This window comes from Aedes albopictus, chromosome 1, assembly GCF_035046485.1.
Source record: "Aedes albopictus strain Foshan chromosome 1, AalbF5, whole genome shotgun sequence".
Lineage (NCBI taxonomy): Eukaryota > Metazoa > Arthropoda > Insecta > Diptera > Culicidae > Aedes > Aedes albopictus.
The window spans coordinates 23,492,070-23,636,248 of NC_085136.1; the positions used below are offsets into that span (position 1 = coordinate 23,492,070).

At 42.2% G+C, this 144,179-nt stretch overlaps 4 protein-coding genes across 9 annotated transcripts in view; 1 reads left to right on the forward strand and 3 right to left on the reverse strand.

Annotated features, from left to right (window-relative positions):
* Positions 1-6,537: 6,537 nt before the first annotated feature.
* Positions 6,538-65,462, forward strand: LOC109424754 (nose resistant to fluoxetine protein 6). The gene is made up of 6 exons (XM_029855000.2): positions 6,538-7,240; positions 36,323-36,975; positions 63,695-64,224; positions 64,284-64,409; positions 64,477-64,825; positions 65,028-65,462. Exons 1-6 carry the CDS (start codon positions 6,832-6,834, stop codon positions 65,280-65,282), a joined length of 2,322 nt encoding a protein of 773 aa, XP_029710860.1. The 5' UTR covers positions 6,538-6,831; the 3' UTR covers positions 65,283-65,462.
* Positions 36,931-37,652, reverse strand: LOC109424775 (uncharacterized). Its single transcript, XM_019699960.3, has 2 exons — positions 37,321-37,652; positions 36,931-37,252 (listed from the first exon to the last, which is right to left on the reverse strand). Exons 1-2 carry the CDS (start codon positions 37,553-37,555, stop codon positions 36,999-37,001), a joined length of 489 nt encoding a protein of 162 aa, XP_019555505.2. The 5' UTR covers positions 37,556-37,652; the 3' UTR covers positions 36,931-36,998.
* A 24,836-nt stretch (positions 65,463-90,298) lies between the features above and the next one.
* On the reverse strand, positions 90,299-95,070 carry LOC109424755 (uncharacterized). The gene is made up of 6 exons (XM_029854808.2): positions 93,089-95,070; positions 92,805-93,028; positions 92,224-92,742; positions 91,994-92,162; positions 90,875-91,932; positions 90,299-90,813 (listed from the first exon to the last, which is right to left on the reverse strand). Exons 1-6 carry the CDS (start codon positions 94,637-94,639, stop codon positions 90,474-90,476), a joined length of 3,861 nt encoding a protein of 1,286 aa, XP_029710668.1. The 5' UTR covers positions 94,640-95,070; the 3' UTR covers positions 90,299-90,473.
* A 32,396-nt stretch (positions 95,071-127,466) lies between these two features.
* Positions 127,467-144,179, reverse strand: part of LOC109424776 (eye-specific diacylglycerol kinase) — a 596,032-nt gene continuing 579,319 nt past the window's right edge. For all 6 annotated transcript variants that reach the window (XM_062844213.1, XM_062844212.1, XM_062844211.1 and 3 more), the window contains 3 exons: positions 135,899-136,056; positions 127,685-127,848; positions 127,467-127,626 (listed from right to left, as the gene is read on the reverse strand). In XM_062844213.1, the coding sequence (XP_062700197.1) occupies positions 127,583-127,626; positions 127,685-127,848; positions 135,899-136,056 (366 nt within the window). In that variant the 3' untranslated portion in view covers positions 127,467-127,582. The remainder of the gene's footprint in view (positions 127,627-127,684; positions 127,849-135,898; positions 136,057-144,179) is intronic.

Below are 144,179 nucleotides of genomic sequence, written 5' to 3' on the forward strand. Positions count from 1 at the left end.
CAAGCAACTTCTCTTAGAATTTCCCCGGCATGCTTGATGGGGTTTCTCAAATAATTCCTGTAAAGATTACTACAGCAATTCTTACTAGGATGTCTCCAGAGATTCCTTCAATAGCTCTTGGTGGGACCATTTAAGACATTCTGATTCCTCCAAAAGGTTTTATCCAAAGATTCCTCCAGTGACTTTTCGTAGAATTCCTGCGGGAGCTCCTAGTGAGCTTCCTTGAGAGATTCCAGCTGGGATTCCTCAAGTAAATCTTCCTGTGGTTCTTCCAACTATTCTTGCATAGACTCCTCCAGAAGTTCTAATTGTGATACTTTACAAATTCTAGGGATTCTTGCAGAGCATTCTTTTTTGCTTTTTTGCTAGGATCCTTCCTGGCCATCTTCCTGTAATTCTTGCAGAGGTTCTTTCGGTTTTCTTTCTGGGATTTCTCCAAGGACTCATCCAGGAATTCCTCCAGAGAATTTCAAAGATTCCTCCAAGAAAACCTCAAACAACTCCTCCTGTGTTCTTCCAGTGATTCCTTCTTCAGAAATTCTAACTATGGTACCTCCAGAAATTCTTCTAGTGATTCTAAAAGGAATTTATCCTGGCATTCTTACTAAATTCTTCCAAGAACTCTCCCTGAGATTCTTTCAGAAACTTCTTCAGAGCCTCCAGAATACCTCGAACGGTTCTTCCAGGGACTTCTCTAGGGGTTCCTCCAGGTATTTCTTCAAGCAATTTTTCTTTGAATTTCTCCAGGCATTCCTGGTGGTGGAGCACGTGGTGGAGTTTCTCTAGAAAGTCCTGTATAAATTCCTCCAGCAATCCCTCCTAGCACAGACAAACAGACGTAACTCTTAAAGGAAATTCATCAAAAGCTTTTGCCTGGTGTCTTTTTCATGAGCACACTACCACCTCTTGGTTGAACCGCGCGCGACACTGTCGGCCATGATGGATTTGGATTTGACGTTTTGCTGACACGCACACTACTACACAAATTGCCTGTAATTTTTGTTTGCATCATTCAGCAACGTGTACACTGCAAACGTCAAAGCGATCGAACACTAGCGCATCTGGTGGAACGATCGCGCAAATCAAATGAAATTTGAATTGTTCATTAAATGCATGTGCCAAGCCGTTTTGAAGAGAGTTACGTCTGTTTGTCTGTGCTCCTAGGATTTTTGCTGAAATTTCTACAATACATCCCAGAATCCTTCCAAGAATTCCTCCAGAAATTCTTCCAGAAGTTCCTCCGGTGGATGCTCCGGGAATTTTTATTCAAGAGATTATATCTAAGAATTTTGTCATAAATTCCTCATGGGATTCCTCCATGTACTCCTCTTTGTCTTCCTCCAGGATTTCCAGCTGGTTTCGTCAATCCAGCATTTCTGCTGTGGTTCTTCCAGCAGTTCCTCCTAGAACTCTTTCAAAAAATCTTTCTGGGATACCCGCAGGCATCCCTCCAAGGATTTCTCCTGGCATTCTTGCTGAGATTCTTCCGGAAAGTCTTCCAGAAATGCCTCTGGTGATTCTTCCAGTGGTTTTTCTAAAGGCTTATTCAGGATTTCCTTCAGAGATTTTATCCATGGATTACTCAAAAAAAAATCGTATAAAATTCCTCTTGGAATCCCAACTAACATTTTTACTGGATAAGAGCTTAACAGAGCTTTCTTCTGGACGCGTTTATTCCTTAAGCTCTTACCCAACTAACAATCACTCATTTGACAAGCACCTTCATGACGAATTAATTCTACATGATGCTGAATAACATTTGGACAATTTTCAGCTATAACCTTTGTTCGGGCTTTGTTCACACAAATTTGGAGAAACTATAAAGCATAGTGTTGTGTACCAACTGAACTGTTTGTTATTAAAAGTATTTTAGAAATATATAGTGAAGCTGTTATTCAGCTTTAGCAAAAATAATTGAAAATATTTTTTTTTTCATTTTTACGAGAGTCTATGATTGACACTTATGCTATGAACACATATTATGAAATAATAATTACACTTAAATTTATCTTAATCAAGGTTCGAACTAGAAGTGATTAATTGAAGCACTCAAATCAAAACATAAACTTCCCGTGGTTTAATAATGACTCATATTCAGCTGTGGTGAATTAGTACAGAGCCACAGAACATTAGGGTTGACAACTGAATAAGATATTAGTTCAGCTGCTGTTCAGTAAAAAACATGTATTTTTCATCCTGTACTCGGAGTCGAAGTAAGATGAAACAAAGGCGCTTATTCGACTTGTGCAAGACACATTATACAGAGACATGTGCTTATTTGTACATTGACTTAACAATAAGCTGAAAAAGATCTTGTGAAACTATTTTGTAATGGAATAACTGCAAGTCGAATAGAGAACTTATTAAACTCTTGAAAAGTGTTTTTCAATTATCATTGTTAATACCGATACAAAAGGTTGAACATTGGCTACTTTTTCAATTGGATTTTGTACAGTAATGCGTAAAGCATAATTTTAGTTCAACTATCATTGCTATTATAAAGCAACAAGTCAGCATGCATGCTTGTTTGTGGCATGCGATTGTTAGTTGGGTATGCAGCTAGTTTTGTTAGTAGGGATTTCAGTTGTCTTTCCTCCAGAAATATCAGCTAAAGCAATCCCAATATCTCTAGAGTAAATTCCTTAGCTTGATCGGGATTATTCACCGTGGAATTTTACTAATTTCTGTGGGATGGCTCTCAACCTTTGCTGTACTAACACACTTTTTGGCACACAATTTTTACATTCAATTTACTCGAACTTAAACAAATCTTAACCGATTTTAATTCTCTTGGCACGGTCGGGATATTTCTCTAGTTTTGATGATCCAAAGATGGATTGGATTGGCCAAGTGGTTCCGGAGATATTCCGGATTCCGTTGCACAGTGGTTGAAATCACGATATACACGATCGTAGGCATTTTGAATATGAAAATGTGAAAATGTGAAAATAATATGATGTTCTGCAAAGTTGTTACATATTTTTAGAAGTAACTTTTAATACGTTTTCTCAAAAGTTCGATAAAAAATCTATTTTCTACATAAGTCACCATAACTAAATGGAGTCTTCGGCAAAGTTGTAGATAACATGCAGAAAAATGTTGTCGAAGACACTTTTGCTCTATCATTTGAAATAAGCGATATATAATAAATTTAGTATAAACAACCCCTTCAAACCTTGAAAAACCACTAAATCTTTTATATCTTTCTTGGATGAGGTTTTCATGCCTTCCGATACTCTGAATACTTGTTCAGTATGTTACTATGTATCTTTTTTTTTTTTGAAAGCAGTGTTGCCATGTTGTTATTGTTTCTACGTGATTGTTTTTATTTTTATGAAAACTAACACAATTTTTTATATTGAAATATCTCGCAAAGTTGCACAAAGTTGCAAAAAAAATTAAAGCATAATTAAAAGTTGAACGAAAATGCTATCCTCTACAGGTCAACTGATTAGTATCTCTTTGTCTCTTCGATGCTTAAATTGGGTTTAAAAATTGCCATTTTCTCACTTTTTATGGTTGAAATAAACACTAAGTCGATTAAATCTCTTTTAAAATAGTTTTTGTTGCTTGTGATGTTCATGTGGTTGCGGTAGCATCTATTGAAATAACTATTTTCTACCTTTTAAATGAGTTTTTACTTTTTCGAAACGTTTTGAGCAAAATTAAAAATAAAATATGGGATCACTGTCAAAAGATGTATTTTGAGATACTAAAAAAAATCACATATCCCCCTTTAAAAAAATATTTAACAAATTTAGTGTTTATTTCAACCTTAGAAAGTGACCAACCTCAGTCCATTGGTTTCTAGAGACGAACCAGCCAAGGGCTGAAAGTCTCTTTAATAAAGACAAATCAATCAAAAATCAGTCCATTGGTTAATACGAACTGGAAGGATGCAATTATCATAACAGCGGTCTGGTACTGTAACATCTGAAAACTACTTTTCATAAGTTATCCTTATGACATGACATAAGAAAATCTTATGAAAATGAGTTTTCATAAGATTTTCCTCATGGCGTTCATATAGTTCAATTATGGCAAAAATCTTATGAATTTCCTAAGGTTTTTTAGTAGCGTGTAGAACGTTGACCCATCCTACTGGTATATCTACACCTCAGAAATCTAAAATGGTGTGGTTTGATGAAATCGCTTTAGTTTTTTTAGGTTTGATGCTCCCTTACACATATTTATTACTTGCATTAATTTTGTTCACTATAGTAATTCCACCGAAGCACCAAACGCTGATTCTGCTACACACCGGTAGGCTTCTATGTAGTCTGAGACTATTTTCTTGTTAATCGTTCATCAGGTTATCAAAATGTTACGGTTTGATGTGTCCTATGCATGGTTTTGGTTTACTTTATATTTGACCACTTTCCTCGGGACACCCGGGAGCGATTCCGCAACACTACTGCTGGTAGTTTTAAATATGGTCTGAGCCTAGGTCATGCTAACTGTTTATAAGATTACTTAAAGCGCCGCGATTTTTAGTGTCGCATGTATGAGTTTGCTTCACTTTTACATTTGGCCACTTCTGGCGGGACATCCGGAACTAGTAACACTACCGGTAGCAACTTATGTGGACTGTGCCTATTTTCATGTTATCCGCGCATCAGGTTACTGACAAAAAAGCGATTTGATGTACTGCAAGCATGGGTTTGGTTCATTTTTACATTTGACCAATTTCAGCGGGATACCCGGAACCAGTTGTGAAAAACTACCGGTGGTCTGTAACGTAATCTGAGGCTATTTTCTTGAAAACTGTTCATCAGGTTATCGAAAAAGCCGCGATTCGATGTGTCGCATGTATGGGTTTGGTTTGATTCAAATTTGACTACTTCTGGAGGGACACCCGGAACCTTTCTTGTTGACGGTTCATCAGGTTACCTAAAAAGTCACTTGATGTGTCACAAATATTGGTTTGGTTCTCTTTTACATTCGATCAGTTTCGGTGAGACACCCGGAACCGGTTGCAGAACGCTACTGGTTGTCCCAAATATGGTCTGATGCTATTTTTTTATCCAACCATGGTCAGGTTCTCTAAACAGCCGCAATTTAACGTTTTGCATGCATGGATTTGGTTCACTTTTATATTTGAACACTTTCAGCGGGACACCTGGAACCGATTTCGGAACAATACCGGTTAAGAAGTGGTCTGAATTATTTCCAGACGTACCGTTCATCAGATCATCGGAAAAGCAGCGATTTGATGTGTCGCATGCATGATTTTGGTCCATTTTGTATTTGGCTACTTCCGGCGGGACACCCGGAAACGGTTCCAGAACACTACCTGTTCAGATATGGTCTAAGACTATTTTCCTGCTCACTGTTTATCAGGTTATGGATAAAGCAGCGATGTGATGTGTCGCATGCATGGGTTCGATCGACTTTTACATTTGACCACTTCCGGAGGGTCTACGCTTCATACAAATTTCAAAAATTTTGTATGGGCAAAAGTCTACAAGGGGGGGTAGGTCTGAGATGGCCTAAACTGAGTCTTCGTAGTTCATGGACAGCGCCTGTGAAGTTTTAAGGGTCTTGCCTGTCTTGAAGGGTGTCCTGAAGTCTTGCGGTGCACTTGGCAATGCACCTCGGTGCACGATCAGAAAACCCTTGTATATAGCAATCCCCACCTGTCTATTCCACACGGGTCTACTACACAAAGGGTTTTCGATTTTATCATATTTGAAATAGTCTGTTTGAAATCTCCGGCCAATACCTTCGTGGTCTACGCTTGTCAGGTCTGTGAACCTCATGGCTATTTTTAAATATCAAGTTAACTCAAATGAGATTTACAGACCGAAGCCGACGTAAAATATGTGAACATATATTGAATTTGTGGCAAGTTCAAATATAAAACCAGTTGAGAAAAATGCCTTAATGGAGAGGAAAGTTAGATATGCATCGAAAACAATGTGAGACAGATTTGCTAAGAACGCTTTATTAGAGCATCAGATTAGCCATCTCTGCTTATGGGGCCTAAAACTTCCAAGCTAAGTAACTATTTTCGTCGAGTTGCTAAACTACATTGTTGTTTCTCGAACGAACGAACCGATTCTAATCTGCAGTCCACTGCTGAACACCGGTAGACTTCTTGTACGTTCCTACATCGCCCACTCTCATGCGCATGCCACACATCATCTCTTGTGCAAAATGATCACGTTTTCGCGCGCAATCTATCGATATCATCTGCGCGCGCAGCTGGAATCATATGTTGTTCTTGTTATGCCGATCAGGTCAACCGGTAGCGCTCTAGCGAACAGTTCATCAACAATAACCGCACCGGCGCGCGGCGCAGTAGGCTATGAACTGAGTTCCTGCCCACCGACCGCTGCCGAACAACGACTAAGATGATTGCTTGAACCTTAACAAAGTGCGCCGGTTGGATATGATATGGAACACCACCAGATCGCGAGCGATCGCGGCGCGGCGCGCCTTGTAACTTTTCTAGATCCCCTTCAATGTCGCGGCGCTGCCTGCCTGGTGGTGTGCGAGATTGTCGCGCGCAAATTGACCGCAGCTTGCGGGATCGATCTCTGTCAGTGCGCGGCAGTACAGTCTCAGCCCGATCGCGACCCGGACCGCACGCTCGAAACCGGACATCTCCCAACATTGATCATCGATATCGATCGCTAGCCGTGCGCGATCATCCCGTGCGAATGCCCTTTGGAAGATTCTTGTTTTTGCGGAAGATATGATGACGGCGATAAGCAAATAGTAGATAGAGCCGGCGAGTGACGATCAATATTGGTTGTTTTCCGTGAGAAATCAATTCTCCTGAAAGTGCATTTGCAGTAGTAAGTGATCATCAACAACGCAAAGTGAGCTATGAAACTGAAAGTGCGGTGCTGGTGGCCGGCGATCCTGGGGGTGATCGCGGTAGGCTTGGTAACGACGACCACGACGGTGACTGCCGATCGAAGTGAGCTCTATGATGGGGACTATGATCAGAAGACTGGCGGTGGTCAGTTGCATGTGCCCGGTGAGCGGAAGAAGATCCTGACGGCAGTGGGGACAAAAGATCAGGGACTGTCCGCGGGGCGGGCGTTGAAATTGGAGGTGAAACGAGTGCCAAATTTTGCGGAGAATGGTGAAAATAGCATTTTTGGGGGGATGGATCGCGAGTTTTTGAAAGTGCTGCAGCAAGTGATGAGTGATGTGAAGGGGGTGGACTGCATGCGTGATTTGAATGCTACGCTGGAGGCGATCGAGCGGAGAGAAGCTTGGGCTGTGGCAAGTAAGTGTCGTTGATTGTTATTCAATGAATTGTAGGTTTTGGTCTTAAATTAATGATCATATGTAAAATAAGCTTTGCCCCTAATTTAGGGGCAAATGTTATGCAGTTTTTCAACGTCATAGATTTCTGGGTGCTTTATTGAACTATTTGAAGATTTCTAATTTGTAAAAGAAAATCAAATGATTTACTTCTAAAACTCATTTCTTTTTCATGGTATGTTTACAGTCTTCTTAACCCTTTGGGGCCGGCTGTATAAAAATCACCCACTGACTTCTGTCTTCAGCAAAGTTAATGCAAACCTACCTACTCCTATATCAGAGAAAAATATGAGTACAGTGAGTACCCGATTTTTCAGCTTTTTTTTAAAGCACAGACATAAAAGTGTTATTCACCCAGAATTGCCTTTTTATAGCCAATATTTATTCAGTTGTGGCTTTTGGGTGTCATATAAAAATACGGAATGAGTAAATCTCATGTTACTTTTGAAAATGGCAAAACTATATTTTTTTTTTGGAAAATAATACATTTATGCCGTTTTTGTGCCACAAACCAGTCCATCCATTATTAAAATTGCCGAATGCCGTTTGGTCGAATTCTGTTTGGCCGAACGCCATATGGCCGAATGCCATATGGCCGAAAGGGTCGTTTGGCCGAATCATGATCAAAATAATTCAGAGGAAGTTTTTGACATTCTAACTGCCAATATGATTATCAGAAGTATTTCCTTCTTTTAATCATAGGCTATTCTTTCTAGTTTTAATATCCAGGGATTAGTTATCGTTAAAACTGTCAATATATTATCAAAGATTTTTCCTTCTTTGAATCATAGGCTGTTCTTTCGAATACTTTAGATAATTTACTTTAGAAATTCTTATTGGAAATTCTCCTGGAGTTCATCAATCCATTTCTGCTGTGATTCCTCCTGGAACTTCTTCAAATGTTTCCCTAGTACTTTTTTCAGGAACCTATATATATATATATATATATATATATATATATATATATATATATATATATAAATACAGTGACATACGTGGGACCGCGCATAACTTGCGAATGGAAGGTCCGATTTTGGTCGTCTTAGTTTTGTTCTGTTAGTTTTCACCCAAGGAAGGTTTATGAGGCCTAAAACATGAACAAGTTGAGAGTTTTCGAAAACTGATTTTCTATACCTCTTTCACCGGGGACTTGGGTTTGGCTATAAACTTGAAACGTCAAAAAACGCAGTAGGCAAGACAAAGTTTGCCGGGTACAGCTAGTTTTCCATAAATTTTTAAAGAAATTTCATCTGACATCTTAACAGAGACTTCTTCAACGATTGCAATATGAATTTCTTCAATGATTTTTCTTCGGACTACTAACGAGATTCCTTCAGGAATGCCTTGAGCGTTGCGTCCTCGGGTAATTTCTCAATTATTAATGGTTGCAGTGCATCAGAGATGCATTACAAGCATTAAAGCGGCCTGGCTTACTGTGTAGCGTTGTTATTGTTATTGAAATCAGAAAACGGGGACATCTCGTACCAATTGTTCCTTGAAAAGTGAGAATAATGTGCCGCATTGTTGGGAGTGACTATGCTAAGAATGTAATTGCCACTCTATATCCACTGGAGTCCTAGGATGAGACAACGGTATTTACCCCGTATGCCCTGGCTCTCAAGCCTAGGCTTAAGCGCCTCTATGCCGCTCTCTGAACGAGATCAAAAGTTATGGTATCCAACCCTCCCCAAATAAACATTTAGCTGTAATATTTGGATGTTATAAATATGAGTATAAATAGAAAAAAATACAGAAAGATCTCACCATACTAATTCTAATTGGAGTCTTAAGCATTATTCTTCCATTCTTCTATCCACGACAATCGGTGATTCTATCTCAGGAGCTCAATTTTTGACACTGAACTACTGATATGCTGAATTTTACTTATACACAGTACCAAATGGTTTCGTTCACATGCCTAGGCGTGACAAGGCGTTCAAAATGTGCAAAAATGATCGGACAGCGGTACCCCTTTGATTTACAGTTTTCATTAGATTATTGATTATTTTTATAAAAATGATTTCCCTTAGACTGGGCAAAACCGGTGCCCGCACCTTATATATATATAAATTTTATGGAACATGCACATGTTGATGTTACAAAACTTCAGAGTACGTTCTTTTTACAGTTGGGACTGACTTGTTATTCACGGCAGCAGTTAAGCTCTGGAAAATAAAGCGGAAAGGCAGTGAAAACGTAGCCATTTGTGGGCTTCGTGGCAGTGCGGCTAGAGGCGTCAGTCATCTAGACGTTTCGTAAGCCACGGAGTGTGGGTTCGATTCCCGCTCCAGTCGGGGAAAACTTTTCGTCAAACGGAAAATTCTCCACTGGGCCACTGGGAGTTATGTGTGATGTCCGTTGTCATATGTTAGTGCTTGTTCAGTCTGTACAACCTCTGGTTGAAGACGGTGTAGTGTCTTTTTTTTTTAATTCGGGCAGTATGAGATATGACATACTTTTCAATCAGATGTTGGTTTATTTTCATTCGTTGATAACTAAAGCTAGAAGTTGTGATTTAAGCTGCACTAACCAGTTTCGCTTCCGCTATCGTCAACTGTCTTCTGTAGACTACAATTGCTATAAAGCTGGGAGAAGGCTGTGTTCCTGTAGAGATGTTATAATACAAGGGTTCCCAACCGGTGGTCCGCGACCGGTATAGAAGGTCTTCTGAAGAAAAAAATTTTGGCTGCGCCGCTAATTTTCTGCCACGACTCACATTGAATGTACATGACATCATTGTTTACGAAATGTGAGTGTCGAATAAAAAAAAACGTATCATTGATCGTCGAAAATCCCTCCCACAGTAAATTTCTGGCTACGTCACTGCACCCAAAAAAACTCGGTTTCGTAAATTTAACCGTTATGTGGCTGGCAATTTTTTTGCTTTTTTCTACACCGTGTCTTTTAAATGGGGGCTGGGTACCCGGGTACCCTGCCGGCCACATAAGGGTTAATTAATATTTTTTTCTAAAAATTTTCTTTGGGCCGCAGATGTTTTGATAATTCTTTAAGGGGGTCGCCACTTAAAAAAGGTTGGGAACCCCTGTTATAACACGAAGAAGAAGTAATAGTTGTTTATGTAACGAGTTGCAAAAAGTTGATTTTTACAGCATGAGCACATTATCCAATGAGGCTTGTCGAGTTGGATAAACACGAAGAGTGCTGAAAAAAAAAATCCAGTTTCGCAACGAGTTCCATACAAAGTTTTATACGATGATTTTTTCATTATACAACTTATTTGATTTGCATCATCAACCGGTACGGAAAGTAGGTCATTGTGATACTGAAATGATTAGTAAAAATATAAATTATGATACTGAATTGCATAAAAGCTTTTTTGCAATTTCTCATCGTAATAAGCTGTTTTACCTCACGCAAATCTGACAGGAAAAGGCCTACTTTCCCACACCAAATTAACAGTGCTGTAATGGTTCATTACAGCACTGATTTGCGTTGCGTAATGAACCATTACAGCACTGTTTTCAGTTTTGATCAACTTCTTGATGCTTTCTGGACGCAGTTTTGAAAATTAGTGACAACTGCACAGTAAGACCTGCTATGATCAGATTTTCTTAAACATGGCTATGAGCATCGGTATGCAGTTTGATGAAAAAGTTTTGTAAAAACTATCCTCAAGCGGTAATTTATGAACTTGCAAAAAACGTTGTACGCAACTCGGTGCAGAACTCGATTTTTACAGCACTCGTCGTAATTATCCAACTCGGCAAGCCTCGTTTGATAAATGTACGACTCGTGCTGTAAAAATCGTCATTCTACACCTTGTTGCGTAAACTACTATTATGCAATTCAGGGTCATAACATCTATTTTATACTACTCATTTCAGTAGCATAATGACCAACTTTTCCGTACCAGGTTCATAATGCAACTGAAATGAGTTGTATGGAACTCGTTGCATCGCTGTTTTCAGCACTCTTCGTATTTAAATGTACGACTCGTGCTGAAAAAATCAACTTTTTGCAACTCGTCACATAAATAACTATACGTACATTATTTACGATTTAAAAATATTATACATTCGCATATCATACATAAAAAATCAACAACAGTGTACTAAATCCTATTTATAATTCAATCGTAATGCAAAATGCAGGACGTAACCAATCGTACCCAAATTTTGCACAGCAGCTGTTTTATGCGCTTAACCTTTAAGTCCGGACGTATTTTGCGCACTCAAATTCTGTAAGTGTTGGTAAGTTTGTGTCGTGAGTGTTACCGAGAATTTCGTGATTTGTGTTGCGTGAAATGTTAAATGGCAGGTAATACTCGTGTTTAGTGTAGATTCCATCCAGCTTATAGCTCCCGATAGGCTAGATAGGACAACGTCAGGCTCCACCACCCTAAACAGCAACCATCAATACTACACACTGTAGTTGAAACCCCCACCACCAGAGGGACTGGTTACCACTCATTGAGCGGCCATGAGGGGTGGCGTAACGGGGCCATTGAGAAATGGGATGGCTAGAGAGGGCAATGACCGAGGAACGAGGTCATGAACCTCAAGGCAGTCAACGACTCGGTATGCTATCACTTGCCCAGAGTTCGTCGACTAAGACAGTTTGACGGCTTAAAGTTAAAACTGAAGAATTCGAAGTAAAAGTTTGGAAAGTTCTATGCAGAGTTATTGGAGAAAGTTGAAAAGTGGAAGAAGTGTCAGAGAATTGGACTACAGGTAATACCAGTAACCGTAACATTTAAAACCTGTGAGTAATGCCCTCTCTGTGCTACAGAACCCCGCCGTTTTGACTTGAAAGTGCCCGACCAATTTCCCTACGTCGTCTCCGTGACCATCTGGGCGAATTCCGGCACAGAACTTGCCGAAGGCCGATCCGTCGTCGTATCGGCAGGACTGAGACGCGTAGGAGGTTCAGGAACCCGTGTAGTGCCACCCAAACCACCCGAACCCGAAGGACGTTGTCGTTGCTCATAGCGGTATAGAGTACCGTGCGCCGCCATCGCGCACAGTATCCAGGACGCAGTGGAGACTAGGAGTGGTGGAGTGCTGCAGGAGAGGGCCCCTCAACGATAAGGTCAGGTTAGCTTTAAGGAAGTGAGAGATAAAAGGGAGAAGGAAGTGTCAGAAATATACAATATAAAACCTGAATAAAGTGTAGTTGTCCGTGAAGTGCTGTTGTGATTATCTATTTCTAAGTGTGAGAGTTCCCTGCCCGCGAGTTACGGGACGTGAGCGTACCGACCCTGAGGCTATTGAGTCGGGGAGTTTCAGTACTGCTCATGACCGACTTACCCGATAATTACAATTCTGATGTTCATTCGACTCTATTTTCTTTAGCTGACGTACTCCACTGGGTTTCCGTATAAATTCGGAACCGGTCATCCAACTTTACCTACCCGTGCATTCTATCAAACGGTGGTAGTTTCCGGTTGTTCTGTCAAATTTTCATCAAAGTCGGGTAAAAATTGTAGAAAATGGAGCTATAAGAATATCAAAATTTGAGTACGAAAAATACGTCAGGAACGCAAAGGTTAAGAATTTAAAAGTGATCTAAAGAGCTTGATTCCAAAAAATATCGACCATGTTTGCCCGTTTCAAGAGACGAGCCCTGCCTTCGCTACGTTTATTTGCAGATTTCGTTCACCCCAAGGTAGAGTGAATTCAGCCGGTTTCTACTTTTGTGTAACGTAATACTAATTATCACTGTATTATGAAAAACAAAAATGTTGCACGATCCAAATTCGACTCGCGTGCTGCCCCAATGGCACATAGTTTTCAATCATCATGACAGTGAATTTGCGTTTTTTTTGCATTTCTAAAAACTGTTAATCAATCGTTTTGAAAATGCGTAGGGGGGTGGGGGTAAGACGGACCGGGTGGGTAAGACGGACCACTGACTAGTTCTGTCACTTAAGAGCAGAAATTTGACTTTCTTTAACGATTATCTATGTCTTCTTATCAGTTGATGATTATTAAACCACTCCACGAGAGAATACATATGTCAAAAGTGCAAAAAATAATCAATCATTTACCAGGCTACACGCTTTTTTGCTGGGATCTAATTTTGAGGCAGCAATAAATAAGCTTTTTAACATTAAATTGCTGAGTTTTTGCATTTTATTTTGAGTTCCCCAGTAGTTTTAAACTGTTCCGTCCTATACACAACGAAATTCACGTAAATTTCATGGATTATGAATAACGGTGATGGAATGAATATTTTGCGTTGTGTGGGGGTAAGACGGTCCGCCTTGAGGGTGGGTAAGACGGACAGTGTTGGGGTTACTTTGATAGTGCCGTAAGAAATACATTCAGACCCACACATTGTTCACAGATTGAAATCTATGGAATACAAAAATGATTGTGGAAGCCGTAAAAAGCATTTCATATTGATCTTTTGTTCAAAAATTAATCATATTAGAATTTTTGTTGTTGGAACAGTTTGAACTTTGTAAAATCACCAGAACATTGCATACTGTTAGGCGTTTATCAGTCTATGGAGGTTTCCAATTTAAAAAATAGATTTTAATTTGCAAAAACTCGTTTCGCTAAGAGATTCAAGGCCAAATTTAGATTCTACTATGATTGATCTACCGAATACAAACGGCCACAAACATTATTTAACACAATTAGAGGCGTATTAGCTAAATTTCCAAACGTGTCCATTTTACCCACCCTACCGGTCCGTCTTACCCACACTGTTCAAAAACATACATTTGGAGATCACTTTTTAATTATCTCAAAAGTAATGGAAAATCAAATTTCATTGCAAAATCGGCTTGCAGACTGTAAAGTACCTTAGTTGAAGTATATAGTATGGAGATAAAATTTTAATTATCGCATTGTTTACCCTGTCAAAATAGAGTGTTTTCTAAACATGTCCGTCTTACCCCCACCCCCCCTAAATTACGTAAAAGACGGCGAAAAGCCACGCTTTATACATGTTTTAAAATATTATTGCGACATGTGCACCCATTTAGACTCGGCCGAAATTCATTATCATCACAGTCAAATTTCGCACACGACTTCGCAGCGGCTGGCATACACAAGTTCCGTTGAGTTCATCACAGGGGCATCGGATGCACAACAGGTAAACAAAATCAATTTAATTAGTGTGAAATGTCGCTGGGAAATGATGATTCAGTGGATTCTCAAATTATCACAGTAGTCTAAACATCAACAAGAAACCCAGTATATGGACAAAAGCCTACGAAGTCCAGACAGTAGAGGATATCGTAGGACATTTTTATGAGAATATTAATATCGTACCTATGACACGGTACACAAATGGAAAATGATCAACTGACAAAGAAAGCTCTCAGTAACTCTGAACTGGAAAGCAGATACCTTTGTAGTTGGTCGCGTGAGAAGTAGAAGATGAGAAAAAATGAGAGAAATTCAATAGAAGAATAAGAAGATGAAAGAAACAAGACGGAGAAAAAAAGAAGCTTAGTAAAGCTAAGAAGCTTGGGTTTATAAAGGTACGAAATCATCGCCGGACATTGACATTGATGATAAGGCGCTACCCATAGACTATGGTTTTGTACCATTTGGGCAGCTGTACCTATTTTAGGCACTTGCCTATATAACTAATTCAAATTTTATACCTAACTAGCTGTCCCGGCAAACTTTGTCTTGCCGTTTTGCAGAAGTTTGACAACTGTTGAGCTCAAAACAGCACCGCACTCTAAATTTGTTTTATTTCGATCGTGTTGATTTCCTTCCCAGCTCATGAAAAATCAGTATTTTATCGATTTTCTTACTTTTCTAGTTGGTTTTCTTTACTTTTTGTACATATAAACACAGCCACTATGAATACGAACCGAACCGTGCAAGAATCACGCTGATCAGTTCATCCATTCTTGAGTTTTGTTGCCTCAAAGGAACTTCAAACTCATTTTTATATATATAGATAACTTCAGTTTTGTCACATGGTGAGATACGTACAGTATCTAACCCTATACAATTGGTCCGTGTAGCTGCCGGCTTAGAATAGCACTACGGACCACCTGTTCCGGGGGTAAAAGTCCACCATACAGGTAATCCCCCAGACAACCAGGAATCGCATAAGGATACACGCTGTACATCGTATAAAGTATTATTTTGAGTCACTATCGCATATATGTACAGCTGTGGGACAATTTTCATCGCATATGATGTTAGTTTTTGAACTTACTGCGATGTATCTGGTAAAACCATATAAGAGTGCAAATTAACTTTTATAATGTATGACTACATCGTGGTAGACGATATTCCGATGTTTTGTTCCGACGAACTTTGCTTATTCGCAAAAGCGTTCGAGTGAACTCGCAAAGTGTCAATTGAATTCGCATAATTGCGTACTGCGATGATTATACGACTTCGCTTGGTACTCTTCTTATTATGTCAGTTTAACCCGCATTGGTGTACAAACTAAATCGCATAAAAGTGAAAATAAACTCGTTTAAATGTACATACAAACTCGCATAAGCTAGAATCGTTAACGTTGGCATATTGCGATGTGATATCTGATAACAATGAATAAGGTGCTGTTGGAGTGCCAAAAAGCTACAAAAAAGTGAAAAGTCATCATTATGGTTACAAAATAAGTTACAAAATCATCATTTTTGTTTTGTTGACCTGATAATTAACAATGGGTGGTGCTAGCAAGAGAGGAGTAGTGGTAACTGTGAGGGAAAACATGCTACATCATTTTGATCTCCAGATAGCCTGCCGAAGACGTACAGGGCACGGAAAACCAAAAGCATTCCAACAAGCACTGAGGTGAGTTAGAATGTCATGACAATTAATCAGTGTGTTTCATAAGTAGTGTTTGGTGTTAAGTGTGAAGTGCGGCTCGATAATCCAAAGGTTATTAGTTCGATACTTAGGGGACAAGATTTTTTTATTTCGGATATTTTTAAGTTGCATAAGATGCTATATTACGTCGCAATAGGGCATACCGTGCATCGCATAAGATATCTGTTCAAGTCATATAGCGGAATTATTTTTCCATTAGCACCTCCACTTTTGTACGCATAAGGCACTTTTACTGCATCTTATGTAATGTAGCTTTACCGCATAAAAGTACGTATAACATGACCATGAACTTCATTATACGTGCAAATTGGTTGTCTGGGCCCAATCCAAGGTGTCAGGCGACACGTGCTGATGGATAAATGATTGAGGGAGTTTAAAACATGCTCGATCTTCAACGGAGCCCGTAGCGTGGGTAGATCACCTTTTGCGATGCGGTGAAAGATCTACCAAACCAAACCCTAGTCCTAACTGCTTCCAACTATGGAACAGCCTGTTTTAGTAATTAAAGGAAAAACTTTGGTCCTTATTACATTTGAGGGGGTCAGAAGCCAAGGGGTGTAAACCTACTTTCGAGTAAATGAAATTTAAAGTTTTTGACCAATTTTTCATCCCATACAAAATGTCTTCTTCTTCTTCTTGGCGTAACGTCCTCACTGGGACAAAGCCTGCTTCTCAGCTTAGTGTTCTATGAGCACTTCCACAGTTATTAACTGAGAGCTTCCTCTGCCAATGACCATTTTGCATGCGTATATCGTGTGGCAGGCACGAAGATACTCTATGCCCAAGGAAGTCAAGGAAATTTCCTTTACGAAAAGACCCTGGACCGACCGGGAATCGAACCCATCACCCTCAGCATGGTCATGCTGAATACCCGTGCGTTTACCGCCTCGGCTATATGGGCCTCTACAAAATGTATGGAGCTTCAAAACCAACCCAATTTTCTCTGATTTATTGTAATTTTTTCAATCTTAATTAAATTAAATTAATCTTAATTAAACAATCTTAAAAAAGTTCCTGAAAGCTTGAAATCTGAAGAATTTTATGATATGCTCAGCTCAAAATCGACAAAATGGTCACTCACACCCCTTTGATTCTGGGCCCCTCATTTCATACCTTGGTAAAAGTGATACGTCTCGGCTTGGTTCTGGCCGAGATGAATCTTGAAATCTAATCTAATCAATGTTAAACGCAGCCAGTACGAGAAAGCATCCTGGAAAATTTTTGGGTTAGATTACGCCGCAACATTTTTCTTGTCAATATTGATGCTTGCAGCATATGTAAAATGTGATACAAGCATCAAAGCGGCCAGGCCTACTGCGTCGTGTTTACCACAAAGATGATTCTACAACTGTCCAGATTTTAGTGAGAAATCTTCAAAATCGAGGCAATTCTAGAATCTACAGGGGAGGAAGGATGCGTGGACATACCGTACCAAACGCTCCGATTTATTTAGTTTTATATGGTTGAGCAATATGTGGAAATATAGTTAATTATGTATGTCAGTATTAATTAATTTACCGGTATTGATCCTGGAAAGCAAAGTGGTGATTATTTTGTGCTTGTACAAAAATCTTACTGCTGGATACGAGCTTATATTTTGGGTATTTTTCTGGCATTACTCAATCAATCATGAATCAATTGACATAAGTTTCCAAAGTTCCCAAATGGCTCGACATCCTTCAATTATCCTACAAAAATACATCTACTTATCAAGTAGGTCTAATAATTGAATTTAATTTTGTTTTCAAGAAAAAAAAAACACGTCATGTAACATAGATGAAAATGAAATATTGAATAATGTTATCGGAACTACCTCACCGGTTTCTGATGTTTTGTTTCTGCGCAATCCAATATCAGTAAAGAAAGCCCTTTTGTGCATGAAGTTCAGATTGATGAGTATCGATCTGTAATTGCCCTCCTTGCGATTCAGCAAATGTTGTAGAAATTTTTGACGATACTAGCCCAAACTTGCCGCGAGCCTTGAAGTACTTATGAAGTCAGCAAACCAATCCTAGGGTTGTCTCCCGAGCGCTGCATCTTGTTGTGCTACAAATAATCAGCTACCACAGCAACTCCAAAATTGTCTTGATGAGGGGCTCCGCTTCAGCCAATTTCAAAACGTTTACAAAAATATTAGAAAAAATCAGACTTTTTGCAGAAAATGACAAAGCTGCAAAAGTCCACGTCTTCACTTTCTGGATCTTGAAATAAGGAAAAAATGGATTAAGAATCCTAATCTTTTATTCGGTGTTCACTGATTTGGGGCAGTAAGGACTAGGGTTCCGCACAGAAAAAAAATACTCATGTAAAATTTAGCGACAAATCATGCACATAAAGGGAATGCTAGAGTTAGTGCATATTTACATGAGATATCATGTAAAATTACGTTACAATCGTGAAAATTTCCGCTAATAGTCACGTAACCAGTTGGAGTCCATGATGATTTACGCGATGGTTGGCGGAAATTTACACTATGGTAATGTAAGTTTACATTATATCTCATGTAAAAATGCACTAACTCTGGCATTCCCTTTATGTGCATGATTTCTCGCTGAATTTTAATTACATATTTTTTTCTGTGCGATGCATGGTCAATATCGGTATCATTTCTTGACTTTTTCGTTAAGGGATCCGATTTTGACTGAAAAAGGAGCGTGTTAAAAGCGGAACCTATCAATCCTTTCTTGCGATTAAGTTGAAAATGACTACTGTAACAGAATCGAATACTTTATAACTTCTCAATGGTGATAAAGTAATACGACATGCACTATACAAAGGACGCGGGGTATACCACAATAGATCAAATATTGGCCGCAGTGGTTATGTCCCGAACAGAGAAAAATACCCTATTCAAAAATCCGAATCAATTGGTATGAAATTGACTTAGTTATAGCGGCAAGTGCCCAAAATAGGTACACCTGCCCAAATGGTACAAAACCCCACATAGTTTTTTTTTTGTGGAGAAGTAGGCGTTCCTTTCTATTTTTTTTTTTTCTAAACAGAGAAGATGCCGGGCCCTTGGGTTGCCAAGAGTGGAATAATTATAGTAATTTCATCTCACATTAACAAGCTCACTGTAATATAACTTTTGCTGCACCTAGTTGAAACTTCATGTTGCGCCCAATTTATTTTTTGCATAAATTAAACGCAAAAACCGCAAGGTCTGATGAATTACACGACAATCTAATAAGCCTAGATTTGTGGGGCGCTAATGCCTGCGGACAAATCCATCAATAGGTACACACTGAACCACTACTGTATGAGCGGATTAGCCACCCGCCTTCTATGATGTACCTAGCTCGCACTTGATTTACTTGGTCAATGCAACAGCAGCGCAGCGATTATTATCGCGCGGTCAATCTGTACCTCCCCATATCGTTGGCACGCGTTCGTTCATATTGTCGTTCGGCGGCAGTTATCCTTCGAATTGATTACGTGCACTGCTGCTCTGTCCGGAGTGTGGTGGTGCGGGGGGGCTATTTTTTAATTACTTTTTCCCACGTAAACTAGGAGCGCATTACAGGGCAATAATGTGGCGGTTTGCAATGACGCTAAAATGGTTTGTCATCGGATGAGGTATAAGTTGAAATGTAATGTGTGGAGGCACGACTAAAATGCGGTTGATTTTATTGTGATATTTATGATCATTTCATACTGTTCAACGTAAAGTCAAGACTGAAGAAAAAACAAACATGCATGAGTAATTTATGTCGGCTCTACGTCTTTACGCGTGTCACGGGAAAAGGACAATGCATAATAGTCCCAGAGTCGTATCCGGCTGGACAAAATTGGTGGTCTGATTGTCTGAAAGTATCATTCCATCGATCATGTGACCACTTTCGACACCTCTCACTCAATCGCTCTCAAAACGCACTTATCCGCTCCGATTCATCATGGGTTCTCGAGTTCAAGTGGTACATGGTCCAGACTGCTTGGTTTCTGCATGATGATCAGTCAATTCTTCTGAGTAAGCACCATTGAAAATTCGCAATGAAAAAAGTTGAAACACTTGATCTCAACATGGACGTGAAAACAACTTGATAACATCCTGTTAGACTGATGCTTGATCGTTGTTTTGAAAGATAACACGGAACGGAATGGTTCTTCAAAACTCTCGGAATTTCCAGTGTCCATTCAGACCATGTCAAGAATACGACTTGCATTCACATTCGGCCGTTGGGCTTACTCGTGGAATTTCGCTTTCTCAACAAACAAACAAACAAACAAACAAGATGTAAAGGAATACAGGTTAGGAGATTATCGTTCATCAGTTATTCGAATGAGTGTAATCAGTTTCGTACCTTTTAATTCCGCCCTATTTTGCTTATCCCTTGACAGATACGCGTATTTCGACTACCACTTGTAATCTTTCTCAGTGTCAGTTACTTTCAAGCATACCATCTACCTCCGTTGGTTTGAACGACACCTCATACAAACCAAAGCACAGTGGGTAGAAACGGGCCCGTAATCGGACTTATTTAGAAGCCGCTAGTTTTGAAACTTGAACTGATGCATTTTCCATGGAAAATGGGCCGATAAATCGAATGGTAATGGTTTCATCCTGCGCAGACCTCGGGAGGGGTTCATTTTGCCCCATTTTACCCTAAATCAGCCGTTTTCAAAAGGTATACTTCCATAACTCAACAAGCCGCTATTTTTTCCGTACATAAATTGACGAATATGCTACTATTATGTTTACAGAATAGAGTGATGAAGAGTTCATGCAGTGCTGAGCTTAATAAGTGACCCATTTTGCCCTATTTCATCCTAAATTTATAGTTTTAATGAATGTATGCCTGTAATTTCAATTGATTCAGATTTTTTGTACACGAATGAACAAATTTCATGCTATCATATCTACAAAATTGAATGACGATAACATCATGCTATCCTTATTCCAAGAAGTGGCGTATTTTACCCCACTTCCCCCTATATTAGTAGTATTGGTGAATATAACGTCTATAGCTTCAAATGCTGCAATAATTTAAGCTTATGATTGGACAAGTAATATGTTATCAGCTCTACAGCACTAAATGATGATGGGGTCATGCTGTCTATGTAATGACCCATTTAACCCCATATCACCCTATATAAGTTATTTTGCAAACAGATCTCTATAAATTAGTTTTATAAAACTTTTTACAAAGTAATCAACCAATTTCATGTTATCTGAATTGGATAGCAGTGATGAGATGGGGTGCTGAGTTCAAGAAATGGTCCATTTTACCCTATTTTACCCTATATTAATAATTTTAATGAAAATAACCCCCTAAATTCCATGCTGATGATTTTTTTGTATAGTGAATGTACAAACTTGACGTTTTATCTTTACAGAATTGGAAGGTAGTGATGGTATGCGGTGCTGAGTTCATTTTAACCTATTCCACCCTATATGTATTTGTTATGTAAACATATCTCTCTAAATCCGATACTGATATTTTTGTATAGTAATGTTCAAATTTGGCGTTATAAGCTTTACAGAATGGGAAGGTGGTGATGGTAGGGTATTGTATCATTTGGGCAGGATTACCTATTTTGGGCACTTGCCGCTATAACTAAGTCAATTTCAAACCGATTGATTTGAATTTTTGTATAGAGCAGGGATGGCAAAAATACTTTTTTCTCTTTTCCGTTCATCGATACTGGCAGTAAAATAAAAACAAAACAACGGCAGCACCAATACCATCAGACGCCGCGCCGACGGCAGTCAAGCAGACGCCTGATGGTTTTCGCTTCCCCACGAAAATATTTATGAGCAGTCATGCTGAGGCGGGTGATTGCGAAAAATGTCAAATATTTTCAACTGCTAATAACTCACTTGTTTTAATAAATAATTTAAATCGATTTGCACAAATAGCTAAAGCACACTCCTAGCTTTGTGATGCATGTAAAGAAGTTTGTCCAGAAGCGGTTTGAAACGCAGAAAAAGGCGAAAACGGGAGAGACAGAAATTTTTGTCGTCGTTGTGCTCGAGTACTGGCGCTCTCGCGCTTGAAAACCGTTTCGAGGAAGAAGGCTGCAGGAAAAAAAAATGTTATGACATTTATTTTTCGAACAGTTTAAGTTTGGCTGGGCCTATGATATTCGTGTAGAAAAATATCAAATGTACAGCCGGTAACCGTTTTTTCCAGTACATTTCTCATCCCTGGTATAGAGTTAGATACTTTTGGAGAAATTACTCGAGGAATAACGGGATGTAACGCTCAAGGCGTTTCTGAAGGAATTCCGTAAGTAGTTTCTGCAAAAACCTCTACAGAAGCTCCGGAAAAGCCGCCTAAGTAATTTCTTAAAGAATCCTTACTACAATCTCCGTAGAAAACCCTAGAAGTATCCCTGGAGGAGTTCCTAGAGCGTTTCCTGAAAATTATTGAAAGAATCCTTATTTCAATCTTCGAAGAAATCCCTGTGTGGCTATCAGATGAAATTATTTTAGAAATCCATGGAGGAATTCCTGGAAAAAGGAGTAAGGAGATATCTGGAGCAGTTCAAGGAGGAATCACACCAGGATGGAAATGGATTGATAAATTCTAGCATGAATTCCAGGAGAATTTCTAACAATAACTTCTAAAGGAATTTCAGAAGCAATACCACGAGATTTTCATATGGGAACACCAAGAGATAACCCTGCAAAAATCCTAAGAGGAACCCCCGGGAAATCCATAGAGGATGCCCAATTAGGAAATCTGATAGAGGAATCGTATTGAAATCTCTAAAGGAATTTCTGTATGACTAATAACTGAAGGCATTATTAGAGGAACATTTTAAGAAATTCCCAGAAAAATTTCTGAAGGAATTCTAAGAAAAAATCTTGAAAAAATCCCTAGGAAATCAGTAGGTCGGCTCCAGGGGGACGTTCTTCTCTACTTGGAAAACTTGTGCCATCATATAGGAATTATTGCAGAAATATCTACAGAAATCTCTGAACACATCGTTGTAGGAGTTCATGTAGAAATTAATGAAAAAAGTCGGAAATACCAGCAAGAGCTTATGAAGGAATTCTAGCAGGAGTTCCTGCATGAATCTAAAAACAAAAGAATCACAGGAGAAATGCCTGGAAAAATCTTAAAGAGAAACATCTGAATCCTCGGAAGAATTCCTGGAACAACTTTCGGCGGAATTCAACAGCAAAAATACAAGAAGCGGAGCAAACATTCTTGAAGGAATCGCAGCTAGAATTTCTGGAGGAATCCCACTTCAAATTCCTTCAGGGTTTCTAATGGATAAACCCCTGCAAGAATTCCGACAGCAATTTTTGAAGCAATCCAAGCAGGAAATCTGAAACAAAATCTCATAATAAATTTCTGGAGCAATCCAAACAAGTAAACCTGGAGGAATCCCGGAGATGCCGGAAAGAAGAAGTTAATTGGTAGACTGGAAATCACAAGCATTTATTGTTTGTTCTGTTCAAGAGGAAATTCAAAAAGAAAGTCTTTAAGCTCATATAGCCAACGTGGTAAGCGCACGTGCAATCAGCAAAACTAAGCTGAGGGTGGCGGGTTCCATTCCAGGTTGGCCCAGAAACGTTTCGTAATTAAATTTTCTTAACTACCTTATAGATAAAATATCTTCAAAAATATCACACGATATGCAATACGCAAAATATCCTTTGGCAGCGGGGGATCTCTGTAATTAATTGTGATAGTTCTCTTAAAACACCAAGCTGAGGATCAAGCTTTGTTCCAGTTGGAACGTAACGCCAAGAAGAAAGAGAGCGAGAATCTTCCAGCAATTTAAAACAACATTGGTTTATAACATTGGCTAGGGTTGCGCACTACCCAGGTAACAATTTGATGCTGTACAAACGTTTCTGCAACTATTCTAAAACAGCCTTCATTTGAACAAAAGCTGAGCACAAGGTACAATCCTTTATTCAGCTCCTGAACATCTAATTTTGGTGATTTTATTCAACCTTATCCCGATTGAGATTCTTTGAAAGGTTGCTTTAAGGCTTAATATGCGCTTAATCAGAAATCAATTAAATTTATCAATTATATATAAAAATAAAAAAAAACATTTGCGTGAGCCTATTTTACCATTTGCTGCTTCTATTTCCAAGTACAGATGTTTTGGAATGTATAAATTAATTTGTGGGAAAACTGGGAATTGAACTCGGACCTCTTGGTTTATAGTAACTCACCTTGACACCTACACCACACATAATTGTAGACTTATCCTTGAAAACAAGAGCATTACTTGTTGTATCTGAATAGTCAAGGACATAAGTTGAACTAAGCCTGTATTAAGGCTGAACTAGCAATGTGGACTTCACGAAAACATGTTCGGGTCAGCTGTCAAGAATTATTTGATTAAAGGCTGAACAACAGATGATTAATTATGCATGTTGGTGTATGCTTTAAAGCTGGTTACATAGATGAAGAATATTCTATTCAAGTATTTAACTTGTTATTCCGCCTTCTAGGGTAGTGGACGTATTTTGGTCCGGACACGACACATAAATAGCGAACACTAAAAAAAAATGGTTGAAATCGGTTCAAAACTGTTTCCGCAATCGTAGTCACCACATCGACGTTTTTGGCAAAAACATAATTCCGAGATAATCGTGTTTAAAGTTTCAAGTTTGCACTACGCGCCCATAAGGGAGCAAGGCGTAAAACGCTATATCTTTGCTTGTACTGCTTGGATCTTTATGAAAATTTTACACAGCATTCTTAAGAACCCATACTTTAAAATAAAAGAATAAAATAAAAACAATTTTGTGCTCGACCTAAACATATACAACCCCTTAAAAAAGTGGAATAAGCCATACTTCAGACCAATATACAACAGTAATTGTGTTCAGCTACTGCCATTATTAACCAGCCACTGTTCAGCTAATCCTCTCACTGTTCAGCATTCATTGTTACTTGGGTAGTCACCCTGTATATGTCTATTAAGATTATTGTTATCTTTTTTATTAATTTCTCAAAGAAGCAGCTCAAACATTTAGTGCTTATATGTATTTATAATAGAAAGAGAACATGAAATAAAGTGCTGATGGTTTATTGACTCGTAATGCATTGAAAGAGCCAACTTACAGGAACAATCAACAAACAACTGAAGCGTAAATATCAAATATCTACATTGGTAAATACCCGTTTTGATCCCTGTCACGCTAGGCTCTATCCAATGGACGTCATCACATGCCAAACAGTTATACCTACGTGGCTCAGATGAACCAACCGCGCGTTGCACAATCTTATTAAGCTCCTGCATCGATCATCATCACATTCACAGGAACGCCCTTCCTTTACAAATTACATATGCAAGAAATAGGTATTTAAAGCTATCAGCCTCGGGGACTCGTTGTGCAACAAAATTAGCAATTGATGCGCCAACTCTAGTAGGCAAGGTATTTTCCTAATTAAAGATCCTCGCGTTTCGAATAACTTAAGGTAGGGGCAAAGGCACTACAGATGAGTACCGATTTTTGTCGACTTAGATTACACACTGTCAAACTTTTTCCTAAATGATTCCACGAAAACAGATTTGTTGTTGGTTCACTACGGGTGGTAGATGAAATAACTGAAGAATTCCTCAGGGTAGACAAAAAACGAGACGCTCCTGTAACACGTGGCCAATTGTAATTGATCAAACGATCTTTGACGTGATCGCACTCAATCATGGGCCGATGGATACAACTGGATAAAGATGTACCTCACGAAGCTCAGCATCATTGTATGGAAATGGAATAATTAATTTATTCGTCCAATTAAGGTTCGACTATCAAACAGATGGTAGATTGCTAATTGTCCCAGCGTTGCGTTGTTATGGCAACGTTGATAACAAGCACGATTTTAGCAACTAGGAGCAAAACTGACGTAAAACTCTTAAACGATACTAATTGTTGACAAGTTGGGAACTCATTATGATCTGAGATCGCTATTGCTAAGCTTTGCTAAGTATTCGAATTAATTACTCTCTTCAGCGTAGTGACAGCACTGCTACTTGGAAGCAACCGCGAATGTCACATAACGTTCGCATGAATCGCATCAATGGCGCTTGAGCAGGTTCTTTTGATCTCGCATCAGCGAATCGATGATGACCGGAGGAATGTGCAAGATGACGAGTAAAATGGAAACCCGTTGTCGTCAAGGTTACCGATAAACACCGGTGGGCCGGTGGGCAACTTGACTTACTTTCCAGTTTACTGAACGATGAAAGTAGTTGGCCTTTGTATTAACCGGCTGATACACTTGATGTTGTTGTTGCTGTAAATCGCTATGTCGTAGGATGTTCTGGACTGGAGTGCGTTAGTACGCATGCGAGTGTAATTTCCCGCATGGTGTTCCAGAGTCCCACGATTACAAGGGGTGATCTACTGGAAAGTTTGTTAATGTAAGCGCGTGCGTGCGAACAATAGCTTGTATCTGGGAATTTATCTAGATGAAATGTGACCAGCTGAAGTTTGCACTTCCCACGATTTACATCAATTTGCTATTCAAATATCATTTGGAGTGTTACTTTGTTCAATTGACAGAAAGCCAGAGACACCTTTTGATTGATGATAAGCTTGCTGTAAGTGACAGAAAATTTCATATAATTCTTCACTTGTTCTTCAAGAAGAGAGATTAGTTCGATTTTTTTTGTTGCTGAAAACGTTGATTTTCTATCAATTTGTACACCTAAAGTATTATTTTGTGCATTATTGTGAATTTATCATACAATACCATACAATATTCCGAAAAAAGAGGCAGTTTTCATAAATGTGATTCAAGGGTTGCATGAACATGATGACTTCCGTTAGCAGTGACCTAGTAGGCAGCCTTTAGACGCCTTTACATAGTTGACCAGTTTAACACACCCTCCCTTCTCTTAAACGGGTTTTGTCCAGCCGGCAAATTGAAGTTCAACTGCTGATCGCTTACAGCATATATGACCCACAACCAGCAGCCATCTAGATGTAGGTAATTTATCGGCTGTGTATAAATTTACACTTGCCAAGTGCATTTGGTGCATTCAATGGGTGAATTAATCAGAATTTGATGTTTTCGCCAGATCATATTTTATTTGATCCTGCATTTATTTCAATCCGAATAAAAAATACAGTAGAAAAACCGAACGTTGTATTGTAACAGTACTATTTAGAACCATATTTTTACAATAGACACCACTGTAAAAATATAAATTTAAAAACAACAAGATGTAATGTAGACACCATACAGTGAATTGTAAATAATATTTTTATAATAAGTATCGTAACAATATAAAAAAAAATTACTCTATATATATATATATATATATATATATATATTTGCAAAACCATACATTTTATTGTAAATGAACTGTTCTAAATACTGATACGTGGGTTTAAATATACCGTACATGGTATGGTACATGTATGGTTTCAAACAATAAAATGTACCGTAAATATATTGTTTTAATTGTAATTTCACTACTGATAATACATTTAATCAAATGGTTCTCTTATGTTATGTTGTATTCTTTTATCTTACATAAACCATATAAATGTTATATTATCTTGTCATTTTCCTCCTGTTAATGGCATTTTAGACTTACTAGATTTATTAGAATGCGCTTTGGGAATTCTCCAGAGCGTTTTGGATAACCCTTCATATATAGGATCGCCCACGTCTAAGTCTGAGTAGGGTAACCAATATAATTTGGACCCCCATATATTTTGGACCCCCTGTGTCCTATTATCACAACTTACACAGGTTTAATGATGAGATGACGGAAATTTTTAGAATCATTCGCTAAATAGGATCGCTCTGCACGAGTAGCAATCATTTCCTCACTGGAAATATCCTTATTTGCCTTGAAATTATTTTTTGCCAATCTCGTCAGCCGTGCGAGTGCCGCCTCATGTTTACAAAAAGAGATTGCAGTGCTGAGGAAACTTGCAGTTGTAAACAAAAACGTTTATCATTCTAGCGCATTAATTTCGCAAAGTTCGTCTAATCAGCCTTTGTTAATCAAGTAATTAGGATGTGTTCCAGCATATTCAAGCGGCAAACTCTTCCAAAATAGTTTCAAACGAGTTTAAACACCGGGTGTCCAAAATATATACTGAAGAGGGTCCAAAATATATTGGGGTGTCCAAAACAGTGAAAAGTGATGCTTCAAAAATCAGTTATTTTCATCAAATTTTCAACCAGAAATGACCTTGTGGGTATTTTTAACGAACAGTGGAGGCTTTTACGAACATACTAACATCATCATTATGTGTAAATACCCTCTGAATCTGTTTGATTTTGAATTAAATTCAAACCAATGTCCTCTAGGGGTCCAAAATTCAACCGTTACCCTAGTCTCTGATTGCATTAACAGTTGAAGCTTAGGCTCCCATGCCCCACCAGCCAGATAACTGGGTTTTGCAAACTAAGCATTATTTGTGGCAACACTTTGAGCGGCATGATGGAACTATGCCGAGCGTGCTAAGTGTTATTATACCACTAATGTAGTTGCATGAATTGGGTGACGAGGTACATAGCGTGCTAAACCGTTATTGCAATATTGAGGCTCCAGTTTGACAAAAGTTTGAAATACATAACAACTCATGAGAAAACTGTCAAGTTCGATTCAAATATAAGTTAGGTTAAAAAGCGAACCCGCAGACGAACCTATATTAGAAGTCGCTTCAGTGTCCAGTCCATTCTATATGTTAAAGATGGCTCTACTTAAAACATAAATTTCGTCAATCGCATTTAATTCGGTTGTGGTCGAAGGCAAGTTCATATAAGAGTAGGGGAGAGAACTCCCCTAAATGAAAATACAGAAAGAATAGTGTTGAACTCATTCACTGATTTATGGAACTCTGACCTGTCTTTCCGGGTTAACCTATATTTGTATTCCTCTCATCGCGCATCGAACATCAACAAAACAAAGCTCGGAAAAAAAACTAAAACTGAATAAATAATACAAAAATTCCCGGAAAAATAATATTTCGGAAAAGTGAATGGTTCAAACGTAAAAAAAAGTATAATATATTGTTACATAAAGATCGGATGTAACTGTATAGTAGCTACAATGTGCGAAGCTTTTAGCGAACCATTCCATTACAATACACTTTATTGTAGCTGGTACACTATATGGTGCAGGAATAGTTTTCACCAAACACCCTATGGTTAGTTTTTATCCGGGAAGTGTTCGATTTGTATAGGTCCTATATTTGCTGTGATTGCTATGTAGATTCGACCTATTCAAATCGAACGCCAGAATTGTGTCCGCTGCACACTTTGCTTGTTTAACCATCCGGATCTGTTGGAAACACCAATTTTGCAGGGTTGTTGTAATTTTTGTAACATGCTCCAAGCATCGTATGCTTTCTGCTTTGGCCACTTTCTGGTGTTTGTATATTAGCGTGGCTCAAAATACCACATGTCAAAAAGTTCAATGGGACCCTTCTTATTTCATTCTATATGACGCCTCGATGCTCCGGTCAAATTTTCAGCTCAATCCGTTAACATTTAGGTGATGCTAAACTCATTTGAAGTATGTAAGCAAATTTATATGGGAAAACATAGTTTTTTTTGCATTTTTCTCGTGTGCAGCACTATTTTTCTTAAATCACATAACCGATTATATATAACAATAGCCTTCTTCTTCTTCTTTATGGCTCTACGTCCCCACCGGGATTTATGGATTGGCCTCCTAAAGTAAGGTTAAATTTTGTGAAATCCCATTTCGTATTTTAGTGATTAAGTCATTCCAGATAAAATTTAATGTGGGATCGGGGTAGAAAAAATCATTTTATCGATAAATATACCAAAAAATTGATAATTAAACTGATGGGGAACTGGTATTTCCCTTTCAAACTTCCAAATTTTCACGACATAACCTCTACTTTTAATTACTGCACGAATTTATACTGGCCTGCTTACTCTCACACGAAATTTGATGTTTGAGCGGTGTCGGCACCGGAGGAAGTCCTCCGGCATTTTTTTAAGAAATGCCTCTAGAATTTCTCAAAAGATTCTTCAAGAAGTTCCTCCATTAGTTCCTTTAGGTATTCCTCCAAGCGTTGCTTTGGATATAATTAGGATTCATTTTTTAAATTTCTTTTGTGGTTCTTTAGAAATCTTCCACGATATCCCTTCAGAAATTGCTTAAGATTTTTCTGAGAATTTCTTTTGATGTATCTCCAGCACTTCCAAGGATTCCTGCAGAAAGCCCTCCAGAGATCCCTCAAAAATATGTGAAGGAATTTCTTCAAAAAATCCACCAGATTTTTTGTCTGCGATTTCTGAAGACAATTGTCTGTAAGAGATCCCTTCAGAAATTACTCGAATTTTCTAGGAATCCCACTAGAAATTTCTTTAGTATATTTCCTTGAAATTACTTTCACATTCACCCCAGAAGTCTCTCAAGATTTTTTTATTTTCTTCTCTTCAGGTATTCTCCTAGGCATTATCCTAGGCATTTATCCTAGGCTTTTATGCAGGAATTGATCAAGAGATAACTACAGAAACTGCTTCAGGAAATTTGGCCAAGAAAAAAAAAATCAAGAATTAAATCTCGAAGCCTTCAAAGGTATCTCCAGAAGGATTTCAACAATCCTCCAGGAATTTCTTAGAAAACCCTTAATGAATTATTCAGTAATGTTTGTGCAATTTCTGGAAGAACTTCTGCAAAATGCCAGGAAGATTATCTGAACAAATTCTGCAGGAATCTCTAAAGAGGATATATGGATATATTTCTGATGGAACTGCAAGAGAAATTTCTACAAAATAAAAATGTTGTAGAAATTTCTGCAACAATCACTGAAGGAACTTCTCAAAGAATTTTTGGAAAAAGCCTGAGAAGAATCTCCAAAGCATTTCCTGTAGTATTTGTAAAGAAATTTTTGGAACAATTTCTGAGAAACTCAATGGAAGAACTAGAAAAGAAACGGCTAAAGAAATCCTTAAAATTTTGATGAAATCTCTAAAACATATCTTCTCAAACGGATTTCATAAGGAATCCCAGCAGGAAATCCTGATTAAATTTCTGAAGAAATTTTCAGTAGAATCCCTGTAGAAATCCTAGAAAGCCCTTCTGGCTGAATATCTATTAAGACCTCAGAAGAAATATCAGGGAAATTCTTGAAGGAATCCTAGAAGGAATTTCTTAAGAATTTCCTGGAAAAACTTCTCGGGAAACCCTTCGTGGAATTACTAGAAAAATATTTTTTAAAGGATATGCAAGAAAATTCCTAGAGAAATTCCTGAAAATAAAAGTCTTGGGGGATTTTCTGAAAGTATTCCTTGAGAAATCTGATGACGAATTTCTGAAAAAAAATCTTGCCGGAATACCTGGAGAAACGCATAGATAAACGCCTGCAAAGATCCCTGAAAACATTTGTTTGAGATATTTCTAAAAGATTTCCGTAGATATTCTTTAGAAATATACAAAAAAATCTTAAAATATCCGTGGAGAAATTATTGGAGTTATCCTTAGAGGAAATACCGGATAAATTTCTGGGGTAATACATAGAGGAATATTCGGAGAAAATCTTAAAGGAATCTCTGTATGAACTCTTGCAGGAATTTCTGGAGTAACTCCTACCTAAATTACTGAACGTAGTAATGCAACAACCTCTGGAAAAAACTCTGAAGGATTCTCTGAGTGAATCTTTGAAGAAATTTATGGACACATTCATATGAGAACTCGCAATGGAATCCCTATAGAGAAATTGCTACTCAAAGCTCTGGTGGACTGCAGAAATACCTGAACGAATTCTGAAGGAATATCTGAAAAAAATTCTCAAGAAACCTCCAATAAATACAATTTATTGAAGAATCTTTAAATCGCTTGTTTAAAGAAATCCCCGTAGAAAATTCTTATGGATCCCTGGAGAAATTTGAGATGAATTTTATAAACGAATCTTGAGAAGAATTTCTAACGTAATTCCTGACGGAGTTTCGCAAGGAACATAAAGAAATCTACCTTAACCCTCTGGAGCCGGAGGGGTCATATATGACCCCAACATAGAAACGGCTGTATAAATTCACACATTCAATAAAACAGAATACTGTCTTTGGCAAAGACAAGCGATGAACGCACAGTTGCAAATTGTATGCAGTTGAAGATTTTTGATGGCAGCCATCTCAACCTTAAGTTCATTGCACAGGAACTTTTCAACGATTCCTGCATTTGGCCGTACTGGAAGCATACTGAAGTCTATAACTATTGTTTTTTTTTCGTATAGTAGCCATTGCAGATAATAGCGACACCGAAAGATTGCTCTGCAGCAACAAGCTGACCGAACCAGTCGAGTGCTAGCTGACAACTGAAATGGGACTATTTGTATTTGAGACTTTACTGACACCTAGAATATCCTGAACACCATGGAGTTTGAAGAAACGAAGTAATTGACATATCAGTTGTTCTAATAGCTGAATTTGTATATGAGTTACGTTCATATGTATTCATTTATTCTTCGTCAATGATATCAAAAGCTGTTCTATATTCTGAGATGTTCTAGGTGTTAAAAACTGTCCTGTAGTAATGTCCTTCAAATCTACAAGAGTAATTTTATGTGCTTTCCACATAAATATCAACATTACATAATCTACTGGGATCTGTGAAGCTCTTGAAATCTACAATGTCATTTATAGACACTATAGGGATATTCCAGGTCAGCCAAACTACCTTGGAGTTCAGAACTTCAGGTCTACACTCGTAACAGTAGTCATATCTGTTGTACCGATTAACGTTGCATAATCAACCGCGGGTAGTGGACCAATTCGAAGTATACTTCATATTATTATGAACCTTTGAAACATTCAGAGTCGTCCAAACTGTCCTATAATGAAGTCCTTCAAATCTACAAAAACAACTTTACGTGTTTTTGACATAAATAATAGCATTTTATAATCTGCTGGGATCCGTGAAGCTCTTGAAATCTCAAATGTCATTTAGAGTCTCTATAGGAATATTCCAAGTCAGCTAAACTATCTTGGAGTTTAGAACTTCAGGTCTACAACGGCCATATCTGATTTACTGAGTAACATTGTATAATCTATCGCGGATACTGAACCAACCTAAAGTCTACCATATATTATTACGAACCTCCAGGACATTGAGAGTCGTCCAAACTGTCCTGAAGTTTAGTTCTTGACAGTAACAGTAGTAATTCTCGCAATGAACTCTCTGGCATTTAATGAGTCATTTCAAGATAGTTTCGAACTATTCCAGATCAACCAAACCACTTCGGGAACCTAGTTTTGGTCAGTACGTTCAGTAGTGTTACATTCATTTTTAAGGTTGCCCAAACTTTTTGAATCTCATTTTTATTAAATCTGCTTTCTAGTCATTATCTGCATTGTCATCAGTATATGTGCTATGTCAAGTTACGTTACCTACTCTAATAGACCCAGATTCGTGAACTACTGTGAGATTCAGAGCAATTCCAAAATACCTTTGAAATATTACTTAACTTCTCTACAACTAAGAACTTCTAGCTAAGGTGAAGATATGACGAAGCCAAATCGTAGCTTTGTGTAATGAAATAAGTTACCGTTACATCCGTACACTTGAGGATCTAATCTCAAGAACAATGTGGAGGGCCTAGGATATCCGGACTGTTCTGATACTGTTTTTTGAACTTTCAGAAGACGTGATAGATTACAAATCGAAACTTTGTATAATGAAAGAATTTTCCGTTACACCCGTAGACTTTTAGGATCTGAGCCTAAGAACAGTTTGGATGACCTAGGATATCTCGACTGTTCTGATACTGTCTTTTGAACTTTCAGAAGGCTTTCAAGACATGATGAATTACAAATCGTAGCCTTTTATAATGAACAAAGTTACCGTTACATCAGTAGACTTCAGGATTTGAACTCAAGAACAGTTTGGATGACCAAAGATATTCCGACTGTTCTGATACTGTCTTTTAAACTGTCAGAAGACTTACTGGACGTGATAGATTGCAAATCGTAGCTTTGTATAATGGAAGAAGTAACCGTTAAACCCTTAGACTACAGGATCTAAACTCATGAACAATTTGGATGACCTAGGATTCTGTACTTTCAGAATACTTACTGGACCTGATAGGTTATAAATCGTAGCTTTGTATAATGAAAGAAGTAACCGTTATACCGTAGACTTTAGGATCTTATCTCAAGAACAGTTTGGATGACTCACTGATACTGTCTATTGAATTTTCAGAAGGCTTACTGGACGTGATAGATTACCAATCGTAGCTTTGTATAATGAAAGAAGTTACCATTGAACCCGGAGTACAGGATCTAAACTCAAGAACAATTTGGATGATTTAGGATATCCCGACTGATCTGATACTATCTTTTGATTTTTCAGAAGACTTACTGGACATTATAGATTACAAATCGTAGCTTTGTATAGTAAAAGAAGTTACCGTTACACCCGTAGACTTCAGGATCAGAACTCAAGAACAGTTTGAATGACCTAGGATATCCCGACTGATCTGATACTGTCTTTTGAACTTTCAGAAGACTTACTGGACGTGACAGATTACAAATCGTAGCTTTGTATAATGAAAGAAGTTACCGTTATACCGTAGACTTTAGGATCTTATCTCAAGAACAGTTTGGATGACTCACTGATACTGTCTATTGAATTTTCAGAAGGCTTACTGGACGTGATAGATTACCAATCGTAGCTTTGTATAATGAAAGAAGTTACCATTGAACCCGGAGTACAGGATCTAAACTCAAGAACAATTTGGATGATTTAGGATATCCCGACTGATCTGATACTATCTTTTGATTTTTCAGAAGACTTACTGGACATTATAGATTACAAATCGTAGCTTTGTATAGTAAAAGAAGTTACCGTTACACCCGTAGACTTCAGGATCAGAACTCAAGAACAGTTTGAATGACCTAGGATATCCCGACTGATCTGATACTGTCTTTTGAACTTTCAGAAGACTTACTGGACGTGACAGATTACAAATCGTAGCATTGTATAATGAAAGAAGTTACCGCTACACCCGTAGACTTTGGGATCTGAACTTAAGAACAATTTGGATGACCTAGGATATCCCGACTGTTCTGATACTGTCTTTTGAACTTTCATAAGACTTACTGGACGTGGTAGATTACACATCGTAGCTTTGTATAATGAAAGAAGTTACCGTTACACCCGTAGACTTTTAGGATTTGAGCTCAAGAACAGTTTGGATGACCTAGTATATTCCGAGTGATCTGATACTGTCTTTTGAACTTTCAGTAGACTTACTGGGCATGATGGATTACAAATCGTAGCTTTGTATAATTAAAGAAGTTACCGTTACATCCGTAGAGTTTAGGACCTGAACTCAAGAACAATTTGGATGAACTAGGATATCTAGACTGTTCTGATATTGTTTTTTGAACTTTCAGAAAACTTACTAGACGTGATAGATCACAAATCGTAGCTTTATAAAATGAAAGAAGCTACCGTTACACCCTTAGACTTTTAGGATCTGAACTCAAGTACAATTTGGATGGCCTACTGTCTTTTGAACTTTCAGAAGACTTATTCGTAGCTTTGTAAAATGAATGAAGTTACTATTACACCCGTAGACTTCTAGGATCTGAGCTCAAGAACAGTTTGGATGACCTTGGATATCCAGAAAAATTCCAACTTCAAAGGGTTCAAAGGATTCTTGGAAAAAAAAATCATGAGAAATTCATCAGGAAATATCTGAAGGAAGCTCTAGAATTGTTTTTAAAAGAATCTCTGGAAGAATTTCAGGGAAAAAAGTTCATAGATTTAATTATGGGGTAATCTTTAGAAAATTTTGGAGAAAACTCTGAAGGAAACTAATAAAAAATAGACCTCTCAATGTGCCAATACAGTTGATAAAGCCAAAACTTCAAAAGAAACTAACTCACACAGTTGACCTTGATCTTTCTATTGTCACCATAAAAGCGACATCTCTTCCTCCGTAGAATATTAAAACAAATTTCCTCAATTTGAACAACGATTCCTGTTATTTCCTACGCCATTCGCAATGAAAGCTAGAACATATTGCCTTTTCCGGGTTCCGAGATTATCATAACGGGCAAATCTAGACCATTGTTTACACGCATCAGAACCACCGAAACCGATCTTCCATCGCACATATTTAATTAACCTTGCCATGCGCCATATTTACCTACTAAAATAGAGATAATCAATATGCCCGTCTGGCGTCGTCTAGTTGACCAGCGAGCAACGCGACGGTGCATAGTGGCTGAATCGAGGCAAGCTTTGAATGCTAATCATAATCGTGGTATGACTTCCCATACAAATTCCTACACTGATCCAGCACGTGCCTACAAACGATTGTTTCTTATCTACCTTCTTCTTTCTCTATCCGACAGTGCTGGACGCATCGGCCAAGTCCACGGCGGGCATCGAGTACGGTCAAATGTACCACTTTGGCCACTTTGACCAGTGCATGGCGATCAACCGGGATCGGGACTCCGGCCTGCAGAAAGGAATTCTCTCGCAGTACTGCCTGGCCGATGTCCGCCTGGACGCATACCAGGAGCGAATGCAGGTGTCCCGAAGGGTACGATCGAATGAGAGTTCCGTGGTGCACTGGGGCGTTTGCGTGCCGGTCAGTTGCAAGGACGGGGATGTCGCTCGAGTGGTGGAAGCGATCAGTGGATCGCGAGACGTTACGATACCGAAGGATGCCTGTCACAGGGAAGTGAACGCGGAACCTTCCACGCTGGATATCGTATATGTGTCGATCATAATGTTCTTTGTACTGATGGTGGCGCTGAGTACGCTGTACCACGTGCAGTCGATCTGCAGCCGAAGGAACGAGAAGAAAACGACGATGGTGTACATTCTGCGATCGTTCTCGATCATTGAGAATTTGAAGAAGCTCGGACAGGACAGCAAAGACGATCACGGATTAGGGTGCATCAATGGGATCAAGGCGGTTGCCATGTTCACCATACTGAGTGGTCACGCATTGCTGTTTCTGTTCGGAGGCGCTAGCTATAATCCGGGATTTTATTACGAGGTAAGTACTTATCGCTAACTAGATTACAAACCAAAGATTTGAACACTGTAGTTGAAGTAGGTGGTACTGTAGGCCTCGATCATCAGGTGAATGAAACGCTGACCGATTCCACCGGAAACGACGTAACCCTTGCCGAGGTTGCTACTCTGCTTTACGATCACCTGCACGTACGTCACAACCGCCCCTACACCGGACTGTGGATAGGCCAAGCTCAGCGTTACGTCCTGTAGCGTAGGCCATTGTTTGCTATCCGTCTTGGTCGACACAAGGCGATCACCTGTAACCAACCAGAAACGATCACTGATCCTTGTTTTGACTTCGTTCGGTACCACTCATATCAATCACCTGCAACCCGTTGTCCAAGGGTGTAGATTAGCTGTTGACCCACTTTGCCATCCTGACCGGGAAGGCGATTCGGCGCCGCATTCTGAGACCCGGCTTGAAAAACTCCCACGTTCTTGACCGCTTCGATCGAGGCCGAGATTTGGTCGGATATGTCGATGTCGACGTCTACTGGGATCGCCACTACCGAGGCCAAAATGGCCACCATTAAAACTGAAATTACACGCGTGCTCTGCATTTTGCGCTTGCTGCGATTGAACTGAAACTGGTCAGCGAGCGGTCAGACTGCCTAGCGGCGATCGAGACATCGGTCAGTCAATTTGCTGATATGCACACAGAGGAAATGATTGTATGGTCAACACATCAGAAAGCACCCTGTTCCATGGCAGAGTGGGATCGGTGAAATTCTAATGCTTTCGAATGTAATTGAAGCGATCGCTGATTTGACTCTGGCCTCGGTAATCGCTTACGAACTGGATGGTGAACCCCAGAAAAATAATCTTTGGCGTATGGCGACGGGGATGTTTCGCTGAATTTGCATAATAATCAAAGAACTGTTGATATGGTTACTGTGTTTGTTGACATTGATACGTTCTGTTGGTTGTGAGTAGTGTGCGGTAGTTCTAGTTCGGCAGCAGCAAAGCATCGCGCGCTGGCTTTGAAAAGTGTACAGGCCGCGTTTTCATTCGGTCGTCGTCGTCGTCGTCGTCTATTTGACTGCTCATCTTCGTACGGGGCGATTTATGATACGATAAATGCAACATCAACATTTTTTGCGATTTTAGTCAACAGACATTGAAATGTTCGTCACGTCAAGTGTCGGCCCAAGTTCCAAAGCCACGTTGGTTCAAATCACTTTATTTTCTCTTTCGTTAATTTTCGCACTTCGAAAACAATCTGAATGGTTCGTCATTTTCGATGTCGGCATGTGTTTTGTTTTAGTCCAAATGAAAATAAGTGGTTTGATATTAATAGGGTTGCATGAATCACTCCACTTACCAAAGTGAACTCATATCATGCGCCCTTTCCCCTCCCCACTAACAAAAAGTCCTTCCCATGACAGACGTGGAGACGCAGAGGTGATCTCGGTCTTTAGTAAGCAACGCACGTCATAATAACATTCCTTTCCTTCCTCGATGACCGTAAGGACGTGGCCGGCGCCGTTATTGACCTAATAAAGTTTGGAATTCTCGAAGATGCACATTGAGGACGGTAAGCTACTCCCAAGCTCCGTCTGTTGGTTCCTTGTGCAACTTCGATTGTTCTGGTCAATCACGGAGTAGCAACTACGAATAGTACGGTCATCTATGCTCATGCTATGCTATGCTCATGCTCATTGATACGTTCTGTTGGTTGCATCATTGTATGTACTTGAATTATGATTCATAAATTGTTAGTAGAATTTCACGGCACAACTTTTTGACCTATTTTGACAGTTTTTAACTGGAAATAACTAGGGTATTGGTTCCCTTATTAAGCATGTGGCTCTCATTTTCATCTTCTTCTTTTTTCTAGCCAACTAGCACCGTTCGGCGCCAGTTGTGTTTTACGTCGGCTGGGTCTAGGAGCTAAGCCTTAAATTCCAACGCCCCAGGGAGACAGCCACCACACCTGAGGACCCTACATATCGAACCCATCAACACATGGGCCGGGACCTACGGCTTAACTTCCTATCCGAGGGAAGACGTGATCACGGATTTTATGTCTCAGAAAATCCCATTGGCGTCGACGGGAATTGAACCCCGACCGACTGGGGTGAGAGGCAACCACGCTTACCACTACACCACCGACGCCGACGGCTCCCATTTTCATCCTACGAAAAACAAGGGATTGGAGCGCTGTTTGTTTTGTTTCTTATTTTTGTATTTTTTGTTAGAAGTGAGCACCCATGTAAACACAAAGAACGGAATCAATCGGTGCCGTAATCGCTTGTTTTCGAATAGGATGAATATGGGAGCGTGAGATTACTGATGGCACACATACCCTAGAAATAATTAAGATCACTGACGCTTTTTCGTCGATGCCAAGAAATGCAAAAATAGCCATCTACTCTACTCTACTCTACTCTACTCTACTCTACTCTACTCTACTCTACTCTACTCTACTCTACTCTACTCTACTCTACTCTACTCTACTCTACTCTACTCTACTCTACTCTACTCTACTCTACTCTACTCTACTCTACTCTACTCTACTCTACTCTACTCTACTCTACTCTACTCTACTCTACTCTACTCTACTCTACTCTACTCTACTCTACTCTACTCTACTCTACTCTACTCTACTCTACTCTACTCTACTCTACTCTACTCTACTCTACTCTACTCTACTCTACTCTACTCTACTCTACTCTACTCTACTCTACTCTACTCTACTCTACTCTACTCTACTCTACTCTACTCTACTCTACTCTACTCTACTCTACTCTACTCTACTCTACTCTACTCTACTCTACTCTACTCTACTCTACTCTACTCTACTCTACTCTACTCTACTCTACTCTACTCTACTCTACTCTACTCTACTCTACTCTACTCTACTCTACTCTACTCTACTCTACTCTACTCTACTCTACTCTACTCTACTCTACTCTACTCTACTCTACTCTACTCTACTCTACTCTACTCTACTCTACTCTACTCTACTCTACTCTACTCTACTCTACTCTACTCTACTCTACTCTACTCTACTCTACTCTACTCTACTCTACTCTACTCTACTCTACTCTACTCTACTCTACTCTACTCTACTCTACTCTACTCTACTCTACTCTACTCTACTCTACTCTACTCTACTCTACTCTACTCTACTCTACTCTACTCTACTCTACTCTACTCTACTCTACTCTACTCTACTCTACTCTACTCTACTCTACTCTACTCTACTCTACTCTACTCTACTCTACTCTACTCTACTCTACTCTACTCTACTCTACTCTACTCTACTCTACTCTACTCTACTCTACTCTACTCTACTCTACTCTACTCTACTCTACTCTACTCTACTCTACTCTACTCTACTCTACTCTACTCTACTCTACTCTACTCTACTCTACTCTACTCTACTCTACTCTACTCTACTCTACTCTACTCTACTCTACTCTACTCTACTCTACTCTACTCTACTCTACTCTACTCTACTCTACTCTACTCTACTCTACTCTACTCTACTCTACTCTACTCTACTCTACTCTACTCTACTCTACTCTACTCTACTCTACTCTACTCTACTCTACTCTACTCTACTCTACTCTACTCTACTCTACTCTACTCTACTCTACTCTACTCTACTCTACTCTACTCTACTCTACTCTACTCTACTCTACTCTACTCTACTCTACTCTACTCTACTCTACTCTACTCTACTCTACTCTACTCTACTCTACTCTACTCTACTCTACTCTACTCTACTCTACTCTACTCTACTCTACTCTACTCTACTCTACTCTACTCTACTCTACTCTACTCTACTCTACTCTACTCTACTCTACTCTACTCTACTCTACTCTACTCTACTCTACTCTACTCTACTCTACTCTACTCTACTCTACTCTACTCTACTCTACTCTACTCTACTCTAGACCTGTGCGCCGCCGCGCCACGCCGCCGCCGCCGACACTGTTTGTCCCACGCCGACGCCGACCAAGGTATCGGCGGCGCGCCGTACGCCGCTGTCACGCCGCCGGTTTTCATTTTTCGCGCCGGTGATCAGTGCACAAACAAAATTAAGTTTACATATAGTCGAGGTAAAAAAAATCTCACGATCACTATCATAAATGATTGACTACAATAATTGATTTCTCAACTCTTGGATCTTTTGTTTTCATTTTTGATAAGATTGTATTAGTTATTCCTCATTCACATCTCTCCAGAAAAAATCTTCAGGGACGCTTCCAGGAGTTTTATCATCCATTTTTTCAGTAGATCTCTCAGAAAGATCTCAACAGGGAAAAGGTCAGGAGTTCCTTCAGAAATTCTTTCGGGAGAGTTCAGGAATGCCTCCTAGAGATACATCAGAGATTCATCCAAAAAAATCCTTCAGGGATTCTTATAGGAGGTCCTTCAGAGATTAATCTGAGAGTTTCTTTATGGATTAAGTTCCTCCAAAAATTCATACAGGAGTTTCTTCAGGAACTAGTCTAGGAGTAACCTCAGAGATTTCTCCAGGGTATCTTTCAAAAATTCCTCTAGAATTCAGGGTATTTCTCTTGACGTTCTGTAGGTATTGCTCAAGAAGATCCTTCAGAGATCACTCCGGGAGTTTCATCAAGGGTTGCAGGAATTCCTTCTAGTATCCCTTCTAGAATATGTTCAAGAATCCCTCCTGAAATTCTTTCGGGGATTCCTCTTGGAATTACTTCGGGATCCCTAATAATTTTTTTTTCAGAGATTCTTTCAGGAGTTCTTTCAAGGGTTGCTCCAGAAATTTCTTTGGTGATCTCTTCAGGAGTTCGCTAAGGGATTTTCCCAATAGCTCCACTAAGATTCAGGGATGCCTCCGGGTGTTCATTAGGAGTTCCTTCAGAAGTTCCCTAAGCTATTTTAACAGGAGGTTTTTTCAGGAATCCTTTCAGAAGCCCTTTTAAAGAATCTTCCGGAGGATTCATAAATGCCCCGAGCAGAGGAAAAAAGCTCAATAATAGCATATTTTGATATGGAGAACAAAAAGTGATATTTGTTTGTTTGAGATAAGAGGTAAAAGTACTGAAAATAATATTTCAATTTTACTCCTGGAACATCATCATCATAGCACATTTAGCTCTTGGTAAGATCTACCCAATAGCAGTGAGCTATTTGATTGATATTCAAATATCATATTTTGCTATTGGTTAGATGGTTCAAGAACAAATTTTTGCTATTATTTTAGGAACTTTTACCTCTTATCTCAAACAAACCAATATCACATTTTGATCGTCAGTACTTGAACTCTGCCCGGGGCTGCCTGGAGATCCGTCAAGAATCCCATGAGAAGTTTTTTTTTTTCAGGAGTTCCTGCAGGAGGTCTATAGATATTCCTACAGGAGTTCTTACACAGAAATTAGTCCAGGAGTTCCATCAGAGATTTCTCCAGGAGTTGCAGGGATTCTTGCAGATGTTTCTTCAGAGATTTTTCCTGAATTTCTTCAGGGATTCCTACATAAAGTTCCTTCAGAAACCTGTACAGAAGTTCCTTCAGATAATCTTATTAGAAGCTCCAAGGATACCTCCAGGAGAATTTAGGGATTCCCCCCAGAAGTTTATTCAAGGATTTTTATAGAGTAAAAGCTCTCGACTTTGTTTACCCCCAAAAGTCTGCTCTAATCTTCGCCACTTTATACATTAAATATGAAGTTTGTATGGAAGGGGCGAAGACTAGAGCAGAGGCGAAGTCTAGTACTTTTACCCAATAAGAGTTCCTTCCAAGATTCCTTCAGGATATCCTTAGGTGAGGATTCCTCGAGAAGTTCCTTTAGGGATTCTTCCAGAAGTTAATCCAGAGATAGCTCCTGGGGTTCTCTCAGATTGTAGATGGAGATCGAGATGTTTCCAGGAAAACTCACGGATGCCTTCAGGAGTTATATCAGAAATTTCTCCAGAAGCTCATTCAGGAATTCCTTCAGGGAATCTTGAAGGAGTTCCTTCAATATTTTTTTAGGATTATAATCAGCCATATCTCCAGGATATACTTGAGGGATCTTTCTTATTGTTATTGTTTATTTTAACTTAAAATTTTGAAAGAAGAATTCATCAAGGATTTCCTTCTGGAATTCTTCCATGATTTTTTTTAGAGAATACCTCCTGCAAATCCTTCCCCCTATCCGGAAATATCCGCTGAAAATTCTTCGAGGATTCCGCCTGAAAATCCTTTGGATTTTCCTACCGGAATATATTTTTTTAAATTTTTATTGCTGTTTATTTTAACTTATGCTAATTCTACACTACCTACCGGAATACCTTCGTGCATTTCCCTGCAATCCCTGCAGGGATATCTCTTGTAATTTCTTCAGGGATTCCTCCTAGACTTTCTTCAGGGGTTCCCTTGGACTTCCTTCGAAGATTCCTCCTGGAATTTCTTCGGGAATTCCTCCTGGAATTTCTTCGTAGATTCCTTCTAAAATTCCTTCGTGAATTTTTCCTGGAATTTCTTTGGTCAGAGGTTCCCAAACTTTTTGCTATCGCGGCGCCCTTTGAAATTTCCAAAAATGTCGTGGCGCACCAAAGATTTTAAAAAGGTTTTTTTTTTTTAAATTACAAACAGCTTTCGCTTTAAAATGTCGAAGGCAAAATCGAGAAACACTTCTTATATCATGTTTTCTCAAAATTCAGAGAAAATTTGTAAAACTATTTTTTTTAAATAATTTTCTCAAAGATAATTTCAATATGTTTATAAAATTTCAAATATCATGTTGATTTCATCATAGAAGCTTTATAAAAGAGCAAAAAACTCAGATGTACAAACTGCAGCTTTTTAAAAATTCAGCCAAACATTCTAAAGCTGAATTTTATTTCAATTGGAATTCTTTAATGTTTGCAATAATTAAAGAATTCCAATTGAAATAAAATGACTTCACAGAACTTGACCAATTGATTTTTTTTTTACGAAAATTGCAAAGCAACACTTTTAAACACTTTTATTTGTTTTGGAAAATTTCGGCACATGAAGAGATTGTAAAGAACCTGTCAGGTGGGCTTTGATTGAACATTTTATTTTCATAAATTTCGACTTAAATTTCGGCTGGAGTGGCCATATATAACCCCAGTGATGAAACCGAGCATGGCAAACTTATTCAAAGTTCAGTGAGGTTGCGGCAGTACTGATGCAACAGTCCGGTTCAAAAAGGTTGAAGCTAGCTCTTCACAATGTCACAACGGCAAACCTGCATGCCGCTAGCTGTCCCGAAGACCTTGTAATTATTCTTAAAAGAACGCAAATAAGGTTCTAGAAATAAAAACTATGGTCTAGTTATAGTTAAATCAAATGCTAAGCTGAAGCTTATAAGGTCCAAAAACAATTTTAATAACTTAAAATTGAAACATTTTAAAATTTGGTGGCAAATGACATGTTTAAAAAGGATACCACAAATCCTATGGAACAATTGAAGACTCAGGGAAAGATTTAAAAAAATATGAAGCGACACTAGTTTTTTTAAACAAAACAAAATTAAAGGTGTTCCGCAATACAAATAAAGAGTTTGTTTTTGTTTGTTTCGTCACAACTCAAAAACCTGCGGCGCACCTGGGAAAGGTTCGCGGCGCACCAGGGCGCCGCGGCGCACAGTTTGGGAAGCACTGTCTTTGGTGATTTCTCTTGGAAACCCTTCGGAGATTACTACTGGAATTACTTCGAGGATTTATTATATAATTCCTCCAGGCATTTCTCTTGGGCTTTATTTAAGGATTCCTCCTGGACTTCCTTTCGGAGATTCCTCCTGCAATTTTTCGGGGATTCCTTCTGGATTTTTTTCGGAAATTCCGCCTAGAATTAATTCTGAAATTTCGCATGGAATTCCTGCGGGTATTCCTCCTGGACATCCTTCATGGATTCCTCCTAAAATTCTTTCGGGGATTTCTTCTAATATTCTCACATGGATTTCTCCTGAAATCTCTTCGGGGTTTCCACCTGGAATTTCTTTGATGATTTCTCTTAGAATTCCTTAGGAAATTCCTCCTGAATTTGCTTCGGGGGTTCCTCATGGACTTTCCATGGGGATTTCTCTCGAAAATCCTTCGTATTTACCGCTTGGAAATCCTTCGGAGACTCCTCCTAGAATTCCTTCCTAAGTTCCACGTGGGATTCCTGCAGGGATTTCTTCTGTATTTTTTTTGGGGGATTTATCCAGGAATTCCTTCAGGAATTCTCCCATTTATTTCGTCGGGTATTCCTTCTGGAGTTCCTCAGGGATTCCTCCTGGATTTCTTTTGGGGATTCCTCCTGGAATTAATTCGAAGATTCCTCCTAGAATTCCTCCAAGGAATCCATCTAGAGTTCATTTGGAGAATTCTTTCGGGGATCCCTCCTGGACTTCCTTCGATGATTCCTCCTGAAATTTCTTCGGTGATTTCTCCTGCCATTCCATATGGGATTCCTCCTGAAATTTCAACGGAAATTCCTCTTCGAATTTATTCGGATATTTCTTCCGCAATTTATTCGGGGATCCCTCATGGAATTCCTCCGCGGATTTCCCCTAGAATTTCTCAAGAAATTTCATCAGGAATTCTTTCGGGGATTCCTCTTGGAATTCCTTCTGTGATACCTACTAGAATTTCCTCAGAAATTTCTCCTGGAAATCAGTCAGAGATTTCTTCTGGATATTTTTCGTTGATATCTCCTAGAAACCCTTCGGAGATTCTTTCTCGAACTCGCCTGGAAATTCCCTCTGGGTGTTTTTGGGGATTCCTGCTTTTTTTTTTTTTTGAGATTCGTGCTGGAATTCTTTCGGGGTTTCCTCTTGAAATTCCTGCGGGAACTCCTCTTGGAATTATTTCAGGGGTTCCTCATGGAACTCCTACGAGGATTCCTCCTGGATTTTTCGATGGTTCTTACTAGAAATACTTTGAAGATTTCTACTTGAATTTCTTTAAAAATTCTTTCTGGAATTCCGTTGGGGATTCCTCTTGGACTTCCTATAGGGTTTCATCTTGAAAAACCTTTGATGTTCTGCTTGGAATTCCTTCGGAGATTCCTCCCGGAATCTCTTCGGTAGTGCCCCCTGGGATTCCTGCAGGGATTTCTGTTGTCGTTTCTTCGGGGATTCTTTCTAGACTTTCTTCGAGGATTCCTACTCCTATTCCTACGGGGATTTCTCCTGATGTTTCGCCGAGGATTCCTTCTGGACTTTCTTCGGGATTCCCTCTTGGTGGTTTATCTTCAAATTTCTTCGGAGATTCCTGCTGGAATTCCTTTAGGAGTCCTCCTAGAATTCCTGCGGGGCGATTCTTCCTAGATTTCTTTCGAGAATCTCTCTTGGAGTTTTATCGAGGATTCATCTTGGAATTCCTTCGGAGATTCCTCCCAGAGTTCCTTCGGGGATTCCTTCTAGAATTCCTTCGGGTGTTTCTGCTGATATTTCGTCGAGGATTCCTTTAGGATTTTTTTCGGGATTTCTCTTGGAAGTTCTTTGGGGATTCCTCTTCGAATTTCTTCGAAGATTAGTCCTGGCATTCCTTGTTTGATTCATGCTGGAATTCCATAAGGGATTCCTTCTGAAATTCTTTCGAGGATCCACGAGGAAATTCCTCCTAGTATTCTCTCAGGGATTTCTCCTGGAATTCCTTCGGAGATTTCTCCTAGATATTTTTCGTTGATTCCTCCTAGAAATCCTTAGTGGATTCCTTCTCGAATTTCTTTTGGAATTCCCGCTAGAATTCCTTCGGAGATTCCTCCTGGAATTCCTGGTGTAATTCCCTTGGGATTCCTGCTTATATTCATTTGGTGAATCCTCCTGCAATTTCTTTCGAATAAATGTCATGGATTTCCTTCTGAAATTCCTCGAAAACTCCAATCAGCAATTTCTTCAGAAGATTCTGCAGGGATCACTCATAGAGAGATTCTCAGAGGTTCCTGCCAAAAGGACCACCAGAGGTTCCTGCAGAAGTTTCTTCAGGGTTTCAAACAGCAATTCCTGCAGAGATGAGTTCAGAATTTTTGTGACCTTATTATCAAGTTTGATAGCTTCCGAAGGAAAACTAAACGAAAACTATAGCAAAACCGATATTTTATAGCCCTTCATTTGCAATGGAGTAATGCAACAAGGATACAGGTAATGTCTCAAAATCACTGGTGGTAGTGACGGACCCGAACAAAAATAAAAAAGGTATATGTACCTCATTTAGTTCACCACTGGACTGCGAACTGCGACTTCATAAGTGCGAAAACGTAAATAAAAGTGCGCGATTGCATCAAACCAGGTTGATGTTTTCGGCGCACTATTTCTTCAATCTATGGTGAACAAGTGCTGTGAAGACACCGAGTTGATTTGATGCAATCGCGCACTTTTATTAGCGTTTTCGCACTCGTGAAAACTAGTGCGATAGTCCAGTGGTGAACTAAATGCGCTATATTCATTCTAACATAATAGTTTATGTCATCAATGGTCATGAAAAAGCTCAGACTACAAATTCTAGATCGTAATAACAACTTCTTTGCTTTGCCAATGTTGACATTATGATCTTATTTTAGTCACGCCGATTCACGCCGCCGCCGCCGCCGCCGATAGCTGCCACCGGCGTGACGCCGATGACGCCGCCGCCGCCGGTCAAAAATGGCCCCCACGCCGCCGCCGAACAAAATATAGTCGGCGCACAGGTCTATCTACTCTACTCTACTCTACTCTACTCTACTCTACTCTACTCTACTCTACTCTACTCTACTCTACTCTACTCTACTCTACTCTACTCTACTCTACTCTACTCTACTCTACTCTACTCTACTCTACTCTACTCTACTCTACTCTACTCTACTCTACTCTACTCTACTCTACTCTACTCTACTCTACTCTACTCTACTCTACTCTACTCTACTCTACTCTACTCTACTCTACTCTACTCTACTCTACTCTACTCTACTCTACTCTACTCTACTCTACTCTACTCTACTCTACTCTACTCTACTCTACTCTACTCTACTCTACTCTACTCTACTCTACTCTACTCTACTCTACTCTACTCTACTCTACTCTACTCTACTCTACTCTACTCTACTCTACTCTACTCTACTCTACTCTACTCTACTCTACTCTACTCTACTCTACTCTACTCTACTCTACTCTACTCTACTCTACTCTACTCTACTCTACTCTACTCTACTCTAGACCTGTGCGCCGCCGCGCCACGCCGCCGCCGCCGACACTGTTTGTCCCACGCCGACGCCGACCAAGGTATCGGCGGCGCGCCGTACGCCGCTGTCACGCCGCCGGTTTTCATTTTTCGCGCCGGTGATCAGTGCACAAACAAAATTAAGTTTACATATAGTCGAGGTAAAAAAAATCTCACGATCACTATCATAAATGATTGACTACAATAATTGATTTCTCAACTCTTGGATCTTTTGTTTTCATTTTTGATAAGATTGTATTAGTTATTCCTCATTCACATCTCTCCAGAAAAAATCTTCAGGGACGCTTCCAGGAGTTTTATCATCCATTTTTTCAGTAGATCTCTCAGAAAGATCTCAACAGGGAAAAGGTCAGGAGTTCCTTCAGAAATTCTTTCGGGAGAGTTCAGGAATGCCTCCTAGAGATACATCAGAGATTCATCCAAAAAAATCCTTCAGGGATTCTTATAGGAGGTCCTTCAGAGATTAATCTGAGAGTTTCTTTATGGATTAAGTTCCTCCAAAAATTCATACAGGAGTTTCTTCAGGAACTAGTCTAGGAGTAACCTCAGAGATTTCTCCAGGGTATCTTTCAAAAATTCCTCTAGAATTCAGGGTATTTCTCTTGACGTTCTGTAGGTATTGCTCAAGAAGATCCTTCAGAGATCACTCCGGGAGTTTCATCAAGGGTTGCAGGAATTCCTTCTAGTATCCCTTCTAGAATATGTTCAAGAATCCCTCCTGAAATTCTTTCGGGGATTCCTCTTGGAATTACTTCGGGATCCCTAATAATTTTTTTTTCAGAGATTCTTTCAGGAGTTCTTTCAAGGGTTGCTCCAGAAATTTCTTTGGTGATCTCTTCAGGAGTTCGCTAAGGGATTTTCCCAATAGCTCCACTAAGATTCAGGGATGCCTCCGGGTGTTCATTAGGAGTTCCTTCAGAAGTTCCCTAAGCTATTTTAACAGGAGGTTTTTTCAGGAATCCTTTCAGAAGCCCTTTTAAAGAATCTTCCGGAGGATTCATAAATGCCCCGAGCAGAGGAAAAAAGCTCAATAATAGCATATTTTGATATGGAGAACAAAAAGTGATATTTGTTTGTTTGAGATAAGAGGTAAAAGTACTGAAAATAATATTTCAATTTTACTCCTGGAACATCATCATCATAGCACATTTAGCTCTTGGTAAGATCTACCCAATAGCAGTGAGCTATTTGATTGATATTCAAATATCATATTTTGCTATTGGTTAGATGGTTCAAGAACAAATTTTTGCTATTATTTTAGGAACTTTTACCTCTTATCTCAAACAAACCAATATCACATTTTGATCGTCAGTACTTGAACTCTGCCCGGGGCTGCCTGGAGATCCGTCAAGAATCCCATGAGAAGTTTTTTTTTTTCAGGAGTTCCTGCAGGAGGTCTATAGATATTCCTACAGGAGTTCTTACACAGAAATTAGTCCAGGAGTTCCATCAGAGATTTCTCCAGGAGTTGCAGGGATTCTTGCAGATGTTTCTTCAGAGATTTTTCCTGAATTTCTTCAGGGATTCCTACATAAAGTTCCTTCAGAAACCTGTACAGAAGTTCCTTCAGATAATCTTATTAGAAGCTCCAAGGATACCTCCAGGAGAATTTAGGGATTCCCCCCAGAAGTTTATTCAAGGATTTTTATAGAGTAAAAGCTCTCGACTTTGTTTACCCCCAAAAGTCTGCTCTAATCTTCGCCACTTTATACATTAAATATGAAGTTTGTATGGAAGGGGCGAAGACTAGAGCAGAGGCGAAGTCTAGTACTTTTACCCAATAAGAGTTCCTTCCAAGATTCCTTCAGGATATCCTTAGGTGAGGATTCCTCGAGAAGTTCCTTTAGGGATTCTTCCAGAAGTTAATCCAGAGATAGCTCCTGGGGTTCTCTCAGATTGTAGATGGAGATCGAGATGTTTCCAGGAAAACTCACGGATGCCTTCAGGAGTTATATCAGAAATTTCTCCAGAAGCTCATTCAGGAATTCCTTCAGGGAATCTTGAAGGAGTTCCTTCAATATTTTTTTAGGATTATAATCAGCCATATCTCCAGGATATACTTGAGGGATCTTTCTTATTGTTATTGTTTATTTTAACTTAAAATTTTGAAAGAAGAATTCATCAAGGATTTCCTTCTGGAATTCTTCCATGATTTTTTTTAGAGAATACCTCCTGCAAATCCTTCCCCCTATCCGGAAATATCCGCTGAAAATTCTTCGAGGATTCCGCCTGAAAATCCTTTGGATTTTCCTACCGGAATATATTTTTTTAAATTTTTATTGCTGTTTATTTTAACTTATGCTAATTCTACACTACCTACCGGAATACCTTCGTGCATTTCCCTGCAATCCCTGCAGGGATATCTCTTGTAATTTCTTCAGGGATTCCTCCTAGACTTTCTTCAGGGGTTCCCTTGGACTTCCTTCGAAGATTCCTCCTGGAATTTCTTCGGGAATTCCTCCTGGAATTTCTTCGTAGATTCCTTCTAAAATTCCTTCGTGAATTTTTCCTGGAATTTCTTTGGTCAGAGGTTCCCAAACTTTTTGCTATCGCGGCGCCCTTTGAAATTTCCAAAAATGTCGTGGCGCACCAAAGATTTTAAAAAGGTTTTTTTTTTTTAAATTACAAACAGCTTTCGCTTTAAAATGTCGAAGGCAAAATCGAGAAACACTTCTTATATCATGTTTTCTCAAAATTCAGAGAAAATTTGTAAAACTATTTTTTTTAAATAATTTTCTCAAAGATAATTTCAATATGTTTATAAAATTTCAAATATCATGTTGATTTCATCATAGAAGCTTTATAAAAGAGCAAAAAACTCAGATGTACAAACTGCAGCTTTTTAAAAATTCAGCCAAACATTCTAAAGCTGAATTTTATTTCAATTGGAATTCTTTAATGTTTGCAATAATTAAAGAATTCCAATTGAAATAAAATGACTTCACAGAACTTGACCAATTGATTTTTTTTTTACGAAAATTGCAAAGCAACACTTTTAAACACTTTTATTTGTTTTGGAAAATTTCGGCACATGAAGAGATTGTAAAGAACCTGTCAGGTGGGCTTTGATTGAACATTTTATTTTCATAAATTTCGACTTAAATTTCGGCTGGAGTGGCCATATATAACCCCAGTGATGAAACCGAGCATGGCAAACTTATTCAAAGTTCAGTGAGGTTGCGGCAGTACTGATGCAACAGTCCGGTTCAAAAAGGTTGAAGCTAGCTCTTCACAATGTCACAACGGCAAACCTGCATGCCGCTAGCTGTCCCGAAGACCTTGTAATTATTCTTAAAAGAACGCAAATAAGGTTCTAGAAATAAAAACTATGGTCTAGTTATAGTTAAATCAAATGCTAAGCTGAAGCTTATAAGGTCCAAAAACAATTTTAATAACTTAAAATTGAAACATTTTAAAATTTGGTGGCAAATGACATGTTTAAAAAGGATACCACAAATCCTATGGAACAATTGAAGACTCAGGGAAAGATTTAAAAAAATATGAAGCGACACTAGTTTTTTTAAACAAAACAAAATTAAAGGTGTTCCGCAATACAAATAAAGAGTTTGTTTTTGTTTGTTTCGTCACAACTCAAAAACCTGCGGCGCACCTGGGAAAGGTTCGCGGCGCACCAGGGCGCCGCGGCGCACAGTTTGGGAAGCACTGTCTTTGGTGATTTCTCTTGGAAACCCTTCGGAGATTACTACTGGAATTACTTCGAGGATTTATTATATAATTCCTCCAGGCATTTCTCTTGGGCTTTATTTAAGGATTCCTCCTGGACTTCCTTTCGGAGATTCCTCCTGCAATTTTTCGGGGATTCCTTCTGGATTTTTTTCGGAAATTCCGCCTAGAATTAATTCTGAAATTTCGCATGGAATTCCTGCGGGTATTCCTCCTGGACATCCTTCATGGATTCCTCCTAAAATTCTTTCGGGGATTTCTTCTAATATTCTCACATGGATTTCTCCTGAAATCTCTTCGGGGTTTCCACCTGGAATTTCTTTGATGATTTCTCTTAGAATTCCTTAGGAAATTCCTCCTGAATTTGCTTCGGGGGTTCCTCATGGACTTTCCATGGGGATTTCTCTCGAAAATCCTTCGTATTTACCGCTTGGAAATCCTTCGGAGACTCCTCCTAGAATTCCTTCCTAAGTTCCACGTGGGATTCCTGCAGGGATTTCTTCTGTATTTTTTTTGGGGGATTTATCCAGGAATTCCTTCAGGAATTCTCCCATTTATTTCGTCGGGTATTCCTTCTGGAGTTCCTCAGGGATTCCTCCTGGATTTCTTTTGGGGATTCCTCCTGGAATTAATTCGAAGATTCCTCCTAGAATTCCTCCAAGGAATCCATCTAGAGTTCATTTGGAGAATTCTTTCGGGGATCCCTCCTGGACTTCCTTCGATGATTCCTCCTGAAATTTCTTCGGTGATTTCTCCTGCCATTCCATATGGGATTCCTCCTGAAATTTCAACGGAAATTCCTCTTCGAATTTATTCGGATATTTCTTCCGCAATTTATTCGGGGATCCCTCATGGAATTCCTCCGCGGATTTCCCCTAGAATTTCTCAAGAAATTTCATCAGGAATTCTTTCGGGGATTCCTCTTGGAATTCCTTCTGTGATACCTACTAGAATTTCCTCAGAAATTTCTCCTGGAAATCAGTCAGAGATTTCTTCTGGATATTTTTCGTTGATATCTCCTAGAAACCCTTCGGAGATTCTTTCTCGAACTCGCCTGGAAATTCCCTCTGGGTGTTTTTGGGGATTCCTGCTTTTTTTTTTTTTTGAGATTCGTGCTGGAATTCTTTCGGGGTTTCCTCTTGAAATTCCTGCGGGAACTCCTCTTGGAATTATTTCAGGGGTTCCTCATGGAACTCCTACGAGGATTCCTCCTGGATTTTTCGATGGTTCTTACTAGAAATACTTTGAAGATTTCTACTTGAATTTCTTTAAAAATTCTTTCTGGAATTCCGTTGGGGATTCCTCTTGGACTTCCTATAGGGTTTCATCTTGAAAAACCTTTGATGTTCTGCTTGGAATTCCTTCGGAGATTCCTCCCGGAATCTCTTCGGTAGTGCCCCCTGGGATTCCTGCAGGGATTTCTGTTGTCGTTTCTTCGGGGATTCTTTCTAGACTTTCTTCGAGGATTCCTACTCCTATTCCTACGGGGATTTCTCCTGATGTTTCGCCGAGGATTCCTTCTGGACTTTCTTCGGGATTCCCTCTTGGTGGTTTATCTTCAAATTTCTTCGGAGATTCCTGCTGGAATTCCTTTAGGAGTCCTCCTAGAATTCCTGCGGGGCGATTCTTCCTAGATTTCTTTCGAGAATCTCTCTTGGAGTTTTATCGAGGATTCATCTTGGAATTCCTTCGGAGATTCCTCCCAGAGTTCCTTCGGGGATTCCTTCTAGAATTCCTTCGGGTGTTTCTGCTGATATTTCGTCGAGGATTCCTTTAGGATTTTTTTCGGGATTTCTCTTGGAAGTTCTTTGGGGATTCCTCTTCGAATTTCTTCGAAGATTAGTCCTGGCATTCCTTGTTTGATTCATGCTGGAATTCCATAAGGGATTCCTTCTGAAATTCTTTCGAGGATCCACGAGGAAATTCCTCCTAGTATTCTCTCAGGGATTTCTCCTGGAATTCCTTCGGAGATTTCTCCTAGATATTTTTCGTTGATTCCTCCTAGAAATCCTTAGTGGATTCCTTCTCGAATTTCTTTTGGAATTCCCGCTAGAATTCCTTCGGAGATTCCTCCTGGAATTCCTGGTGTAATTCCCTTGGGATTCCTGCTTATATTCATTTGGTGAATCCTCCTGCAATTTCTTTCGAATAAATGTCATGGATTTCCTTCTGAAATTCCTCGAAAACTCCAATCAGCAATTTCTTCAGAAGATTCTGCAGGGATCACTCATAGAGAGATTCTCAGAGGTTCCTGCCAAAAGGACCACCAGAGGTTCCTGCAGAAGTTTCTTCAGGGTTTCAAACAGCAATTCCTGCAGAGATGAGTTCAGAATTTTTGTGACCTTATTATCAAGTTTGATAGCTTCCGAAGGAAAACTAAACGAAAACTATAGCAAAACCGATATTTTATAGCCCTTCATTTGCAATGGAGTAATGCAACAAGGATACAGGTAATGTCTCAAAATCACTGGTGGTAGTGACGGACCCGAACAAAAATAAAAAAGGTATATGTACCTCATTTAGTTCACCACTGGACTGCGAACTGCGACTTCATAAGTGCGAAAACGTAAATAAAAGTGCGCGATTGCATCAAACCAGGTTGATGTTTTCGGCGCACTATTTCTTCAATCTATGGTGAACAAGTGCTGTGAAGACACCGAGTTGATTTGATGCAATCGCGCACTTTTATTAGCGTTTTCGCACTCGTGAAAACTAGTGCGATAGTCCAGTGGTGAACTAAATGCGCTATATTCATTCTAACATAATAGTTTATGTCATCAATGGTCATGAAAAAGCTCAGACTACAAATTCTAGATCGTAATAACAACTTCTTTGCTTTGCCAATGTTGACATTATGATCTTATTTTAGTCACGCCGATTCACGCCGCCGCCGCCGCCGCCGATAGCTGCCACCGGCGTGACGCCGATGACGCCGCCGCCGCCGGTCAAAAATGGCCCCCACGCCGCCGCCGAACAAAATATAGTCGGCGCACAGGTCTATCTACTCTACTCTACTCTACTCTACTCTACTCTACTCTACTCTACTTTACTCTACTCTACTCTACTCTACTCTACTCTACTCTACTCTACTCTACTCTACTCTACTCTACTCTACTCTACTCTACTCTACTCTACTCTACTCTACTCTACTCTACTCTACTCTACTCTACTCTACTCTACTCTACTCTACTCTACTCTACTCTACTCTACTCTACTCTACTCTACTCTACTCTACTCTACTCTACTCTACTCTACTCTACTCTACTCTACTCTACTCTACTCTACTCTACTCTACTCTACTCTACTCTACTCTACTCTACTCTACTCTACTCTACTCTACTCTACTCTACTCTACTCTACTCTACTCTACTCTACTCTACTCTACTCTACTCTACTCTACTCTACTCTACTCTACTCTACTCTACTCTACTCTACTCTACTCTACTCTACTCTACTCTACTCTACTCTACTCTACTCTACTCTACTCTACTCTACTCTACTCTACTCTACTCTACTCTACTCTACTCTACTCTACTCTACTCTACTCTACTCTACTCTACTCTACTCTACTCTACTCTACTCTACTCTACTCTACTCTACTCTACTCTACTCTACTCTACTCTACTCTACTCTACTCTACTCTACTCTACTCTACTCTACTCTACTCTACTCTACTCTACTCTACTCTACTCTACTCTACTCTACTCTACTCTACTCTACTCTACTCTACTCTACTCTACTCTACTCTACTCTACTCTACTCTACTCTACTCTACTCTACTCTACTCTACTCTACTCTACTCTACTCTACTCTACTCTACTCTACTCTACTCTACTCTACTCTACTCTACTCTACTCTACTCTACTCTACTCTACTCTACTCTACTCTACTCTACTCTACTCTACTCTACTCTACTCTACTCTACTCTACTCTACTCTACTCTACTCTACTCTACTCTACTCTACTCTACTCTACTCTACTCTACTCTACTCTACTCTACTCTACTCTACTCTACTCTACTCTACTCTACTCTACTCTACTCTACTCTACTCTACTCTACTCTACTCTACTCTACTCTACTCTACTCTACTCTACTCTACTCTACTCTACTCTACTCTACTCTACTCTACTCTACTCTACTCTACTCTACTCTACTCTACTCTACTCTACTCTACTCTACTCTACTCTACTCTACTCTACTCTACTCTACTCTACTCTACTCTACTCTACTCTACTCTACTCTACTCTACTCTACTCTACTCTACTCTACTCTACTCTACTCTACTCTACTCTACTCTACTCTACTCTACTCTACTCTACTCTACTCTACTCTACTCTACTCTACTCTACTCTACTCTACTCTACTCTACTCTACTCTACTCTACTCTACTCTACTCTACTCTACTCTACTCTACTCTACTCTACTGAATCACTTCCAATTGGTTATTCTAAAACGAGCTGAGCCCTTAGGCTACTAGGAAATTCGCCATTCAGCAACCCATCTCGTGCTGAGCCCTTCGGCTCCCGTTGATAATTCAGTAGTTCCTTAACATGTGTTGCGATTGTGATTAGTCGTAAACGTTTCTTTATTTTATATTGTGTGTTATACCGTCGCTTGTATGTTTCTGTTCGCTAATTATGCATTTGTAGCTCTCTGGTCAATTCGGGCAAAGTTAAATTCAAGCTATGTAAGCAAATGACCATTAGCGTGGGTCATCAGAACCGTTTTCTCAGATCAAAGCTTTTTTGGTTCCGTTTCGGGTCCTGAGTATAGGGTGTCCCAGAAAGTATGGGCACAACTTTGCAGCTCTACCATTTGGGAATGGATGCACAAACAAACTTTATTTTCACACATATCCTACCTCAATGTATTAACATCAAATGACAATCATTAGAATTTGCATTTTACACATCGTTTGAATGCGGCAGAACATTCCCTAAAAGACCTTTCAAAGCTTCTGCACAAATTGCTATATTTTTCAATGGCGTCGTTCAACAAATTGTTTTCTACGCATGAAATTAAGCTCAATAAAAATTCAAAAAAATATATCCGTATATTTCTACAAGCGTATCTATTATACAGCCCTTAGTTTGAATTGAAAACATATACTTTTGAACCTGAAAAATTAATTTAAACACCAAAATCGATATTTTTGAAAACCCGATTTTCGAATAGATGAAAACAAGCTTCTGAATTAATATCACAGCATGCAGAAAGCTACAATTAAATTTCCCTATAAGTTATATAAATGCTCCAGCTTTATAAAGTGTAGATTGAATTATTTTAATTCTCGTTCAAACATCCTTTAAAACTCGAATGTCTGTGGGCATGTCTTATCTTGAAATGGAAAAGGCGATTTTTTCAGTTTTCTCAAAATTTTGAAGTACTCATACGCACAGGCAGAACATATTTTTATAAAAAATTTTTATCAACCATCTAAGGAATCATGTTTTCGAATATATCATGCCAAAAATAATCGAAAAAATTGTTTCGAATTAGAATTTTAGGCAAAACCGTAAAAAAGTAGTTTGTGCAGAAGTTTTCGAAGTTGTTTTTTTCATTTTAAATATGCTGCATACAAAAACCCTTTTTAATGTATAAACTCTTTACAGGAATCAATGAAAATACTTTGAATAAAAATACAAAAATATAAAAATTGTTGTTTGTTAAGAAAATGTATTGTATTTCGTTATACAAAGTTGTGCCCATACTTTCTGGGACACCCTATATCTGTGCAAAATTTGAGCACGATCGGTTGCGTCTACACTTTGCGCATTGCAATTGAAATTTGTATGGGATTTTGTATGGGAAAACATACTTTTTTGCATTTTTGTCATAAGTTGAAAAAGTTTGTCTGAAACTTTTTAAACGATACTGTAAAATGGTAGCCTAGGATATTCTGAAAAACTTTGTTGAAGACCGCAAAGCGATCCGATACTTGTGAAAAAAGTTATAAGCAACGAACCGCATGCATGTGTTTATGTTTTAACATGTAAAGGAATAACAATAGCAACAAAATCATGCTGTTTCGCCAAGCAATGCCAACGCTATAGCTTTTTTCGTAAGCATCAGATCACTTCGCGGTCTTCAACAAAGTTTTTCAGGACACCCTTGGCTATGTTTTCACTTTATCGGTTACATGGTTCAAGAAAAATTCGAGCTTGTTATGACAGAAATGCAATAATAGTTATTTATGTAACGAGTTGCAAAAAGTTGATTTTTTCAGCACGAGTCGTACATTTATCCAACGAGGCTTGCCGAGTTGGATAAATACGAAGAGTGCTGAAAAAATCGAGTTTTGCAACGAGTTCCATACAAAATTTTTTGCAACTCGGCACTAAAATATTTTCATTTATACCTGCCGTTTGGGTAAGGTAACGGCCTACTTTTCCGTACGATACCAAACAATTGCATTATGGTTCATAATGCAACTCATTTCGATTGCATTATAAATCATAATGCAATTGTTTGATTGACAACCTCAGTTTGACCTCAGTTTCCACGGCTAGAGCTTGAAAAATTGTGACGGTTATAGCACGGCATGCTTGATCCAAATTTTGTGTCTAGCACGACAGAGCACGTGGCCGTTCCCATTCAACCACCGCGAAGCACGATGATATTGATGGAAACGATCATAATCTAATGATTTTTTTCTCTCATTGCAAAAAATTTTGTATGCATCTCGTTGCAAAACTCGATTTTTACAGCACTCTTCGTATTTATCCAACTCGGCAAGACTCGTTGGATAAATGTACAACTCGTGCTGTAAAAATCATCATTTTGCAACTCGTTACATAAATAACTATTATGCAATGATTTTTTCATAATGCAACTCATTTGAGTTGCATAATGTTCATAATGCAACTCAAATGAGTTGCATTATGAATATTATACAACTACTTTTCATTATGCAACTCATTTCAGTTGCATAATAAACCAGTTCTGAAAAAATGCTCATTATTATTTCGAAATGAGTTAAATAAAATATAAATTATGATACAGAATTGCATAAAGTATGTTTTCCTATGTAGAACCCCATACAAACTTCAAACGTAGACATAACCGATCCTGCCCAAATTTTGCACACTTATTTGGGTCTTGAAATGAGATCAAAAAAGCTTTGATCTGATGGGATACCATTGAATTTTTCATTTTTCCATATAAACGATGACCTACTCTAATGACCATGCGAACAAAACGCAACCAGCCAGAAAAAAAATACAATCAGTTAATCTTGTACTGATGGACCAAGAACACGTGTTGGGTGCTCGTTATCCATTAGGATAACAGGGCACAATGTCCTTTGTTGTATGTTGTAAGTTTTTGATGCGTTATTTGTGCATTTGTAGGGTTCTATTTTATTTTCGTAGCCATGTCAAACGTGGACAAAATAGCGCATTTGTAGGGGTTTATTCTTAGTTATTCTTTGCCTGTCGTCTTACGTGGAGCACGATGTATTTGTAGTGTTCTACCTAATTTTATTTTATTACACATGCTGAATTCTTTGGATCCCGTTAGTAGTTGGTTATCACTTCAAAGTTCGTCATTCAGCAACTCTCAGTTGGTTAATACCATTCGGCTACAGCCTAAACTCAGTTACTGCAATCACCTGCGCAGATGCGGTGATCAATTTCCCTCCTCATCGATGGATACTCCCTTATTCTAAACCACTTCCATGGGAAAATTTTCCATTGAAGGAGGTCATCTCGAACGCGTGCCTTTGACACTCCGTCATTTTACATACTTCTTGGACAGTGCCTGGTGGTAAATGTATCCTACAACGATAAAGAGTCCCGTTACTTCCCGAACAGGTGCCGTGGTTTGTCTTGCGATTTCGGTTGAAGAGTAGCAACCGGATTGCAGGTGCCCCAACGACCAAGCTTCGATACTTCTTCGCGATGTACTCGGTCCTCGGCGGTGGAACAAGCCTATCTCGATCGCGTCCATATGCCCTCTGGTCTTTACACCACTTTCTCTGCAGCACGGACACTATCCCCGTTATTGCTCTATCGACAGCGTTCCTTGTGTACTCTTCGCAGCACATCTCTGTGACAACATTGTCGACTGTCACGCCACACATATTCCTCCGCATCTTCGCAATCTATTGCCTACCGAGCTCCTCGTAACACCCAGCTCCTTCGCGCTACTGAGCTGCTTCCGTTTCGAAGCTTCACACGGCACCAAACTTCTTCCGATACCAATTACCTTCTGTCACTCAGTTCCTACATCCATCGATCAGCCAGCACCACAATACCTCGATCACTTCAGTTTTTAGCGCAGGTCCCTCAAGATACTAAATCCGCAACAAATGTTGGTTCTCTTACCGCCTCTTGGTACACCAGTAACTATTGACACCCAGGCGCATCGTCTTTGGATACCTCATCATCTCTTGGATTGTACCGCATCTTGGTTTCCTCATCCAGGACGACCCTGGGCCCATAACCTGTTCAAAAACAATAAATAATACAGGGAGGCTCCTGTCCACTCCGCGGAAACTGACTGATATCATTACCAGCTCAGTGCCTCCCTTTCTTCAATCCAGGTACAAACATCATAACATCATAAGTTCACCACCAACAGTTTCATACCTACATAGCTCCATTCAGATGCGTGATGTACCTTCAGAAGAATCTACTTCAACAAGTCCACTTTCCATTCGCCGCATTATCTCACTCTTGCTACCACGCTCCTCTGTCGGTAGCATTTGAAATCCTCTGCTATTGTAATACAAATGAACATCATCCCAGCGAAAGCAAACTTCCCATGAGCTTGTTCAGTACTTAAGTGCTGATTCGTCTGACCATGAGTTGGAACACACTGCTCCCATAGTTTCGCCTTGATTTCAGCAACGCCGCCCAGTTCGGCATGTAGCAACACTTGACTTTACGACCGCTCACGTTTAGCATGATTCCTGCTATCGTATTGACTGCCTTCGTCGCCTCTTTGCAGATGCAGTCAACGTACACGATGAAGTTCAAAGTTCAAAGTTCGTTTCGTCTGACTCCATCCGGAAGCTTCCATGTTAGTACACCGTTGTATGTACATCGCGTTCCACCGTAGCGCGATGAGCCAAGTATGGTAGCCTGTGGTGGCACATCTGCCGTTGTTCTAAACGACCTCTGCCCTGCTTTGGCCTTTGACAGGTACTCAGAAACCCGCGTGCTATGTTTCTCAACTGGGGCTGTGAAACGCGTTTCCAACGTCTATCGTTACCATGGCACAGAACCGATTTCCTCTAGGCTTCTGATTGTACACCTTGTCAGCCTTCTCAATGACCATCCGAATAACATCCACCGTTGATTTTTCCTTTGTGTAAGCCAAACTGTATCGTGGACAGCTCCCTCTTTCTTTCGGCACATTTGGTCAGATAGATCCAGATATTTTAAAAGCGTATCCAAGAGACAGATCGGCCTAAACAATGCTGGGTCTCGCGGCTGTTTCCTTGGTTTTGTCGTTAGCACCAGTAGCCCATATATTCAAAAACATACCTTTCTCCAGGCATTTGCATGGTACTGACCGGAACATATCTAGTTACGCCAGTATCGCTGCCTTTAATCAGTTCGTGTACTCTGAATTCGTCCTCTAGCTCTGAGGCAAGTAGCACGGAGAGTACTGCGCATCGCATTCCACCAGTACGCTGCCCATGATCGCATAACTGTCCCATATGTATAGGAAATCTTGCTAATATGGGACTGATATGCGATCATAGGCAGTACGCTGGACGTCTACTGTTCCTTGCTTTCACCTTCTTTGGAATTGCTGAATCTCATGCCGTGGCTAACGCTTCCATCAACTGCCCTGCGACAAGGTTTGCCGCATCGCTGGCTGTTTCGCCAAAGTTCCTCGATAAAAGTCTCCTTGTCGAAGTCCTTCGTCTACCACTTCCGCTCAAAAGTCCTCGTTCTCTGTATCATCACTTACCATGGAAGCTCTATGACCTATACTATAGAGGATCGCCTGGTGACCGTTGAGGGAATTCTTTTCACTCACCCTTCAGCTTATGTCTTCCACCAACGATGGACTACAGAACCATTTCAACCACCGTTAAATTTGGCGATCACCTGCGATCACGCATCATTCGTATGAGTTAACAACCACTTCTTGAATAGGGAATCTGCCTATGACTTGTATTCCTGCCATTCCTGCTACATCCGCCACCCAACTCTGCAATCGTTGGAAGTCTGGTTGTTATCCTCCTGTCGTGTGGTCGCTTCCATCCCCGATTTGCATCATGAAGTTTCGTGCAACGTGCGTATTTTCGCCACCATGTACCGGAAACACCTCTCCACTTGATTTGTGACTGGGGGAACCAGCCGTAGCAACACATCGAACATCTCACTTTGATCTTTCCTGTTTTCGCTAGCTTGTTAGTCGCATAAACTAGCTGTCGTATTGCCCCTGTCTGGGTGCTTCCATGCGATTTCCTAAACCGGATTGTGAACGTTACTTGCAGGCTGCACTGTTCGGTTGATGCATTCCTTAACTCTTCCTTAGGACGTGATTTCGTCCAGATCCTCGATCTCAACTATTGCTCAACTTTCTCAGTTCCCGATCCTTCCTCCCATTCTCGAGGTGTGCAGCGTATCGCCCATTTTCTCTCCCTCTGAGGTCGATGTCTTCTTCCATTTCTTCATCGTTCACTTTTTCTTCTCCGCTTGTTGACTTTCCACATTGCGCCATCCGTCCTCTCTGTGTGCCCATGTCTCTGAGCGAGTAGTCCTCTTCGGAATCCCCGGATGTTCAGATGTAGCTCTTCTGTCAGAGGCTTTTCGGCTGTTTCCGCTCTCAATTTGAGCGTCTTCTGCACGCGTTCCACAACTGAAGCGGGATCATCAGAGCTAAATGTCTTTGGTTTTCTTGAGGTTCGCTCCGTATCGTGCTATATAGTACTGTTTCTCGCAGCGGTATCCAGCGGTGTAACTGGTGATCATCTCACTTCTTCAGAACGCGTCTGCGTTCTCTCCAACTACGACTGAATTGCTTGAAGGCGAGAGGCCTAGTAAAATAGAGCATTGGGGGTCCCCCGGTTTCGTGATCCCTTGATTGTCTATAGATAAACAGGGAGGCAGAGGCAAGGGTTGAACATCCAGATCAGCGTAAGTCGGAAATGTTGCATCCGAGCCTAGTACTTAATAACTTGATAGACAGATGATGAATGTATCCATAGGGCTGTCAAGGTTTTACCAGGACCAGGGAGCAGAATATGCTTCGGAAGAGGTGCTTCCGTCAAAGAGTGTCATTGTCTTTTACTATAGCCTTTACTCTGCCATTTACCCCTCCCATTTATTCTAAGCTCTACTCTACTCTCTGCTCTACCATGTACCCTAAAACTCCATCCTGCCCTCTGACCACCCTGTTTTCTACCCTATCATCTACTCTAGAATCTATGTTAACCCATCGTCATACCTTCTACCATTCCTTCAGAAGCGGTGAGGTCAAAGAACGAACTGCTCACTGAAAGCATTAAACGTATCTTCGTCTTTTATTCTATGATCTATCCTAATATGTACACTTTCATTTCTCCTAATCCTATACTCTACCCTATAGCATCATACACTCAAGGGTAGAGCTCTCGGTTCTATAATATACCCTAACACACTATCCTGCCCTCTATCCCACTCTATCTTCTATCCTACCATCTACCCTACTCTCTATCCCAACCCTCTATTCTGCTCTACTTTACCATCTATAGTCCACTCTTCCTTATGTAATACCCTTGGCCCTACTCGGGTAATCATCTCCATACCCCTCTTCACATGTGAGGTCTTGTGTCACTCTGCATGCAAGCCAAATGGACATATATAAATATCTGATCACTTACAGCAATGACAATTCAGTCTCCAATATGACCTTCCAACACTCTCAATCTCACCTCCAGCAATCGAAATACATCCGGAATGCCTTCCTGCTCAACTCACCTCTCCTGGTGGACACTTTCCTGCTGCTAAGCGGCTTCCTCTTTGCCCGCTTGCTGCTCATCGAGCTGGAAAAACGTCGCGGCAAGATCAACTTCGGTCTTCTCTATCTCTTCCGCTACATCCGGCTGACTCCCGCCTACGGTGCCATTATCGCCCTGTACGCCACGTGGCTTCCTCGGCTGGGCAGCGGTCCCCTGTGGAACCAACGGATGCTTCTGGAGCAGGCACGGTGCCGCGAGAGCTGGTGGCGCAACGCCCTGTACATCAACAACTACCTGGGGACGGACAGCATCTGTATGTTCCAGTCGTGGTATCTGGCGGCGGATTCGCAGCTATTCGTGCTGGCACCACTGCTGCTGTATCCGCTGTGGCGGTACGGAAGGCGGACTGGGGCGGTTTTGTTGGGAACGGTCGCTGCCGTGTCCGTGGCGATTCCTTTCCTGGTGACGTACTACGGCAAACTGGATCCTTCGCTGTTGATCTTCGCAGAGTGAGTTCGGGGTTCTGGGGGATTGAATTCTTAGGAATGTAATATTCTGGACATTTCAGTGAGGTGACCGACCTGCAGTCCAACTCGTACTTCGCCAACGTCTACGTGAAGACTCACATGCGAGCGACGGCATACATTTTCGGACTGGTCGCCGGATACCTGGTGCACATCATGCAGCAGAAGAAGTATGATTCGTCGACTTGCGGAACCCTTCGACATCTCTTTGATCTCACGTTTGTCACTCTTCCGCAGCATAACGATCGGTAAGTGGAAGCTGTTCTTCTTCTGGACGGCATCTACCGTGATCGGGACGGTATCGATGTTGAGCATCACCACGTTCTACAACTCGACCGGAACGGACAACTACCTGTTCAACGCTTCGTACGCGGCACTGCATCGACTCGGTTGGAGCCTGTCCAACGGATGGCTAGTGCTGGCCTGCGTTACGGGACATGCTGGACCGCTTAAGAAGTTCCTTTCCTCACGGCTGTTGGTGCCCATCAGTCGGTTGACGTACTGCGCTTATCTTACGAATGGACTGGTGGAGTTGTACTTCAGTGCGTCACAGCGAGTTCCGCTGTACGGAGGTGTCATCAACATGGTAAGTAGAATTTCCAGCTTCCAAGAATTTCGAAGCTGCTTAAAAAGCATACGCAAAACTAGTGAGGCACTTTGAAGCTGCTTATGAAGTTCACACAGTGCTTTTGGGAACTTCACGCTGAACGTCAATTCTTCAACTTCCTAACCAGCTTGCAAGTTCCGTGGAAGCTTCATATTAACCTTGAATCCCTATTCTCCAACAGACGGCAGTCACCCTATCGCACGTAATCCTCACATTCCTGACGGCCCTATGCCTATGTTTGGTGTTTGAATCGCCCATCCATGGGATCGAGAAGATATTCTTGCGGCAGTCACGACCCGCTAGCGGAAGGGCCACCAACAGTAGTGGCGGACAGCAGCGTACAGCGACTGATGACAAAGGCGGTGCGATTGTGGCCAACAATAACAGTAGCGGAACGGCGTCCACCCAGAGCACCTCGGATGACTCCAGTGCGTAGATTTGTGAATGATATGTAGGTAGATAGGTAGGTAGGAAGTAGCGCTTAAGTAAACTCTGGCTTCTGAGATAGCTGATGTGAAAGTGATGATTGTACAACTTGAGCAATTGAGGTTAAGTAGACTTAATGATGGTGATATGCTAAATATAAGAGTTCGACTTTGTCCAGTGTATTAGAATTCGTCAGGGTGTTTAAGCTCAATAGATATTGAAAGAATTTCCCGTTGGCCTGCTGGAACTCCCTGTGACACTCTGAAACGTCCCTAAGGCTTCTGAAGCGCCGATGAAACCCTCCGAAGCCCCTTGGGGTCCCCTGTAACGCCCCTGAGACCTCGTAGTTCAACCAACCCCCAAGACCCCTAAAACGTCTCTGAGACCTCATGATCCCCATGGAAGCTCTTCGAGGCCTTCAAAAATGCATCGGAGACCCCCTGAAGCGCCCTAGAGACCTCATGGAATCCTTCCGAAAACTCTTAAGATTTTGGACCTCCTGATACCTCCTGGGACTCTTTGAAACGCCTTTGTATACCCTACCCAAGACCCCCTGAAACTCTTCTGAGACCCCGTAAAACTCCTCCGAGACCCCCATGAATAACCCTGGAAGCCCCTGAGGCCTCTAAATACTCCTCGGAGACCCCCAGAGACCCACTGGAATCCTCCAGAGACCTCTTGAGTTTTACCACCCTGAAACCTCCTGATACCCTCTAAGACTTTATGGCATAAATTTCCCAAATGGAGGAGACCGTGCCTCTGGAGCCGACCTACTGATACCTTCTAAGACTCTTTGAAACGCCACTGAAACCCCCTGCAATCAACCCGGAATGCCCGTAAATGCCCCCAAGACTTCGTAGTACTCTCCTAAAATCCCACTGGACTCCTAAAAAGCGTCTGAGACTGCCTAAAACGCCGTTAAGACCCCCAGGAATTCCATGAAAGTCCCCTGAGGCCTCTGAAACGCCCTAGAGATGCACAGGCATACCCCAGAAACCCCTTGAGGCCCTCCAAAACCCTACTACGACCCTCTGGAACGATCCTGAGAGCCACCGGAACCCTCATGGAACCCCCTCCTGGACCCCCTGAAATGCCTTCGAGACCCCTTAAATCGGCCTTGAGTCCCCCAGGAACATCCTGAAAACCCTCTTAGAGCCCCGGAAACATCCCTGAGAACCCCTGAAGCGCGCTATAGAACTCTTGGACTCCCTCAGATGCCCCTTGGGACTTAAGCCACCCTGGAACCCCCTGAGACTTCCTGACACGCTCATGAGACCTCCTAGTACCCTTGAAATACCCCTGTGACTTCCTAAAACCCTGAGATCTCTGGAAGGCCCCTGGAACCCTCGTGCCCCTGAGATCTTGTAGTGCTCCCCATGAAACCTCCCAGGGATCACCTGAAATATCATGAAACTCCCTTTAATACGCTCTGAGACCCCGAGAACCCTATGGAAGCCCCCTGCGACCCCTTAAACGACCCTGAAACCCCCTGAAGCGCGCTAGAGAACTCATGGACTCCCCCAGATGCCCCTTGAGATTTTAGCCACCCTGGAACCCCCTGAGACTTCCTGACACGCTCATGAGACCACGTAGTATCCCTGAAATACTCCTGAGACTTTCTAGAACCCTGAGATCTCTGGAAGACCCCCGGAACCTTCGTGCCCCTGAGACCTCATAGTGCTCCTCATGGAACCCCCCAGGAACCACCTGAAATGCCCTGAAACTCCCTTTAAGCCCCCGGCGACCCCCTTAACGACCCTGAAACCCCCTGAAGCGCCCTAGACACACCCTGGCCTCCCCCAGAGATTCCTTGAGATTTCAAACCTGCTGAACCCCTGATATTCCACTGACTTCACGAAGTGTCTCCATGAAACCCCTGGGACCCTCTGAAATGTCCCTGTGGCCGCCTGAAACGATGAGGCCCCCTGGAACCCCATGAAAGCCCATTGAGGCCCTCTGAACGCCTTAGAGACCCCCTGGAATATCCCACAGACCCCTTGAAATTTGAAACCCTCTGGGATTACCTGAGACCTTTGACACACCCTTGAGGTGTCTTGGTATTGCCTGAGACCCCTGAAACGCTTCTAACATTCCCTAAAACCCTCCTGAGACCCTCTGGAACGCTCCTGAGAACCTCTGGAAGCACCCGGAACCTCCCCTCTTCGAGAATGCTCCTGATACCCCGTAGATACCCTCTTGGGCCCTCTAAACGCCTCTGATACCCCCGGAACAACCTGAAAACCCCCGAAGGCCCCCTGACAAGCCCTTGAGACCCCCTGAAGCGCCCTAAATAGCTCATGGGATTTTAAACACCGTGGAAACCACTGAGACTTCCTGACACGTCTTCGAGTCCTCCTAGTACACGTTGAAACGCAACTTAGACTCCCTAACAGTTGAGACTTTAACACCCTGAGACCCCCTCTGGAACGCCTCAGGAAACCTCCATGAAACTCCCAGGGATCGCCTGAAACGCCTCTGAGACACCCGGGAACCCCATGAAAGCCCCATGAGGTCCCCTGAACAGGCTCTGAGACCCATTGAAGCGCACCAGAGGCTCGATCCCCTGAAATCCCCTAAACCCGGAGCATAGGTCGAGCATGTAGGAGGTATGCGGTAGGGATACTATTCCCGACAACACAGTTGAACGGATGTGTACGGAAGTGGGACGCCGTATCGGCCACGGTATCCACAATCGTGCTTCATCTCCAGAGGAAATGGCGGGCCTACCAACAGTTGGCAGTCGAGTTGGCCTCCAAAAGGACAGCTATACGTGGTAGCTGACGTTTAACAAGGAGAGTCCGTAAGAACGCCCCCCCCCCCCCCGCTTCACGAAGTCATCCCTAACGGGCGTACCGCGGTGGCAAGGTAAGGTAGGGGCAGAATGAGGTTTTTCTACGGTGTTTCCAACCAAAAGATTTCCTCATTCTACACGCTTCTGAGACTCCCTAAAACCCTACTGAGACCCTCTGGAACACCTCTGAGACTCCTGAAACCCCAACAGAAACCTCTGCAGCACCCTTGAGATCACGTAGCCCATTGGGGCCTCCATAAACGTTCTAGATACCCCCTGAAATCTCCCAGAGACCTCTTGAGATTTAAAACCCTCTGGAAACCACTGAGACCGCTGAAACGCCCTTGAAACCCCCTATGACTCTTGAAACGCCCCTGAGATTTCTTAAAAACCTCCTGATACCCTCTGGAACGCACCTGAGACCTCCACGAAGCTCCCCGGAAATGTCCCTGAGACCTCATAGTCGTATGGCAAACGTGTGAAAAAAACGAGACAAAACACATTGGAGGGAGTGCATTTTTGCTGCCGTCAGAGCCAATGGCGTAATATTGTTACTTCAGTTTTATCTGGAATTTGATGTTATATGTCATCTTCAACAATACCGAGCAAAACTAGGCGCCATGCTGTCTTGTTAAAAAAGCGTATGCAATGTAAACAAATGACACCCAACAGTATCAATTAACAAATTTACCCGCCTACATGACTTGTACAAACTGAGATTCTGACAACCTTTACCCATAAGTTCTTAGAGCTAATAGGTAGTCAACTCATTTGTACAACGACTTTCACGATGAATCTGACCTGCGCAGTAGGCGCTGATTATGCTTTCAGCTCAAATAATCGCCGCGAATGGCCTACTGATGCGCATTGTGGCGAACGCAGTGGACGTGGAGTGTGGATCCATAACTTTGTTTCCCCAATGCAAACAATTTTAGAGAATTCACACACGACTTGCAAAATTAGTCAATATGAATGCATTAGAACGATTGGGCATCAACTGCGCGTCGTCGGCGGTTGTCGCGTTTGGACGCGTCTCCACGTTTTGTTTTGCCGGTTTTGCCAAGTCAGTCAGTTGGTGGGCCTGCGTGGACGATTTGAAGATTCTTGGCACGCTTGGATACCACCGGTGTTTGTCGTGGAATGATTCAACGACGATGGAGGCCCGGCTCTCGATTGTTTGTTTTGTTTAGAATTTCCGCTTTTGGTGCTAAGCTAAAATTTTATATTTTGATAATGAGAGAAATATAAGCTGCATGTAGCGCATGTTTGATATGGTCTTCTTCTTCTTCTTTTATGACTCTACATGCGCACTGGGACTTGGCCTGTCTCGCTTCAACTTAGTGTTCTTTGAGCACTTCCACAGTTATTAATTGAAGGGCTTTCTTTGCCTGCCATTGCATTAATTAGTATATTGTGAGGCAAGTGCAAAGATACTCTATGCCCAGGGAGTCGAGAAAACCTTCCCGACCGGAACCTATACGTACATACTATGTATAAAAAGTGCTGTCATCGGTAATAGCGACCCAGGTAACAATTTGATGTTGATTAAGCGCTTCTCTAACTTATGCTAATCAGCCTTAATTTGAACAAAAGCTGTGCAAAAGAACTGTAAACATTTGTTCAGCTCTTATACACCCAATTTTGGTGATTTTATCCAGCCATAAGTTGATTTGAGCTCTCCATGAAGCTAGATTAAGGTTGAAGAAGCGCTTATATCCGAGCGAAGAACGCTTTTCAGCCTTTATCCAGCAATTATTCAGCAAATGGGAATGATTTATGATTTTATTTATAGAACAGACAAGGATCAGGCGAAGCTTTAGAGTCACTTAATCATCTTTAGTTCAGCAATTAATCATCACTTATGCAGCACTACCAAAAAAATCAAAATTAGTCCCGAAAATTTAAGCCAGAATTGCCAGGACTCTTGGTCTAGATGTAGAATAGTAGTTCATAGTTGCAGAAATTGAAATATATAAATGATGATTATAATTGAGAATCGAACTTCGGTGCATTGATTCATAGTCACTTACCTTAGCATCTGCTCCACCTGAAATGGTACGGGCTTAGTGATTTGTGAAAGAACAAGCTACATACCGTCGTGTCTGAATAAAGGTTGAACAATTATGAACAAAGGCTGTGTTGAGGTTGAATAAGCGATGGAAGTGCTTTGTTACGAATGGATTAGCTGTCAAAACATCATTGATTTGTTTACAGTTCAGTGCTCGGTTCGGTTATCATAAAACACCGCTGCAGTCAGAGAAAATGAACAGATATACAGGTAAATATTCATAATTAATATTCCACGGTGTGGATAACAAGAGTCTGCTATCTATTTTTAGAGAACGCTGCTTGTTTCGCCGTTGTCGGAACGATAGACCGCGAAAAAACCCTCATCTCTATCGTGCCTCAACGTTGGGTCAACGGAAGTGTCTTGATGTGGCCACCCAGACAACCAGCAAACGTATAAGTTGTTGCATAAGATGATAAAGTGGAAGCCATATGCGTGCATGCCTCCATTTAGGCGCATAAGGCTATCTGACGTTTGATCACCCTTCTCTTTTTGGCTCCCGAAAAGGATTGGTTTGTTTTCATACGGAAACGTTTCCGTATGAAAATATTAACCAAAAAATTGCTATCTTCTGCTGCTGCTTGGGAGAGAAGGGTGATAATCGTTAGATTGCCTTATGTAAAATGCACGCATATCGCCACTACTTTAACATCTTATTCATCATCTTATACGATCACTGGTTGATTGGGCAGACAAAAATGCCGCAGCGCTCATCAAAGACCGGTCGTCAGCCCCATCCTCAAAATGGTACAAAATTCCCTGCACACTGAAACGAAAGTCCTTCAAGACGTTCGTAGGCGGTTCGCTGAGGCGGCGGAAATGTCTGTCACACTGATTCGGACTCCACGCAACCACTCCCTGTAAAAATGTTCCGAACCAAAGGAGCTGCGAAACAAATCTTGGAAACCAACTTCAATGAAATGATGATAAACTTACGATCATTTCCAAATAAAATACAATACAGCAATAATTACTTTCAACAGAGCCACCGAGTCATGATCATGCTCAATCACCCTCAGAAGAGACGCACAGCGTGCAGACCCTGCAATTCGAGCAAACCCAACTTTCTTTATTTTCAGAAAATATGGTCTTCAACACTTTTTCACATTTCTCACGTCTTTTTTTTTAATTGCGGTAAAAAGTACCATTCCTTTTGAAAGTTATTTTAGATTTACATTCCATTTTTGTAAATTATTATGATCCACACAACTTTCCCACTGATAGTTTGTTATTAAAGGCTGAATAAAAGAGTCCTGGCGCATAACTTTAAATATTGTAGAAAGGCTGGATAAATGGATATAGAGAAGTTGGATAATCTTCTATCGAGTATCATATTCAGCATACGATGATAAGCTGAACAAAAGATATTTTGTAAACTCAACAAGCTACTTTTCAACTAGATTTTCAGCTTACGGCTTATTCAGCTATTGGCACCATTAACCAACCATTGTTCAGCTTTGACTCTCACTGTTCAGCTACCATTGTTACTTGGGGAGGAGGATCCGAAACCACTGCGATGCCAACAGCGTGATGACCGAGGAACTAAAAGGGTGTCGCAAAAACACGCAAGGCTGCAAAGATCAGGTCATCATAGATGCAGTTATTGTGGGTCAAGTCACCGAAAAGCAGAGGAACCTGAGCATGGCGGTCCAGAACTCTCATCATTAGGAGAGGGATATTCCAAGGCGGTGCCATTAGCTATGGTTCTGCCTTGCGATGAACCCCCTCAGCAGAGCACTCAACCAATGCAACTATGGCTACCAATTGAAAAGTGGGGGAAGGAGTACAAGAATAACCCACACCTTCTTTATGGACGACCTGAAGCTGTTTGCGGAGTCACTGCAGAGGCTGCATCAACTGCTGCAGCTTGTGACGGCGTTCAGCAAAGACATCCGGATGGAGTTTTTTTTTTTCTTCTAAACCATAGGGGGATAATCTGCTCAACAGACACCCTAACAGAAGGTTAGGGTAGTGTAGGTCTGACAGGCCGTCTTCTACAACAAAAGTAAAATCCAGGACTACTCTCTCCTCGTACCCACTAAACCATTCCTATGGTCGCCAAACCCTACGTCTCTCCGGAACCACCAAGAAGGTATTGCTTCAGAGAGGGGCTAGTGCACATCGTACCCACAAGGTTAGCTGCGTAGCCTGCAGCAACGAACATCGATGACTCGCTTTGGAGAGTCCATCACGGTAGCATGCTGGCGCTTAGCCAGTTTCCCGAGTGGTCCTCGCCACTCCCTTTGTCCTCGGAAGGCGGGCAGAGTCAACCCCGCCCGCGCCCTACTGCTGAGCGGACATCAAGAACTGATGCCCACATGCAACCCGATCTGACCTGCCCGCAAAGGAAGGGTATTACTACCCTTCAGGCCCTATCAGATGCATCCGTAGGTTGCAGACAGCAGGGTCTCACCTACCCCGACCCTTGCCGGGGACCCCTTTCCAACCGCGGGCTCAGGTCCAACCCAGTAGACTGACGCCACGACAGCGCCGCTACCGGGACTTCCTCTCCGCGGCCACTTAATCGCTGTAAGGGTCGATCTCGACCGCAGGGCACCGGTATGACCTACGAAGCCGACTTCGAACCCCTGGACCACCTCTTGTACTGCATCTGGACTAGCCATTCTCCGAGTCCACGCGCCACCTCCTCTGTAGCTCCCAGAAGATGTGGGTAATAGCCGTTGAAACGGCGTTCCAGCCAAACTCATCCCTACACATCCTCTGGACCAAGTTGTCCGGAGTTGTGTCCTCTCCGCATGTGGCAAGCATGCGGTCACGCATTGTGCGAAAACGCGGGCACACGAACAAAACGTGTTCCGCCGTTTCCTCTAAACCATTGCACACTGGGCATTCGGGAGAATCCGCATGCCCGAAACGGTGTAGATACTGTCGGAAGCAACCATGACCTGTAAGGACCTGTGTCAGGTGGAATGTAACTTCCCCATGGCGCCTATTAATCCAACTATCTACCCTCGGTATCAACCTATGGGTCCACCTTCCTTTGGTGGAACTGTCCCACGCGCGCTGCCATTTGACCATAGAGGCCATCCTGGCAGTCCTGCGTATGCCTCTTGTGCCGCGCATTTCGAAGCACTCCATGTCCTCACTGATAAGAATGCTGATAGGCACCATACCAGTAATGACGCAGAGAGCGTCGTGTGACACGGTACGGTACGCACTCGCAACCCTCAGGCATATAAGCCTGTAAGTACTATCCAGTTTCCGTCGGTAGCATTTAGTACTTAGCGCGGTGCCCCACGCCGGGCCGCCATACCTAAGTATGGACGTAGCAACACTAGCCAGAAGCTTGCGCTTACTGGCGTACACCGCAGAGCTATTGGACATCATCCGGGACACTGCCGCAATAGCTGTGGAGGCTCTTTTACAGGCATAATCGACGTGGCTACCGAAGGTAAGCTTATCGTCGATCATCACGCCCAAGTGTTTGACGGAGCACTTTGACAGGATAGTACACTCTCCTACACTGATCTCCGTCTGCTGCTCCGACTTCAGGTTGTTAACAACCGTCACCTCTGTCTTGTGGTGAGACAGCTCCAGTTTCCTGGACCGCATCCACGCCTCCACAACCTTGATCGAGTGGTTGGTAGTCAACTTTACCTCCTCGATCGTTTCACCGTAGACTTCGAGCGTAATGTCGTCGGCAAATCCGACAATCACCACTCCCACTGGATACTCTAACCTCAACACCTCGTCGTACATGACATTCCATAACACCGGACCCAGGATGGAACCTTGCGGGACTCCTGAGGTTATGTGAACGCACTTCCGACCCACCTCCGTGTCGTAGACTAGTACACGATTCTGAAAGTAACATCCGAGAATCTTGTACAGGTACTCCGGTATCCCCAGACGCAAGAGCGCATCGGCAATAGTAGACCAGCTGGCGCTATTAAACGCATTCCTTACATCCAGAGTCACTACCGCGCAAAAGCGAATTCCCCTCCTCTTAGGCTCGAGTGCTTTCTCAGCGGTTTTTGTAACCGACAAGATAGCGTCTACGGTGGACCTCCCCTTCCGGAAGCCGTACTGGTTACTCGAAAGACCATTTTCGCCCTCGGTGAACCGCAACATTCTATTGAGGATGATCTTTTCGAGCACCTTCCCCGCCGTGTCAATCAAGCATATTGGTCTATATGCCGACGGGTCTCCGGGTGGTTTCCCCGCCTTTGGCAATAGTACCAGGCTCTGCCTCTTCCAAGCTTCTGGGAAAACTCCCTCGTCCAGGCATTTCTGCATAGCAGACCTGAACATCTCGGGAGCCTCTGCAATAGCTACTTTTAAGGCCAGGTTCGGAACTCCGTCCGGACCTGGGGCCTTACCTACGCTAAGGGACTTAGCTATCCCCGCAAGTTCCACATCGGTGACCCTTTCCTCATCGCCAGCCCCAGTCCCCGGCTGTCCTACGAAAGGAGGCCAAGGACTAGGATCATGACACGGAAAAAGTCCTCCAATGATCCCCTCCAACATCTCTGGAGATTGCTCTGTAGGAGCCATCACACCTCTCGTCTTGGCCATAACGATCCTGTAGGCGTCACCCCACGGGTTCGTATTGGCACTCTGACAGAGACCCTCAAAGCAGGCCTTTTTGCTTGCCCTTATCTCGGTCTTGAGCGCGGCTTTTGCAGCGCCGAACACCACCCGCCGTTCGTTTCGCTCTTCCTCTGATCGTGCTCGCTGCATCCGCCGCCTAGCTCGTAGGCAGGCGCGGCGCAGGTCCGCAATCGCGACGGTCCACCAGTAAGCTGGTGGCCTCCCATTTCTAGGGTGGACTCGCCTAGGCATGGTCGCATCACACGCACGTGAGAGCACCGCTACCAGCTCGTCGCCGTCTAAACCGATTAAGTTTCGCTCACGGCGGAGCGCCTCCCTAACTACCCCTTCGTCGAAGTATGATGTCTTCCACCTGCGAGGGCTTGGTCTTGGCCTAGCCGCCTCTTCTTCTATCCGCTGTCTGCTGTTGTTGTAGTCGATACTGTAGCGAACCGCCAGGTGGTCGCTGTGAGTGTAGCCATCATCTACTCTCCAGTTCGAACTACTTGTTAGGCCAGGACTACAAAAGGTCACGTCAATAATTGACTCCGCTCCGTTTCGACTAAAGGTACTCTTGGTACCGACATTAGCCAAGTCGACATCTAAGATGGCCAGTGTTTCTAGCAGGATCTGACCCCGCTGGTTCGTGAAACGGCTTCCCCATTCCACGGCCCAGGCATTAAAGTCGCCCGCTATTACCACCGGCCTTCGCCCTGTTAGCACGGTCGTTAAGCGGTCCAGCATTTGCGTGAACTGCTCGATCGGCCACCGCGGAGGCGCATAACAGCTACAGAAGAAGACCCCGTTTACTTTGGCGACCACGAAGCCCTCATAGGTAGTAGACACCAACTCCTGCACGGGGTATTTACCCGTCGTCCATATCGCCGCCATTTTTCTGGTCCCATCCGCGACCCAGTTGCCGTTGCCGGCGGGTACTCGGTATGGGTCCGATATGATGGCGATATCCGTCTCCCACTCAGAAACCGCCTGACAAAGCAGTTGCTGAGCCGCATCACAGTGGTTCAGGTTCAGCTGCGTTACCTGCACTGTGATTTGTTGTTCACTGCGGCTTTCTTGAAGGCCGGGCACCTTGGACCACCCATCGGATGTCTGTTTTTCGAGGTTTTCCCGGTACAGCTCATGCAGATGGGCGGACTCGTGCAGCTTTGGGCTTTATGACCTTCAGCGCCGCATCGCCTGCACAGTTTGCGCCTGTCGGGGCCTTTGCAGTCCCACGACTTGTGTCCTGGTTCCAGACACCTAAAGCAAACCTCTGGTGGCTCGTGGAATGTCAGAGGACATACGCACCAGCCCACCTTTATCCGCCCTACTTTAACGTACTTTTTAACGTCCGCCACAGGTAGCTGAACCAGAGCTATCTGTGTCCCTGCTGGCCCCTTCCGCAGCCTGACGGCTGTGGCGGCCACCTGAACATCACACTGTTGCCGCAGTGCCGTGACGAGCTCTCCCGCTTCGGTGATCTCGTCTAGGTCTTTGACCTTCAGAGTCGCCTCATGCGTAAGAGCCCTCACCTCCACTCCATCACCAAGGACCTCTTCTGCCAGCCTCTTGTAGGCGGCGCCCTTGTGATCCTTCTCGCGCTTAAGCTCCAGGATCATTTCGCCCGTACGAGTACGTCTGATACTGCGTACGTCGGCTCCAAGACCCTCAAGCTTGGCGTCGCACCTCATCGCCTTCAAGACGTCCGAGTATTTCGACTGTTCAGTCTTGATGACGAGCGCGTCACCTTTCTCGCGCTTGGCACGTACCCTCCTGCGCCCTGGCTTGGCGCCCTGCTCTTCTACCTGCGGATTCCTCTTCTTCTTCTTCCGCTCTACCTTTGTCCAAGGAGGGTCCTCTCCTTGGATCGCCCTGCTCTGTGGCTGCTGAGGGCCCACCAATGGTCGCAACCCCTTGTTCCCGTCGTTCCGGGACGGGCCAGCCTTTTCAGGCCCACCCTTCCCAGCTTTCCGGGAACCCTGGCTGGGATCCGACTTTCCGGCATTATTACCGACTTTTGGGGTTATTATACGCCTGGCCTTGCGGGCGCCGCCAGACAGCTCCTCATCTGACGGCTGCCTCGCCCGCTTCTGCGAATGCTTGTCACGTTTGTCACGAGCATTCGCTCCCACTCTCTTCGGACTACCTGCGAAGGAGAAGGCCTCCGTTTGGGTAAACTTCGGCACTTTCTCATTTGCAGGCTCCGCTGCTGCAACAGTCAGCAACGCGAGTGCCGCGTGCTCCTGCTTGGCATCGTCGATCGACGCCCTAAGTCGAAGCAAGGCCGTTTTTAGGTCCTTGCTTATGTTCGACTTAGTGGACGCAAAGTCGATGATTTTGCCAAGCTGCTGCTCAGCCACCTCTATTGCGGACCGTCCTTTTGATTCTCGGTTGACGGCCCTCAACAACCACGCTCCGTCCATAACCTCCACCGGCTGGCTTACCGGGAAGTGGACTGGAGCACCCACGCTTGAGCTGCGTACGCAACTCCCAGCGCCTATCTCCTCACTTCTCCTTGTCGGAGATCTCATCAACCCGCTTCTTGCGAAGGGGTTGATCCCACCACTACTTCCACCTAGATATATTGATTTTGTTTATTTGACTTCATGATTAAATCCCACGAGTAGCACGGGAAAGAATGTCCACCACGCCAGAGCCCTGCATTAACGCGGTAAGGGACAGCTTACTGTGGGGGGTGCCCAGGTACCCCACAGGCTCCGTTAAAGATCGAGCATCTTTTTCGCCCCCTCGATCACTCATTCCTCAGCACGGGTCACTTGACACCTTGAATTGGGGTTAGTAGTCCTATTCTTAGCCGGGGACTACGCGGCTGACTCGCAAGCGAGGGGGGGGAGGGTGCTGCCCGTCCGGATGGAGTTTGGGAATTGACAAATGTCGGTCAGTCCAACTTCGCCGGGTAGTGAACGCCAGCTGTTTCCGCATTAAAGAACAGGAGAAGAATCGAGATATGATTGAAGGCGAGGCGTACAAATACCTCAGCTTTCTGCAACTTAGAGGCATTCGTCACACAACGATCAAGAAGGAACTACACGACTAGTTCTTGCATCCTGTCAACAGTGTTCTGAGGTGTTTTCTGTCGTCAGCCGACAACAAAGTGAAGGCGATCAAAACGTTCGTTTTGCCCCAGTTGACCTACAGCTTTGGGGTGGTAAAGTGGACCAAGACTGACTTCGAGGCGTTAGAACGAGCAGTACGAGTGGCGTTCACCAAGCATCGCATGCGCCATCCAAAGTCGTCCATCGAGAGAGTCACCCTACCACGCGCAGTAGGAGGAAGAGGCGTCACCAATATCCAGGCACTATGTGTCTCCCAAATGCAGCAGCTGAGGGCATATTTCGTAGAAAACCAGAACCGTCATGAAATGTACCGTACTGTATGTGAAGCTGACCACGGTTACAGCGCCCTGCATCTGGTGCAATTGCGACATCAAGACCGCCGACGAGATGATCGTAACGTAGAAGCAGAAGGAGTTACATGGGACGCACCCCCATCAACTGGAGCTCGAGCACATCAATGTAGCGGCGTCGAACGCGTGGCTGCTTCGGGGCGACCTTTTCTCCGAAACAGAAGGTTTCATGGTAACCATCCAGGACCGGATAATTGCGACGAAGAATTACCGGCGGTACATATTACACGAAGACGTGGAGGACCGCTGTAAGAAGTGCAATTCAGTAAGAGAAACGATCAAGCATGCCGTTGCAGCTTACCTCGATCGCCACAACGAAGTTGCCAAGATTGTGCTTACTTTAAGGTGAAACATCAAGAAATCCCAGTGTAAACTTTAGAGGCATAAATCTGACGAACGAAACATCGAACCAAGCCATACTTGTTTATCCTGGCTTTGCTCACATGCAAAAAGAGGCAGTTTTTCCAAATCGAGAGCATTTGTTTACGAATTTTCAAGATTGGTGCTCTCGAAAACGTGAGTAGGGGACCAACTCGGCCATTGTGGCAGCCATATTTGTATTCGTTGGAGTTTCTCTTTAAAGCATAACTTGGTCAACAGAGTTGTACGATTGTACCTTATTACAAGTACAAGCCGGACCCGGTTCTGGAAAATAGTTGCATAAAGCTGTACTGGGATCGCGAAATGATTACGAACGTCCTCATTCGTGACAACCGGTCCGACATTGTGGTTTACGACAAAAGGATGAAGTGGGTAACCCTTATCGACGTCGCTGGACCATAATGCCCAACCAACGGTCTCCGGCAAGATAAGCAAGTACCACGACCTAGCGAAGGAGTTGAAGCAGATGTGGTACCTGGAGGACGTCCGTATAGTTCCGGTTGTACTCTCGGCAACCCTAAATCTCTCCTGAAGTCCCTAGACGAGCAGAAATTGAAGAAGGACCCAAGGAAGGACCTGAACAGCATTCTGAAAGCGGTGATTCTTGGAACCTGTAGTATAGTTATGCGGTTCCTAAATCATCACAATTGACAGTACTTCCGAAGCAGACTCATTAGGATATTAGCAAACCGGCTAATATAAGATCCACACAGTCTGATCCCGTTGGTATTCCGATTGCCCGAGGTAGGTGAAAGTTTCCAGCATTTTTTGTTAAGAAGGGCCAATGCCAAAAACTCAATAATAATAATATCACGGTGCTCCCCAGACCGTTATTATAAAAAAAAATTCTCCATCCAATCGGTGCCCACCATTCGTTTTCTATGACTATCCTGCATGTCTGGGCAAAATTTGGAAAAGAATCGTAGGGCCCATTTTCGAGTTACGCCCTTTTCAAGGGCGTAAACCCCAATATTCAAAGAAAAAATCGAAATATTTAGTACTCAATCATTTTTGAATGATTTTGATGAAATATTTTCATGAAAAATTGTATTGCATTGCGTAATAGATTTGTTTAGCATAGTTTTTGTTGAAATAATTGAAGAAAATATGACGCTTTTGTGAGTTGATATAAATAAAAGTGTATTTATATGAAAATATTTGTAACTTCTCAGGTTGAAGTACGCTAAGGAGAACGTGAATGTATATAAACAAAAAATAAATAAATAAAGTGAAGTGAGGAAGCTCATAAAAAGAGAAACCTAGCATAACATGTGAAAAAGTCCTAAGTGCCTTTTGTAAACAAACATGTTTCGATCGCTGTAGGGCCCAACTATATCCACCCACGAATATCCGCACCCTTACCGATAGCCTCAAGATTGCTTTATCTGATAAGGGGCTGTCCATTTATTACGTAAGGGATTTTTTGATTTTTCGACACCCTCTCCCCCCCTTGTAAGATTTTTTGTATGAAAACCCAAAAATTTTTGTATGACGCGTAAGATTTTTCAAACCCCCCCTCCCTCCATAAACCCTTACGTAATTAATGGACAGCCCCTAAGGGTGTTGGTGTGCATGGGTGTATCGAGATGGGGCTACAGCGATCGAAACATGTTTGTTTGCAAAAAAACACTTAGGATCTTTTCACATCGTTAGCATAACGATATTATGTGTGTTTGAATAAATGGAAAAGAGTTTGAATTGTTTTAAGCCCTTTACATAGTTCTTTAATTTGCACAAGAAAAAAAACCAATCAATTCTGTATGAAATCATAAACACAAATATGTGATGATTTAGAAATTTTGAATGGCAATTACATTTAACCAGATATGTATTGTATTTGAAAACGTAATATTTTGAATAAGAATGTAATGTATTATAAATAATAATACCTACACTGAAAGCCGCTTTACGGTGATAAAGACCACCAAAATGTGTTTAAATTTACTATTGGAAATGCTCGTACACATAGTGTAAATTCCGCTTGTTTTCTATGTTGGTATTTATGCAAAAATAATGATTTACAGTTACTCAGAAGATAATTTCAAAATATGGTGCTGGCATGTACAATTTCTACAATGTTACAGCCAAAAGAATGTACCGCCTTTAAATAACGTAGACTTGGAGGGAAAGGGGGAGGGCTTGATCAATGTTTTATGCACCTATAAATTTCGTAAATATTGCGTGGACCCTGGGGGTCGGGGGGGGGGGGGGGGTGGTTGACATGGCCACCGATTGATTCCGTTTTTTTTTTGTTAACATTTGTGCGTACTCCTTACCAAAAAATAAATAAATATAAGAAACTAAACAGCGTTTCAAATCCCTTGTTTTGAGTACAATGAAAAAGAGAGCATTAAGAGAACTGATACCTTACGTAGATTATCGACAGCGCCTAAGTTGCAATGAGCCGCGCAAATATATAGATATTTCTTTTAAAAAAAATGGGTTATTAACAGACTTGCTTCGGCATTAGCGTTTTTTAAGTCTTTTCATTTGCATCACATATCCACATAGTTTCTATAAAATGAGGACAACACGCTGCCAGGAGGCGTTTGTGGTGTGATAATCATGTTTTCCAATAGTAAATTTAAACACATGTGTGTGGTCTTTATCACCGTAAAGCGGCTTTCAGTGTGGGTATTATTATTTATAATACACTATTACATTCTTATTCAAAATATTACGTTTTCAAATACAATACATATCTGATTATATGTAATTGCCATTCAAAATTTATAAATCAACACATATTGGTGTTAATGATTTCATACAGAATCGATTCGTTTTCATTCTTGTGCAAATAAAACAATTATTGATTGATTTGTCTTTATTAAAGAGACTTTCAGCCCTTGGCTGGTTCGTCTCTATCCTAAACATAAGGGCTTAAAACAATTCAATTTCTTCTTCCATTCATTCAAACACACATAATATCATTTATAGCATAACATGTGAAAAGGATCTAAGTGCTTTTTGCAAACAAACATGTTTTGATCGCTGTAGCCGCCATCTCGATACACCCACGCACACCAACACCCTTTTCAGATAGAGAAATCTTCGGGCTATCGGTTAATGATGCGGATATTCGTTGGTGGATACAGTTGGGTCCTACAGTGATCGAAACATGTTTGTTTATAAAAGCACTTAGGCCTTTTTCACATGTTATGCTAGGTTTCTCTTTTTATGAGCTTTCCCTTCATTTACTTTATTTATTTTTTTTTTGTTTATATACATTCACGTTTTTTCTCAACGTATTTCAACCTGAGAAGTTACAAATATTTTCATATAAATACACTGTTATTTATGTCAACTCACGAAAACGTCATATTTTATCCATTATTTCAACAAAAACTATGCTAAACAAATCTAATACTCAATGCAATACAATTTTTCATGAAAATATTTCATCAAAATCATTTAAAAATTGTTGAGTACTAAATTTTTCGATTTTTTCTATGAATATTGGGCTTTACGCCCTTTAAAAGGGCGTAACTCAAAAATAGGCCCTACGATTTTTTCCAAATTTTGCCCAGACATGCAGGATAGTCATAGAAAACGAATGGTGGGCACCGATTGGATGGAGATTTTTTTATAATAACGGTCTGGGGGGCACCGTGTAATATCCTAGCATTCCTGGAGAAAAGCTTCCTATAGACAAAGCGTGTAACGCTCTTTAGGTAGACACTAAAGACACTATATGCATACAGTGTCTTTAGGTAGACACTACAGAAAGATCTGAGTTAAAGTGCACAAAGAACACAGATAAGCTATGGATTACTGCACGAATTTATGCTGGCTTGCTTACTCTCACACGAAATTTGACGTTTGGGCGGTGTTGGCTTGCCGTAGTACTGGATTGGCTTGCAAAAAAAATAATAGAAAAATGAGAAAAATACCAAGTGGATGCAATAAGTTGGCTCAAATCGATTTGGATGCAAACATTTGATAAAATAAACAGCAACCTGCGACCACACCAAGCACGTGTTCGATTGTTGCGAACTTAACCAAGTAAGCGTTGTTGCCGTCGTTGTCGCTTAACAGTAAGACCATAATGATAACACACCGAAAGAACGTGCGTGCTGCCTCCTGATGGCGACAATTGGAGACTGTCAAGCGTTTGTCTTGATATGGCCCACGCCTCAATATTACTACTTGGAAATATAATATAAGTCTACATTACTTTTATTTGTTTTTCATAGGTTTCTCTAAGTGAGAAGACACCAAACATATTTTAAAATTTAAATTGCTTTTATTGTTTCAAACAACATATTTGTAATACTTACATATTTTGCTGGTATTATTATTATTTTTTTTTATCTGTATTAATGAGATTTTTAGCCCTAGGCTAGTTCATCTCGGGAATCACGCTTTACTTTACATTTTGTGAGTTTGTCGGGAGTGGGATTCGATCCCAGGTCCTCGGCGTGATAGTCACATGCTTTAACCATCACGCCAGGTCCGCTCCACTTTGCTGGTATTAAGTTTATATGGGAAGATTCATATTGAATGTGTATAGTAGTTCGCGTTGCACCCATAATGGGTAGTACGCAGATCGCCAGAAATTTCTTGGCCTATCTCGATGCGTGGAAAATTCAGACAAGGAATCGCTCAAGAAATGAGCAAGCGTCGCTTTATTCCGGATCCTAGTACGGAGCTGAAACGATACGTCAAATCAAATGGGGCTTGCTGTGTTAAATTTCTTGACCATTCCAGACACAGAAAAATAATGCACTGAACGAAAATTGCTTGAGCGATTCCGTTTGAAGTGCATACCTCCCATTAGAAATGGTCCACTGCACGAATATATTCTGGCCTGCTTACTCTCACACGAAATTTGACGTTTGAGAGGTGCCGACACCGATGAAACGTCAAATTTCGTGTGAGAGTAAGCAGGCCAGAATAAATTCGTGCAGTGGACCATTAATAATAGTGTATAGCCGTTCAATAAATCATTCCACTGCTATACGTTCAACTGAACAGCCCGCGTTTCTCATCATCAATACAAACGGTTATTGGCCCAGTCCGTAACCGGAAGGAAGTAGAAGATTCAAGATGAATTCGAATGAAGTTCCGGAATTCAAGACGACATCTGCTGTCTGCAATGGAAGCCGAACAGAAGCAGGAAGCGTTCGTGTTACGACGGGAACCATTGCCATGGCGGCTGGGCCGTGGAACCTGCTGAAGGAGAAATCAAGATGCGAGCGCTGGCAACCATTTGCCTCAGCTTGGAAAGCTGGTTCATGATGCGATTGATGCAGCTGAAGCGTTTCTAGCAGTTGGCTTGACCCGGAAAGTAGAATAACTAGCCACAGAAGTCCAATGTCGCGACTGTTCGTGTGACATCTAGCACAGAGAACAGACATCCAGGCTAGAACAAATTTCATTCGGAAAGTTGTGTAAGGATTATAACTTAGGGGTTCGCATGCAACTTACCTTGCCTCAGGGGCTGCCTACTCTGCCGTTCAAGAGTGTAATTTATGATGGGCCCGCGCCGCTCCGCTCTCAGCGATCACACCGCCGCCGATGGAAGTATGGACATCGGAGGTACCGACACAAGGAATCGGCGTCTGAGCACACGGGGAAGAGCACACGCGTCGCGACGGAATTGGCGGGAATCTGCGTCCCTATGATATTGGTCACTCGCGGCTTCTTAAGGGTATCTCATTGCAAGAAACTGTTCGGACTTCGTTTAGGCTTTCACGCACGTGTTAGAGAAATCGAGGGAATAACGTTTTTCCAGAGTATGTTCGCTGCTCGGTGAACTTGCAGCATCTCTGGCTTCAAACCACCGGATGGCACATACAATCACAGTTCCAATTCGAATTCTTCCTAGGGTTTCGACTCACTACCCTATTGTAGGCCACACTACACTGAAATCTGGCTATGGGTCTCCAGGCACCAAATTCTTAATATGGCCCACGATGGACCTCACTTGATCGATTCGCCTGTATCACAACCGCACGCTTCGCTAGCTCAAAACTGACTCGCCTCAGCAGTGGCGCTCTAGCTTCGCCAAGCCCCAAGTTGGAGGACTTTCTCTCCCAGTCTCTCACATTCGACCCGTTTCCTGCCCACCATGCATGCCAACTGCATTTTCAGTGGTAGCCGGTGTACATCAGCGGCATTGGTAGCGGACGGCGTGCCAATGGGCGGTTTAAATTCCAAAAACAATTTAATTATAATGCAAAATTTCTAGCTCCTAACATGCAAACAAATTACAATACATTTAATTTTTATTTTATTTTAATGGGACATTGACAAATGTAACAGGATTTGAATCTTTACTTGAGTAAGGTTGCAAACCAATACACGATGACAACCCTAACGCCACCAAACACCATATTGCCACAGTCAGTGGTGCATTGAAACATTTCAAGTGGTGAATTAAATTTGTATGGGAAATTAACCGATTGCAGCGCCACGCTGTTGCCACTTGTGTTGCCGATTTCAAATGGCCGTTAAATTCCTTACACAGTTTCGGAACTGGACTTGGATGTCCGTTCTCTGTGCATCTAGTTTGCCACGCCCTTACAGCGTCAGTAGCGGTACTAGAAGTGTCAAATAAATTTTGTTTACCAAAACAAAAGATTCTCTTCAAGCTGGACTCTTAAAAACAATCAATAATTACAATAAAAATTATAAATTTAATTAAATAGGAAAACTGACTACAGCGCCATTGGAGTTCTAGTGTATTTCTATTACCCGGAAGATTGGTTTCCTGCGCAAACTAACTTCAATCCGGCTCGTGAACTATTCAAGCGTTGAAGATTACGTGAACGAGATGATGAGTACCAGCCACAAGCTAACGACGATTGAATTCAAGCTAGATGACCTGGTTGGTGGAGCTATTAATGATGGAACTGCTGGAATACTATGAGCCCATGACCATGCACAGAAAAAAATATGTAATTGAAATTCAGCGAGAAATCATGCACATAAAGGGAATGCTAGAGTTAGTGCACTTTTACATGAGATATAATGTAAAATTACATTACCATCGTGTAAATTTCCGCCAACCATCGCGTAAACCATCATGGGCTCCAATCGATTACGCGACTTTTAGCGGAAATTTACACGATTGTGACGTAATTTTACATGATATCCCATGTAAATATACACTAACTCTAGCATTCCCTTTATGTGCATGATTTCTCGCTGAATTTTATATGAATATTTTTTTCTGTGTGGGCTTGGAGACATCTGGAGCGAAACTAACGTCGGATGCGCCAAAGCGAAGATCTTACAAGATGTCAAGATGGAAAGAGGTCCGGAGAAATGTAGCGACGTCGTATCCGGGTAAATCGAAAAGGCCAGAGCCGGGTAAATCGAAGCCGAAGGCAGTGTTTCAAATGCAAAAAGCAAGGCCATTTCGCTACCAAAAATGCCCGGAGCGCGTCAAGTCGAGACCAAAAGGGTTGTGCAGCATCTTCACGCGATGGGAGACGTTAAAAACGACGCAGGATATTTTGACTCGGGAGCAATGCGCCACATGCTGCATGCAAATCAAGGATTCACCGACGAGAATACTTTGGAGCATAACGTAGGAACAGCCAACAACGCAACGGCAGCATGAAAGCTGTGGCGAGAGGTACCCTTGGCCTGCGTAGTGAAGATGGTTTGAATAATGTCCACGGCGTGTTGAAGTTCCCAGAATTAGCAACTAACCTGTTCTCAGTGAGTACCATGTGCAAACGAGCCCATACCATTGTTTTCTCGGCAGATAAGTGCACAGTTTTAGACGAGGACGCCAACTGTTAGTTTTTGGAGTTGTGGAAGGTGGACTAAATGGCCTGGTTCAGCCAGAAAGAACATTTCTGACCAACGGAATCGAGCTGTGGCATCGCCGGTTGGGTCACCTGAACGAGGCAAGTTTCAAACAACTGATGAAAGCTTCCGAAGGTGACGAGTTCCCAAATGAGCGGTTGGCTGATTGCGTGACGTGTTTGGAAGACAAGCAAGCCCGTCTACCATTCCAGTCAAGGGCGTCTAGGGCGTCGGAAGTACAGAGGCTGGTGCATTCCGACCTGTGACCGGACCGATAGAGGTGCCGCCGTTGGGTGGCAGCCGTTATTTTGCCACATTCGTGGATGAAACGGGTAAGCGTGTCGTCATGTATTTCCTGCGGACGAAAACCAGGTGTTTGAAGCGTTCAAATCTTTTCAAGCGAAGGCGAAGCGTCAAACCGGTCAAGATCCTCAACCAACTCCGACGATCCAGAAGAAGCCAGAAACAATATATTAGAGACGTCCAGTGATTCTTTCGAAGATGATTGCAACGACGCGCTCTGTTCGCAACTAAGAAAACCAGTTGTAGTAAGTCAACAAGGGTTGAGGCGCAGCGGTCGGGAGCGCACTTGTCCAGGCAAGTACATATAGTGATTGCATTGGAGTATAGTGATGCTATGAAGGACAACCCACATACGTATGACGAGGTCATGCGGTGACCTGATCGGAGCCTCTGGTCCACAAGCGGTGAAGGAAGAAATCGCTTCATTGGGCAAGAATCGAACATAGACGTTGATCGATCTTACCGAAGGACGTAAGGTAATTCGTAACAAGTGGATATTCACGATCAAGCGAGGTTCCGATGGAACCGCACAGCGGTACAAGGCAAGACTGGTGGTCAAAGGCTGTTCGCAGAAACCCAGCGTTGATTACAAAGAGGTGTTGTATTCTCCTGTGGTACGATACGCAACGATTCGTTATCTAATGGCATTGGCGATTAAGTTTGACCTCGATGTGGAGCAGATGGACGTCGTAACTGCCTTCCTGCAGAGCGAACTTAGCGATGACGAATTGTTCATGGTTCAACCGGAAGGATTCGATCAAGCGAATGGGAAGGTGTGCCAGAGATTGGACAGAAGGACGACTTTCATTGGATCAAGAAGCCTATATTGAGAGGATAGTTCACCGCTTACCTTTCTAGGAAGCAGTCAGCTGTTTATCTTTCGTGGTGCAAACTACAAATTGTAGTACAAGTCCAGGCATAGCGTATGCAGTAAACGCCATTAGTCAATTTTCTGCCAATCCTGGTCGACAGCACTGGGATGCAGTCAAGCGTATCATCCGGTATGTGAAGGGGACGTCGAAGAAAAAGCTGGTATACAAGAAGGACGAATCTGGATTACAAGGATACAGCGATGCCGTTCGGGGAAAAGATCCTGATGATCGAAGATCAACGTCTGGCGATATCCTGGAGTGTCAAGAAGCAGTCAACAGTAGCTCTTTCGTCGTGCGAGGCGGAATACATGTCGTTCTCGCGGGCAATTTAAGAGGCGATGTGGTGGAAGAACCTGTGATCGGAGTTCACGGAAGTTGAAGCGATGCTCATGCCCATCTACTGCGATTATCAGTCCGCATTCGCAGAGCATTCGTTACCATTTTGTTCATGAGTGCCTTGAACAGAACAACGTGAAGCTGGAGTATATCCCCACGATGGATAGCACTTATCCCTCCACACTCGCTTTCTTTCCGTCGGCCAACGTCACGTGTTTGATTTAGACTTGATTTAGTATTCTGTTTTGCTTCCGCAGGCCAGAAACACAAATGACACGGTTCTGTCCTGTCTCGGTGTAGGCTTCTCCGGTCTTCCTGAACAGCCTACTTTCTCGTTGTTCCGTTGCCATATCCTTTTCTTTCGGGAAAACGTTTGTTGCAGATTCACTTCAACAGGGAGACCTTCAACGTGAGACTGACCTTCTGATGGTGGTCCTGGAGGTCCAGTCATACTTCCTTCGCGGTTTTCGACGACCGATTCAACGGGAGTTGAGTGTCCTCGATCAGAAACCCGATGGTCGTCCTGGCCTTGGCGTCTCCAGAGCGGATCAAATAGCATGCGGCTCCGTTTCAGGTTTCTCATCTGGTGTCACGTAACGCCACAGTTCTTTCCGGAATAGTAAAAGGTTGCAGTGGAAACAAAAACCGATTGGTTTGGTTAAACGTAGACTGAAGAAGATTTATGCATACATTTTAATTTACGAGATTGCTTTGATTGATTTCTGTTGTTTAGTAGAATACACTCAAAAATTGAAGTAGTCATCGAGTTACCACAGACAAACAGACATACTACTCAAATCGAAATCATCGCACAATTTAACCGTCATTTTGAAAATAAAGTGTGGTTCGAACTATGCTCGCATGTGTCATGGTGGCGCTGCTGTGCCTACAATTTTGAAGAGAAATGAACGCGACGCCATAAAATGACTCAATCATGAACCTTCATTCATGTTTTATGAATGGATGACGCCACGGGGGAGTCGTCACCTGCAAAAATGTTACATCGAGCCAAGGGAAACAACACCTGCTAATGAATGATTCGGATTGAGCATTATAGAGGGTGCTAGTGAGATGCCAAACGATGTTTTTGAAGCAATTTTCTTCTAAGTAATATGTCTGTTTGTCTGTGGAGTTACTTCGATCGCTGGACAAAAATTGCAGTAGCATGTGCGCCCGAGTGGCTGCGTTTTCAAATCGTCAGCCACGTGAATCACACTTCCACGTTGTTTTCCCCAGAAAAGTGATTGCAAATGCCCAAAATATGTTTTGTTAGAAGAATTTAATGATTAATAGCCCATTTAAAAAAAAACGTCGAATTTGGTGCAGAATTTTTGTTTAGCGGTATTCTTGAAGGCCACTCTTTAACTGAGTGCTGCGAATAGAAACGGTTTTATTTTTCAAGCTAGCCAACACACACGTACACACTCCCGGCATACAGCTTGTAAACACGCACGAAATGTTTGGAAATGGTAAACATTAACGAGTCTGGAATAACAAAGAGGAGAAACGTCAAAATTGGAACAGCCGATTTGCTGTCATCCCCATAGTTCCAATCGAGCAGGAGACCTGTCAAAACGACCAGGATTCGCCACTTTGGTATACTCGAGACACTTTAGTAAACATGATCAATCCACCATTATTCTAATTTTGTTCCGGTGTTCAAAGTTTATTATTTTCCATTCGCGATGGAAATTTTGATGGGTAGTTGTTACAAAATTGACTAAAATAGGCTCAAAACAATGTTTATCATTCTCCTTGCTTTTCAACGGCTTGACAGCGGCAAATGGAGATATCGTGACAACAATTTTGATTATATCCGCAGCACCTAGATAACAATAGGCTCAGTGTACCAGTTATGGCTATAGTACCTCAAATTCGTCATAGTTGATTTTCAACCTTTAAAGATGCAAATCCACAAGAAACATTTCGTGAACAACAAATCACGTTCACAAAAGTTGATTGCAATCATTCAAACTTCACAATTTGCTCAAATTATAATAGAAATAAATCATTTTCCTTAACTTTTCGGCCTCTTTGCACCTTATTTCGCCATAGTGTACCAGTTATGGCAAATCCCATAAGGAATGCATGTTAATAGTGCGAAGTGGAACCCAAATTATCAAATGTGTCCATAACTCGTACAGGGTTCCTATCATTGGCACAAGCCGTAATAAATACTTAAAGTAGTTTTGGCTCCGTTACTGTATTTTTCCTGCAAAGTATGAAAACTAATCAATCATTTGACATATCGATGACATTCGTCGGTCTTCTTCTTATTTTTGTAGAAATAGTTTTCCTTAGGTAGTGCGGTAACTGGTACAGGCACCCTACTCTTCAATCAATCACACAGGTTCAACAAGGTTTAACATAACCTTCATCTTCAATGTTTGGCTCCCGATGTTTGGCTCCCGCTGAGAGAGCATATTGAGTCAGTCCGCGAGACTCAGCTCTTTAAGTGACATTTTAGCTGGTGTTACGCCACCTGGATAATGTAAAGAGTTTTTCAAATGTCGTGTGTAGGAAGTGATATCCCCTACTGCAAAGAGCAACCTCATTCTTTGGTCACAGTAATTGTATGCATTTGTCAAATTCAGATGCCTTAAAAGCTTTTAGAGTAAAACTTCGTCGAATCGTACCTACCTTCATATGTCTTTTCTGCATTGTTCCAAATTTCGTGATAAAATCGTTGTTCCCCGTTGGCAAGTGAATCCCATCTAATCATCCCACGTACGCCGCCACTGACGCCTCACGTAGGGCGGACTGTACGAGGAACTTCTACTGTAGCTGCTAGTCGTGGTCGCGGTCGTCTTGGGTTCCGGCTTCTCCGGTTCCGGTTTTACCTCTACTTCTGTCGATTGCGCTCCCGTTGGTCTGTGAAGCACCTCCTTCTCCTCGTCGATTTCCTCCTCTTCTTCGTCTTCTTCTTCTTCTTCCACCTCCTCTTCGACTTCCTCGACTTCGATTTCTTCGATCTCCTCTTCCTCCTCTTCGCTTACCTGCTCCATGGTGGTTTTCGTCGGAGACGGGGCTTTGAAGGCGGATCTTGGGGCATCACTGGAAAGAATACATAGATTAGGATAGTCATTTGAAGAAGAAATGACATTCAATGATATACCTTTCTTCATGATCATCCCAGAAACCTTTGGTAGGGCTAGCAGGTTTCTGTTCCGGCTCCGGTGTCTTTCGCTTCCAAACCTGCCGCGGCACAAAATCATCGTCACGGTCATCGAACGGACTTACGAAGTCGTCCTCAGCCTTCTTCGATTCCTCCTTCTTCTCGTCGTGACTGGCAGCGCTTCCATTTTCCACTGGCTTCTCGGTTCCGTTCTGAGTGACCTCTTCTTGTCCTTCTTCCTTCGGAGGTGTCAGCACCACCACCGAATTGTCCTTCTTCTCCATCCGGTCGAACACTCCCGAACGATCGAGCATCGCCTTTATGTTCTGAATTGGTAGATCGTACAGCACCGTCAATAGGGTGCCTCCGAAGACGAGCAGACAAATCTCCGTGCGATTCAGGTACCCGGACCAGCTAAACACCTCGCTGCCTCGGGTCGATCCGGCAAAGTAGAAGAACACCAGGAACTGAATCAACGATACCGAGTAGGAGATCTTGCTCAGGAATGTCATCATGCGGCCGCTGAGCAGACGATTCAGCAAGCTGGCCTGGTGGGTCTCGCAGAAGTAGATCACCCAGCAGATGGAAAGCGCCCAGGAGAGCGGCGCCAAGGCTGCGTACTGGGCCGCATCGTTGATGTCGTACTGGAACTCCTTCTCCGCGGTGCTCAGCGGGAACACGAAGCACCATCCGAGGGCGATCGCCATGCCGATCCAACCGCTCATGCGGATGCCCCGATCAACCTGTTTGCGGATGTCGCCTTCTCGCAGGAGATAGCCCAGACCGAAGCCTGCGAGGTAGGGGGTGGCACGGTGCAGAGTTTCCGAGAAGCTCAAGTTGACGGTGCGGTAGATCTGGGTTAGGCGGATGCCGTGGTAGATGTATGGCGAGAGGCGATCCTCCGTGGTTGAGGTGAAGCGCATGGCCGTGGAAAGACCGTGAAGCAGGACAAACGCACCGATGCCGTAGAATGGGTTTGCAGTCAGGATGATTAAGAGCAGTGGTGCTAGGATGGCTAGCTGCATTTCAACGGCAAGTTGGAAGGTATGAGGAGCACACTGGAAAAGATGAGATGATTATGCGAAGGGGATCCACTTGGGGCCATGGTTCAGAACTTACGCTTTCTTCTACGGGGTACCAATTCTGGACGAACAGGATGTTGTTCCAGAAGTTGTGTTTGCACAGATCGGCGTTCTTGACGACGACGTCTCCCCACTGGGGGCCATTACCAAGGTGTTCCCATACGACAGAATAGAAGATCAGCACCGGGATTAGTGGTAGAGTCAGTCTGGAAATGAGGATCGGATTAAGGAGAACTTCGGACCAAGTAGTCTAGCTGGTGCACAAACCTCAGATAACGTCCGACGATTCGGCGGAACCAGGCAACCTTCTGCTTCTGCTGATACTCGCCAACCATATGGTACGCAGCCAGGAAACCGCTGACCACCAGGTAGACGTCGGCGTAGAGCATCAACACCCGTAGAGCTACGCTCCAGGGAGTGTTGAAACTCTCGGTGAATTCGTTTCGATTGGTGAACGGTTGGAACCCCATGGGGATCAGCCGGAGGGCACAGAATAGGGCGATCGTTGCAAGGGCACGTAGCCCCGAGAGGCATCCTACGACGTCCTTGCCGGCGAGAGTTTCGTCCTCACCTCCCATCAGTTGACGGAAGGTTCGCTTAACCGAGAAGGACATTAGGGTCTGATGAAGCAGGTTGGGTTCTTCGTTAGGGGTGGTACACTCTTCAGCGTTTTCGTTGGTAGATTTCTGCGCGGTGGGAACCTTTGGATGGGGTTCAATCTGGATTATGCCAAAGTCGTTCATGGAAGCCACTACGGTCACGACTACAATGAAGGTGTAGAAGCCACTACAAGATTTCAGGGAAGGTCATTAAGATATTCGGGTCCTAACTACTAAAGAATAACTCACAGTGAAGCAACTAATCGCCAGTTCTCCTTGAACAGCTTGGTCCACGTAGATGTCTGGCGTACGTGACAATTGCCTTCTTCGATCTCCAGGAAAAGCTTGATCCCGGTAGTGTTGTACGGCTTCACAAAGTTCTTCACGATACTGCCGGCATCCTCGTAGCTGCATGCCGCCGGAAGGCAGATACCCCAATTGATGGTCGTGAAGCGCGGAAGGAAATGATCTGGCTGTAAAACAACGCTTCAAATGGATTAAGCCGAAGTCTTCGGTAAACATGGGATACTTACGTCGTTCAGAGTACTCTTGATGAAACCGCGACCTTGCAACAGATGTACCGGCAACTTCAGGTCATCGTCCTCAGCAACCACATCGATGTGTGCCAAGCAGTACTTGCCTCTCATGCGGACCTGTTCATCCTCCTTCACCTTAACCTTGGTAGCGATGCCGGTGCATAGATCATAGTCTCCCAACTGATTGGCATTGCCTCGAAGCAGACCGGAAGTCACCTTGGCGCTGGCGTCGATCATCTGCAGTGCCCAAAGACGCTTACCGCGTAGTTGACGCTGAAAGATCTGTCCCTGACGACGGCATTCGTTATTCTTTAGGCGGGAGTAGTCCGGAACGAAGGAGGGGATGCGGAGCAGTAGCGACTCAAAGTCTTCGGGAGAGATCTCGATACGCTGCTTGACCACCTTGGATGGAGTGTGTTGCAGCTTCTTGATCTTCTTAGGGTCAGTATCGATTGGAGTCTCCGATGGGAGGTCGCCGGATTTGAACAACGTGTTTAATGGGCTTGCGTTGAGCAGTTGAACAATTTTGGAATCCTTGGATTTCTTTTGCTTCGGTTTCTCCGTTGAATCGTCTTCATCTTCATCGTCTTCATCGCCTACTGGAGGAAACTTTATCTCTTCACTTGTATCTTCTTTATCCGATTGCAAAAGACTACTGACAAAATTGATCAATGGGTTTTCCTTTTCCTTATCGTGATCATCGTCGTCATCATCATCATTATCACCGTCTTTATCACGATCGTCGTCATCATTGTCCACAATGTCAGATAGCTTCTTCAACCACCCAAACATACCACCTCCATCTTTGTCTCCCTCATCATCATCTTCGTCGTCATCTTCATCAACTTCGCTTTGTTTCTCATCTCCTTCTTCTTTTCCGGAATCCTTACTTGTAAGATCCTTCAACCACCCAAACAGTCCCCCACTTTCCTTTTCATCTTCTTCGTCGTCGTCATCGTCGCCATCATCATTCTTGTCTTCCACTTGATCCTTCTCCTTATCATCCTCGTCTTCCTTATTCTTCTTAGATCCGAGCAATCCAAAAAGGTTGAAAATCGATTTCTCTTCTTCGTCTTCTTCATCGTCATCATCTTCATCATCGTCGTCGTCATCCGTATCAATAACATCTCTCACCGATCTCACCTTGATCTTCTGTGATTTCACTTCCTCGTCATAACTATACTTCCTACCCGCTGCCTTCTTCTTCTGCACTGGAGACAACCTGTAGCTCTTACGCACTTTCTCAAACTTGTACTTGCTCTCAGCAGCTCTCTCTTCCTCATCATCGTCGTCGTCATCCTCGATCCCCTCCTCATCATCCTCATCATCATCGTCGTCGTCGTCCTGATCAACCACCACACGTTTCTTCACCTCCTCTACGACCCCGCGTCTGCCTTGAATCTTCCTCTTGGCATACGCAACCATTGCCCTCTGGTTATCATCCACGTCGGAGTCACGTAACCGGAATCCATCGCCACTCGTCACCAGACACCCAATCACCAAGGCAACGACCGCCAGCAGGAACCACAACCGAAAGCACACGGCCATCTTTGATCAAATTCCGATCTTTTCCACCTGGCCTGCTTTGATCGGCTTAAATCATATCGCTTCTTCGATCGCCGTAGACTACACTATCACTAATCCACTAAAAAATTCGGGAACACAAAACAAATGCAGCTCCAGGTAGGTAGGATGCAATCAGATAAATATCGAATTACGCGCGCGGAAAAATGCCACCGTTTGTGAAAATTTTCTAAGCCGAGCGAAAAATTTCCTTAAATAACTAAAAATATGGTGCGCGGCGCTATATTTCGTTGGACCGACCGACCACTACACCTAGTATATGAGTAACTAAACTAAGAGCTAAGAGGAGAAGATGCGCGCGCGATTACCTACACCACACACGACACGGACCGCGCGCGCGACGATGGACGTCTTTTCCGATCGAGCGACGTTCTGCGACAATTTTTGGTCCCCGAGGAAAGGCGAGACCGCGAGCGACAGCAGCCGTTGAGAAATTATGTGTTTTATGAGGGACATGTTGGTGTCTCCCCCCGGTTTTTCTCACTCTGTGGGGTGGAAATTTTCTCACCTAAATGGTGAGCGTGAATTGTACACGGTAGGATCACTATAAGGTGAGAAAGGCTTAATTGAAAAGTTGACACATGTGAATTTATGTATGGTCTATTATTTAAAAAAAAATATAAATCTGAAAGAAACATAATTAGAATTTATCAGGACCAACTAAGAGTCTAGAAAGTTTAAAAATCTGTATTTAAATGGCGGACGGACGTGAGGTGATCGAAAGGTGGAAGCAGCACTACGACGAACACCTGAATGGTGCGGGGAGCGCAGGCATGGAAGACCAAGGCAACGGGAGAAATGAATACGTCAGTACAGTAGGAAACGACAACGAGCCAGCTTCCACGTTGAGAGAAGTTTTGGATGCTGTTCAGCAGCTCAAGAACAATAAATCAGCTGGAGAGCATGGTATCGGAGCTAAACTCATGAAGATGGGTCTGGAAACTTTGGCCGTCTCGTGCACGTGCAGCTGCTGATAGTCCGGTTCTAGTAGACCGAATAGCTACCAGAGGAATGGAAGGAAGGGGCCATTTGCCCCATCTACAACAAAAGTGACAAGTTGCAAACACTGGTAGAGGATTAGCAGCTTGTGGTGATGCCTTAGGGCCCGACGGTTGGAGAAACTACGGCGAACATGGAGAAGCTACGGGGACGTGCAAATTATGATGGCGGGGACCGATAGCAGAGTCACGACGAGTGGACACACAGCGAAGGGGAATCGGATTGAGACCGGCGGAATAATAAACACGCGGAAACTTTACGGTATAAACGATTTAATAAAAGAATAGCGAAAAAGTACACGTTTGCTCTCGGCGAGTTATTGGCGCGAACTGATGTTCGTTGGTCGGCAGGGTTGCCGTTTATGCTGCGATGTTCAAGGGGTGCGCGGATGTAGCGGAGGGTAATCATCGCTCTCCACACTCCTCCTCGATGTGCAGCCTCCGCAATCGAAGTTACTCTAATCCAAGGAGACCACAGAAGCGGTCGTGCTTCGTCGGTCCCAACGGTTTGGTCAAAATATCTGCGGTCATCAGCTCAGTCGGACAGTATTCCAGCGCAACTTGGTTCTTTTGGCAAAGTTCCTGGACGAATTTCTCCCGCGTATCAATATGCTTGGACCTACGACTAGATCTCTCTGTCCGGACGAACGCGAGGCATCCTTGATTGTCCTCCTTGATAGTTGTTGGTTCCGTTTGGCGCTCTCCGAAGTCAGCGAGCAGCTGTCGTAGCCAGATAGCCTCCTGGCAGGCCTCACTGAGCGCCACGTATTCGGCCTCCATGGACGACAGTGTGACGCTTGTCTGTCCACGGCTGGCCCACGAAATGGTAGCTCCTCCGAACTGAAACGCGAACCCAGATGTTGATCGTCGACTTCGCAAATCGCCGGCCCAGTCGGCGTCCGAATATCCCGACAACGGTTCTTCAAATGCACCGCCTAAGCGCAGGCTGCAGCTCTTCGTTTTCTGTAGATAGCGCAGGACACGCTTGGCGGCTGTCCAGTCCGACTCTGTAGGAGCAGCGAACTTCCGCCCGAGAATGGCCGCACTGTTGGCGATGTCTGGTCTGGCCACTACGGACAAGTACAGCAGGCTTCCCACGACGCTTCTGAACTTTTCAGGATCTTTCAACGGTTCACTTTGATCTTCGGTCTTCAAATACCCCGGATCCATGGGGGATTTGGCCGGTTTCGCGTCATTCATTCCTGTAGTCTTCAGCAGTTCCTCGATATGGTTTTGTAGACGGATTCTGTACCCTTGTTCATCCCGACGGACTTCCATGCCAAGGAAGTGGCGGACATCTCCTAGACAGGTCAGTTCAAATTCTTCACCGAGACTCCGGATCACCTTCTGCAACTCCTCTTCATCGGACGAAGCCACGAGCATATCGTCTACGTATACCAGCAGGAACACGCTGGTTGCACCACTCTTCCTCACGTACATACACGGATCGGAACTTGATTGTTTGAATCCCAGTTTCGTTAGCGTATCGTGCAGGTGCTTGTTCCAACAGCGCGCCGATTGGCGCAGCCCGTAGATGCTTTTCTGCAATTTACAGACGAGATTCTCCTGCCCTTGTGCCGCGCAGCCGGGCGGCTGGCGCATGAAAACTTCTTCCTCCAGGACTCCGTTCAGGTAGGCAGTCTTTATATCCAAATGCTTCACTGCCATACCACGCTTGGCCGCAACCGTCAGAAACGTCCTGAACGTCGCATGCCTTGTGACTGGAGCGTACACTTCCTCGAAGTCTTCTCCGAACCGCTGTGTGTAACCTTGAGCCACAACTCTGGCTTTGTGCTTCACGATCTTTCCTTCTTCGTCACGTTTCAGCTTGAATACCCACTTGGAGCCTACCAACTTCTTGCCTTTTGGTAACGGTACAAGCTCCCAAGTGTGGTTCCGGCGATGCGATTCCAGCTCATCTTCCATCGCGGCTCGCCAATCAGCACTCTCCAAGGCTTCTTTGTAGTTCACGGGTTCCTGAGTAGCGCACGCTGCTGTGCCTACCGCATAATCCAGCACGTAGTCCTCCAGACGTCGCGGTGCTACACCACGAGTGGCCCGCTGCGGGCGGCGCACGTGTTCCACACCTACTGGAGCTTCATCCTCGGCGTCTTCAAAATCTTCCGCATCGGACGCGTCGTTGAGCTCCTCCTTCCTCTGGTTCTCCTCCTCGCTAGAAGAAGGCCGATCCCGTTCGCCAGAGCGTTTCTCCGGTGTCGACGTTGAGATTTCTACTGTTGATGTTCCATTTTCCAACTCGAGAAAACGAGCGTCGCGACTAACGGTAATCAAATCGGTTTCGCAGTCGACGAACCGATAAGCCTTATGCTCCATCGAATACCCCACAAACTTCAATTTGCGGGATTTGCTGTCTAGCTTGCTGCGCTTCTGGTTCGGAACGTGCACGAAGGCTTCGGCACCAAATACCCGGAGATGTGCCAAGTCCAGCTTACGCCCCCACCAGAGCTCGAACGGTGTTTGCTGGAGCGACCTCGACGGTAAGCGGTTCTGCAGGTATGTTGCCGTGAGCACAGCTTCACCCCAGTAACGCTTGTCCATACCGGCATCGAGTAGCATGCAGGTAGCCATCTCTGTTATCGAGCGGTTCTTCCGCTCAGCCACGCCGTTCTGCTGAGGCGAGTACGGCGCGGTGAACTGCGGCTTGATCCCTTCAGAACGATAGAAAGCCTTCAACTCGTTGTTGTTGAACTCCCCGCCGCCGTCGGAGCGGATCACGCGAACCTTCCTTCCAAACAGGGTCTCCGTCCATCTCACGTATTCCTTGATGAGATCCGTCGCTTCCGATTTCTGCTTCAGTAGATAGGTAACCGTGAAGCGACTATAGTCGTCGATGAGATGCATTACGTAGCGATTTCCACTGGGCGTTGTCGTTTTCATCGGGCCGCATAGGTCCGTGTGGACGATGTCGAGGACCCGATCTGCCTTCCGCTCGGTAACTGGAGGGAACGGCAGCCTTGCCGACTTTCCTTCCATACAACATTCACATACAAGACGTAAACCACAGTCGCTTACCTTAATGCCCGTAGCAAGGCCTTCCTTGACGACTCGTTCAGCGGCGGCCCAATCTCTGTGGCCCAACCGCCGGTGCCATTGATGCTGGCAGTTTACGTTGTGCTCACCCGTCGACGCCTTGTTGGATTCCTCGATCGTCCGCAAGTAGTACAGGCCACCGTAACGACAGCCAGTCGCAACGACAGCTCCTCCTGCATCCATGATTCGGCAACCGTCACTGTTAAAGTTCACTTCAAGTTTCTTCTCGGCTAGCTTCGCCACCGAAATCAAGCTGGTCGCGAGACCAGGCACGTATTTCATGTCACTCACTCCGATTCTGACCGGCTCACCACGATCGTTCACTCCGCGAAGCACCCCACTACCTTCTCCAAGGATTTCCGTCTTCTTCCCATCGGCGAGCGTGATCCACCCACCAGCAAAGTTTTTCAACGAGTCAAAGAATCCACGGTCATTGGTCATGTGGGCGCTCGCCCCACTGTCCACAATCCACGCGCGCGAGCTCATTTCGTCACCACCGGTAAATGCCACATTTCGTCCCTCACTGTGCACTGCCTTTGCCTTCGGGTTTTCTTTTTCACTTCTAGAGCCGTTTTCTTCTTTCACTGAGGCCCTATATTTCCGGCAATCACGGCGCAGGTGACCCGGCTTCTTACAAAAATGGCACACGCGACTCTCTTTCGACTTTTCCACCGAACGCATCGCTTTTTCCGTTTTCGAGCCGGCACTTTCGCGTTCCAAGCGACGATGGAACTCGTCCATCAATTTCGATTTGACGATGTCAACCGAAATATCGTCATCAGCCCGATTGTCTAAAGCGGTCACAATCCCGTCGAAGGAGGGTGGCAGACTACGCAAAATCATACAGATTTTGGTGTCTTTATCGAGTTCGGTACCCGCGGCATCTAACCGATCGAAAAGTTCATCGAGTTCCCGCAAGTGTTCTTCGAGATTACCGCGTTCCGACAGATTCGACGCACACAGCTTTTTAAGCAGCGAAACCCGTACCGATCGCGTTGATTTCTGATGGTACGATTTCAGAGAAGCGAACACGTCACGCGCAAGAACACTGTTTTTCACGATGGGCAACTGATTGTCATCAATCGACAAAATGATCGTTGCCTTCGCTCTTCGGTCAGCTTTGACCCACTCATCGTCCAGGAGGTAATCTGCCGGGACGGGTTCTTCCACTACGTGCCACAGGTCCTCCCGCTGTAGCAACATTTCAATTCGCACCTTCCATGTCTGCCAATTGGTGCCGTTCAGTTTTGTTATGGCAAACTTGGCATCCGACATGGTTCTTCTTCTTCTTCGCACACGGCACTAGCAGAAAGCGTTTGCAATCGTAATCGCCCTTCACAGGGGAGCTTTTTCACAGAGCTTTTTCTCCGCCTGCCGCTCGCAAGGCGACACTACGGCGACTTCACACTACCACAGGCAAACACTTTTGTTCTTCGCGATACTCCGACCGACGCCAGCGACCGGATTATTTTCACCACCGATTCCGTCTCAATTGATCACTTCCTGGGACCATCACCTGATGGCGGGGACCGATAGCAGAGTCACGACGAGTGGACACACAGCGAAGGGGAATCGGATTGAGACCGGCGGAATAATAAACACGCGGAAACTTTACGGTATAAACGATTTAATAAAAGAATAGCGAAAAAGTACACGTTTGCTCTCGGCGAGTTATTGGCGCGAACTGATGTTCGTTGGTCGGCAGGGTTGCCGTTTATGCTGCGATGTTCAAGGGGTGCGCGGATGTAGCGGAGGGTAATCATCGCTCTCCACAAATTATGCATCATGGGATTAGAGAAGAGAAGGTACCTGACGAGCGGTGAAAACCCGTTAAAAGGACAGGAGGTAGGAAAGGAGTGAACGAGCATTAGCGGCCTTCTGCTTGAGTTTGGAGAAGAACAATTATAGCCTGGTGAAGAACTTTGAAACCGCAAGAAAGGAATACACGAAAGAAGCTCCAGAAGGCATTCCAGGATAACGAGTTAATTTCCGCGGCGAAAACACACTTGCTGAAGCTTCAACGGGTTCAGTACCGTTGTCTTCGGATCGCGTTAGGTTGCATGAACTCAACTCACACTATGAGTTTAGAGGTACTCGCTGGTGTACAGCCTTTGAGAGACCGCTTCGCGGAGTTATCGTTCCGGTTCCTCATCCGATGCGAGGTTGTGAATCCATTGGTCATAGAAAATTTCGAAAAGCTGCTCGAACAGAACCCTCAAACTCGTTTTATGAGTGTGTACTACTGATACATGACGCTGGAGGTAAGCCCATCTCCGGTTAACACCAATCGTGACAACTTCTCAAACTTCGACAGTTGCTCTGTAGATCTTGATCTGTCCATGAAGGATGAGATCACCGGAATACCAGAATCTTTTCGTTCCGTGTGTATTCCACAAATTTTTGCAAGTAAGTTCGGGCATGTTAGCGGGGATAGACAGTTCTTCACAGACGGTTCGAAAACCGATGATTCGAGTGGTTTCGGTGTCTACAACGAATTTCATAGCGCCACCTACATGCTTCAAAAGCCATGTTCGGTATACATTTCTGAGCTAGCGGCTATATACTACACCTTAGAGTACATTCGCACTCTCCCACCTGAGCACTACTTCATTTTTACCGACAGTCTAAGCTCTCTGGAGGCTGTTCGGTCAATGAAACCGATGAAGCACTCAGCGTACTTCCTGAATGGAATACGCCAAGTCTTGAGTGCTTTGTCCAAACGCTCATACATCATCACCATGGCTTGGGTCCCTTCACATTGCTCAATTCCGGGCAATGAGAAAGCGGACTCTCTGGCTAAGGTGGGCGCTAGCGGAGGCGATATTTACGAGCGTCAAATCGCCTTCGACGAATTTTTTGCATTGGCCCGTCAGGAGACCTTGATCAGCTGGCAACACAAATGGAGAGATGGAGAGATGGGTAGATGGTTGCACTCCATCATTCCACAGGTTTCGAAGAAGCCATGGTTCAATGGGTTGGATTTAGGCCGAGATTTCATTCGTGTAATGTGTCGGCTGATGTCTAACCACTATTTGTTGAATGCACATACCTTCCGTATTGGGCTCTCAGAAAGCAATCTCTGTGTCTGTGGCGTAGCTTACCAGGATATCGAACATGTCGTGTGGGGATGCAATGAGTATCGTGAGGTCAGATCTGAGCTGCATGAAATTCTCCGGGTCCGAGGAAAACAACAGAAACCCGTTAGAGAAGTGTTGGCAGGACTTGATTTGGAATACATGAACCTGATTTACCAGTTTTTGAAACGTGTTGATGTCAGAGTTTGATGTAGTACGTTCCTTGTTTTCGTTGTCCGCCTTTTGGTTTTGTTGTTCGCCCCTGTCTGTCGTCACCCCCTTCCGTTTGTCCTCTTCTTGTCGTTTTCCATCGATAAAGTCCTTTCTTTATGGTTCCGTTACAGATATGGACAATTTGTCCCATCAATGTTTTAGTATAAGTTAGCAAATAATTTAGTTTTAAACCCATAAATCCCTCCTTCCCAATTTTATGTTTTTTCTCAATCCTTAACCTCGAAACAGCCGCGAGTACTTCGGCTTCCCAAACTAACATAGCTTAAGGCAGTAATAAATTGTAAAATGTAAAAGCATTGTAAAAAACAAAAGATTTCGGCTCAGTTATGCTCATGTGGCGCCCGAGCCTTCCAAATAAACGAATAAGTAAATAAATAAACGAGTTAATTCGTCGGTTTGGTTTGTTTGACAAACTGACGTCCATGAAGCTCGTAGAGATTGGATCCGCCGAAGACTACGTTGACGAACTGGTGACGATAGCACAAAATCTGAGTGAAATTGGATTCGAGACAAGCGACCAGTGGTTTGCATCACTTTTATTGAAGAGGTTACTGGAGTCCTAAAACCATATGATCATGGGATTGCAAGCTTCGGGTATCGATCGGAACGCAGACGTTCCGAAGATATTTCAAGATGTGAAGTGACCACTGGCAGTTAAGCGTTTATCAAGTAGGCTGAGGATAGAATAGGAGGCAATCAGTGAAGTACTAGATTGAAAGTAGTGAGCTGGATTTTTGTATGGTGAGATGATCGATTCTCGATTTCTGCAATGAAATGGTGCAAACAGCGTGGGTTATATGATTTCTTGCCTAATTTAATGCTGTTTGAGCAAAAGTTTGGGTAACTGTGTGGTTGAATTTGCAAGAAATAAATAATACAACAGCACAGTTACCCAAACTTTTGCTCAACCAGCATCAAATTAGGCAAGATATCATATAACCCACGCTGTTTGCACCATTTTATTGCAGAAATGGAGAATCGATCATCTCACCATACAAAAATCCAGCTCACTACTTTCAATCTAGTACTACACTGATTGCCTCCTATTCAAGAAAAAAGTACGCAACCCACCACAATGTTAAAAAAATCCTCAGGGAACTCCTGAAAGAATTGTAAAAAGATCGCAAGTACTCGAATCAAGTGAAACCTGATATCCACATGCTTCATTCTTCTATGATCTCGAGGTTTCTCAGCAATCCTTATACATGACTGGTTGTCTTCAAATATTTGGGTTGGTTCTATAATATTGACTCCAAATTCTTGTAATACATTCACAAGCTGCCTGATTTAATGAAACATAAATGAAACATATTCTGCCTCTGTTGATAAGAGCGCCACGGTGTTCTGTTTCCTGGTGGTCCATGAAATGGTTGATCCATAGATTTGGAAAGTGAAACCTGAGACGGATCGTCTGTCTACGCCATCATTGCCTCAATCTGCGTCTGCTGGACTGGACAAGACAAGAAACTACTTAATTTCTCCCATATCGATCATTTCGGATTTTTCCGATAGCTGTGCTTTGATTCGTCATTCTTCGATATAGTTTGTCATCAGCAAAATGTCGTCCACAGCAACAAATATACAATGCAATGATATCTCCAATGCGTTCCGTCACGGGATGGTCGCTGAATGTTTCGTCCATTACATGCATTCTTTTACGACTCGAGCCTTCACCAGCATCTTGAATGACATCACCAGAATTTCCAACGGATTCATCAACTTCGGTCCCATGAACATTTTCGATGCTTTCATTCCGAGTTTGAGTTTCGTCGTTTTACTCGTTGTAGTTTGGTTCTACTTCAGGCTGCGGTTCCACCTCCTTCTCTAGTTCAAACGATTCTTCTTCCGATCCATCGTCAAAATAGGTTGAGCTTGTCATTAGTTTCCTGCTGTTCCCATCGAAGATAACATCTCTACTCACAAAAACTTTCCTTCTCCGCGGATCCCATATTCTGTAGCCATTGGAGGCATATCCTACCATATTTATAATTCTTCTCGGACTTGGGATCCAGCTTTCCTCTGCATTGCTTCGGTACGTGCGTGTGCGCAAATGCTCCAAATACTCTCAGGTTGTCTATGTCCTGCTTCCTGTTGTACCATGCTTCGTAGGTGGTTTTTTTGGACATCTAGTGTACTTGATGGACTACGGTTTGACTAATACGCTGCAGTAATCCAGCATCAAACATCATCGAACGGGCTTTGTCCAGTAGGGTTCTGTTCATACGTTCCGCAACTCCATTTTGTTGGAGGGTATACGGAGCCGCGAATTTCATGGACATTCCTTCTCCACGACAAAATGTTCGAAATGCCTTGCTCGTATATTCACCACCATTGTCACATCGTATCCTCGTCAAAATGAGCTGTAACCCTCGCATTGTATTCTTGAAAACATTTCAAAACTTCGTCCTTGCTTTTCAGTAAATAAACTACGGTAATATGACTTAAGTCATCGATGAACGTAACGAAGAATCTCTTGTGGTCATAGATTCCTGGCGTATAGGGTCCACTAACGTCGCTATGTACCAGCTCCAGTATCCTCAACGATCGTTGTCCTTCACCAACTATTTGACGAGCTTGTTTTCCACTCAGACACACTTCGCGCGGTTTTTGTTTGACTCCTGCCGATAACGTCGCTTTCGTACTTACCATTCAATTCTTTCACAGCTTTTGCAAATTTGCGCTTCACCCAGGTGACCATATCTTCGATGCCAAAGCTTAAGGACAAGGTATTTGGAGTACATAGCTCAAAATTTCTAGAGCACCGTTTTTTAGAACCGTTGAACGGAATTGGATGAAAATGCATCACGCAAATTTTTCAGTGGTTGTCAATAGCGTGATGCATTTTAATCGAAATCCGTTCAACGGTTCTTAAAAACGGTGCTCTAGAAATTTTGAGCAATGTACTCCAAATACCTTGTCCTTAAGTTCAACTTCCTTGGTCAGCAACGCTTCTACTGACTTGTTCAAGGTGACATTAAGTTGATAAAGTCTTCCACATTTCCGACCTGTTGCGACAGTTTGATTATTTTTCTTGATTTCCACTTTTCCACCAGCAAATGTATTGGCCATACCTTTCTCTTCCAGACGACTGATGGAGAACATATTCAGGTGTAATCCAGGAACGTAGAGTACTTCTTCGACAACTGAGAAAATTTTCCTTCCATCTACTTCTACACAGGTCCGAATAGTTCCAGCATACTTGGCCATTAACGATTGGCCACTTTTTGCAACGACGATTGTCATTTCCCTCGGCAAACGGTGTAGTTCTTCGAAATAGCTTCTCTCTTTCACCATAAGGTCAGATGCTCCTGAGTCCAGAAACCACTGGAAAGAATCTTTGGTCTTCTCCGTAACTGCTGCTGCTAGCTCCGGCACGCAGGCCGCAACGAAGGCAATATCGGCAGCTTGATCGGTAGCACAATTCACATTGCCTCGTCCTCTTCGTGTTCCGTTAAACTTCGAATACTCACGTGGCTTTCCGCAAGCATCCGCAATCTAAGCTTTGCATTCCGAGCCCTTGTGCCTGACTCTTCCACAGTTGTAGCACTTGAACGAAAACTTCTTTCCAGCAAACGCAGATTCCGAGCCAGGTTCTTCGTCGAGACAGTCGTTTTTCACAAAACGCTTCGCTTCTTCTTCAAGCAAACGGTTCTTGACAAATTCCATCGACAGCTTCTCAGCCATTGTTTCCAGCGCCGTGCACAGACCGTCGTATTGTTCCGGTAATGTGAGCAGTAGTTGAGTGATTACATCATCTTCTTAAACCTTGGCACCAGTCATCTTCAGTCCTCGCAATAGCTTGTCGAACTCCAATGAATGATTCTGCATGCTCGTACCGCTCCTCAACTTCAGCAAGCCAAGTCTTTTCCGGTAGTACATACGGTTAACGAGACCTCGACGTTGGAAAGTTCCTTACAGAGTGTCCCAGCATTCCTTCGCAGTTCGCCTTTCCATCACGAATTCCAGGTGGCTATCGGCAACGCGGTGTACGATCAGACTCTTGCACTTCCGATCAAGCTTCCATTTTTCCCCGAGTTGATGCTTCTTCCTCGTCGTTACCTCCGCAGTGTCTCCAGGGCGTTCAGCAAAATCTTCCTCGTTAATGGATTCCTCGATACAACTTGCAAGGCATTTTTCTTCCAACAACATACGCATCCGGTACGCCCACTGATCGTAGTTCCTTCCGTCGAAAATCCTTTTCTTCTCGTCCTCCGTTTTACTTGGTTTAAAGCTCGCTTTTCGTTTTTCGTATCAAACTCCTAGAAGAATCCCGTGGAATTCCGGGCTGAATTCCTGGGGGAAGCATGGGAGCAATTCCTGAAGAAATCTTAGAAATCTTCTGGTGGAATTCCGGGAAAAATCCCAAGCAGAATTCCCAGAGCGATGTCAAAAGAAACTCCTGGTGTAATCTCAGAAATCCAGGAGAAATTTTAGAAGGAATTATGGTAGGAACCCGTGAAGGAATTTTCGGAGGTAAACTAGAAGGAGTTCCTGGAGGAATCCCGGAAAGTTTTCTGGATGAATCTTCTGAAGAATTCTTGGAGAAATTCCAGCAGTTTTATCCTTAAAAGAAGTCCTGGAGGAATCCTAGAAGGAGCTCTTAGATGAATTTTAGAAAGAACTTCTGGACTAGTCTTGAAATGAATACCTGTAGGAATTCTTGAATGAACTTCTTGGGAAGTTTTGGATGGAATTTCTGGAATTCCTGAACGAATTTTGGATTGAATATGTACTTGAGTGAATCCCGGAAGGGGTTCCTTTAGGAGAAACTTTTGGAGGAATCCTCCCAAGTAACAATTTCATCGCTGATTAGTTTTGTTTGATTTTTATTAGGGTTTTATTACAGCAATAATTAAAATTCGCAGTTTTATGACTGCTTTTATGAAAACCATTGATAAAATGTTTTATAGTATACTTGAAGATATCCATAAAGACAGATTTTAAGAGCAAACAAATCTTTCCGATTTGTAAACCTTCTGGTAATCATAATTACCACAATAAAACTGTTAAAACTCTCAACAGATGGCGATCCGTTCGATTAGTAACGACATCTGTTGGTGGAAAAGCAGAACTACGACATTTCTAGGTTTATTGCGGTCATCAAAAAAGTAAACTTGCTTTCGTTTTATTTTCGCTGATTATGGTTGTCGCCATGTTGAAGAATTAGCTAACGGGAATGGAAAATAGTTTGCATTGAATTGATAGTTTGCCACCATTTCCATAACATGCTCACATAAATAAACTCTCTCTGCTGAGTTTTCTTGTGATTCGAGATAGTTTTACTAAATAAACAAATTGATTCATTTCATTCCAAGATGATAATATTCATTATTTTTGAAGCGCATTCATTTTATGATTCTGTCACTCCAATATTCACGGTAAAATTGAATGCGCATAAGCCTACCAACACAATAACAACTATAATATTACTTTGAAACGACCGCTTCTACTTACGAATGATGTATCGTCCTGAACTTTACGTGCCATTGAAGAAGCTTCTCTGCATCTTGAGCTGTCATAGTTAAAAAAACAACAACAATCGAGAATGGGAAATTTTTCTACTAGGTTTTAAAACGGTTTTATTGCTACTCTTAATGCGGTTTACAAAACCTCTCCGAGAGTGGTCCACTTAGCCGGAAGATGCTCTTAAAGAGGTTATCAAGAGGTTTTGATATATAAATCAGTTTTATTGTGAGTTTTATAAAATTGGTCATGAAGATCTCTTAGAGCCGAACAAAACTAAAAATGTTACTTGGGCTGTTCGGAATCTCTAGAGAAATTAGTTGAAAATATCGGTTCAATTTCCTGGAAGGAATCAGAAGGACCTTCTGGTGAAATTTCCGAAGAATACTCTGAACGGAACGCTAACGGAACTCCTAGAGGAATCCATGAAAGAACCTCTGGAGGAATTCAAGCAGAACACAGCGTGGGCGGTAATGCTGCAGCATGTAACCTAGCAGAACGTGAAATGATACAAACATAAGCGAAAAGAGCAGATCCGCATCATTCTGGAGGAAAAAAAATCTCGCCTGAATAGAGCAGTCGTTTACAAGAAACAAGTAAGTTCTACGTTGAATGCATCCCGCAATGGCCCAAGAGCCGTATTTATGACATGAAGAAAAGCTGGTGTAATTAGTTAAAATAGGTCAAACAATTTATCCTGAACATTTTCTGGATCTACTATACATACAAAACAGACATAATATTATATCAGAATATGATGGATTACTCTAAACGTACCATTTCGTGGTGATATATGCGCGTTGGCCACCTGAAGAATTGTGTCGACTCTGGGAAGATTACAATGCTTCCAATACAAGAAGCTCAACTACTTGGAATGTTGGATCCCACGAAGGTCTTTGTGATTCTGGAAATACGTAGTGAATCCAGCTGGAGATGCCAGTAAAAAGCAAAAACATCATAGAAAAGCTGATAAATTGAGTGAAGCTCGCCGAATATCCTGGTTTTGGATGCTTACTGCACTTGTTAACCTATAGGAATTCTGCAGCTCTGGTATTCGGTGCCGGAACTTAGGACTTAGGAGAACTTTTGTAGAATCTCTGGTGAAGAATTTCTGAAAAAATCTCTAAATGTTTCCTGTATGAATCTCTGAAGAATTTCTGTATGAATCTTTGGAGCTATTCCCGGCAAAAAACCCTGGAAGAGTTTTTACAAAAAGCTCCAAAGTAATTGTTGAGGGTATCTCTACAATAAAATTTCGCAGATATCGAGTTAACGTCTTCGAGTATGCATATAATTAAGAATGAAGGAACCAAAACAGAAACGATAGATTTCACGCACACGCTGTGATAGCACATGGCATCAGATTAAAATAAAATTGAAAATATCTACAGTTGCGCCAGTGGGTCTGAATTACACCGCGCGCAAACATTGTTGTGTGTAATTCTCGACGGACATGGATTTTATTTATATCCAATAAGGCCGGTCGGTGTGTGACTGACGGCATTCGAAGCCGGCTATTTTCGCCTCCGTTTAGTAGATATTGCCGGTAAAAATAGCACCGAAATGCGGTAACGTGTATTCAAACTGTCGCGGATCAACAATTTCTGCGGTCCTAACCCTGCCTATGTCAAGGGTTGAATGGGAAATTCGGCGTATGTGGCCCGCTGAATAGAACTATACTATGAGCGGATTCATACACACACCTGGGAAGAGCGATTGATTAGTAATTGAATTTCAAATTATGTCCCCATTCAAAGTGGTGGTTTACCACCGAATCAACTTCGGTCCTTGGTCCAGAGTAGCACATTTTATTGGCGCTTGTAATGATGGAAAAACATATTTGCCTTTCGACTAGCCTTACAGACAAACGCAACCGCCGATGTATGCAAACCGCCAACATATTAAACCCTAATTTGCAGAGGACCGATGTTTACACAACAATTTTCCACTGTAAATGACGAACTGAAAACAAATCGACTGAATCAGACGGGCTGATAAAACCACACTAGGGCTCACGTGTTCGACGCTCGTCATTTCGATTTCGGTGCATCCAATTCGAAATCGTGAAAACCCGGGTGGTGAAAAAAACAGCAATTCCGTCGTATTAAGTATTTGCATTCCGGGTTCGGTCATGTGAACTGACCTGGATATCTATCCTCAAAATCCCCTCCCCACCGCCCATCGCATTGGAAGCTATCCGGTAAAACCGTTACAAACGATTCTATTTTTGCGCGCGCGATATCAATTCGGAATTGGGCCGTTTTGCGCATGAATGGGAGCACGTGTGTGGGGATCGAAATTAATTACACAATTTTCTTCAATCGATTCGGAATGAATTAACTTCCCCCCCACACGCGTATGGAAGGTTGAATTGGTTCAGCGAGGGTTTCCCCTTCGTATCTTCATCCCCCACTTCTTGGCAAAACGTTCACGCTGGGCTGGTAATGTGATTCAGATCCCTCGTAAGGTCCGTCAACTTCTCACCATGCAACTCCGATGCCTACCTCCTGCCTGTCCCAGCCCAGCTGTTAAGTTCCTGATTACCCATTTCAGTTACCAATCACACCGGAAATCGCTAAGGTAACTAGGTACGCACAAGTGAGCTGGTATCGACGGTATTATATCCTCTTAAGGACACACGTCTTGAAGTACCGTTCAACAGTACATCAGAACTTAAGATGCACAAATTTCAAAAAGCAAGCTTAAAAAAAACAGTGTATTTTATTATTCTGTTCTTGATCACTTGTACCTGATACCTTCTTGGCTACAAAGTAACTTTACTCCAACGCCGAGCGTATAGTAGAGCACCATCTTCGTCGGTCTTGGGCGATGTTCCTCCAATTTCCCCGAACGTGTAGGGATCGTAGATCTTCTGCAACCACGTGCAGCCAGCGAGTTCGCGGCCGCCCACGAAGTCGCCTACCTCTACCGGGTTCTCTACTGAATGTTGTTCGCTATTCTTTCTTCCAACATTCACACTACGTGTCCAGCCCACTGAAGTCTGCCGTACTTTATACGTTTCACAATATTCGCATCTTCGTAAACTTGGTACAACTCGTGATTCATGCGTCTGCGCTACACTCCATTTTCATGTTTCCCACCGAGAATTGTCCGCAGCACTTTGCGCTCAAAAACTCCAAAAGCTTTTCGGGCTACCTCCTTTAACCCTTCCGTTACCAACCCCCCCTAACGAGAGTGTGAAAAAATACTGTTTTCTTTAAAACTTTTTTGTTTTTCAATATTTTTCGACCAAATTTTGACACAATAAGCGGATATCCTTCTAATTTAAGGATTTGCTAGGGATTGTTGGAATGGCCACCTGGTTCCGGAGTTATTCCGGAATCAAAATGGGTCATTCGATTTGGCCATTTTGGAAAAAGTAAATTTTAGATATGAGAGCCGTTCAGTTTTCAGACCTAAGTGCACTAGAATGATAGAAAAATTTGTCTAGAAGTCATCCCGGTCACTACGAGCCTTGGAACCCGTTTTACGGATGTTCCGGGGAACTGGTTCCGGGATCAATTTTTGAGTATGATTCAATACCATCATGCGACACCTCAAACTTCGTGGTTTTTCAAAATACATCATTCTGTGCTGTTTTAACGTTGTCTGGAATACTGTTGGCAATTTTGGAACCGATATTCGGATTTCCCGGGAATCGGTTCCGGTGGTTCCGGGGTCCAATTTTCGAAAATAAACAAACACCATCATGCGACATATCAAACTTCATGATTTTGGAAATTATGGCATTTTATCGTAATGATTGTGCACTTAGGATACATTTGGCCATTATGGAAGCGATATACAGATTATCGATATTACAGATACCGTCATGCGGCATCTCAAACATCGTGATTTTCAAAATACATCTTTCTGGGCTAATATTGCGTTATTTGAAATACTGTTGGCCATTTTAAAACCGGTATTCGGATTTCCCGGGAATCGGTTCCGGTGGTTCCGGGGTCAATTTTTCGAAGATAAACAAACGCAATAATGCGACCACGAGCGGAACCATTGATTGCTATCCGTATATTTATGCTTTTAACCAGAAACTGCCACTGTTGGGTATTCATTCTGAGAATGCATCCAGGAATGCCTTCCGGAGATTCCTCATGGAATTCCGCAACCTCTCCAAAGAATTCCGCCCGGAATTCATCCAGGAGATTCCTCTTGAAGGATGTTCTTCCAGTTTATTCAATCCAGCGAGGTTACCAAAAACTCATTCCGAGGATTCCCCGAGTTTCATTACAATTCACCGATAAAAGCCAATCAAACCAAATAATATTAAAGGTCCACGGTGATTACCTTCATCCGATAGATTCCCCTAGGAGTTTCCTCCGAAAAGTATCACAGGAATTCCTTTTGGGAATTCCTCCAGGAGTTTCTTATGGAGATTTGATTCCGGGGATTCTTCCAAGAATTCCTTTTAGACATGCTTCCTGGATATTGTAAGGGTTCCTCCAGAAATTAATTACAGAGAATTTTCCAAAAACTCGTTTCGGGTGATTTCGCGTAAATGCTTCCGAACGCTCTTGCACAAGTTATCTCCGCAAACCCCGGAGGCTCCTCCAGAAGTTTCTTCCGAAAATTCCAACAGGTATCACCTAAAGAATATCTCCAAAATTCCACCAAAGATTCCTGCAGGAGCCAGAAGAGAATTCCTCCGAAAGTTCCTCCAAGAATTTCTCCAGGAAGTTCCCCCTGAAGTTTATATGAGTTTCTATGAGAATCCCTCCGAGACATACTTCGCGAAATTTTCCAAGGATTCCTCCAAGAATTTCCTCAAAATAATCCGTCAGGAATTCTTTCGAAAATTCCCCCTATAGTTCATTGAGAAATTTCTTCAGGAATTCTCCCAGTAAGTTCCTCCAGGAGTTCCTCTGGGAGTACCACCGAGCATTCCCCAGGAGTTCCTCTAGGAATTCCTCTAGAAGTTCCTCCAGGAATTGTCCCAGGAAGTAGCTCTAGGGACTCCTCCGTCCGAAAGTTTCTGCAGGAGTTCCTCCGGAAATTCCTCTAAATTTTCCTCCAGGAAGTCTTACAGAAATTTCTGCGGGAGTTCCTTCAAAAAATATTCCGGGAATTCCTCCAACATTTCCTCCAGGAGTTCCTTCGAAAATTCCTCCAGGAATTCTCCCTGGAAATTCTTGCGTGAGATTCTCCTGGAATTGCCTCCATAAATTCTACAAGGAATACTTGTAGGAGTCCCTCCGGGTGTTCCACCAAGAATTCTTCCAGGGAGTTACACCAATAGTTTCCGAAGGAATTCCTGGAGGAATTTCCAGAGGAATACCTTGAGGAATTTCCGGAGGAATTCCTGGAGGAACTTCCGAAGGAATTTCTGGAGAAATTTCCGGAGGAATTCCTGGAGGAATTTCTGGAGGAATTCCTGGAGGAATTTCCGGAGGAATTCCTGGAGGAATTTCCGGAGGAATTCCTGGAGCAATTTCCGGAGGAATTCCTGGAGTAATTTTCAAAGGAATTCCTGGAGGAATTTTCAAAGGAATTCCTGGAGGGATTTCCGGAGGAATTCCTGGAGGAATTTCCGGAGAAATTCCTGGAGGAATTTCCGGAGGAATTCCTGGAGGAATCTCCGGAGGAATTCCTGGAGGAATTTCCGGAGGAATTCCTGGAGGAATTTCCGGAGGAATTCCTGGAGGAATTTCCGGAGGAGTTCCTGGAGGAATTTCCGGACGAATTCCTGGAGGAATTTCCGGACGAATTCCTGGAAGAATTTCCGGAGGAATTCCTGGAGGAATTTCCGGAGGAATTCCTGGAGGAATTTCCGGAGGAATTCCTGGAGGAATTTCCGGAGGAATTCCTGGAGGAATTTCCGGAGGAATTCCTGGAGGAATTTCCGGAGGAATTCCTGGAGGAATTTCCGGAGGAATTCCTGGAGGAATTTCCGGAGGAATTCCTGGAGGAATTTCCGGAGGTACTCCTAGAGGAACTTCCAGAGGAATTGCTGGAAGAACTTCCGTACGAATTCCTGGTGTTCATCTTCGGAAAATTGACCCCGGAACCACTGGAACCGATCCCCGGGAAATCTGAATACCGGTTCTAAAATGGCCAACAGTATTTCAGATCACGCAATATTAGCCCAGAATGATGTATTTTGAAAATCACGATGTTTGAGATGCCGCATGACGGTATTGAACCATTTTCAAAACTTGGCCCCAGAACTGGATTCCGGAAATTCTGTACGCTGATTTCATAATGGCCAAATGTATTCTAAGTGGCCAATCATTATGATAAAATGCCATAATTTTCAAAATCATGAAGTTTGATATGTCGCGTGATGGTGTTTGTTTATTTTCGAAAATTGGACCCCGGATCCACCGGAACCGATTCCCGGGAAATCCGAATATTGGTTCCATAATGGCCAACAGTGTTCCAGACAACGCCAAAACAGCACAGAACGATGTATCTTGAAAAACCACGAAGTTTGAGGTGCCGCATGATGGTATTGAATCATACTCAAAAATTGACCCCGGAACCGGTTCCCCGGAACATCCGTAAAACGGGTTCCAAGGCTCGTAGTGACCGGGATGGACTTCTAGACAAATTTTTCTATCATTCTAGTGCACTTAGGTCTGAAAACTGAACGGCTCTCATATCTAAAATTTACTTTTTCCAAAATGGCCAAATCGAATGACCCATTTTGATTCCGGAATAACTCCGGAACCAGGTGGCCATTCCAACAATCCCTAGCAAATCCTTAAATTAGAAGGATATCCGCTTATTGTGTCAAAATTTGGTCGAAAAATATTAAAAAACAAAAAAGTTATAACGAAAACAGTATTTTTTCACACTCTCGTTAGGGGGACTTGGTAACGGAAGGGTTAACGTTCACGCTTCGTGACCGTAGAGGCCTATCCGCAGCCGCAATGCGCCTTTTAACTTCACGGGAAACGTCATTGTCGCATGTCACAAGTGTTCCAAGATAAACAAATTCTTCAACAATTTCAAACACATCCCCATCAATCACTACCTCAGCACTAACACCACTAGGCCTGCTTCTGTCTCTACCCACTATCATGTACTTCGTCTTGGTAGAGTTAATCGTCAAGCCTATCCTCGCTGTCTCTCTCTTCAGAGGAGCATAAGCTTCCTCCACTGCCCTACGATCGATGCCGATGAGATCAATATCGTCCGCAAAACCGAGGAGCATGTGCGACCGTGTGATGGTAGAGCCATTTCTCTGCACGCCTGACCTCCTAATCGCTCCTTTGAGTGCAATGTTGAACAATAAATTTGAAAGAGCATCCCCCTGCTTCAATCCATCCAAGGTCACAAACGACGTAGACACTTCGTCCGCGATCCGAATACTTGATTTTGATCCATCCAGCGTTGCGTGTATCAGCCTAAATAGGTTTGCCGGAAAACCATGTTCTGACATTATATGCCATGGCTTATTTCTTTTCACTGACTCGTACGCTGCTTTAAAATCAATGAACTGATGGTGACTCTGCATCATCCGCAGGATAATCATTTGATCCGTCGTTGATCGGCCCGCACAAAAGCCAGCCTGGTATTCGCCGAGGAAGGACTCCTCAAGAGGTCGCAGTCTGTTGAACAGGACACGCGACAGTATCTTATACGCCGAATTTAAAAGGGTAATCCCTCTGTAATTGGCACACTCCAGTCTGTGCCGTTTCTTGTAGATTGGACATATAACGCCATCCAACCAGCTGGTGGGCAATTCTTCATCCTCCCAAATCTTTATAATAATCTGGTGGATTGATTGATATAGCTGCTCGCTTCTGTACTTCAGAAGTTCGACCGGGATCTCGTCCTTCCCAGCAGCCCTGCTGTTTTTCAGCTCATTAAGGGCCTTTTTAACCTCATTCAGTGCTGGTGGTTCCACTGCTTGACCGTCATCCATTATGATAATCCTGTTCCTTGATGCTCCTTCGCTGCTACCATTCAACAAATCTTCGAAGTGCTCCTTCCACCTGGCTGCCACCATTGTTTTGTCTGTCAGCAAATGTCCTTCCCGGTCATTGCACATGGCGGGCACTGGCGTAGTCTTGAGCCGCGCGCCTTTGACAGTTGCATAAAACCTCCGCATATTGTTCCTGTCCATACTTTCCTGCGCTTCAGCAATAACACTCTCTTCGTGTTGCCTTTTTTTCTGTGGTGGATTCGTTTCTCTTTTGCTCTTGCCACCTTGTACCGCTTACTGTTCTGCCGGGTATCTTGATCACTTGTAATAAGCTTAAAATAAGAAGATCAGGTGTGCTGGCTTTGTTTACGAAGAGATATGTGCGCTCGAAATCGTGAGTAGGGGCCGAATTCGGCCTTTGTTGAATTTTGTGAACCTCCCTACAGCGGGCACTGGGTAGCGGATAAGGTCAAGCTAGCGGCTAGAACCTTTATAATTGGTCGATTTCCGGTTCAAGACATAATTTCCACGTCGAACGAGGGCTTCGCAATAGCGAAGATCAATGGGGTGTTCTATTGCAGCTGTTATGCCCCCTAATGGCCGATAGACCAGTTCTCGTCTATGCTAGATTCGCTATCAAGCGCACTACTGGGTTGAGTCCCGTGGTCATCGATGGAGACTTCAACGCTTGAGTGGTTGAGTGGGGTAGCCCCTCGACTGACGTTAAAGGCTGGGCTCTACTCGAAACCATGGCTAGACTAAATGTGAATGTCGCGAACGTTGGCGACAAAAAACCTACAGTAGGAACGGTGAAGAGTCCATCATTGATGTGACCTCCTGAAACCCGGGTAAAAACTCTAGCTCAGAATGGAGGGTCGTCGATGAGTACACGCACAGTCACCATATTGCGACTCGATATAAGGTAGAACACGAAGGAAGACAGCCGCAGCCGAGGGTCATTGACAGCCACCGGGGAAGTCTGATGACCTCGCGCTTTGACAAGCCAGTATTTGTGGAGCATTTGCTCACGGAGGATTCACCGGCGATCTAGGTGGAACTCTAAGCCGTGCTGGGAAGTCACAATGCCTAGCCGACCAATATACCCAGGAATGGACCCAAACCGGTATACTGGTGGTGTCCAGAAATCGCAGAATTCCGCGCTTCCTGCCTAAGAGCTAGAAGGAGAATGCAAAGAGCTCGCACCAATGAGGGTAGAATGGAGCGAAGTGAAACCTACAAGGCGGCTAAGCTGGCACTGAACAAGGAGGTTAGGGCGCGTAAGCGGGCGTGCTTCGAAAATCTCTTGGGGTGATGCCTACAGAGTAGTCACGGCGAAAACGAAGTGCGCGTCAGCACCCCCAGAACGATCCCCCAAGATGCTGCAGAAGATCGTGGAAACGCTGTTTCCGCGTTACGATACAAGACCATGGGCTTCCGATCCCTTTGGCCAAACCGACCAAAGTGATGTCTTCCCGGTGATGAACGACGAGCTCATCGCAATAGCGAAGTCGCTCCGGTATTCCGACAGTAGCCATCGGTCAAGCGGCCATCGAAGCTAACCCTGACATGTTTCCCAAGTAACACACTTGTCACCGAAGAGTCACGGCGGCGCAGGTTTTTGTTATGCAGAAGTCACTGTGACTTACTTCTAGCAAGTAAGTGTTTATTTGTTAGAAGTAAGCCACAGTGACTTCTGCGCAACAAAAACCTGCGCCGCCGTGACTCTTCGGTGACAAGTGTGTTACTTGGGTTAGAATGGCTACGCAGACGTGCCTGGACAGAGGCGAATTTCCGGAGAGGTGAGAAACACAAAGACTACTGCCGAAACACTGGAAGCCCCCAGGCTATCTGTCTACTGGACACCGACGGGAAACTGTTGGAGCGGTTCAGTCTGTCGAGGTTGACGCTCTTCATCGCACCGAGAAACCAGATGACTCTAGGCTCTCGGATAAACAGTTTGACTTCGGGAGGGGTCGATCGACGGTGGATGCTATTGGGGCTGTAACCAAAACGACCGGCCGAGGTAGAACTCCAAAGGAAGCGAATGGGGGATCTCATGCTGGACGAGAAGCATGCGCTCAACAGCGTCAGCATGAGCGCCATCGAGTGCGCCGTATACCACCTAGGAGTCCCGGATAGCCTATGTCGGATAATAGAGAGCTACCTCCAGAATAGGATGCTTATCTGTGACATCGAAGAAGGCGAGAGGAGCTACAACATCACCGAGCGGGTATTGCGGATTTTTAGAAAAATTTCCACTCTGCGGTAGCCGCCAAGTTCTACCGCAGATGTCAAAGTCCTACCGCAGGCTTGAAAATCATCCTATCATCGAAACTGAAGGCCAAATCAAAGCATGCTTGCAAGGTGAATTGAACTGAAAACCAACAACAAACAATGATCATCGGCGTCGTATCCAAGGCTATCCAAGGCATCGCTACGGCTCGCTAGGGTAGAACGATGATACCTCAGTGAAAATCAGTAGTCTGACAGCTGCGGTAGCTTTTCGTTCTACCGTAAAACGGAAAGTTTTCTCTAAATTAGCAATACCTCAGGGATCCATCCTAGGCCCGATGCTAGGAGGTGCGTCAGCACTTCCTACAACCGCAACAATCACAGAAAGTATTCCTCAAGCAAACCAGGAAAGAATCTCTGGATGTATCCCGGAAGTACTTCCTGGATGAATCCTGGCAAGAGCTCTTACTTGAAGGAATCCCTCTTTAGGAATCTCAGAAGAAATTCCTGGAAGAACCCCAGAGGGAACTCCTGCAGGAATCCTAAATAAACCCCCGGAAGAATCTCATCAAGAACTCCCTGGGAATCTTGCAAGAGACTCCTGGAGAAGTCCTGGAACAAATTTGTGAGGATTCCTTGGATTCAGAAAAACCTCCTCGATGGGTGCCACCGTGCCGTCATCAAGTCCTAGGATATCAAGTTATTTAAATCAGCACACATTCCCACGCACGCGCACCCCACATTTAGAATCAGTCCGACAGCATATGAAATTCTTCTAAGCCCGAATCGTAAACAATAAGGCGACGAAACGTTAAAGACTTAGAAAAAAATATATCATAGCAACCATCGTATGCGCTGCTCTAGGTATCATTTCACTGTTTGTCATAATGCCAAATATTTGTCATTGAAGTCAATGAAATTCATCCAAGGTTGCCATGATTCACGTTGTGTTGTCACGCAGTAGTCTCGAGCAAGCGCAAGCTGCTCGCGACGTAGCGGTCTCCATACTACGGTATGGCGCCGACGCGTGGTCGAGTAACCTGATGAATCACCTCTTGGGTGTTTGATCAGCAAATTTCCTCATTCTATAAAAAATACAGCTACTGATCGATAGAAGGTGACCATTATATTGTTATTCTCTATGACATAGAAGCGCTTGTCGATAGGGCACGCCTCGCTATAGCTTGCGTTGTCAGAATGGAGTAGTTTTAACAGGTTATGGGCCCAGCGCGTAACAACATGAAGGAGGATCGACCGCCTAAGCCGGGGAGTCGCAGTACAGGATCCTCAGGCGGAGAGGCTGCAATAGAAGGATAGGATCCATGAGAACAATAAGGCGATAAAGGTCAACTGGACGACTGCTGCATGATCAAAGCACTTCAGCTGGATGGTAAAATACTCGTCTACTGAAGAAACTTCGTGTCAAGAGATAGCTGAAGTAGCTCGGAGAGAGGTGCGGCAAGAAGAAGTTCGAAAGGCAAGAGTATCCTGGGAATAGAGAGGAGAACGGCGAACAAAAGTTTCGGTGGACTAGTTCTAACAAGATTGTCATCGAGCATAGCCAGGGGTTCTTGAAGGATCTACTCCGGCCTGTTCTTTTCTACTACTATACTTTACTCAGGGCGTGTTCTTTTCTGCTCTACCGTATAAAAGCAACCCCTATTGTTTTCCATTTTTATGAGATTCAAGAGTTGACAGCATTTTTCTGTTTTTATTTGTTGCTATTAATTACTATTGTTGGGTTGCTCTTCTTTCGTGTTTTTTTCTTTTTGTCTGGTTTTCTTCAGCCCTGTGGCGTCGGTTTCTACATTTCTATTATACCCTTGTAAGAATTCCATTGTTATTTCCTTTTTAAACTGTTGTCTGTTAATCTGTTACTGATTCAATGTGTGGGTGTGACTGTGTAGGTATGTTTCACTTTATTTGTTTTTGTGTGAGTGAGTAAGAAAAAAATACGTGACATGTGACATTATTGTTTATTCTTTCGTTCAATGTTGCGGTTTGCTTTGTTTTGATTTGTCATTTACGTTTTGTTTACTATATTTCTTTGCTGTGATGCCTACTTGTTATAAATATGAAGAATCAAAAAACCGTGTTGGTGGAACTAGAATTGTATGGTTCGTTCGATGGAAAGCACAACAATGAAGTAATATTTTTGTTTTGGTATTCTTCAGAACGAAAGTTTCAGAACGCTGCTAAGTAGGTACAAGGTGCAATTTGTCAAATGAATAGTTATAGCTCTTGTACAGGATCTATAGGTGATTTTCTGTGTTGTTTGTATTTGTAAGTTTTTCGAAAAAGGCTTCGGTGTGAGTGCTTGCGTGGTTCAGTTTGTGTATGTGTTCGTTTTTTGTTTTACTTGAACTAGTTAAATATAAATAAATTACATCTTCAATTGTCTAGAAAGCGTTTTGCTTTTCTGATATCAGTGTTTTTTGTTTGTTTTTCTTTAAATATGTTGAGGACAGGAGGAAACCTATATCAAGATGGGGAAAACTTTTAAATAACCTAATCGTCTAAGAATTGATGTGTAACGCTAGAGGCTAAGGCTGTGGTGGAATGTATCTTTCCTTAAGTGTAACGTCGTCGGTTTTTTTTAGTTTAGAACTAGAGAAAGTTTTATTTTAATTCCCTCGTAGACAGGAGGAATCATGAGCAGCACAGATCTGTGGAGGAGTTGTTTGTTACTCACTGGAGGCTCTAATGAAGGCGCTAAAATAATCACAAATTTGATAGACAGGGTTGAAGTCCATTTTAGGAGGAGGAATTCATTCAAGAGACTGAGGAAATTTCGGCTTGCGCGCAGTAGGCATTTGAAAATGTAAGAGTGTCAGTTTGTTGACAGATCGAAAGCGACGCGCACAGCCTGCTATGTCTATACCAAATGAAAAATGATTTTGATCGAAATGTTTTGTTTTGGTTGGTGCGTGTACTGTTTTGCTACTATGTATTGTTGAAAAATAGGTCAAAGAGGTACCTTTTATGTATCAAAATAGTTCGAAACGGATCTTCTGGCAATTCTGACTTTGTTTTTCGCCTAGTAAATGGCATTATGTACACGTTCTTCCTGCATTAAACAGTTCTGTTTCGGAAAATAAATATCAATCCACTATTACTATTGTTCTGTATTTTGTAGGAAAAATTACTTCTGTTGATCTATTGATGTTTCGGTTAGTTACCATCGAAAATATGCCCTTCTAAACTCTTTGCTTGGACCCATAATCCCAAATGAGACGTTCTCTACATCCTAGAAAGGTATGGTATGTTATATTCCCGTTTTACCAAGGGGTTGTTCTCATCCAAATCTATTGTTTAGTGTGCTTTTTTTATTAGTGATGCAAAAATTGGTGCTGCTCGACGGTTGCAGTGTGGAAATTTACGGACAAAACGTTTTTTTTCATCATGGTTTTACTTACGTGAAATATATTTTCTGGAGAAGAACTGCCATTCAAAAATTGAGGTGCTCGTAAATTGTTTTGTTTTAAGGTGATGTTTAGTAGTTTTGGTAAATATTTACATCGCGATGTGTCACGCACTTGTTTACACTTTCCTTTTCTCATTGTTTTGACATTTGTGGTCACGATTTTCCCTCCCCTGATGCTGGTTGTCTCGTCTTGTCTCGCTCGGCCTACTTCGAATTGGTTGGGCGATATTGGACTCGTGTGTGTGAGATCTGTCAACTGGTGGCTGTCAACTGTCAAATTTGATGGAAACGAACGGAAAAGTAACGCCGACGTAACGGATCGGAGTTCGATTGTCATAGGCTTTTCTGGATTCGTATTTTGCGAATAAATGAAAACATTTTCACACTCTCTCAAAACTATTTACAGTAGACATTTTCTCACGCTCAACCATCACACATAACCTCTTACGAACTAGGTTTGTATCGTTGATTTTAACATTCGACAAAAGTAAGAGAAAAACAGCAAAAAGTTCACTTTACTTGACTTTGTGTTGGTCACGAAATCTTTCTCAAAACAGTAGAAAAATCCGAATATTTTTGCGAGGATTTCACGAAGTTGGTCCTGATGTCTACTGTCGGAAGCTTTCTTCCCTCTCCCGGATAAACAAACTCTTCTGCAGGAGAGGGAAGAACACATCCCTGTAGTTGATTATTGCTTCTCATACAAGCTGTCCTAAGCTTAATTCAGAGTTTAGTCAAAAATTATGAAAATGGATCGTCTGCAAAATCTAGGGGCACGAAGATTTCGCATCAAGCCATTTTCCGTGTGTCTAATGTTCTAATGGAATCTTCTCGCGAGCTTGGAATTTTCCGTGCCAAACGCCTCGCCGCCATTTGACAGTTCGGAAGTCCGCTCATCCAAGGCGGCCATGAACGGGCCTAGTACCGTGGACGACCGGAGAGCTCGATTTTTGCGAAGTGGAAAAATGCTATTTACACGACATCTACTGTACAGAGTAGGAAACCGAACCGTCAGCGAGATGTTTCGGAGGAAAATTCCGACGATCTGCGAATGCTTACTTACGCTACGAATAGTTCGAGACTTTGTACAAAAACGATTTGATTTTTATTTATACTTAACTGTCACAGGAGAATCACATTTCAAGTATTTTCGGTAATGCTTCTCAATGGTTTTGCATCATGCTTAAGTGTTTAGTTTAGTCTTGTATCGAAGTATTCATTAGAAAGAAAAGTAAACAACGCTTTACACACACACTTTAAACTTCTAACCTTACACTTTTAACTTTAATAATTGACATCAGTATTCGTGGTTTCCTTCGATCACGTTCGCCATTCTCATCACCGCTCGCACCACCACACTCACACATCCAAGCAACCACGCGCGCAACTGTCATTTGCATTCCGCATCGCGCGAAAGAACTGACAGCAGCTGTCACCGCACCGAGGGGTTTATCCATTTCAATAAGTTGAGATGAGCCTCCAATTACAAGTTTGTTTTTAATTGCAAGCACACACATGCATCCAACCTTAGTGTCTATATACAACGCGATCTTAATGCCGCGGCGCACTACACTGACTGCTATGGATTGGAAGAAATGTCAAGATACAGCAGCGGCGGCGGCGGCCATTTTGGAACAAACGTTTAACTAGCTATTTTTTTTTACGGTGTTGCGACCTTATCAGTTGGCTGTACGTTGTAATTTTACGTTGAATATGAAAAATTCAAAAACTGCTATCTACTTGTATTGTTTTAGGTTTGTCACTGATGATTTTTATTCTTTATTATTATTATTTCAAGGAAAATTTCCAATACAAATGCATGTAGGTCGAAAAGAAGTGAAAAAAGAAGACGGTCATCTATGTTTTCGTAGCGTGAACTGTCAATGCGATCAAGTTACGATTGATCTCTTAAATGAATGGGAACTGACAGCTGTCATTCACAGAAAAAAGGAAGACAAGCACCAAAAAGAACGGTTGTCTTTGAGCTTCCCTCTGGTTATACCGAGGAGCAATGATATGTTTTAGCGCCTAAGGATAGAATTAAGAACATTTTTTAGAAACAATCTCGATAAAAAGGACTTTGAATGCTTGAAATCAAACCGAATCATCGAATCGAATCATCGAATCGAATCATCGAATCGAATCATCGAATCGAATCATCGAATCGAATCATCGAATCGAATCATCGAATCGAATCATCGAATCGAATCATCGGATCGAATCATCGAATCGAATCATCGAATCGAATCATCGAATCGAATCATCGAATCGAATCATCGAATCGAATCATCGAATCGAATCATCGAATCGAATCATCGAATCATCGAATCGAATCATCGAATCGAATCATCGAATCGAATCATCGAATCGAATCATCGAATCGAATCATCGAATCGAATCATCGAATCGAATCATCGAATCGAATCATCGAATCGAATCATCGAATCGAATCATCGAATCGAATCATCGAATCGAATCATCGAATCGAATCATCGAATCGAATCATCGAATCGAATCATCGAATCGAATCATCGAATCGAATCATCGAATCGAATCATCGAATCGAATCATCGAATCGAATCATCGGATCGAATCATCGAATCGAATCATCGCATCGAATCATCGAATCGAAATCGAATCGAAATCGAATCGAAATCGAATCGAAATCGAATCGAAATCGAATCGAAATCGAATCGAAATCGAATCGAAATCGAATCGAAATCGAATCGAAATCGAATCGAAATCGAATCGAAATCGAATCGAAATCGAATCGAAATCGAATCGAAATCGAATCGAAATCGAATCGAAATCGAATCGAAATCGAATCGAAATCGCATCGAAATCGAATCGAAATCGAATCGAAATCGAATCGAAATCGAATCGAAATCGAATCGAAATCGAATCGAAATCGAATCGAAATCGAATCGAAATCGAATCGAAATCGAATCGAAATCGAATCGAAATCGAATCGAAATCGAATCGAAATCGAATCGAAATCGAATCGAAATCGAATCGAAATCGAATCGAAATCGAATCGAAATCGAATCGAAATCGAATCGAAATCGAAATCGAAATCGAATCGAAATCGAATCGAAATCGAATCGAAATTGAATCGAAATCGAATCGAAATCGAATCGAAATCGAATCGAAATCGAATCGATCTTATCAGACCTTCTAACCATCAACATCCTTTTAAATAAGCAAATAATTGTCGTTTTGATTATATATTAATGACAATGATGATATTAGTGAATGAGGATAATATCTTACAACTTTTCATTCCACATCTAAAGAAAATTATAGTTTTTTAGAAGAAAATATGTTGAAAAATTCTGCCCAGCCAGTCGACAAATCCCACGACTGCAACAATATAGAAAGTTTAGCACTTTTCCAATGTTCCGATTTGCTTCCACTCCCACACGAGTCTATTTTCACCGGGTGCCAACCAATCAATCTCGTCGTCTCGAGTTTATATTTTAGCGTCGTGAGTCTCGTGTACTCCCGTCTTCAACATCAATCATTCCGGTTCTCGGCTATAGCTATGCCGCTTTGGATTTGGAACTTTGTCTGTGAATTCCGCCTGTCAGCCTGTCTCTGCTAGGATCGCTTCCCAATAACTGCCATAACTGTCTCGGAATAGATCTGTCCCGGTAGGGATAACCTTAACGTTTTGACATTCTTGCTTGGCATTTTTAATGATCTTGACCTTTGTTCGAAAAATATGTGTTTTGAACATCCCTAGAAATTAACTTTTCGGTTGAAATGTTAGATTGTAGGGATGTTCAAATGTCATTTTTTCGAACAAGGGAGATGATCGAAAACAACTTGTTTTTGTCATCCCCAGGGATGGGAACACTCACTTGCAAAGATTTACATTCACTTGCAATTTTCTCAGCTCTGAAGCGTGCAATCAAGAAACGATGTATGGACGACTTTTGTCTTGTGGTTTTGTCTAAAACTTTGCCGAATAGAGTAGCGGTCGCACACGCATACCAAAGTCGCGAGGGAGCTGCGAAGGCAACTCTCCACGAGGTGAGTGTAAATTACACTCACCTCGTGGAGAGTTGTTTTCACGGCGCTGTCACGACTTTGGTATGCATATGTGACCCCTACTCTATTCGGCAAAGTTTTAGACAAAACCACAAGACAAAAGTCGTCCATACATCGTTTCTTGATTGCACGCTTCTGAGCTGAGAAAATAGCAAGTGAGTGTAGCTTTTTGCAAGTGAGTGTTCCCATCTTTGGTCATCCCTATGAATGAACTTTCTGTCAAACAGTTCCTTTGTAGGGATGCTCAAAACACTTTAATTTCGAACAAAAAATTATAAAATCTAAAAAAATCTGAGACAAACATTAAGATTAGATTCCGTGACGGGAAAGCTCTATCAAGCGACTCCAGTTCGTCATAATTTCCATTTTTCACAGCTGCGACCGGCTCCTGTATTTTAGTCTGGTTTCCGTCAGCCTCCCCCCCATCCCCACCTCTCCCTCCTCCACCCTAGTTCCAGTTCATTCAATTGTGAGTGCCTAAATAGTAGTGTCTTCTTCTCCTTAGTAGGTTAGTAGGTGTAGTGATTAATGTAACCCATCACTTATCCGCGTGCGCGCGAAATAAAATACTTCAGTTTTCCATGACTAGAGAAATATGGCCCCGGGCGTTTTGTTCCCGAGGCGCCTAAGGAGTGTATCGGAAAGTAGTTGAAAATGTTCAGAATGCTCTATCTCGAAGCTGGGTTGGTCTTTTCATTTTGGTTCTTCTATGAAATCTTCACAATATAGTTAAGTTTAGAATACCTTGGAAAAATTTGGAAAATGTTTAGTATTATTGAAAATATGGTTAAATGAATACACCTCACAAAATAAAAATCTGCACAAAATGCAGTTTTGTTAAGATTTTTCAACATTTCAAAAATCTGTAGCGAGTAAAATTTGTACGATAAAAAATCTGGAAAATATTGATGCTTGTTAACAGTTATGTACACATAACGTTTCATTTAACACCGACTTTCAAAATTCATATTTTCGAAAGAAAAATCTCCTATATCTACAAAATGATCCACTCCAAAAAACGTCTATTTTTTGGTCAAACTTTGAAGTTCTGCTTTTAATATCTTAAAAGGTTATGAAATTATTTTTTTTGCCCTAACTTACTCGTCCATAAATTAAAAAACATACCCTATTTAAAAAAATGCGAATATTTCATTTTATGTATTTTTTATTTGCGTAAACATGATTTTGAGGAGCATAGAAAAAGGGGGTTCCTCAAAAATGGCCTTTTTTCATTTTTAAGAATTGCGCTTAAATGCAGTGTAGATTTTTCTTGTAAAAAATAATTTGCCTATATCATGAGGATTCTTTAGCTTATTATATTTGCACAAAAAAGTTAACAATTTTCGAACATTATCGAACTTTTTTCGCAATTTCAATTTTTTAGAAGGTGTGCAAAAATTTAAAAACATGCGTTCAGTAATCTAGGTTAAAAACCCAGTTAAAAAACATTTTTAGAAAATCATAAAAGTCATTTCTTTTTTCAAGGATTTATACAGTATCTCCAAAAATAAAATTACTTAAAAGTTGTATTAAACTATTTTTGAGGCTATTTTAAACATTTTCAACTACTTTACGATACACTCCTTAGATTGCGTGCAATAAATTAAAGATCTTCCTATCATCATCATACATAATCATAATTTTTCGTTTCGTTAGAACTTGTTTGTAAATCCGTAACAAGAAGGAATTATTCCTCGCAGTTTTTTTTTTTTGTAATAGTTTTTCGATTCTTTAATCCCTTATAGCAAATAGTAAGTGTATAACAAGTGTTGTTTTCTCTCAGTGTAGTAGTGTGTAGTGTCGATGATTTAGGCGCTCCGCTAAACTTACAGTTAGTTGGTTGATGATCCCGGAAACTTCGCGAAAACTTAAAGCCACCCTCTACCCTTTCCGTAAATATAAGAGATGTGAAAATTTCCCGTATTTCCTCTCCATTCCCTCCCGTTCCTAAACGCCTCTCTACAGTTAGGAAGTGGTGTGGTGCCTTTACCCCATCTCTTTTAGTAAGAGTATAAGATTTAAAGATATACATACGCGCTAATAATAAATAACAGTTGAACAATCATCACTTGCGGCGGGTCACAGTTTTCGTTTTGGCCGCGCGGTTCTCTTCCCACTCTTCTCAATATCCGGTGTCTTGCTAGTATTGCGCGTCTTTCTCCTCGACGGGAAAGACGCCCGCAGTCTGTAACCGATACTCACAGGAGTCGATGTCGATGTCTCTCAGTCAGTGTTTCATTGGAATTTGTCTTTTTTATCGCATCTCTTCTATACGGCTAGGGATGTCGCAGTTCCCGGAAAAGTCGATCAATTTTATTGATCGATTTTACGAAACAATCAATCATTTTGTAGCATCCCTATTTTCTGCCATTTGTCGCCGTTTTTCTAAATATCTTGGTATTTCTCACCTTCACAACAGGAACACTAGGAAAAGGAACACTGACGGCAACTGGCGGCAGCTTGTGAACGACGATGGCTGACGGCGGCGGCGTTGTTTCACGCACTCGCATGGTAATCGGCGAGCTGAAACTGTTCTTGATCTGCAAAGAAATAAAGTCGTTAATTCCGTAGAGCAAACGATGACTCATATGTACTCACTCTCCAAATAGGACGCCAGCTCGCGGTCCTCCATCTCCAGGGCGAGCAGGCGAGCCGTCCGGCCGTTGTTGTCCTGGATGATGAGGCTGGCACCGGCCGCCACCAGCATGTAGCAGATGCTCCGCTGCCGGCCGCTGGCCGCCTTGTGGAGGGCCGTTTGGCCGCTGGAATCCAGAGAAGAAACAGTTTAGGTAACATGTGGTCATGGTTACTCTCTTTATATCAGGGGCTCTACCCCATTTGGCATAATGGCTATTTGGCATAATGCCGTTTGGCATAACACAAAGAACAGCCTTCTTGATAAGAATGTGCATAATACTTGTTATGCCAAATGGCCATTATGCCAAATGGCTTTTATGCCAAATGGCATTATGCCAAACGTCGTTATGCCATATGGCATTATGCCAAATGGGGTAGAGCCTATATCAGGCACTCCATAAATCAGAAAATCAACGCATTTCAAACAGGCTTCGAAAGATCTCTGACCGGAAGAGTAGACCTCCGGAAGCGTTCGCAGTAAATCTTTCTGAATCTGAGTCGGAATACTTCAAGAGGAAGCTAAACGCTTCAAACGTCCAAATGAAACATCTGCAAACGATTGTAGTAAGCCGTGGAAACGCCAAGTGGAACCCTCTGGAAACGCTTATGGGAACGTCCAGAGAAAGCCTCTGGAAACGTCCAGAAGAAGACTGGAAACATACAAGGAAAGCCTTTGCAATGTCTACACTGAGCATCTGAAAATGTCTAGAAAAAAAACTTCCGGAATGTTCTAGAGTAAGCTTCTGCAATAGTTCAAAGCAAGCTTCTTGAAACGGGCAGAATAAGCCTCTGGGGACGTTCAGATGATGCCTCTAGAACCGTCCAGAGGTAAACTGACAGGTAAACGTCCAGATAATCTTCTAGAAGCGACCAAGAGTAGCCTCCAAAAACGTCCAACGGAAGCCTCTTGAATCGTTCATCAAAAGTCTGTGGAAGAACCTTGAGACGAACCTGAAGAACCCTCAGGAAACGGTCAGCTTCTGGAAACTGAGCTGCTGGGAACATTTGAAATCATTCACTGGAAGCCTTTGGGAATACCTACAGGAAACCTCTCATACCTCTAGATGCATCTAGAGAATGTCTCTGCAAACGTCCTGAAAAAGCCTCTGGAATCGTCCGGAGAAAACCTCTAGAAACATCCAGAGGAATCTTTTGGAAGCGTCCATGGGAAGCCTCCTGAAACATTCAAAGCAAGCCTCTTAAAACATCCACGGAACGCTTGTAGAAAGCCTCTGGAATCATCCGAGGGAAGCCTTTAGGAACTTCCAAACGAAGCCTCTAGAAACGTCCACAGAAAACCTGAGGAAAAGCTTCGAGGAAAAGCTCACCAGAATCCTGGTAGGATTCTCACCAGAATCCTGGTAGGATTCTCACCAGAATCCTGGTAGGATTCTCACCAGAATCCTGGTAGGATTCTCACCAGAATCCTGGAAGGATTCTCAACAGAATCCTGGAAGAATTCTCACCAGAATCCTGGAAAGATTCTCACCAGAATCCTGGAAGGATTCTCACCAGAATCCTGGAAGGATTCTCACCAGAATCCTGGAAGGATTCACACCAGAATCCTGGAAGGATTCACACCAGAATCCTGGAAGGATTCTCACCAGAATCCTGGAAGGATTCTCACCAGAATCCTGGAAGGATTCTCACCAGAATCCTGGAAGGATTCTCACCAGAATCCTGGAAGGATTCTCACCAGAATCCTGGAAGGATTCTCACCAGAATCCTGGAAGGATTCTCACCAGAATCCTGGAAGGATTCTCACCAGAATCCTGGAAGGATTCTCACCAGAATCCTGGAAGGATTCTCACCAGAATCCTGGAAGGATTCTCACCAGAATCCTGGAAGGATTCTCACCAGAATCCTGGAAGGATTCTCACCAGAATCCTGGAAGGATTCTCACCAGAATCCTGGAAGGATTCTCACCAGAATCCTGGAAGGATTCTCACCAGAATCCTGGAAGGATTCTCACCAGAATCCTGGAAGGATTCTCACCAGAATCCTGGAAGGATTCTCACCAGAATCCTGGAAGGATTCTCACCAGAATCCTGGAAGGATTCTCACCAGAATCCTGGAAGGATTCTCACCAGAATCCTGGAAGGATTCTCACCAGAATCCTGGAAGGATTCTCACCAGAATCCTGGAAGGATTCTCACCAGAATCCTGGAAGGATTCTCACCAGAATCCTGGAAGGATTCTCACCAGAATCCTGGAAGGATTCTCACCAGAATCCTGGAAGGATTCTCACCAGAATCCTGGAAGGATTCTCCTCAGAATCCTGGAAGGATTCTCCTCAGAATCCTGGAAGGATTCTCCTCAGAATCCTGGAAGGATTCTCACCAGAATCCTGGAAGGATTCTCACCAGAATCCTGGAAGGATTCTCCTCAGAATCCTGGAAGGATTCTCCTCAGAATCTTGGAAGGATTCTCACCAGAATCCTGGAAGGATTCTCACCAGAATCCTGGAAGGATTCTCACCAGAATCCTGGAAGGATTCTCACCAGAATACTGGAAGGATTCTCACCAGAATCCTGGAAGGCTTCTCACCAGAATCCTGGAAGGATTCTTCTCAGAATCCTGGAAGGATTCTAATCACAATCCTCTCAGAATCTGCTGAAGATTCTGAAAAGAATCCTTCCAGAATTCTGAGGAGTTCTTTCCAGGATTCTGAAGATAATCTTCTCTGAATTGTAAGGAGAATCCTTTCAGGTTTCTAAGGAGTATCCACTCAGGGGATCCAGAGGAGATTCTCATTAAAATCCTAAGAGGATTCTTATCAAAATGATTCGAGGGTTCTCAACAGAATCCTAAGAGGATCCTCGACAGATATGATAGAATTCTGCTCAGAATCCTGAGAGGATTCTTACCAGAATCTTGGAAGGATTGTCATCAGAATTCTGGAAGGGTTTTCAACGGAATCCTGAAAAAAAAATATCAAAATTCTAAGAGGATCCTTGTAAAAATCCTAAAAGGATTCTTATCAGAATTCTAAGGGGATTCTCATCAGAATCTTAAGAGAATTCTTGTCAGAATCCCAAGAAGATTCCTATCAGAATTTTAAGAAGAATCCTGTCAGAACCCTAAGAAGATTCTTGCCAGAATCCTAAGAAGATTCTTGTCAGAATCCTGAGAGGATTGTTGCCAGAATCCTTAGAGGATTCTCGACAGAATCCTGAGAGAATTCTCGTCGGAATTCTAAAAGGATTCTCGTCATCTTTCCAGGATTCTAAGTAGAAACCTTTCAGAATTCTGAGGAGAATACTTCCAGGACCCTGAACAGAATCCTTTCAGGATTCTAAGGAGAATCCTTTCAGGATTCTAAGGAGAATCCTTTCAGGATTCTAAGGAGAATCCTTTCAGGATTCTAAGGAGAATCCTTTCAGGATTCTAAGGAGAATCCTTTCAGGATTCTAAGGAGAATCCTTTCAGAATTCTGAGGAGAATACTTTCAGGACCCTGAACAGAATCCTTTCAGGACCCTGAACAGAATCCTTTCAGGATTCTGAAGAGAATCCTTTCAGGATTCTGAGGAGAATCCTTTCAGGATTCTGAGGAGAATCCTTTCAGGATTCTGAGGAGAATCCTTTCAGGATTCTGAGGAGAATCCTTTCAGGATTCTGAGGAGAATCCTTTCAGGATTCTGAGGAGAATCCTTTCAGGATTCTGAGGAGAATCCTTTCAGGATTCTGAGGAGAATCCTTTCAGGATTCTGAGGAGAATCCTTTCAGGATTCTGAGGAGAATCCTTTCAGGATTCTGAGGAGAATCCTTTCAGAATTCTGAGGAGAATCCTTTCAGAATTCTGAGGAGAATCCTTTCAGAATTCTGAGGAGAATCCTTTCAGAATTCTGAGGAGAATCCTTTCAGAATTCTGAGGAGAATCCTTTCAGGATTCTGGGGAGAATCCTTTCAGGATTCTGGGGAGAATCCTTTCAGGATTCTGAGGAGAATCCTTTCAGGATTCTGAGGAGAATCCTTTCAGGATTCTGAGGAGAATCCTTTCAGGATTCTGAGGAGAATCCTTTCAGGATTCTGAGGAGAATCCTTTCAGGATTCTGAGGAGAATCCTTTCAGGATTCTGAGGAGAATCCTTTCAGGATTCTGAGGAGAATCCTTTCAGGATTCTGAGGAGAATCCTTTCAGGATTCTGAGGAGAATCCTTTCAGGATTCTGAGGAGAATCCTTTCAGGATTCTGAGGAGAATCCTTTCAGGATTCTGAGGAGAATCCTTTCAGGATTCTGAGGAGAATCCTTTCAGGATTCTGAGGAGAATCCTTTCAGGATTCTGAGGAGAATCCTTTCAGGATTCTGAGGAGAATCCTTTCAGGATTCTGAGGAGAATCCTTTCAGGATTCTGAGGAGAATCCTTTCAGGATTCTGAGGAGAATCCTTTCAGGATTCTGAGGAGAATCCTTTCAGGATTCTGAGGAGAATCCTTTCAGGATTCTGAGGAGAATCCTTTCAGGATTCTGAGGAGAATCCTTTCAGGATTCTGAGGAGAATCCTTTCAGGATTCTGAGGAGAATCCTTTCAGGATTCTGAGGAGAATCCTTTCAGGATTCTGAGGAGAATCCTTTCAGGATTCTGAGGAGAATCCTTTCAGGATTCTGAGGAGAATCCTTTCAGGATTCTGAGGAGAATCCTTTCAGGATTCTGAGGAGAATCCTTTCAGGATTCTGAGGAGAATCCTTTCAGGATTCTGAGGAGAATCCTTTCAGGATTCTGAGGAGAATCCTTTCAGGATTCTGAGGAGAATCCTTTCAGGATTCTGAGGAGAATCCTTTCAGGATTCTGAGGAGAATCCTTTCTGGATTCTGGTGAGAATCCATTCTGGATTCTGGTGAGAATCCTTTCAGGATTCTGGTGAGAATCCTTTCAGGATTCTGGTGAGAATCCTTTCAGGATTCTGAGGAGAATCCTTTCTGGATTCTGGTGAGAATCCTTTCTGGATTCTGGTGAGAATCCTTTCTGGATTCTGGTGAGAATCCTTTCAGGATTCTGAGGAGAATCCTTTCAGGATTCTGGTGAGAAGCCTTTCTGGATTCTGGTGAGAATCCTTTCTGGATTCTGGTGAGAATCCTTTCTGGATTCTGGTGAGAATCCTTTCAGGATTCTGGTGAGAATCCTTTCAGGATTCTGGTGAGAATCCTTTCAGGATTCTGGTGAGAATCCTTTCAGAATTCTGGTGAGAATCCTTTCAGGATTCTGGTGAGAATCCTTTCAGGATTCTGGTGAGAATTCTTTCAGGATTCTGGTGAGAATCCTTTCAGGATTCTGGTGAGAATCCTTTCAGGATTCTGGTGAGAATCCTTTCAGGATTCTGGTGAGAATCCTTTCAGGATTCTGGTGAGAATCCTTTCAGGATTCTGGTGAGAATCCTTTCAGGATTCTGAGGAGAATCCTTTCAGGATTCTGAGGAGAATCCTTTCAGGATTCTGAGGAGAATCCTTTCAGGATTCTGAGGAGAATCCTTTCAGGATTCTGAGGAGAATCCTTTCAGGATTCTGAGGAGAATCCTTTCAGGATTCTGAGGAGAATCCTTTCAGGATTCTGAGGAGAATCCTTTCAGGATTCTGAGGAGAATCCTTTCAGGATTCTGAGGAGAATCCTTTCAGGATTCTGAGGAGAATCCTTTCAGGATTCTGAGGAGAATCCTTTCAGGATTCTGAGGAGAATCCTTTCAGGATTCTGAGGAGAATCCTTTCAGGATTCTGAGGAGAATCCTTTCAGGATTCTGAGGAGAATCCTTTCAGGATTCTGAGGAGAATCCTTTCAGGATTCTGAGGAGAATCCTTTCAGGATTCTGAGGAGAATCCTTTCAGGATTCTGAGGAGAATCCTTTCAGGATTCTGAGGAGAATCCTTTCAGGATTCTGAGGAGAATCCTTTCAGGATTCTGAGGAGAATCCTTTCAGGATTCTGAGGAGAATCCTTTCAGGATTCTGAGGAGAATCCTTTCAGGATTCTGAGGAGAATCCTTTCAGGATTCTGAGGAGAATCCTTTCAGGATTCTGAGGAGAATCCTTTCAGGATTCTGAGGAGAATCCTTTCAGGATTCTGAGGAGAATCCTTTCAGGATTCTGAGGAGAATCCTTTCAGGATTCTGAGGAGAATTCTTTCAGGATTCTGAGGAGAATCCTTTCAGGATTCTGAGGAGAATCCTTTCAGGATTCTGAGGAGAATCCTTTCAGGATTCTGAGGAGAATCCTTTCAGGATTCTGAGGAGAATCCTTTCAGGATTCTGAGGAGAATCCTTTCAGGATTCTGAGGAGAATCCTTTCAGGATTCTGAGGAGAATCCTTTCAGGATTCTGAGGAGAATCCTTTCAGGATTCTGAGGAGAATCCTTTCAGGATTCTGAGGAGAATCCTTTCAGGATTCTGAGGAGAATCCTTTCAGGATTCTGAGGATTTCCATCAGAATTTTGAGAGAATTCTCGTCAGAGTCCTGAGAGAATTCTTGTCAAAATCCTGAGAGAATTCTCAACAGAATTTTAGGGGGATTCTGATCAGAATTTTTGAAATATTTTCGAAAGAATCCGAGGCAGTTTTTTTTAGATTCCTGAGTAGATTCTAGTTAGAATACTGAGGACTCTCACCTGAATTTTTGAAACGGTTTTCGCAGCTGTCCTGAGAGGATTTCCGCCAGAATTCTGAGATAATTGTCGTCATAATAGCTTGGAAATGGCCTCTAGAAACGTTTAGCTTCTGGGTACGTTCAAACCCAAGTTCCTAACATTTCGATGACCAATTAGTCTAGTAGAGATTTTGAAAACAATCATAAAATCTTATACCGATTTTGGTTTTATGAGGGTTTAAAAGACTTATTCTAGTCTATTTGACTAAAACATGTTACTCTAGAAACCTCTGAGACGCTCAAAGGAAGCATCTGGAATCGTGTGGGAAAAGTATGTGGAGCAGCCTAGAGGATGCTCAGGAAGCGTTCAGAGAAAGCCTTCGGGAACGTCTGAGCCCCTGGGAGCCTCTGAAAACGTATAGAGGAAGCCCATTTCAGATATGGTAAATGTTGTGTAATGCGAAGAGGAAGTTTCTGGGAACGTACAAAGGCCGCCTCTTGAAAAGTCCAGAGCTAATAGAAATAACAGAGAAAGCCTCTACAAATATGGGCAATATGGACTAAAGGAAATCTTTCAGAACTTTCAGAGAATTGAAGCCTGAAGGAAGTCTCGGAAAAGATTCAGAGGAAGATTCGAGAAACGGCCAAAGGAAGCCTGTGCTACCTTTCAGAGATGCCAAATTTTAGCCCGATGAGACCAAAGAGTGATCTAAGGCATGGTTTCCTAAACTGTGGGTCGCGACCCAGGGAGTCGCGAGGGACAGAAGAATATTTCGCTAAAACAGACAACAAATGAGAGAAATTCTATGGTGGGTCGCGAAAAGTACGGCTGCTGGCAAAAGGGGGTCGCGCACCTGAAAGTTTTTGAACCTATGATCTAAGGTGCTGTCTATAAACTACGTAGACTCATATTGGACCATCTCAGACCACGACCACATACATATACACTAACAAGCCCTAATGTATTGTCGGGCCGCCACCAAACCGGACGTCGCACAATCAAGTCGCGACGCGACCCAACTTGCAACGTTTTTGAAACATGTCAAAAGTAGTGCGCATCCTTCCCGTTGTTGTCAGCAACACAGCGCACTAGATGCGAAACAGTTGCAACTCTTGTGGACCAAGAATATGGGAATTTTTGATTGAATGTCTGTCTTGATTTCAACCGGATAGACAATAACGTCGGGAAGTCATGTTGTCCTAGAATTTGGTTGAAAGTTTATCCTTCACTTGTTGTCGTCTTGAGTTTCTAGAGTAGAACTAGAAAACAATATGATACATCATCTGTACATTGGTTAACAAACAGCAAAAGAGCAAAAACACATGATTTAACATCAAGAAATAAGCTCTGGTACACAACGTTTAAAAAAGGTTTTCCAACCAAACTGATCAGACTGTTAGAATTATTGCCAATATCGACCAAATTGGAACCATTCAGGCAAGAGAAGAAGCTGTTGTTCTTCTTTAATGGGAGATGTTGATGACAGAGGGTTGCACCATCTACTCTATCGAGACAAAGTACACGGTCACGGATAAGGACAGAAGCAGCACGAGATTATGAGGTAATGATTTCATAAATAACATTCATAAGACTAAACTTACGTTTCGTTGTCGATCATGTTGACGATGCTGTTCGGCGCGTACGATATCAGATACCGCACGATGTCCTTGTGGCCGTACCGAGCCGCATAGTGCAGTGCCGTTTGCCCGCTGGAATCGATCGACAGCAGCGAGTAGCCTTGCATGTGCAGGTCCTTCAACTGTAAAAAAGTAAGAATAATAAACAAGACATAAATCAAACTGCAATTTCACTGACGAGCTGATTTTGAGTTCGGTAGATCAACAGCCAGCAGTGAACAGACAGTACTATAGATAGTAGAGTAAACATAGATCCGTGTTGATGAATCCGTTGTATCCAAACGAACTGTCAAAATCTGTATCCAAACGAGCATGACGTCACGATTTGGATAACATCAATGGAGCGCATGACGTCATGTTCAACCGTCGCACTCTTGAAAATTACTACTTACACGCTTGAAACATTTTAGTCAGCGGTGTCCGCGGATCTATGTTTACTCTACTATCTATAGACAGTACCAAGAACAATGAGCAATTAATGAAGTCAAATTTGGAGACCGCCTGAAAAAGCACATCATCGCATCGCCGTGAGCTTAGAATTGGTGGCAGCTGAGTTTATGGTCCAGAAAAAAAAAAACGAGTGAAAGAACAATAGGGTGAGCAAAGCGAAGTTTTAATTAAAAAGTGCTCGCTTTCGGTTGTCTTTTTGCTTTTAGTGCCGCGCTTGAGTTATGACCGCAGTCCAACCCAGTTCAGTTTCTTCCAAAGAAGGGGGATGAATAAACACTGCTCTCAGGGTCGAGAATGTGGCACACTTGAAGAAAGATTAGGGTTTGTTTAATTTTTCAATGTAGTGCTCAAACATACACATCATGAATATGTACTATTTTTGCAGTCTCATTTTATTCTATTCTTTTCCATTCTATTTCATTATATTTTATCTATGGATAAAGGTAGTAATATTGCGAACCTTTTTGATTAACAATTGACAGTTTTTTTTCTCAGTGTAGTCCAACGTTGCATCCTGTAAAGGAATTTGTGTACTCCACTAAAAAGTTCACCTGGATGAGCGAATGAACGAAGATAAACAACCTGACCAGCGAACGAACACACTTTAGGTCAAGTTTGGTTGTTGGAGCTGAGAAAAAAGTTTACCTTGTAGGTGTTAAATGGGAACGGAATTTATTGCAGCAGCTTCATCGCCGGAAGTTATGGTGTGGCGCTGCTCTAATTTTGCGAGCTCAAAATAACGCTCGTGGCGTTTTGTTTCAGTGGAGGTGGTGAATTGCGATAAGTTTTCAAGATTTGTCAAAAAAGTACAACTCAATTAACTCGATTGTACATGCTACGTTGATACATTTTGAATAAATTGATCAACCCTTTGAAATTTATGAACTGTAGAAACAATGCTTACAGACCAAATACGTTATGTATTTTTTATGTTTTTTCGCCTCCTGACAAGCAATAAACGATCTGTCTGATGAGAAATATGAGAAATTGAAATCAATTTGAGCTTATATCAAAAATGTATATTTCTGCTAATGAAAATCGTAGTTTTCTGAATTTATAACGAAATTAAAAAAAAGCGGACACCGTCTTCAGCCAGAGGCTGTACAGACTGAATTAAACTTAACACTAGACAAGGGACACACGGAGTATGCACCAGTGGATACGGAGAAGAAACTATTCTCACGAAAAGTTTCATCGCCCGAAGCGGGAATCGAACCCTCACCCCATAGCATGGTGCGATTAGAAGCTTGGTGACCCTAACCGCACGGCTACGAGGCTCCACAAAATTGTATATTTTTCCTGAAAAAATCGTAGTTTTCTGATTTTTTATAGTTCTTTGAAGAGAAAACCATCAACAATGCAAACTTGTTCTGGATGAATACACAAATATTTTAATATCATAAAATGTATGGGAGTTCGAGATTAGTTTGAAGTTATAACGAAATTGTATATTTTTTATGAAAAATTCGTAGTTTTCTGATTTTTTGTAGTTCTTCTGCCAGATTTACATCTACAATGTTCTGCAAACTTGTTCTGGATAAATACGCAAAAATTTTAAAATGTATGGGAATTTGAGATTAGTTTAAAGTTGTAACAAAATTGTATATTTTTTTGAATTAAATCGTAATTTTCTGAATTTTTTGTAGTTCTTTGGCCAGATTTATATCAATTATGTTCTGGATAAATCTAGATCAACATTTGAAAAGGGCGTAACAGCCATTTTGAATTTCTGCTTCTCCCGTCCCTCCTAGGCTTACCCCCCATTATTCATGAAATCTTTTACCAGTAGCAGATAGATCTGACTCCCCTCTCTCTGTTAACGGGAAAAGTTTGCATAAAATTGTTGAAATACGCCCAGGAGGGACGGAACAAGTGAGAATTTGCATTGGTTGTTCCGCCCTTTTCAAATGTTAGTCTAGAAATACACAAATATTTTAAAATCATAAAATATATGGAAATTCTAGATTAGTTTGAAATTATAACAAAATTGTATATTTTTCCGGAAAAATTCGTAGTTTTCTGATTTTTTGTAGTTCTTCTGCCAGATTTACATCTATAATGTTCTGCAAATTTGTTCTGGATAAATTTTTAAATCATAAAATGTATGGGAATTCGAGATTAGTTTGAAGTTATAACAAAATTGTATATTTCTCCTGAAAAAATCGTAGTTTTCTGAATTTTTTGTAGTTCTTTGGCCAGATTTATATCAATTTTGTTCTGGATAAATACGCAAATATTTTAAAACCATAAAATGTATGGGAGTTCGAGATTAGTTTGAAGTTATAACGGAATTGTATATTTTTCCTGAAAAATTCGTAGTTTTTTTTAATTTTCGTAGTTCTTCTGCCAGATTTACATCAATATTGTTCTGCAAACTTGTTCTGGATAAATATGCAAAAATTTTAAAATCATAAAATGTATGGGCATTTGAGATTAGTTTGAAGTTATAACAAAATTGTATTTTTTCCTGAAAAATCCGTACTTTTCTGAATGTTTGTAGTTCTTCTGCCAGATTTACATCAATTATATTCTGCAAACTTATTCTGGATAAATACGCAAATATTTTAATATCATAAAATGTATGGGAATTCGAGATTTGTTTAAAGTTATAACAAAATTGTATATTTTTCCTGGAAAAATCGTAGTTTTCTGAATTTTTTGTAGTACTTTGGCCAGATTTATATTAATAATGTTCAGCGAACATGCTCTGGATAAATACGCAAAAATTTTAAAATCATAAAATGTATGGGAATTCGAGATTAGTTTGAAATTATAACAAAATTGTATATTTTTCCTGAAAAATTCGTAGTTTTCTAAATTTTTGTAGTTCTTCTGCCAGATTTATATCAATAATGTTCTGCGAACTTGTTCTGGATAAATACACAAATATTTTGAATTTATAAAATGCATGGGAATTCGAGATTAGTTTGAAGTTATAACAAAATTATATATATTTCCTGGAAAAATCGTAAATTTCTGATTTTTTGTAGTTCTTTGGCCAGATTTATATCAATAATGTTCTGCAAACTTGTTCTGGATAAATACACAAATATTTTAAAATCATAAAATGCATGGGAGTTTAAGATTAGTTTGAAGTTATAACAAAATTGTATATTTTTCCTGAAAAAAATCGTAAATTTCTGATTTTTTTTGTAGTTTTTTGGTCAGATTTATATCAATAGTGTTCTGCAAACTTGTTCTGGGTAAATACACAAATATTTTAAAATCATAAAACGTATGGGAATTCGAGATTAGTTTGAAGTTATAACGAAATTGTATATTTTTCCTGAAAAATTTGTAGTTTTCTGAATTTTTTGTAGTATTTTGAAGAGAAAAGTATCAACAATGTTCTGAGAATACCTTTCTTAAGTATATGCGCACATTTTAAAATAAAAAAATACACTGGTCATCGCGACAAATTTAAAGTTACAAAAGAAAATATGGTTTTCTCTGTATTATACGTAGTTTTGTGAATATATTGCAGTGCTCTGAGTGATAAATAAACACTTAAATCACATTGATAGCTTTATTACACTCGTGTGGGCTATTCACCATCAAAAAATCATGTGGTCATCGCGATAAATTTAAAGTTCTGCTCGAACATAAAAATCTTACGAAATTTATAACGACTTGCTCCGGGTTTTTTAGTACTAGAAATTAGAATTTTGATCAGAGAAAATTTTCAAAACATGTATACTCATCCAGAGATCCTAAAAAATTCATTGCTAAAAAAATTTTTGAAATCGGACTTGTAACGGCCGAGATATAGAAGTTTTTTGAGGCATCGGCATTTGAGTGTTAACCTTCCAGGACGCGCGCCATCGAGCAACCGAAACTGCACTGCGCTCGCGCTGTATACGAAAAGCGAGGTTTTTTGGCAGTGTTGTACTTTTTACAACAGCGCGCACGCTGAAGGGTTAAGAAGGAAATTTCTGAACGAATCCTCAGAAGAAATCCGTAAATAATACTCGGAAAACCACTTGGAAGTTCTGCAGGAACCCTTCGATAAATCTCTGGAGCAGTATTCAAAAGAATCCTGGCGTAATCTTCTTAGAAACTCCAAAAGTGATTCTTCTCAGCAATTCTTGGAAGAATCTTTTTGAGAACTCCTGGAGAATTCTTCGGAAAAACTCCTGGATGATCTTCATGACACATGATCACTAAAAAAATCTAAAGAAATACTGTAGGAATTTCCAAAGGAGTCTTTGGAAATCAGTAAAAGATTCCGAGGAAGAACTCTCGGAGAAATTGCTGTCAAAAAAGCATAATTACGTGTTCATTTCAAAACCGCACTCCGAAAACAATTAAAGTAGAACAGTTTTTCGATCATTTGAAAATATTTCCTACGCCAGAGTGACGAAACTCATTTTATTGACGTGTTTGTGAGGCAAAGTGAATAACTTTATATAATAATAAGTATTATAACTTACTTAGTTACGAGTTTGATATCATAACAAATTTTGCTCTCCAATTATTATCAATAACATGTTAATATCAAAATTTGTTATTGAAATATTTTCCGAATTCACTGTTATTAAGTTGTTATTGAAACTAACAAAACAAGTTATTAAAATGGTTTTCCAGGAACATTTTTTTGTTATGATATTCGTTATTTTGCCGCTTATAACAGACAAGTTTATAACATAATATGTTATGTTAATAACTTAAAAATAATCGATTCTAGTATTCAGTTATTTTGCCCAAATAACACAGCTCCTTATGGTGTTGTTATTCTCTTCTGCTCGAGTTAAGTCAATTGACAAATGAAATTTCGAGATTAATAGCGTCTTCAGGATATTTTGGGGATTTACCGTCTACTTGTATTCCACCGGTTACTTTAGTAGGGCTTCCAAAGTAGCCGTTTTATAAAAAGAGAAACTTAAACATGAGTTTTAACATTTTTAGTTATTGCGCGATTCTTCGATTCAATAACATACATTTTTTGACAATTAAGTTGACTTTAATTTGAAAACGGCTACTTCGGAATGGCTATTCAAGTGACCGGTGGAATCCAAGTGGCCGGTATAACCACAATATCCAACTCTTTAACGTAGAATCACTGCCTACTGTAAATAACGCGTTACGTTTTGCGCGAGAATCAAACATTTACATTCAAAGATGATTATATTGTTAACTACATGCCAACCAGTATAATATAAATATATTATATAAATATATTTTATAAATATATTATAAAAGAATCAGATGTGATTAGGAGATTCAATAATTGCTTTGTAACTAAAAATTTGAACTTTTTACTTCAAGAAAAATCAAGAAATAGAGCGTAACGGGACATCATCGCAAAAAATGACTAATTTTGACTTAACGCCAAGAAATTTGCTACTTTCTCGAAACAGTTTTCATTCTTTCAAGTGCTATTAGAATAATATAGGGTATTGGTTCCTTTATTGAGCATGTCCCATTTTCATCCTACGAAAATCAAAGGATTGAAGCGCTGTTTGTTTTGATTCTTGTTTTTGTATTTTTTGTTAGAAGTGAGCACGCATGAAAACAAAAAGAACGAAATCAATCGCTTGTTTTCGAATAAGTTGAAATTGGGAGCGTAAGATTACTAATGGCACTCAGACCGTAAGTAATTATCTTCAAAAAGAATCCAAATCGACAGCAGGAGCACTGAAATATCGAGCAATGAAGTTCAAAAACCGCGGCGTAGAAGTGCGTGGAATGTGGCAAATTTGAATCACACTTTTCTGATGGAAATGGGTAATGTGATACGAATGAGCAACCAGGACGAATATGATTTGCAAGAGATAAAATCCATAAGGGCTATGCAGATGGATAGGGTAGCGAACCACTTGGGCAGCGGCCGGTATTTTGGGCACTCTTCGCTATAACTCAGACAATTCCAAACCAATTGACTTGAAATTTTGTACACGGCTAGATACTATACGTATCTCATCGCGTTCCAAAAATTGTGTCAATTGGTTCAGAATTGGCTGAGTTATAACAGAAAAGTGCCCAAAATAGGACCCCTGCCGAGATGGTTCCACTTCCCTATATGAATATAATAAACACGATGAAACAAACAGATGTGGTTTTAGATGTAAGTTAGTACGACGAAGATGACAAGAACGATGGAAGTTATCAAATCGATGAAGAGGATTGTGCGATATTTGCCAGAAAACCGTTCGCCAGAAAACCATTCGCCAGAATGACAAACGCCAGAAAACCATTTGCCAGAATGTACCATTTGCCAGAATACTGTTTGCCCGAAAGTACCATTTGTCAGAATGTACCAATCCCCAGAATTTTATATAAAATACTAGCTGTCCCGGCAGACGTTGTACTGCCATTTTGATTGTGATTGTTTGACAATTGCTGGGGAGTCATTTTGGCACCGCACTCTAGATTGGTTTTATTGTGATCTTTTTGAATTTCTTCCCCGCTCATAACAATTTCAGTAATTTTACAATTGCTCTTCTTTGAAGTTGACTTTCGTAACTTTTTTTACATAGAAACACAGCCACCATGAATACGAATCAAATCATGCAAGAGTCATCCCGATCGGTTCAGCCGTTCGTGAGTTTTGTTGCCTCAAAGGGACTTCAAACTCATTTTTATATATATAGATAGATTCAATTCTGGGGATTGGTACATTCTGGCAAATGGTACTTTCGGGCAAATAGAAATTTTCTTCATTTTCTTAGAATTAATCAAAACTAAAGATGTGATTGCGAGAATTCGGTAGATATATTTCAGTCCATTAACATAAAAACTGTCGTCAGTTTCAATCTTCTGCAATAATTCAATATGTTCACTGCTAGGATGATCTCTTGGTTTGTTTCGATAAAGGACGACTAGGGCTAGAACAACAAAAACAACTGGAAATGATTCATCGGTAGTTATTGAACATAGAGAAAATCGATGACGAGAAATCTATCATTACAGATACGCCTGTATGATACTAAGCGCGAGGTTTCGATATAACTAGGCTATAAGTGCATGGGTCCACAAACATCTGGTATGGTCAAAAGTCAAAATACTGCTGACCGAAGTCCATTAGGCCGAATGGTCAAATGATGATCACAAATCAAATTCAGTGATTATGGAACAGGAATCGGAACGGTTTCTTAAATTTGTTCGGTTTTCCAATAATTAGCTAATACTTCTACAATATCAATATTGTCGTATTGCTCTATCGCAATCAACAATTAATGTCGAAATCTAGCAATTTTGACAGTTGATCAGCAAAGTTGTGCTGAAATTCAGCAAAAAAAATTCTTTTGCTGATTTTTGGCGTGCTGGAAGCATTTCAAAAATGTTGGTGTGTATGTTTAAAAGAAGGCAAAATTTACTAGTTGAACATCAACGGATTCGGTGCAAAAAACTATTTTTCTACAATGAAACTCTGGCATTCGATTTGAATAGGTCGAATGTTTGCTGTAATTCCTATGTTCATACGACCTATTCAAATCGAACGCCAGTAGTTATTCTCTCTAGTTCAAATAATGAAGTATTCCTTCTTCTCAACACAGGCTGTTCTTTCTAGTTTTATTGCAAGAGTAGTTTTTGGCATGAATTGTTGATTATGTTAGAACCATAAATCAATATTGGTATTTCGGAACTAGTAGTTTAATTATTGAAAAATAAAAACAGATCTTAAACCCGTTTATTGTTCCTGTATTTAAAAGAAGGAAAAATTCATGGGTAAAATACAGTAGTTCCAACTTCAACAATTAATTCAACAGCATAAAAAGAGAAAACGAAAAAAAAAAATATTGCCATTCGGCAAAATAACTTTTTGACCTAATGAACTCGACCAAATGACATTCGA

Bases quoted from the DNA above. Each gene is read 5' to 3' on its own strand.
- LOC109424775 (XM_019699960.3), bottom strand. From the start codon at position 37,555: ATGCAGAGCACGCGTGTAATTTCAGTTTTAATGGTGGCCATTTTGGCC. The intron at 37,253-37,320 runs GTGATTGATATG...GGTTGGTTACAG, and splicing joins CCTTGGACAACGGGTTGCAG to GTGATCGCCTTGTGTCGACC.
- LOC109424754 (XM_029855000.2), top strand. From the start codon at position 6,832: ATGAAACTGAAAGTGCGGTGCTGGTGGCCGGCGATCCTGGGGGTGATC. The intron at 7,241-36,322 runs GTAAGTGTCGTT...TCTATCCGACAG, and splicing joins AGAAGCTTGGGCTGTGGCAA to TGCTGGACGCATCGGCCAAG. The intron at 64,410-64,476 runs GTATGATTCGTC...ACTCTTCCGCAG, and splicing joins CACATCATGCAGCAGAAGAA to CATAACGATCGGTAAGTGGA.
- LOC109424755 (XM_029854808.2), bottom strand. From the start codon at position 94,639: ATGGCCGTGTGCTTTCGGTTGTGGTTCCTGCTGGCGGTCGTTGCCTTG. The intron at 92,743-92,804 runs GTGAGTTATTCT...GAAATCTTGTAG, and splicing joins TGGCGATTAGTTGCTTCACT to TGGCTTCTACACCTTCATTG. The intron at 91,933-91,993 runs GTAAGTTCTGAA...CATCTTTTCCAG, and splicing joins GGTACCCCGTAGAAGAAAGC to TGTGCTCCTCATACCTTCCA.